The sequence below is a fragment of the Boleophthalmus pectinirostris genome, unplaced genomic scaffold, assembly GCF_026225935.1.
Source record: "Boleophthalmus pectinirostris isolate CB_2022bp ecotype Guang Dong unplaced genomic scaffold, ASM2622593v1 HiC_scaffold_18, whole genome shotgun sequence".
Classification (NCBI taxonomy): domain Eukaryota; kingdom Metazoa; phylum Chordata; class Actinopteri; order Gobiiformes; family Gobiidae; genus Boleophthalmus; species Boleophthalmus pectinirostris.
The window spans coordinates 29,872,698-30,010,173 of NW_026571133.1; the positions used below are offsets into that span (position 1 = coordinate 29,872,698).

General features: G+C 39.2%; 18 protein-coding genes across 23 annotated transcripts in view; 14 read left to right on the forward strand and 4 right to left on the reverse strand.

The window, feature by feature from the left end:
* The first annotated feature begins 5,564 nt into the window (after nt 1-5,564).
* aplnrb (apelin receptor b) lies at nt 5,565-7,273 on the forward strand. The gene has a single exon (XM_020925219.2). The coding sequence runs from the start codon at nt 5,603-5,605 to the stop codon at nt 6,677-6,679; it is 1,077 nt and encodes a 358-aa protein (XP_020780878.1). The 5' UTR covers nt 5,565-5,602; the 3' UTR covers nt 6,680-7,273.
* A 3,577-nt stretch (nt 7,274-10,850) lies between these two features.
* Nucleotides 10,851-12,576, forward strand: nfkbil1 (nuclear factor of kappa light polypeptide gene enhancer in B-cells inhibitor-like 1). The gene is made up of 4 exons (XM_020925250.2): nt 10,851-11,224; nt 11,345-11,457; nt 11,612-11,723; nt 11,798-12,576. The coding sequence occupies exons 1-4, from the start codon at nt 10,951-10,953 to the stop codon at nt 12,385-12,387; spliced, it is 1,089 nt and encodes a 362-aa protein (XP_020780909.2). The 5' UTR covers nt 10,851-10,950; the 3' UTR covers nt 12,388-12,576.
* Nucleotides 12,577-13,114: 538 nt separating this feature from the next.
* atp6v0a2a (ATPase H+ transporting V0 subunit a2a) lies at nt 13,115-20,665 on the forward strand. 2 transcript variants are annotated; one of them, XM_020925158.2, is made up of 21 exons: nt 13,115-13,333; nt 13,532-13,717; nt 14,159-14,237; nt 14,317-14,414; nt 14,668-14,805; nt 15,533-15,630; nt 15,703-15,829; nt 16,074-16,156; nt 16,229-16,322; nt 16,393-16,605; nt 16,685-16,835; nt 16,917-17,056; nt 17,148-17,305; nt 17,641-17,731; nt 17,813-17,931; nt 18,003-18,213; nt 18,289-18,408; nt 18,511-18,627; nt 19,180-19,297; nt 19,368-19,539; nt 19,827-20,665. In XM_020925158.2, the coding sequence occupies exons 2-21, from the start codon at nt 13,607-13,609 to the stop codon at nt 19,927-19,929; spliced, it is 2,541 nt and encodes an 846-aa protein (XP_020780817.1). In that variant the 5' UTR covers nt 13,115-13,333; nt 13,532-13,606; the 3' UTR covers nt 19,930-20,665. The 2 variants fall into 2 exon arrangements, with proteins under 2 accessions (XP_020780817.1, XP_055009547.1); XM_055153572.1 differs by having other exon boundaries at nt 15,554-15,630.
* Nucleotides 20,666-21,244: 579 nt separating this feature from the next.
* Nucleotides 21,245-29,106, forward strand: LOC110160576 (oxysterol-binding protein 2-like). The gene is made up of 14 exons (XM_020925246.2): nt 21,245-21,552; nt 21,869-22,074; nt 24,418-24,668; nt 24,774-24,942; nt 25,166-25,286; nt 25,406-25,469; nt 25,583-25,711; nt 25,796-26,041; nt 26,402-26,522; nt 26,891-26,994; nt 27,080-27,175; nt 27,351-27,535; nt 27,617-27,837; nt 28,213-29,106. The coding sequence occupies exons 1-14, from the start codon at nt 21,392-21,394 to the stop codon at nt 28,353-28,355; spliced, it is 2,217 nt and encodes a 738-aa protein (XP_020780905.1). The 5' UTR covers nt 21,245-21,391; the 3' UTR covers nt 28,356-29,106.
* Nucleotides 29,107-30,816: 1,710 nt separating this feature from the next.
* On the forward strand, nt 30,817-36,512 carry slc35e4 (solute carrier family 35 member E4). 2 transcript variants are annotated; one of them, XM_020925327.2, is made up of 3 exons: nt 30,817-31,088; nt 31,959-32,569; nt 33,830-36,512. In XM_020925327.2, the coding sequence occupies exons 2-3, from the start codon at nt 31,978-31,980 to the stop codon at nt 34,360-34,362; spliced, it is 1,125 nt and encodes a 374-aa protein (XP_020780986.2). In that variant the 5' UTR covers nt 30,817-31,088; nt 31,959-31,977; the 3' UTR covers nt 34,363-36,512. The 2 variants fall into 2 exon arrangements, with proteins under 2 accessions (XP_020780986.2, XP_055009733.1); XM_055153758.1 differs by lacking the exon at nt 30,817-31,088 and having other exon boundaries at nt 31,492-32,569.
* A 303-nt stretch (nt 36,513-36,815) lies between these two features.
* Nucleotides 36,816-40,096, forward strand: smtna (smoothelin a). Of its 2 annotated transcripts, XM_020925271.2 has the most exons (8): nt 36,816-37,262; nt 37,855-37,946; nt 38,167-38,242; nt 38,318-38,425; nt 38,502-38,541; nt 38,859-38,967; nt 39,087-39,238; nt 39,332-40,096. In XM_020925271.2, the coding sequence occupies exons 2-8, from the start codon at nt 37,857-37,859 to the stop codon at nt 39,477-39,479; spliced, it is 723 nt and encodes a 240-aa protein (XP_020780930.1). In that variant the 5' UTR covers nt 36,816-37,262; nt 37,855-37,856; the 3' UTR covers nt 39,480-40,096. The 2 variants fall into 2 exon arrangements, with proteins under 2 accessions (XP_020780930.1, XP_055009734.1); XM_055153759.1 differs by lacking the exon at nt 36,816-37,262 and having other exon boundaries at nt 37,607-37,946.
* Nucleotides 40,097-47,179: 7,083 nt separating this feature from the next.
* Nucleotides 47,180-53,715, forward strand: LOC110160654 (phosphatidylinositol 4,5-bisphosphate 5-phosphatase A). The gene is made up of 13 exons (XM_020925329.2): nt 47,180-47,456; nt 48,295-48,793; nt 49,584-49,691; nt 49,856-49,964; nt 50,484-50,600; nt 51,315-51,490; nt 51,610-51,721; nt 51,840-51,949; nt 52,032-52,242; nt 52,323-52,460; nt 52,572-52,637; nt 52,710-52,814; nt 52,896-53,715. Exons 2-13 carry the CDS (start codon nt 48,438-48,440, stop codon nt 53,325-53,327), a joined length of 2,040 nt encoding a protein of 679 aa, XP_020780988.2. The 5' UTR covers nt 47,180-47,456; nt 48,295-48,437; the 3' UTR covers nt 53,328-53,715.
* Nucleotides 53,716-54,413: 698 nt separating this feature from the next.
* Nucleotides 54,414-59,548, forward strand: mat2aa (methionine adenosyltransferase II, alpha a). Its single transcript, XM_020925222.2, has 9 exons — nt 54,414-54,754; nt 55,844-55,921; nt 56,042-56,164; nt 56,309-56,421; nt 56,501-56,644; nt 56,801-57,019; nt 57,093-57,275; nt 57,563-57,696; nt 57,788-59,548. The coding sequence occupies exons 1-9, from the start codon at nt 54,661-54,663 to the stop codon at nt 57,888-57,890; spliced, it is 1,191 nt and encodes a 396-aa protein (XP_020780881.1). The 5' UTR covers nt 54,414-54,660; the 3' UTR covers nt 57,891-59,548.
* A 1-nt stretch (nt 59,549) lies between these two features.
* On the reverse strand, nt 59,550-64,304 carry LOC110160595 (prosaposin-like). The gene is made up of 9 exons (XM_020925270.2): nt 64,167-64,304; nt 64,016-64,065; nt 63,343-63,417; nt 62,512-62,640; nt 62,304-62,417; nt 62,161-62,241; nt 61,904-62,087; nt 61,722-61,780; nt 59,550-61,634 (listed from the first exon to the last, which is right to left on the reverse strand). The coding sequence occupies exons 1-9, from the start codon at nt 64,216-64,218 to the stop codon at nt 61,584-61,586; spliced, it is 795 nt and encodes a 264-aa protein (XP_020780929.1). The 5' UTR covers nt 64,219-64,304; the 3' UTR covers nt 59,550-61,583.
* Nucleotides 64,305-72,808: 8,504 nt separating this feature from the next.
* Nucleotides 72,809-78,173, forward strand: mpx (myeloid-specific peroxidase). The gene is made up of 16 exons (XM_020925171.2): nt 72,809-73,001; nt 73,071-73,136; nt 73,211-73,295; nt 73,823-73,998; nt 74,106-74,238; nt 74,420-74,546; nt 74,618-74,824; nt 74,957-75,320; nt 75,550-75,710; nt 76,207-76,465; nt 76,530-76,700; nt 76,776-77,013; nt 77,103-77,311; nt 77,436-77,461; nt 77,711-77,770; nt 77,863-78,173. Exons 2-16 carry the CDS (start codon nt 73,073-73,075, stop codon nt 77,875-77,877), a joined length of 2,295 nt encoding a protein of 764 aa, XP_020780830.2. The 5' UTR covers nt 72,809-73,001; nt 73,071-73,072; the 3' UTR covers nt 77,878-78,173.
* Nucleotides 78,174-82,581: 4,408 nt separating this feature from the next.
* loxa (lysyl oxidase a) lies at nt 82,582-86,265 on the forward strand. Its single transcript, XM_020925174.2, has 7 exons — nt 82,582-83,362; nt 83,606-83,714; nt 84,104-84,241; nt 85,437-85,593; nt 85,724-85,819; nt 85,947-86,062; nt 86,144-86,265. The coding sequence occupies exons 1-7, from the start codon at nt 82,768-82,770 to the stop codon at nt 86,148-86,150; spliced, it is 1,218 nt and encodes a 405-aa protein (XP_020780833.1). The 5' UTR covers nt 82,582-82,767; the 3' UTR covers nt 86,151-86,265.
* Nucleotides 86,266-86,414: 149 nt separating this feature from the next.
* Nucleotides 86,415-94,021, forward strand: snx24 (sorting nexin 24). 2 transcript variants are annotated; one of them, XM_055153692.1, is made up of 7 exons: nt 86,415-86,785; nt 87,495-87,578; nt 87,732-87,836; nt 89,060-89,154; nt 89,227-89,256; nt 89,493-89,557; nt 89,690-94,021. In XM_055153692.1, the coding sequence occupies exons 1-7, from the start codon at nt 86,717-86,719 to the stop codon at nt 89,704-89,706; spliced, it is 465 nt and encodes a 154-aa protein (XP_055009667.1). In that variant the 5' UTR covers nt 86,415-86,716; the 3' UTR covers nt 89,707-94,021. The 2 variants fall into 2 exon arrangements, with proteins under 2 accessions (XP_055009667.1, XP_020780923.1); XM_020925264.2 differs by having other exon boundaries at nt 89,636-94,020.
* Nucleotides 94,022-94,042: 21 nt separating this feature from the next.
* Nucleotides 94,043-98,503, reverse strand: ggcx (gamma-glutamyl carboxylase). Its single transcript, XM_055153690.1, has 15 exons — nt 98,278-98,503; nt 97,834-98,034; nt 97,598-97,756; nt 97,291-97,456; nt 97,123-97,201; nt 96,947-97,053; nt 96,713-96,876; nt 96,346-96,638; nt 95,959-96,090; nt 95,679-95,830; nt 95,424-95,593; nt 95,127-95,257; nt 94,906-95,053; nt 94,625-94,823; nt 94,043-94,537 (listed from the first exon to the last, which is right to left on the reverse strand). The coding sequence occupies exons 1-15, from the start codon at nt 98,300-98,302 to the stop codon at nt 94,378-94,380; spliced, it is 2,286 nt and encodes a 761-aa protein (XP_055009665.1). The 5' UTR covers nt 98,303-98,503; the 3' UTR covers nt 94,043-94,377.
* Nucleotides 98,504-98,566: 63 nt separating this feature from the next.
* gmcl1 (germ cell-less, spermatogenesis associated) lies at nt 98,567-102,533 on the forward strand. 2 transcript variants are annotated; one of them, XM_020925182.2, is made up of 16 exons: nt 98,574-98,642; nt 98,732-98,983; nt 99,399-99,584; nt 99,678-99,801; nt 99,889-99,985; nt 100,074-100,171; nt 100,260-100,372; nt 100,457-100,522; nt 100,658-100,742; nt 100,820-100,910; nt 100,978-101,118; nt 101,208-101,277; nt 101,354-101,429; nt 101,519-101,664; nt 101,815-101,902; nt 101,982-102,533. In XM_020925182.2, the coding sequence occupies exons 3-16, from the start codon at nt 99,406-99,408 to the stop codon at nt 102,120-102,122; spliced, it is 1,515 nt and encodes a 504-aa protein (XP_020780841.1). In that variant the 5' UTR covers nt 98,574-98,642; nt 98,732-98,983; nt 99,399-99,405; the 3' UTR covers nt 102,123-102,533. The 2 variants fall into 2 exon arrangements, with proteins under 2 accessions (XP_055009666.1, XP_020780841.1); XM_055153691.1 differs by having other exon boundaries at nt 98,567-98,983.
* A 794-nt stretch (nt 102,534-103,327) lies between these two features.
* fam136a (family with sequence similarity 136 member A) lies at nt 103,328-104,549 on the reverse strand. The gene is made up of 3 exons (XM_020925245.2): nt 104,302-104,549; nt 104,093-104,233; nt 103,328-103,857 (listed from the first exon to the last, which is right to left on the reverse strand). The coding sequence occupies exons 1-3, from the start codon at nt 104,386-104,388 to the stop codon at nt 103,669-103,671; spliced, it is 417 nt and encodes a 138-aa protein (XP_020780904.1). The 5' UTR covers nt 104,389-104,549; the 3' UTR covers nt 103,328-103,668.
* Nucleotides 104,550-104,729: 180 nt separating this feature from the next.
* On the forward strand, nt 104,730-108,383 carry pcyox1 (prenylcysteine oxidase 1). The gene is made up of 7 exons (XM_020925200.2): nt 104,730-104,884; nt 105,181-105,318; nt 105,394-105,600; nt 105,677-105,851; nt 106,305-106,516; nt 106,597-106,749; nt 106,968-108,383. The coding sequence occupies exons 2-7, from the start codon at nt 105,207-105,209 to the stop codon at nt 107,636-107,638; spliced, it is 1,530 nt and encodes a 509-aa protein (XP_020780859.1). The 5' UTR covers nt 104,730-104,884; nt 105,181-105,206; the 3' UTR covers nt 107,639-108,383.
* Nucleotides 108,384-113,125: 4,742 nt separating this feature from the next.
* slc20a1b (solute carrier family 20 member 1b) lies at nt 113,126-120,948 on the reverse strand. Its single transcript, XM_020925125.2, has 11 exons — nt 120,652-120,948; nt 119,171-119,818; nt 118,922-119,062; nt 118,646-118,731; nt 118,472-118,568; nt 116,703-116,822; nt 115,850-116,131; nt 115,001-115,610; nt 114,728-114,913; nt 114,574-114,658; nt 113,126-114,323 (listed from the first exon to the last, which is right to left on the reverse strand). Exons 2-11 carry the CDS (start codon nt 119,529-119,531, stop codon nt 114,162-114,164), a joined length of 2,130 nt encoding a protein of 709 aa, XP_020780784.2. The 5' UTR covers nt 119,532-119,818; nt 120,652-120,948; the 3' UTR covers nt 113,126-114,161.
* Nucleotides 120,949-128,115: 7,167 nt separating this feature from the next.
* Nucleotides 128,116-137,476, forward strand: part of stard7 (StAR-related lipid transfer (START) domain containing 7) — a 10,121-nt gene continuing 760 nt past the window's right edge. The window contains 10 exon segments of the mRNA XM_020925169.2: nt 128,116-128,235; nt 128,475-129,026; nt 129,101-129,264; nt 129,340-129,389; nt 129,581-129,636; nt 129,638-129,689; nt 129,817-129,899; nt 131,069-131,168; nt 136,331-136,415; nt 136,507-137,476. The exon segment at nt 136,507-137,476 is cut by the window's right edge and continues 760 nt beyond it. Of these exon segments, the coding sequence (XP_020780828.2) occupies nt 128,572-129,026; nt 129,101-129,264; nt 129,340-129,389; nt 129,581-129,636; nt 129,638-129,689; nt 129,817-129,899; nt 131,069-131,168; nt 136,331-136,415; nt 136,507-136,685 (1,224 nt within the window). The 5' untranslated portion in view covers nt 128,116-128,235; nt 128,475-128,571 and the 3' untranslated portion in view covers nt 136,686-137,476.

Genomic DNA, 137,476 nt, shown 5'->3' on the forward strand with positions numbered 1-137,476 from the left:
TAGTTAATGTTCAGTCTAGAAGTCATGGACGCCTAGAAAAGGACACCAATCTCCCAATAGACTCAATCTCTTTTTATAACCAGAAAAATGTATCAACTTTTCTCAAAATTGTCTTTGGAAAATAACTTCTGATGGGATGTTGCATGAAGAGTTAGGATGTTGGTTGTTTAGTGTGTGTTTGTGTGTGTAACCTGGTCACCATAGTTTTCTCTGACCCTGACCCCTGTCCACCTGGAGTTTTAATATTATTCACTTTTAATGTAATGCACTTCATATAGTACAGCAGTACATAAATCAACTCTTTTCAAATATTGTTTCTATGAAAAAAATCCTGCGTAATCCGATAAGTAATGGTAATGCCTGAAAGTTTTGCTTTCTGCCGATTTGAGGTACAGTGAAGAACGTTGGTCATAGCAGCTGTTTCCCTTTAGGTACAAAGGTCATCTTGGGCTTAAATTGAAGCTTATAAACTTGGAAAGTTTTTCATGTCATTTGAGGCAGTGATATATGCAATAAAATGCTTGAAAATGATCACTTTTGCTGACAATTTGTCAGGCGGACAGACATTTTTTTCTTTTCTTTTGGTGTATGTTGAGGGTGATATTTGACAATAGAAAGGTAGCAAGCCCCAGAATATTTTTCTCCTAGTTTCCCCCATGTGTCAGGATACACCATGTAAAATTTTAGAGTTATTTGACCATTTATGCAGTTACAGTGCCTTAATATTTACAGTTACATAATTTCGTAAATAGCTTTTTTTAAAAACTGTGTTTTTTGGGGTCTGAGACCAAACGGGGCCGAGTTGGGGTTGGTCCCTATCAACTTGTGCAGTCATTCAAAACCACCAGCAGCAATAATCCTGGCATGTTCATTTTGGCTGCAGTGACACTGAGTGTACTGTGTGAGAGTGCTGTCCTTGCTGATTAATAGATTTTGGTTTTTACAGAGTTTCTTATAAGATAATTGTGTAGCATCTACATGTTTATGCCCAGCTAGAATGTGTCTGCAAGCAGGCCTTGGTTTTGTTAGCAATCACCCAAAATATATTTTTTGTAATTCCTCAATAGATTTGGTTAGACTTTTATGGGGGGAAACAAATAGATATTCTATAACTTTTCAAGCTTCAAGTCATGCTAAAAGCAAGATTACAGTTGAGAGAAATTCAGGTTCTTAAAAAGTAACAAAACATGAGTCTTTGATGTGCAAACTACTCTTATCTTACTCTGATAAAGCCTCAGTGAGGAGCCTTTTCACTTTCAGATAATATTGTTTTCTGTTATTTTACCCAATTATTCTGTCAGATAAATGTAACTGAAACTGTCATGCAACATTAGCTTTCCCATAGATGGTTCTGTGTCTACCATGCGGGTGTCAATCACCTGAGCTTAGCCTTTGAAGGGTGCAGGGGGCGCTAACGACACCCAAATGTCCCAGGCCTTCCTGCAGAGCTGCACGTGTGAGCCCTGACACTGAAGCACAATTATCACAACCTGTCAGACTTGATGTGATTGCTGAGCAGAGTTAAGTGAATGCTGATGATAGTTCATTTGCCCTGAGCTGTAATTGACAGCCTGACTGTCATTTTCTAAACACATGTATCAGAAATCTGCAGGAACACACTGAAAATATTCACCCACAAAATGTTGACTTTAAATGTATGTCATATTTTTTACCATAGGCTATTTTATTTTTTAAAGGGCCCATATTACGCTGGAGTTGTGTTTTGTTTCATTCACACATTTTCATCTCATAAACCCTGCATATTTAGGCTGAGTTTTTCTTTCAGACTGTTCCACCTTCTGATGTCATGTGGTAATACAAGAAGTGCTTCACTGTGTTTTTAAACTCCAATCATTTGAATAAATTCAGCCCTGGAACTGCTAATCTACTGAACTAAAGGTAAAAGGAGCTTGATAACTTGAAAAGTACAAATTCATGACAACACAAGAGGGAACAAAGAATTTTAAGATTTGGAAATGTATGCAGCCTAATCATGAAGAATTACTCAGAGATGTGTGAATGAAAGAAAACATAACCCCAGGTATGTTTTTGAGGAGGTAATAACATTATAACATGTCTTAAAGTTCACGAGAGTAAAGTTTGCATAATATAGGAATTGTTTAATTGAATGTAAACATTTGAATGTATGTTTTCTGGTGAAGGGTCCACCACCTGCTTGTCTCATGAAAATGTTATTGCTTTATCAGGAATGTTCTATGATGTGGCATAGACTTCTCTATTTTGCATTTATTCAATTACAGGATTGTTTACTGTCAAAAACCCTTGGTTTGGTGTTTATATATTTAAGTGAAAATATATTTTGTCGTATTTTACCATTTGTATTGTAATGGTAATTTAAAAACAGTTTTATATTAACTTAGAAGAAATGCTTTGGATCAACAACAACAACAACAAAAATAAGTAGTAGTTTTTTGTGTTACTTGTGTTATTGTGTTTTTGTTTTTGTTTTGTTTTGTTGTTTTGAGTGAAGAAGCTAAAGTTTGGCTAAGACATGTCAAATCTCAAGTGGATTATGAAGGAAGCGGCTGTCCCGTGCAGGACTGTCCCATGTATGTGGTCTGTGGCACTTCACACAAGTGTTAGCACACACCTCCACCCGAGCTGCCTCCTGACAGGGGCCTAGATGCCTGCCCTGGCCCATAAACAAGAATCAGACAGAGATCAAAGATGTAGGCAGACTCTCTGTCACTGCTGAGGGACACCTCTGAATCTGGACCACTGCTGCCATGGTATCACTCACATCAAGTAGAAAAGTACTCAGAATATGTGCTCAAGAAAAAGAAACTTATCAGAGAAAGGTAAAAAGTAAATCCACCATTACACATTTAGTCAGTGAACTTCAATTTCACAAGTTCTTAATGGTGTCTTTAGTCCATAGGTATGGAGTATGTATTTGTTTAAAATCTGACCAAAGACACTAAAACTTTTAAAATTCATTGAAAAAATGATTTCTAGAAAATAAAAATGAATTTGAGAACATTTTTAGCCAAAGATCACAAATCTTCCCAGACACACACTGTATGTATCACAACAGACTTCATAGTCAGTCACTTTTATTTTTTACTCATCTATTTGTGTAGGCCTTCAGCTTGTTGCATGTTGTCAGCAACTTTAAACATAGAGTCTGGTGCGAGACTCGGACACTTGGACACATAGCTGGTGTTTCTCAGTGGAGGGTCTTTCACTGACTGTGCAGAGAACAAATGTTCCTGGCCCTGAGCAGTTGAATATAGAACAGTTTATGGGTGTTTAGACTGTTTCTCACAAACCAGGCAAATAATAAGCCAAAAACTCATCACATTTTACCACAGACATTAGAAGTACTGTATATATTTGAAAGGTCTTTTTAGTGCCTCATGTTATTTCTGTTTTGTAAATGAAAGATTAGATTCTTGACACGGCGTTACAGTGCTTTTGCGGGCTTGGGCCACCCTGTTCACTGCTCCTCTGTCCTCAATGTGGTATCAGTGTGTCACTCATAAAAGACAGTGCAGCAACAGTAAGGTCTTCCCAAACATCTCCACAGTGTGTGGTTTACAAGGCCACACAGACTACAACAACACTCCATCACACACAGGTGGCTCATTAGAAGGGAAAAATACTCTATGTTGCAAATACACTTGTCAAAACGAGGAGTTAAATAACTTAGTGCAGTTGGAAGCTGTCACTCACACTAAAATGTGAACAATCTGGCTCAAAATTGTTGTCACTTTGAAATCCACAATTTTCCATCTAGACTTGAAGAGACTAATGAGGGGATTTTGGAAAAGTGAGTGTGCGGATGTGCCTATTCTTCTGGCCTGATGTGTTATTTACAGATATATTCATGTCCCTGTCAGCGGACACAGCCAAAGACAGGCCGGAGTGGTGCCAGCATGCACATAGGAAGCTCACACTGATTCACTACACTTTTTTCCTGTTTAGCCCATTGTCCTGTATTGAGGTGACGAGATGGGTGGCGAAACATCATAGTCAATGGAAAGTACTTAAGTGTGTTCAAATTTAAATATGATAAGATATATTATAAGCCTAGTTTATAAACACAACATTTTGACAGATAATACAAAGTCAGAATTGTATTAAATAATTTAAAAAGGCAACCTCAACAATGCACAATTGTTCAGAAGTAAAAATAATACAAAAATGTATGTCTTGACATTGGAAAGCAAAATGCATTTTGTATCTCTGTTGAATGGAACCATAGGAATAGTCACATACAAGCACGCTCAGTAATTCGATTGCCACATATCTATAGATTACATCAAAATAATTGGTTAACAGGCTGCTGTTCAGGGTAAATGACGTTTGTTGTTGAGGAGGGGACGAAGGGAGTGAATTAGCCCAATAATGAGTGGGGAAGCGGAGATGAGCTGACTGAAACAGAACAGACTGGACGGAAGGATTGCTGAGTGATACTGTAGTTGTGTCTAAAGCCTGATGTGTGGCGCCACTGCCCTTCTGCCCCTCTGCCCCTCTGCCCCTCTGCCCCTCTGCAGTTGCCCTGGTGAGAGATGGGGCCAGCCTGTGAGTGAGCTGTCCCACCTGGGCCAACAGATGCGCCCACACTGCACCCTCGACACACATACTTAGCTTTACAGCTTCGTAAAGTGGTGCACATGCTTTCAGTGACATGCAATGTAATGTGAAACAACTACTATAAGAGCCTCCCTATATATTATGCTACATAATCTGGAAAAATAAATCAATGTAGGAATTTCTATTCTAAAAAAAAAAAAATTATTCTAGTTATAAAGTGTATGGCTGTGGCATACGAATAAATAATGTAATTTATAAGGAGTAATGGCACACTAATAATGACTAATATGTCATATCCCAGAAGTGCATTTGCTTTAGATACAGAATTAGTCACAAGTTTCACTTTGCATGTTGTTGACAGATAACACCGTGCATCGACATAGAATATTTTCAATGAAATGCCTTTGGTCAGTGGTGTGTTTGAGTAAGTCTGACATGTTTGAACATGTGCAGGTATGGAAGCCCAAACAGAGAGCACTGTTGAATCATTGTTAATTGATATTATAATTGACCACTTAGTGAAGTGTGTTATGCCCAGACCAGACTCAGAGCCCAGAACATTCATTGTAGACATATTTAGATAACCTAAGGATATATTACCATATATATTATATTAGTTTTTGTACACCCAAAACAAAGCCCTGATTTCAAGCACCTTAATTGCACTGATTCATATTTTCTTGCCTCCAATCACCTCCTTTTGGGTATATCGAATATATTTGTGTACAAACTTGAGAACACATTGAAATAAGCGCAGTATAAGTACATTTTTCATTTAAACCCAATAAAATCTAATTAAAGTCTTCCTACTGCCAACAAATCTTAATGAAGTTGAATGAATGGAGGATAAGGGGGTGTGTTGTTGCAGTAGAGACATGTTCCTGTTAGTGGGCGGGCCCAGGGAGGGGGCTGTCAGGGGGCACGGGGGTGTGAAGGGGAGGGCACAGCTCATGGGGGTATTTAAAGCCTAAGCACATTTCTGATGCAGCAACAGTCCTCAGTCTCTCCTTAACTTTGGATCTATCTGCTGCAAACAAGTCTTAAGATGGATTTGGAAGCAACGTCCAGCTCTTATGACTACTATGACTATGATGAGGAAGAGAACGCCACCATGTGTGACTACTCCGAATGGACTCCCTCCTACTCAGTCATCCCTGTGCTGTACATGCTCATCTTCATCCTAGGCCTCTCTGGGAATGGAGTAGTCATCTTCACCGTGTGGCGAGCCCAGGGCAAACGGCGTGCTGCTGATGTCTATATTGGGAATCTGGCACTGGCTGACCTCACCTTCGTGGTCACCCTTCCGCTGTGGGCCGTCTACACTGCCATGGGCTACCACTGGCCCTTTGGAGTAGCCCTGTGTAAGATCAGCAGCTATGTGGTACTCCTTAACATGTACGCTAGCGTCTTCTGCCTCACCTGCATGAGTTTCGACCGCTACCTTGCCATCGTGCACTCGCTGTCCACTACTCAGCTTCACACCCGAGGTCATGTGCGCTCCTCTCTCAAAGCCATATGGCTCCTCTCTGGCCTCCTCGCTGCTCCCACTCTGGTGTTCCGCACTACCAAGTTCGACCACACCAGTAACAAGACCTCCTGTGGCATGGACTTCAGCCAGGTGATCTCGTCTAAGGGGCAGGAAAACCTGTGGGTGGCTGGACTCAGCATCTCATCCTCTGCCCTGGGCTTTCTACTACCATTCTTGGCTATGATGGTCTGCTACTGCTTCATTGGATGCACTGTTACACGCCACTTCAACACTCTCCGCAAGGAGGACCAGCGGAAACGTCGCCTCTTGAAGATCATCACAACTTTAGTGGTGGTTTTTGCTGCTTGCTGGATGCCCTTCCATGTCTTGAAGAGTGCAGACGCCCTGTCCTACCTGGATTTGGCCCCTGCTACCTGCTCCTTCCTGCGGTTCCTCCTCCTGGCTCACCCCTACGCCACCTGCTTGGCCTATGTCAACAGCTGCCTCAACCCTTTCCTCTATGCCTTCTTTGACCTGCGCTTCAGATCCCAGTGCCTCTGCCTACTCAACCTCAAGAAGTCCTTACATGCTAGTCCAGCTGGTTCTCTGTCCTCTCAGAAGACTGAAGCCCAGTCTCTAGCAACTAAGGTGTGACCAATACTTAGTCACAGAGAGACACTAGAGACATATGCAAAACAATGCAGAACTTGCCCCTGAAGTCGTCTGCAGTTTCAGGGTAACAAGCACCCAGACAGGCTTGTGGTTTCAGAATACGACCACAGATGCCTCTCTGTTATGTAGCAGGGATGGGTTTGGAACAGAAAGGACCAAGCACAAAGCAATCTTGAAAAGTGGACTAAGAATTATCATATATTGTGTTTGTGGCCTTGACCTGCAACCTTTATTTGTGAAAACCAAGCCACTGTGAGGAGAACGTGTGCAATCACAGATCTGGCTTTCAATAGTAAGCACTTGAGGTGTTTGATCTCCCGCCCGCTTTCTGGTTCTTGTGTCCACAGCTGGCAGCCTTTGACTGTGTGTTTGTGTGTGAGTGTAGGGTGTAGGAAGGGTGTGCCAGTCGACGAGAGGTGTTGGGGTCTGATAAAAAGTGTTGTAAGCAAAGATGGGGGTTCCAGGCAGACAGACAGATGGCAGCTGACAAATGGCTACAGGCTGCTACTGCTCAAGGCTCCAATTAACAATGTGACTATTCTGACAGTTTGTGTGAGTGTGAAGGAATGAATGAGTCAGAGCAAACAATGAACTGTTCTTTATGTCAAGCATTTTGTCAATACACATGACTGCGTTTTTGATTTTGTAATAAAAAGGTGATTTAAAAAAATGGTTTCTTCCCGTCTATTCTCTTATGTCTTGTTGGAATGTATTTTCTCCTGTGCAATGAATGTCCCCTTTCCTGTTAGAGCAATGCTGAGGGGAGTCCGTCAGTCTCCCATTGTGTTGTGCAGCACTGAAATCAAAGCACATGTCTGCAGGAAATGCACACTGGACCTCTGTTTCCCTCAGTCAACAGTGTTTGTTTCGGCTTTCATGAAAAAAGCATATTTAAAAATGAAGAAAATAGCAATAGACAAACAGTAAAATAACCTTGTTACAGTTTGTATATTTGTATCCAGATTTACAATGGGAAAAAAATTTGTTTGTAGGCTATTTCTAGTCTATTTGTACAGTGAAAGCACAGTCCCTTTTAATGACCACCTAAAACTTATCTTGAACTTTGGTGAAACAAATTTAACACACAGAACTATTAATTAGCTGTTTTTCTTTGAATTTTTCTTTTAGCCAGGTGCTAACCTTCTGCAGATAGTGCTTAAAGACAATGGCACCATCTTGAATCATGCGATTAACTAACTTCACTGTAATGAGCTTTTTAAGGTCCTAATCAGCAACAGCAGGAGACAGAGGGATTGGACTAATCCTAGACAATGATTTCTACTTGAAGCTGACTACGAGCCTTTGTGGAGAAAGACCTGTGATGATAACTGTTAGGCTTAGCCTTAATAAGTTACAATCAACTAACAGCACAGTGTTATTTGTCTTGGCCTTTATCATATCTTTCGCATGGGGATATTTGAAAATCTTTCAGACACTGTAAAAAATAAATCCAACAGCTGCAGCAACAGTCATTTGTGCTCCTTCATCGCCATCTCAGCTCTTTAATCTCTGCTGACAACAGACACACACACATTCACTCAGGCCTTTGTTCAAAACATCTTGGAGCCTAGGAAATTAAGAATAGAAACATTTTAAAAACTTAAGAGGTACATACTCAAAACTGTTCAAAATAGCCTGTTTTTAACCTTTAGGCTAAATTATTTGGCAAAACTATACCTTGAAATCATTCATTGTAAGTCTTTGTTGCAAACAGTAATTTTTTTATTTGACAGGCAACATACATTTAACATTCCCTGAGTGGCTATTTTTTACGTCACAGTATAGTATATCCTTCACCTGTCTCCAAGTCTCTGTGCAAGATGAAAGCAAATCTGGGCAGATTATTTTAGTGAGATTTTTATGGTTTATAAAGGCATTTTTATTTCGCTTTCACAGTTGCCATGGATAGCTCTGTTTTAAAGCCTTTGGAGCAGTGTGTTTTTTGCTCAAAGGGGTTTCACAGAATATATTCAGAACTCAAAACAGAACACAGAAGCAGTTTTGCCGGATGGTGGCCTAGTTGAAAACAACAAGCAAAGAAATCTTTTTTTTTACCTTCTTGACTATGTGTAACCTGACAAACCAATAGCAAAGTCTAAAACAAGTGACAAAAGCTTTACATATATCTATTTCTCATTTTTGCCTTTGATATGTCAGGTTTGAGCCATTATTTAATGTTTTGTCCTTCTATTAAAATTAAATTCAAATTATAAATCAGATATTATGTCTTACAGTTTCAATAGTAGTTTCTACAAATACTTTTTGCTCTTGCTTTGGCAAGTTATGCCCTGTTGTTTGCCATCTTAAGACAAAAAGCAATTTCTGAATTCTGTAGACAGACCAATAAATGCCAACGCTTTGGCCGATATAAAAGGCCAATATTTGCACTTTTTAGTGTTTAGACCAATTTCAACTACACTGCTCGCTATAAGTAACAGGCCTTAAACCATTAGCAGAGCTTATAGCCCATATGCCGCTCTGGATTTTAAAAAATTAAATATGCTACTGACAATGAAAAACCCCATATGAATGGATCTCTAGTTTTTTTTAGTTGTTCTACTGTTTAAGTCCAGCTACTTATAAGGCCATCTTACTCAACAGTGGAGATCAGAGGAGAATGCAGGTTTCAAGGAGTGCTCACCATTATTGTCATATGAATGGGTGACTGATGGCCCAGCCACTGTTTGGCAGTCAGGTCCAGGCTCATAAATCCAATCTTTATAAACCAGGTCAGGCAGAAAATAGACAGAGGAAGTGTGCAAGCATTTCTGTTTGGTGTAAACAATGGAGAGTCAGCCAGCAAACCGGACCTAGGCCTAATTTCTCTGTGGCGGTGAGAGGATGAGAGATTGACCTTTACTGTGTCTTGAAGGACCCTCAGCTTCCTGCAGCTCACTCTCCTCACACAACTCCTGGAGGGTCCCAAGAGGATAGAGCCAGTGGGCCAAGCAGGAAAGACACTGGTGGGCAAGGTAATGGTTTCTGACTGATGGACTGAATATCCGGTCTTAAAAATGTACTTCTTGATTTAAGGTTCTACCAAAGAGATGTTCTTGACCTGGACCTGCAAGCTTTAGTGTTATGGGTTGCTAATAGTCATATGAAATGAATAAGTAAAATTAGGTGTTGTCCATATTCTGAAATAGCAGATGTTTCAAAAGCTTTCACACAAGGCACCCATCATTATTGAAGACACGTAGTTTCCGAAAGCCAAAAGAGCGGAAGTGTCCAAGCTTTGGGCTACTCCGGATCTGGACTTGTTCAGGGTGGACCGTCCTTTTAGCACTACACAAAGTGTCTGTTCATTGCCTCTTCTATCAGCTAGTAGGAACTAAATAGATGCTCTGTCATTCAGAGGGGCCTGGGCCAGTTCAGAAGCTCAGCTGCACACATTTTAAGCAGCACAGGTAAATATTACATCTTTTGATTGCAAACACACACAGACACACACACATACAGAAGAGAAGTCTGCAGATAATAAGTGGTAGATAATGGTTTAACCTCAATTAGATTACAGGACTATAACCAACATTAATATGCCTACATCTGTATGGCATCAGGCTATGTTACCATACTTTCTTCTCACAGTAAGTATTAACATAAACTGCAAATTCAAATAATAGTAGCTCATGGGAGAATATGCAGCTTGACAAAGATTAAAAAAAAAAAAAAAAAGTATGCTTAAATAAAAAATTTTAAAAAATTCAACAAAAACACATTTCTAACTCTATGGTGTGTATAAGAAATTAAATTAATCAACTGCACAAAAGTTTAGCTTGTTTGGTCGAATACTGCTTCTTCCGTTCTGGTCAAAATGCTGGTGGACACTGGCCAGAGCTGAAGAAGCAGCTTGGATGAGCTGCGAAAGGTATTAGAACAAATTAACTTTTGCCCAGTCTTCTTTTGTCACCTAAATATATGGGTTTACATTTCACAGCATCTATTCAATGACAGTCACAGAACCATACTAAACGTCGTTGATTATATTACTATAATTGTTTAACATACAGGCGTAGTACATATTTGAAGAGCCTGTCAATGTCGTCCTTATATTAAAATAAGAGCTTTCACAAGCCAACAGCGACGCTTAGTGACGCGCAGGAACATTAAGCGGGGAACTATAAACATGCTGTCTTTGTACTCCGGGGACTATTCATAGGAAGGACTGTAATAGAATGAGTACTAGTACGCTAACCTGCTAACACAACAACAATCTTAAGTTCTTTTTGTTTTCTGCTCAGGTTTGTAGATTTATGATTTCCCGTAGACAAAAGCGAGTATGGAAATACGTAGAGGAGGGTAGCCTGCTGAAGCTGAAGTCATACCTCAAGAAGCACTGCGAGGTGGACATAAACTTCTCCCAGGGCCGCAGGCAGAGGAGTCCGCTGCACCTGGCCTGCTGCCGGGGGAATGACGCTGTTCTACGACTGCTTCTCAGACATGGCGCTGGAGTTTTGCTAAAGGATCGTAAAGGAGATACAGCTTTACACGTCGCTGCCAACAGAACACTGAAGTACGGGAAAACTGGTAATAAGAAAATCTAAGTTAACTTAAATATCAGAAATCACCTTATTTCCCAGGGAGAATTTTGTCTTGAAAACACTTTCAGGTGCTTTTTTTTATTTCTCACATTATTATTGTGTCCAGCCTATGACGATCTAGTCCTGCCTCTGCAGAGGAACTGTCCAGAAGCCATGTATGTTCCCAATAGAGCAGGAGTTACACCAGAGGATCTTCTCAAATGGATGAAACACTCAGAGGTATGTGATTAATGTTGGTAATGTACATTTCTGGGCTTTTTTCCAAAGTTTGTCGGAAGCTAAGCAGGGCCAGTGACACCTGGCCTGGTAAAGGGACTTTGAGAGTTTGGAAAGGTGCCATTTAAGACTAATTTATTTGTGTAATATTTTTAAGCCAAATGCTAGCACCAGCCATCAGACGGCAAAAGATCCAGAGAAAGAATGGATGGAGAAGCTGTTTGATGAATGTGAAGATGAATTCTTTGAAACCTTTGGTGTATATGATGGTAAATTACAATTTCTTGAAAAAAAAAAAGACATTATGAGTTAATTTTTGAACATTATGTTTATTATTCAACAGCCGATGACTTTCTTCCTGTTGATGAAGAAGATGAAGATTTTGGAGACTGGGCAGACCGTATCAGAAAAGAATATTTTGACAAAAAGCATGCTGAAGCTCAAAGACTTGCAGCATCATGTTCAAGATCAAAAAGAAGAAAAACTAAAGAAGAGAGGCAGCAAGAGGAGAAAAGTCACAAAGAACATCTTAAGAGGCTGCAGAGGGATCATGAGGAGTATTTGTCTCAGGCCACTCGAAAAGAGGATGAAGTGCAACAAGGCAAGAAACGACGCTATGAAGAACGCTGTGCAGCAACTTTTGAGGCTTCCTCCTCCAAAGCTGACACTAAGCTGTGCTATAGCGACATCCCCTGGCCAGCCCCACAAGGCACTGTTCAAGAGATGGTTGATGTTATGTTACACGGTGTTGACAGGAAAGATACAGCTGCCTTTCGTAAAGTTCTTAAGAAACAACAGACTCTTTGGCATCCAGACAAGTTTACTCAAAGATGTGCTACTCGGCTGGTAGAGAAGGATAGGCAGCGCATCCTAGATACTGTAACTGCTCTGTCCCAGGCGCTGAACAGCCTGGCCCAAAGTCTTAAAACATAATTAAAGGGTTTCAGAGGAGAGACAATTAAAATGTTAGGAACAAAGGCATTAGTTTCATAGCAAACTATACAAGCATAGACTCTATTGTGTGTACATGTTTATGTATCAGTATTGAGTGAATGTATTTATTTTGTATTTAATTGTTTGTATTTTACGTCTCAGTAATTAAACTATTGACATTGCTGCTGATTTGTGGTTTGTGTGGTTGGTAAAATATGAATAGGAAATCTGCATAAAACTATCATGAAAACTACCTAAATTAATACAAGACAAAGGGAAGCAGATGATTGGCTTGTTTTCGGTGATGAAAGCGAAGATGCGCTGGTTGCCAGGTTGACCGTATTCATCGTCGAGCTGTAAAAGCATGTTCCATGGTAGTCCTCCTGCAATTAACGTATTTTATAGCATGTTGTTCTAGTACCCATCATTTTATAAGTGTCCCTATTTTAGAAATCAACTATTTGTCTAAAGTATTTTCAAATACCATTAATCTTAAATTATAATCTTAAATTACTTAATCTTCCACTGTAATAAGAAAAGGAATAAAATATTTATAGACCAGGCAGAGACTTAAGGTAAAATTCACAAACTATGATCATTAACAAACATAAGTGAAATCTTTTATCTCCTCTAATGGTGATGGACACGTGGAATCCCAATACTCCAGACTATACTTCCACGGATCTGGCAACCCATAGACGCAATCTGTGTCAATTGCCGGGTGACGTTAGAGAATACAGGCCGTAGCCTAATTCCAACTCAGTAATATTTAACGTGGTGTGGGCTGCCTTTAGCATAGTTTGTTGAAATAGCGGATTGATGATTTATCTTTTTAGTTACATGTTAGTTCTTCTCTGGTCGCGTTTTTGTCTTGTTATCACAGGTGTCTAGCTCCTGCAGGATGACGCTTATCACCGCTCGATGCAGAAGGTGCTACTATAGGGAGGTTTGTCTCTTTTGTTTTCATGTGGCTGACCTATGAGAAAAGGGGTCTCCGGGGAATAATATGATGTGGAATCTACAGACAGAATGGAGCTCGCTCCTCATGAGAAAATAATTAATCCTCAGGGGGATTTTATTGGTTTACATGAGTATAAAGATCGACAGCACTACGTTAAATGTGATGTCCTGTTTTGACTGGTAGTGACGACTGCTTGGGAGGTTGAGGTGGCTGCAGACAGATAACGAGGCAGAAGAGGAGCACCATCCGCTCATAAACATGGTGTTTCGGAGCGAGGAGATGTGCCTGGCGCAGTTGTTCCTGCAGTCTGGCTCTGAGTATGACTGCATCAGTGCGCTCGGAGAACTGGGGCTGGTCGAGTTCAGAGATGTAACTAGTTATTTCACACTTCTTATAATGACGACAAAAATACAGTTTTTCAATAGCTTACGTGATCTTTCAACATCGCTTACACCTCTATTGCTTTGACAATTTACATACATATATTATATATATTATATATATATATATATATATATATATATATATATATATATATATATATATATATATATATATATATATATATATATATATATATATATATATATATATATATATATATATATATATATACATATATACATATTATTTTTTATTTTATTTTTTTTAGTATAAAGGCTACATTATTTATATATATATATTTTTTTATTATTAGCTTTGATAGCATATGACATTGTCACAATGCACAGCACCTCTTTTAGAGTGGCGATTAAAGCATCGATTTATCAGATGACCTGTTATTTTTTTTCTCACCTGCTCGGCTTTCAGCTGAACCCAAGTGTCAGTTCGTTCCAACGGCGCTTTGTCAGCGAAATCAAGAGATGCGAAGAAATGGAGAGGATTCTGGGTAAGACATAGCTCATGAATATGATGATAACATGTAATTTTTTTAAACACCTGACTGTTGTGTGTTAACTTTGAACAAGGCTTTCTTCTGCGAGAGATCCAAAAGGCCAACATAGCAGTACCACGAGAAGATGACTGTCCGATAGCTCCACCTCCAAGACAAGTCCTGGAGATAATGGTAAGTTATTCTATATCAAGCACTTGACTGGATCCACAAAAGCTCTCTGCATTGAATTAATTAAAGTAACAAACTTCAGTTTAAATTGAATATTTTTTTATTTGCACACAAAAAAGTGTAAGGAGTAAGTATGCACCAAGACATACACATGTACCCCCTCTGTGCTACTGCAACATGTAATAATAATGTGTGTAATGATGTGAATGTACTAAACTAAGACTGAAAATAGAGTGCCTATGTGTGATGCTTTCAGGAACAGCTTCAGAGGCTGGAGATGGAGCTGAGTGAAGTGGCCAGGAACAAAGAGAAGCTGCAGAGGAACTTGTTGGAGCTGACAGAATACACACACATGCTGAAGATCACACGTACCTTTATCCATAGCCGTTCCAGAGTAAGTTTGAGTCTGTTCATTAAACTCTGTGATAGCTGCCTAAAACTTGTGGTAAAAGTTGTAGAACTTAGTAAAAAGACTACACTCTTAGATTGTTATGAAACAAATGTCATATATGAATAATGAATATACCAGTAATTAAATATTTAATTTGTTTGCTTTAGTAGCCTATCATTATAGCACTGTTTTCATGTCATTACCTCCCTTTCTGAAGCAACATGATGTTTTCTTGTCACTGACACATTTTATTTCCTTAAGTGACTGAGGTGGAGGCATGGTTTAATTAATGACACATCTGACAGGGGATGGGCGGATTATGTCTAGATCACATTTTTTATCAGGGATCATTTAACTTTATATTACTTTAAGTAAATAAAAGCTTTTTCTGACAGTGTCACTCACTCAGAGCAAGCCAGAGACTGACCAATTGGAGGAGTGTATTAAAGCTGCACTATATAGAAATGCAGTTCAAGTGCATACTGTCATTGTGTCCTTGAGCAAAACACCTTGCATGTGTATGAATATGGTGAGTGATTGATGGTGAAAAGTGAAGCCAGATGACAAGATACAGTTGTAGCATTCCACCTCAGAGCCAAAATTCTCATTCTGTTACCACATATATAGAAATTTGTGAGATAAAGTCTCTTTCTATGTTTCTCATAGAGCCTTTTATGGAGTAAGTTCAAATAAGCTGCCATGAATGAAACATATTCCTTTTTATAATTAGCATGAGGCTCTTGGTCCCCAGTATGAAGAATTCCCCACTATGGAGACAGACTCTGTGACAGGCTGCACTGGCATGCAGAGGCTAGGAGCCAAACTGGGGTGAGCGGTTTCATGGATTATTAGAAACCATTAGGACTATTAGGATACTAATGACATGTGGACTGGTTGAAGGTTTGTTTCAGGTCTCATACAGCGAGTGAAGGTGGAGGCCTTTGAGAGAATGCTCTGGAGAGTCTGCAAGGGTTATACTATTCTAAGCTACGCAGAAGTGGATGAAATTCTTACTGATCTCGACACAGTGAGCTGACTGGATTACATTTCTTTAAACACAAAATTTATAGACTGAATAAATGACCTAAAGTCTTGAACATTTAAGAAATGTTTCATATATCTTGCTTTAAATGTTTTGGAGTAGCATAAATAGCTTGGCATACTGGGAGTCAGACTAGAGAATTTGCTTACCTGCTTTACATTTTCCAACTACCTTAGGTTTTATCAGTATCTCAACACCCATCAGTGTAATAACCTACATGTTTTTACAGGGAGAAATAAGTGAAAGTGTTGTGTTCCTAATCTCTTTCTGGGGTGATCAGATTGGACAGAAAGTGCAAAAGATATGTGATTGGTAGGTAAACACACTAACACATAATTTTGAGTTAACTTTTTTATATTATTAAAAAAAACCTCTCTGTCACAGTTACCACTGCCATCTTTATCCACACCCGGAGAATGACGAGGAGAGGGCTGATGTGTTGGACAGCTTGAGAACACGAATACAAGACCTTAATAATGTGTGTTTAGATGGCATTAATTACTGCCCATATAAATAGCATAAGACAGTTTGTTGACTCTTTATCACAGGTTTTACATCGGACAGAGGACTATCTGAGGCAGGTATTGCAGAAAGCCTCAGAGTCTGCCTTCTCCTGGGTTGTACAGGTCAAAAAGATGAAGGCAATTTACCACATACTGAACCTCTGCAGCTTTGATGTCACCAACAAGTGTCTCATTGCTGAGGTTTGGTGTCCTGTTAGTGATCTCACCAACCTTCGTGTGGCGCTAGAGGAAGGCTCAGTGAGTGTCCATAAAATGTGAATACTTTTTTTTACTACTCAAAAACACGCGACATAGTGTGTTTTCTTTATGTGCTTAGAGAAAAGGTGATGCTACAGTACCATCTTTTGTGAATCGCATCCCAAGCACAGACACTCCCCCTACTCTTGTAAGAACAAACAAATTCACCTCTGGATTTCAAAGCATAGTGGAGGCTTATGGGGTCGGAGACTATCGCGAGGTAAGCCCAGGTAAGAAGTCTTGCTTTGTGAACTAATTTAGTCAACCATTAATTCATTACTGTGTCATTGAATGCAATGTTTTGTTTGCAGCTCCATACACAATCATCACCTTCCCTTTTCTGTTTGCTGTGATGTTTGGTGACCTTGGGCATGGTGCTGTAATGAGTCTGTTTGCTTTATGGATGGTGCTCACAGAAAAATCTCACAAGAAAAAGCGTTCCAGTAATGAGGTTTGCTTCTCTTACTGCTGCTCCATAAAGCACAGCATAACATTTGTGAATGTTCTGTAGTTGGAGATAATGGTGCCTCTGGCCTTTTCAGATATGGATGACATTTTTTAATGGTCGTTACATCATCCTAATGATGGGTCTTTTTTCGGTATATACTGGGCTAATCTATAATGACTGCTTCTCTAAATCTCTTAACATTTTTGGGTCCTGTTGGAGTGTCAAGGCTATGTTCACAAATCAGCACTGGACGTGAGTATTTGAAACACACGTTCTTCTTTGGTAAAGAATTAAAGGTGCACCAGTATTCTGGTTTAGATTCCACCACCCGCATGTGGTCCATGGAGACAAGCAGGCGACACAGTTCAAATCTGTCAAGGGCATACCAACTCACAGAAAGAATGCATGTTTTTCAAGTAATTTCTTTAGAAATAATAATAGTAATTGATTAAATTACAACAGAAACCAGAAAATTATATTTGGAATTTTTTTAAAGTACTTTTTATAAAACATTCTTGAAATGAAAACATCTTTCACATCTAATATTCTCATAAATTAATTTGATTTCCATATTTTGTCTATTACAGGAACAAAACACTCCAAGCTAATGCCGTGCTTATGTTAGATCCAAATGTCAGCGGAGTTTTCACTGGACCTTATCCTTTGGGAATTGATCCTGTAAGCAGCAAAGTAATACATCCTGAACAACTTGCATATTATTTTGAAGTTACACTGTTTGTTCCAACATGTATCCAACAGATATGGAATTTGGCTGTGAATCGACTCTCCTTCCTAAACTCTTATAAAATGAAGATGTCTGTGATCATTGGGGTGATACACATGACATTTGGTGTAGTATTAAGTGTTTTCAACCACTTGTGAGTAAAGGAGCAACCATTTAAAACATTTCATTGTTTCTTATACACACACACATTTTCTTTCTCTTCAGGCACTTTCGACAGAAGTTTAATGTCTATCTACTCTTCCTTCCCGAGCTGCTCTTTTTGCTCTGTCTTTTTGGCTACCTGGTCTTCATGATTATATATAAGTGGATAGCATTTGGTGCACGTGATTCGAGTCAAGCCCCCAGCATTCTTATTCACTTTATTAATATGTTTGTCATGCAAGGAAAAGATGTCACACCTCTATACCCTGGGCAGGTGTGTGAATGGGAGAGCATGATTCTTAGGATCTATTGTTATTGCTTTTTTTAATGCATTGTTCTGTTTTTATAGACTGCATTACAAATCTTTCTCATAACTGTAGCCATGTTGTCCATCCCTGTATTGCTTTTGGGAAAACCTATTTACTTGTTTTGGCTATATCGAGGAGGCAAAGGTCTGCGGCGACGCAGGGTAAGAACATATACATTTTATTGCCGTTTCATTCTGGGAAAAATAGCATAATTAGTAAGATAAGGTCCTCTGTAACAACTAAAGTGACTTGTTTCGCTTAAGGGATATGAAAGGGTACGACGTGTGAGTGAAGATGACACTTCTGCACCTACCTATGATGAAGAGGATGAAGAGGAAGGAACAGAGGAAATATTCAGCAGAGAACCCCTTCCAAAACAGGTCAGAAATCAAAGCTCATTTAAATACATTTTTATGTTGTTTACAGAATTCCTCAAAATATTAATTGATTGCTGATATTGCAAAATCAGGGCCTAGGCACAGTCTGTATATTTTGTGTAGTAATTATAGAAAATAAATTTGGTCATTTATTATTTATTTATTTATTTATGTTTAAAAAGTGAAATTTGTGAACCTGACTCAAATGTGTGGGCTTTGCCATAGATGTATTGATTTTGCACATATTGAAAATATATATTTGGCTATGGTATTGGCTGCAAAGATTAATAATGCTTTTATTATATTTTTCACGTTGCCCTTATTGAGTGGAAAAGAAATGAACAATTGAAGCCTCTGGTATAGTAATCTATGAATTTATAAAACAGAATGTATTTGAAGAACATAGTTTATACAGTATTGTATAGCATATCTCAATCAATCGTAAGATTTCCATTTGATATGTTTATAAATTTGGAATGAATTCTTTTATTTATTCAGTGAAACCTGAAACCTGAGACTTTTAATTACTGTATTAGTACTGTATGCTTTTGGCAGTTTGACTTGGCCGATAGCCTCCTTCACCAGTCCATTCACACTATTGAATACTGCCTGGGTTGCATCTCCAACACGGCTTCTTACCTGCGACTCTGGGCTCTTAGTTTAGCCCATGCACGTAAGTTGCATACACAAGTAACTAAATAAGAGTGGATCTTGTCCTATATCAGTATACACATCTGTTTCAGAGCTGTCTGAGGTACTCTGGGAAATGGTGATGCGCCTGGGCTTTAACATCACCACTCGAGTAGGTGTGGTGCTCCTGGTCCCTATCTTTGGCCTCTTTGCTATGCTTACTGTCTCCATCCTGCTCGTTATGGAAGGCCTGTCTGCTTTTCTACACGCACTCCGTCTTCACTGGTTAGTCTGTATTATAACATTTTAAACACTTCTCTTCCTTTTTCCTAGAAAACAAGATTGTTGTTATCTTATCTTTCATACTATCCATTATATGTACACTAAAATATAAATGAATTAGTTTTGAATGTATATCTTTTATAAGTGAAATTTGTGCCTTGATTTATTCCTCATTTGTTTCATTCATGACTTTGGCTGAATTGATACATTTGAAACATTTACCTCAGATTCTTCCCCTTGTTTAGTGTTTTGAAATGTGTAGTGTAACTGCTATTGTCTTTCTCTTTCAGGGTGGAGTTCCAAAACAAATTTTATCATGGGGCAGGTGTCAAGTTCGTGCCCTTCGACTTCTCTCTGCTGCCCTCTGTGTTTGAGCAGGATGGTTTGCTCTAGAATGTGAAATTGAGATGGGATGCTGAATTCAGTAGTAATATGCTGCAAGATGGATTTATTGACACTGTGATTATGCCAACTATTCAAGACAATGAGTTCAAAATTTCTCTTGTAGCAGTTTCTTTCATCTTCACTGTATTATCGGCTGTGCTGACTGCCTTACTGCTGTACCCAGCAAACCACTTGAAATGTTCTAAATTGGTTTCCTTAAGAATTTTGTAACTTGTAATCACAAAGTATTTAAAATGCATTGTGCTGTGAGAAGAGATTTATGCTCAATATGTACATTTTACAGTACAACATCAAAACTGCAACAATATTATCACATTATTATTGTGCCATAGAGATTCTTTTGTGGTAATTGTACAGGGTTGCATTTGGGTCTTTGCAGTTTTGTAAGAAACAAATCTTCGAAATGACAACATAACATTTTTTTAGACTCACAAAGTCATAAAGCACTTTGCAGAACTATAAGATTGTACATTTTTCACATAACTGTGATGATGCCAAATGACAAAAATGTTGAACTCTTACCAGTACCAGTTTGCTTATTTATTGAATTTGCATAACCTCTCCTGTAATCTAATGTTGGATTCTTCCATATAAGGTCATAGTCTTTCTTTAATGACACTGCTTCTTGCATTGAATTGTTATTTAATCATGGTATTTATTTAAATTATGTGTATACGAATATAATATTTTACCAATTTTGATGTTGAATAAAAGTTTGAGCTGCGAGTATTTATTCTGTGTGTAGCTCAAAGTTTATGATGCATTATACTTGTGTTTTACCGCAGAGATCCATGGGTTATACTGACCCATAAACAAGCTTTAGATGTCAGTGTCAGTGCCCCCTAGTGTCTTCACTGTGTCCAGCCTAAATCACATTCTGCATCAAAAATATGTGAAAGCCTAGAGTCATTTTTCAGTTTGATCTTCAGTTTAGCCTACTAAATGTTGACGATTTTCGGTAATCGCTTTTAATTCAGAGAAGACATGTGCTAATGTGCTAATTTTAAAGCTCAGTTTGTTGACTTAAATGCATTGAGTCCTGGGTTGAACAAAATGAGCCTACAGCTCCTTTAAATTGTGCAATTCATGCGGATAAAAATGTGCAGACGTGCTACAATCCAGTGGAAAGGACGTCATCGTGATTCCCTTTTCCTGCATGATCCACTGGCTTCGATAAACACGCCGCTGTGCATTCACTGGAGGTGATGTGATGTGTTATGTCATGCTTTTAGCTTGTCATATTATGAAGTGTCAGTTTTGAGGGACCGGGACAGTCCCGTAGTGTCATAGCCCCACAGCAGCACAGGCTAGCAGCAGTATCATTACCGGAGGAAGAGTGCTTTACAGTTGGCTCTAGCTAACCGTACAGCTGTTGCCCGCATCTCGACCAAACTGCGCCCACTCCGCGGCTTTATTCCGTTCGAGGAGCAGCCAAGGTCTACAAGGAGAAATGAACGAGCTGGTCAAAAGTTTGCCTTCGCCTACTCTGCCGGGCATCCACATGCCGTGCGCGGACACCTACAGAGGCTGGCTCTTCAAATGGACCAACTACCTGAAGGGATACCAGCGGCGATGGTTCGTCCTCAGCAACGGCCTGCTGTCCTACTACAGGTGACCACGGCGACAGGGGAGCGCAGGGGAGCGCAGGGGGGCCCGGGGGGCCCGGGGGAACTCAGCGGGGCCCGGAGCCACGTACCAGGGGATCAAAGTTTAGGGGGGGTGCTCTACTATTATGCTATGATGTCAAATTTGTCAATTAGGTCCATTGGCAAGACAACCATGTTATAATAAAAATTGCTAAGCGTTATCATTACATTTATGTACACCCAAATTATAACGTACATTAAAAGCCCATGCTCCACAAGTATGAATCTATCTAAGTTATTGTTTGCCCTTCATTTAAATATTTATATTTATATTTCCGCAGAACTCAGGCAGAAATGGCACACACGTGTCGTGGGACAATTCCCTTGGCAACTGCTCACATTGAAGTGGGAGACACCTGCCACTTTGTTTTGACGAGTGGAGGCAGGAACTACCACCTTAAAGCCACCTCAGAAGGGGAGTGCCAGCGCTGGGTGTCTGCCCTGCAGCAGGCCAAAGCTAATGCAACCCTAATGATGCAGCAGTCAGGTAAGTCTAGCCTTACTTTGATTGTGATAGAGGCAGACAATGTCGTTTTTGGCTGTAACCCCAATGCAGCTAAGGTGCAGTTAAGGCCTACTTACGGATGCAGCACTGAGTTATTTTTATACTTAAAAATCTAAATGTCTTAAAACGAAATGACCGGAAGGGGGCAGTCTTGTCCTGAAAGAAGCCAAAATGAACAGTGATGATGCAATGTGAAGCGGAATACATTAATCTGACTTGATCTACTTTTATGTCATATTAAATGTTATGCGTGTCTATGCTGTAGATCTATATCTGTTGTTTAAATAATATGATTATACTCTACTCTCAAAATAGCCTAGTACAGCAGTGAAATGTCCTTGTGGTGCCATTTTACTTGCCTTGTCCTTCCATGCACAGCGAGTCTTAGTTTCATATTACTAGTCTACTACATAGGGAGAGAGACACATCGTCCCTCCCCACTGCACTACGCCTGCCTCCCATCCTGTCTCTTGGTCCCTCTCAGTGACGACAGTGAGGAGTGAATGAAATGACCTTCGTGTAGACTCCTCCTCTGAGTCGGGCAAGGAGGGGTAAACAAAGACAGAGCAGGAGGGTGCGTGGATATTCATTGAAAACATTTTTCTTCATCCAACTTGGGACAACAGGGAGAAAGAAGGGCAGCCTTTGTCATCATGGGGGTCACCTTGTGAGTATGCATTTGGCTGATGTTTGAGGACTGGCTGGATGATCTTCTCATATAACTATACTAATCCATTTATTTTATGTAAGGTATGAATATTGATTTTCCCAAATGTGGTCATAGAAGCCATTCTGGTTTTGGACTATTTTGTTATGCTCTTAATACATTTTAAAGTAAAAACGTGTACTTAACTGTGTACTTACATGTGTACTTAACTTATTTTAAACCTAAGTATTAGGCAGGAACAAGTAATATATTTTCTGCAATGTGATCTAATTTTATAATGAATTAACCCCTACATTGTCATCTGCAGGTGTTGGAGGTTTGGAAGTGTACTCTGTACAGTTAATTTCAGTTTACTATAGCAGTTTAAATAGGTTGTGCACCTAATTGAGCACTTTATTGTAATCATCCCTTAGCCTTTAAATGCAGTGAGTCCATGGATGTTTGACACTGACTGTACTAGGGAAAATCAGTGGGCACTAGACAAATACCAAAATCAGTCATCTACAATTTATGAACACATGTCTAAGAATTGTTGTATGTAGTGCAGTGTGTATACTGTGTGTGATAGTTGCCACCTGTGGGTGTTTTTATATGATTCAGTGATGAGTCACCATTTTGTTTTGGACTGTCTTGTGTCTGGAGTGAATATATCTCATTACTGCCAGAAAGTTAACAGTGAAGTCCACTAAACACCCAGTTAAGTTCCTAGTGTTTTGTTGAAATAAATGGGCATGAAATAAATTAAGAGAAACTGTAGTTCTTGATACAGTATATCAAGTCAGTGCATTATGTAAATTCTAGTTATCTGTGTAAATAGGTCATGGAGTTATTATTAAAGCTCCAAGGAGTTTTTGTCTCTAATCTAACTCTCCTGGGACAGTGTTGATCTACTTTGCCCTAATAGTAATTTCACCACCCATTTTTACAATTACGGAATTCTGTAGACCCTGGCACAGTTTCTAAGACTTACTATCAGTATTTCAAGTAATCAACTAATATATGCTGCGGAATAATGCAAAATTGCAAATAGTTTTTTTTTTTTTTATAATTTAAATGCATATTAAATAAATATACATACATTTGAATATTTTAGAATTAGCCGATTGGCTACTTTCCAATTAAAGACGGAATTATCTAAATTTGACTGCTTGTTCTGCTTTTTTAAACCACACAGTTGCTGTGTACAGAATACTGTAATTAGTTCTTTGAACCCAAACCATGGGCCAACAGGGCTATTATTATCATTTTCATTGGCCTGCACAATTGAAAGCAAAGAAAAAACATTTGAACTTTTGCCTGACACAGTAACAAAAAGTCTACTATATTAATAGTATTTATATATAATTAAACTTGCAGTAAATATTATGTTCTTTTTAGTCTAAGGGACTGAGAGCAAGAAGGAGGGAGTGGATAGTGCGTCATGTTTTTTTTCCCTCAGATTCTAAAAATAGCCTTGCCTCCTGATTGCACAGCCGCACGTTACCAAGGCAACAGAGTTCATTCACAGCTTTCCCACCTTGTAAAAGTATGGGCGCTGGGAAATCAGATTTTGAAATGTTATTTTCCACTTTTACTTTTACAGTATTTATTAGCTTCACTGTATAAAAATACAACCACAATTATTCCCCCAAATGTGTTTAATTTCTTCCTATTTGAAGATGACTCAGGAGATGACGGTCCCGGGCCACAGGAGGACCGCACCATAAACCAGGGGGTGCTGAAGACATTGGCCACCAAACTGGATGACCTGAGCACCTGTAATGAGCTCATAGGGAAGCACGGTGCTGCCCTGCAACGCTCCCTCAGTGAACTTGAGGACCTGCGTGGGACGGCCGATAGCACAGACAGAGTCAAAACTGTTAATGAGCGGGCTACTCTCTTCCGCATCACCTCCAATGCTATGATTAATGTAAGTTTTTCATTGTCTTCCCTATAGCTATTTGTGCATTGGCATCCTGTAGGGTCAAATGTAAATTGCTTGCATAAGTGTACAAAGCATGTGTTTGCTTCTCAGGCCTGTCAGGACTTTGTGGATGTAGCCGAATCTCACAATCGGAGGTGGCAAAAGGCTCTGCAGTATGAGAGAGAACAGCGCCACCATCTGGAGGAAACCATCGAGCAACTGGCTAAGCAGCACAACAGCTTAGAGAGAGCCTGGAGGGAGAACCCAGCTTCATATTCAGGTGAAACTCGACTTTTATATATACATACATATATATATATATATATATATATATATATATATACATACACATATATATATATACATATATATATATATATATATATATATATATATATATATATATATATATATATATATATATTATATATATATATATATATACATACACACATATATATATATACATATATATATATACATATATTGTCTTTTCTTGAAAGGTGTGGAGAGGTCTCAGCACGGGGATGACAGTGATGAGAATGAGGAGGCAGAGTTTTTTGATGCCATGGAGGACTCCCCTGCATTCATAACTGTGGCTGCAACTGCCAGCATACAGCACAAGTAAAACAATTATTTCTATGAAAATAATGTAAAACCATATGGGTTAATTAGTATTGTGGAAATTAAGGTGAACACTGAACACTGAACTAGCATCTCAAATTTGTGCTGTTCTTTTTCAGACGCTCAGGAAGCAACCAAAGTATGAGTGGTGGAATGCCTAATGACTGGACACACAATGAAAATGTAAGCAATAAATGTTGTATTACTTGTTTAATCATTACTAATGAAACAGAACATAAATATGTGCCGTGGCGATCCTCTAAATGTTTGTATTTAATTATATCTGTTTGCCCTAGGATACCTCAGTCACCAATCATAGAAGAACAAGACGCTGCCGTATTCCAGACAAACCAAATTATTCTCTCAACCTATGGTCCATTATGAAAAACTGCATTGGCAAAGACTTATCCAGGATACCCATGCCTGTAACTACAACAGTCATACTACACATACACGGACTTGGCATATCATTTGAATTGCATGGTCATACCCGCTTATATCTATTTCAGGTAAATTTTAATGAGCCACTGTCGATGCTGCAACGACTGACAGAAGATCTGGAGTACAGCGAGCTACTGGACAGGGCTGCCCGCTGTGACTCTTCTCTGGAGCAGATGTGCCTGGTAGCTGCTTTCTCTGTGTCATCCTACTCCACCACAGTGCACCGGACAGCCAAGCCTTTCAACCCTCTGCTTGGCGAAACCTATGAGCTTGATCGTCTGGAAGAGTTTGGTTATCGCTCCATCTGTGAGCAGGTGGTGACTGAAATTTAGTGCTACCTTTAAACATTTTGTATGAAATTACCTTTCTACCACGTGTAAGGCACTACTGAGCTGTGACTTGTGTTATGTTACGCAGTATATGCAGGGAATAACTTAAAGGGCATTGGGTGTCTAAGGAAGGAGGCAAAAAGCTCAGCCACTTAATTTCAGGGAATATTGTGAATTAATTTTTACTGCCTACATCAACAGTCATTACATCAATACAGTCAGTTTTTTTTATTTTATTTTATTGAATGCATCTTTGAGTACTGGCCCAATGCAGTGTTTGTAATAAAACAGCAGAAGGTTACACTTTCAAGTGTGCATACATCTCTGATCTCTGTGTGTTCATAGGTCAGTCATCACCCACCAGCTGCGGCCCTCCATGTGTCCTCTCAGCGAGGATGGTCCCTATGGCAACATATCACCATCGACAGCAAGTTTCGTGGAAAGTACATTTCTGTCATGCCTTTAGGTAGGCTCACACACTGTACAGGATATTGTATACAAATTAGGGAATTTCCTACCCACCAAATAACATGCCTGTAAACCCTTCAGTTTGAGAGGCCATGGCCAAATTTCAATTTGTTGTTTTACATTTGCACTCACAAACACAAAAACAGTGTGTCTTCACCAAGATACAACAACTGTGTGCCTGTACAGCAGTTCTACCCAGCTATAGCATTCGTGTAGTAGAAAACTCTTAAGTAATCTTAAACAAGAGTTTAAGCATCTTCTATACAACTACAGAGCAATGCTAATTTTTCTAATACCTGAGAATACCTCTGACACATACAGTACTCAATGGAAATTACAGTTTATGCTATTGTCTTTATCCCAAAGGAAATATCCATCTACATTTCCATGCAAGTGGCAATCACTATGTGTGGAGTAAAGTGACCTCAACAGTGCACAACATTATTGTAGGGAAGCTTTGGATTGATCAGGTAAGTACTGTGGTAGTTGCAAAAAGTTTAGGATAAATAGAATTGCTTTTTTTTTTTCAAATGTTTTTTCTGTCACATTTGTCAGTCTGGAGACATTGAAATAGTCAACACAACAACTAAGGACACCAGCCGCCTTAAATTTTCTCCCTACAGCTATTTCTCCAGAGAAGTCCCCCGTAAAGTAAGTCTGCCAAATTTAACAACTCACAGCTGCTACCACTAATGCATACACATGACTATATTAAGGGTGTTATCAAATACATTTGCTTGTTAATTGTTTTTAATTTTCAGTCTTTGTATTACTGTACACAAATACAGTAATTGACCTTTTAATAAATATAAATAATAAATCTCAGGTTACAGGTGTGGTTGAGGACAGAGAAGGCACAGGCCATTATATACTGTCTGGAACTTGGGATGACAAAATGGAATGCTCCAAAGTAGTGAACAGCAGTGAAGGATGTGGAGGATCAGAGGGCAAGCAGAAGACAGTTTATCAAACTCTTCAGCCTAAACTCTTGTGGAAGAAATACCCTCTCCCGTATGTTTCATTTCTCTAGCCCTAAATTGTGATAGAACTCTGTTTAGCTTTCACAGACATGTCTTTGATTCTTCTTTTTAGGAGTAATGCAGAGAACATGTACTATTTTTCTTCCCTGGCTCTGACCCTGAATGAACCCGAGGAGGGTGTGGCCCCTACGGATAGTCGTCTGCGCCCGGACCAGCGGCTCATGGAGGCAGGTCTTTGGGACGAAGCAAACACCCAGAAGCAGCGTCTAGAGGAACGCCAAAGGCTGGAAAGGAAGAAACGAGAAGCACAAGCCAACCAGGCCTTGGAGGATGGTAAAAATATGGACTTATACATATCTCTCAGTTGGAGTATACACTCATAAATATACACGCATACTCATTATAGAGCAAATTGGCTGGAGCCAACAGTGACAAACAACTGTTTGGTCCAATTTCTTAAATATCCCCCCTGCAGTCTCAATTATTCCCTTTTTGTCACCTGTTTGAAATGAAATGAAAGGCTTCTCTTTAACATTTTTATTCATAGATATAAGATATATATAACGTTAATGAATTAAATGTTTTTTTGTTTCTTTGTTTGTTTTTTACCAGACATTTAATAAATTGTCTTAAAAAATGTGAAATACAACTAATTAAAATGGTAAAAAATGATCATACATTCCTTTCTCTTCTTATCTTTCTTAACAGGTCAAGATGTGGAGGGTTATCACCCACTTTGGTTTGAGAAGAGAACAGATGAAACAACCGGGGAAATCACCTACACCTACAGAGGAGGTTACTGGGAAGCAAAAGAGAGACAGGATTGGAGCCAATGCCCAGAAATCTTTTAGCAAAGCGATCCTCCATACTTCACCTCTAGACCTGTAAATAGACCTCAGCTCTTTCAGGAAGCCAATCTGTGTGTGTATGAAAAGCCAACGAGGAACTTCTCAGAGAGACCTCTTTTACAGCAGCACTATTACATGTCTTTGAGGAATGCATGGCTTTTAATGTTTTTTTGTTTGTTTTTTTGCAGTGTAGCAGATTCATATATCCTGATTCTATCAGGATATCAGCAGGGTGAAATGTATTTTTTGAAAAACCTATAAACCATAGTTTTCATAATTAGCTGCCCTAAATTGTGCAGTTGAGATTTCTGGAAAACAAGGTACATCAAATAAGTTGAATATGGTCTTTTCCAATAGATTTTCTGGTTGTTCTTGGACACCTGCATAGTGTACTATTTTTGTCAAATCCATGATCAGATTGCAGTAATACACTGCCTTTCACTTTTGACACATCACTAAATGCAACACTAAAACTAAGATGAACATTATTATGACTACTTAATTTCTAAAATAAGTTGTATTGGTGCTAAATTAACCTGATCTTGCAAAGAAATTATTTAAATCAAACCCCACTTTTTAAACAAAAGTTTTACTGGTTTTATTTATAGTTTTGGGCATTTAAATATTATATTCACTTTTCAGGTGTGTCTGAATTGGCATAATAGCACAGCAACTTTTCTGCACATGGTAGTTACAGTATTCATACATTCATATTAATGGTGTAATATGAAAAATAAATAAAGTTGAACATGTTTATATGAGTATGGTTATGATATGACAATAGTAGCTGTAAATTAGTTGAGAGTAGCCAAAGAATATTTAAGCTATGTTCAGTGATACTATTAGGGCAGGATGTTCAAATAATTCTTAGAAGGACATTCAAGTCCTGTATATTGCAGAATTATTTACAAAATCACAAAAATAGACAAAAATATTGTTTTATATATCTTGAGTAATCATTTTCAGGTTATATGTGTAAGGCATAATCCCAAATGCAGCTGCATACTGCTAAGGGAAGGTGTATTTAATATCAAATGAGTCCAAAGTTTACTTATGCAAAGTGTTATAGTAGAGCACATACTGCAGGCTTTGAAACATGTAAACCTTAAAGTTTCCATGAGAACATACAGGTCATTGCATGGACTGTAGTGACTAGCCTCTTCACCTATATAATACTCTATAGGCACATACAGAAATCATGTGAATTCACCTTTTGTGCCCAAGCCCACAGAAATGTGACAGTTTAACTCAAATAAAGACAAAGTTGTGAATGTGCCTGGACTGTTCTGTGATTATTTGACTATCTGAAACCAGCTCTGCATTTGTGTACAAATCCACGCACTTGTCAGAAAATAGAAAATACAATATTGTACTGTACTTGCACTTGTACTAGTCCGTTGGCTGAGAATGATACAGTTTATGGATATTTGTTCACATTTGTTCCCAAATGACAGCATAGGTTAAATAGCATAACCCAGTATTTTTCAGTTTGAAGTTGCAATATAATAATTCTGATTCTCCTTTATAATTTTGGCTTTATGAAATTTTTCCAACTTAAATAAAGGTTATATATTGTTTTGCAAATGCAGAGTGTATTTGTGTCTATTGATTATGTTGGTCATGCTTCAGGAGTGAAAAAGGGTGCATTTCAACTTCTTGATAAAACATGTTTGCCCACTCATTTCAGGCAGGGTAAACTGATGCTCAATGGAGCTGTATTGCCTTTGCACCCTTTTGAATCTCATATGCACCCTCTCTCAATCTGGACCTGTCAATGATGTCAAACAGGCTATTGAAGCTATGTCATACAAGTGCATCCTAGCCTGCTAGAAAACTGACCCACTATACTGTATTGAACATTTTTGTGTCTTTCAAACAGTTATGATGTAGTCTGAGGCCTAATGCAGTAAGCTTAGGCAGTAGACTAGACCTGCCTATTCATGTTGGTTTGACTGGCCAACTCACTTTGTGTTGATGACAATGCACAGGTAATTGGTGTTATTTAGATTTTAGAGTGAAATTATGCTATACTCCCTGAAGATGAGCAAGAGCCTGCTTTATTGATTACATTGTGCTTTGCCATGAAGCATACAGAAGATAAATTTACAAAGCTGATAATTTCTATGAGTGACTACACCAATGAACTCGCTGTATTATAACAAGCAATTACAACAAGTGATCTGCAATTTTACAATTTCCTTTTTACCTGCCCCTCATCTCTTCTGTTAAATATTTTTGGCCTATAGGATGTTGTGATGTCATCTGAAACCCACCAATCAGTTCATCTTATTATCGTTATTGACAAATATTGAGTTGCGATTTGCACTGCAGAATCCAGCAACAACTTCTTCATAACTAATAACATAATTAGGTTCACTTATTGATGGGCTTGTTGAAGGACCATCTCAGCACCACAAATGCTTTCCCATTGCACGTGTGAGTAAAAAGTTGTCGATAGTGCCCTCCAGTTCCTGGTATTTTGCATATAGGATGGCATTTATGCCCTCGTCCATCGCTTCCACATCGACTTGCTTGCAGTCACAGTGCACCATAATTTGCCCTTCTCGCTCCTTCTGACCATATCCCGAACTAATGAACCGGATAAATGTGTCTTATCCCTTTAAAAGGACAGTAGTTCAATTACATGAGCGCGCATCTAGTGGTGTGCTGTGGATGACGGTGTGGCGCAGACCGGCGCAGACGCGATGGTCAAGGCACTAGTCATCATATATGCAGGTAACACAACACACACTTGTATTAGAAATGTTGTTTATTTAAAATGTAGTTTGATTTCCGATAGAAGTATGTAGCTGCATGTGCAAGTATGTGGCTGTGCGGCTGTTTCCCTGTCTAGCACTGAACACTGGGCTGAACACACAGCTAGCTCCCGTTAGCTGTCGCTCGTCTGGTGTCAAGTGTCATTTCCCTCAATGACACAGGTCAGCTAACTTTTTCCAGCCTATGCCCTTTTATTTTGTTAATAGCGTCGTCTTACGCGTGTAATAACAGCTAACTAACTGCTTTTGAGTGGTGTTTGATTTTAAGTTGTATGCTAAAAGCGAACTGCTACTCCTATGAGGCATTTAGGGCTACGAGCATGCTCTCTTAGCAAAGTAATAATGTCATCTCAAGTGAATATAGGTTAGGTTATATTTAAAACTACTTCACCTGAAACTGATAACTCGTGTGCCTCTACGGGACGTGATATTTATGAGGTTGGATTACAGTTACAGGCACATTCAGCTGATGTTTACCACGGCACCGTGTTTTGGTGCAGCACAGCGGTGCGTCACAGCCATAGACAGCCAGCCCCTGAGTTCATGATGGAAAATCAACCAATGAAGTCAGGGCTCGCTGCTGCCGGGGCGGACCCAGCTTGCAAGTCTCTATTCCTGCACAGTGCCTGTCTTCCTGGTCGGCTATGTCAGTTTTTTCCAACGGTGTTACACAACCTGATCCTCATGCAAAATAGAAACACGTGCTTTTAGGCGGTGGCGCAAAAGAAACTTAATTTCCAGGACAAGGAGTGTATGGTTCTTAAATGTAGACTGTGGAGTGATTACAGGCGATATGATTATTCTCAGTGGACGTGTGTTTGCCTTTCAGAGAAAACAATGAAGCGAACATGAGAAGGACTGATGGCTTCTCCAACAGTGAGCTCTCTCTGGAAGCTAGAAGCAGACACAGACCTCTGACTGAGATGCTCCATCTGTTGTCGGCTGTCATTGTGTGGCTGGTGACCGGGAGCACTATATCCAGCCTCAACAAATGGATATTTGCTGTGTACAACTTCAGGTACCCTCTGCTCCTTTCAGCGCTGCACATGCTAACAGCCATAGTGGTGGACTATGTACTGATCAAACTGAGAATAATTCACCACAGAAGAGCTGGGGAACAGGAACTGACTACAAATGCCAAATGCAAAGTATTCCTCTTGAGTCTAACTTTCTGTGCTAGCATCGCCTTTGGAAACATGGGTCTGACTTACGTTCAGCTCTCCTTTGCACAAATGATATACACCACCACTCCTCTGTTCACCCTGGCTATATCCACCTTTATTCTGGGGAAACAGCACCATATCATCAAGTACACTGCTATGATGCCCATCTGTTTGGGAGCTTCATTCAGCATTATGGGAGAAGTCCAGTTTGACCAAACTGGATGCATTTTTGTCTTTGCGGCAACCATGTTACGAGGTGTCAAGTCAATTCAGCAGAGTAAGTCCTAGCCTTTTTTGTATTATTTGACCTATTTGTCAAACATCATCCAACATTTGCAGAGGGAGAAGATATAAGTCTGTGTAATTACTGTGTAATGATTCATTCCATATGATTTGTTTTCTCAATTTTTTTAGTTTTTCCCAAGTAAATGGTGACTCATCACAGACAGACATGACACAAGCTTTAACTTTGCACAGTTTTCTGTCAGTCCCAAGGAACAGTCAGTCTTTATATGATAGATTTGAGTTTATGTAAGAAGGTTACCTTAACTTTCATCCACATACAAAACAATACATCAGCCACAACTACATAAAAACAACTACTTACTTCCTAATTTAAATTTAGCATTCTTGTTTTTTGCCACAGTCAATTGTTCTTGGAAAACACACACTTTAAATTGAATTATTATGCTTGAATTAATTTCAGCTTATTGACTTATGTAACTGCCTAAATGCTATATATTTGCCTAAACAAATGCTCAGATAAAATTAGACTAACTTTGTTGACAACTGAACCACATGAATAAAATTGAGATTCCTATTACGTAACAGAAGGGAACATATAGTCTTATTTTTCAGACAACTGTATAACTGAATGTTTTGTTCAGGGACAGGGGCAGGGGTGGGGCTACATTGGTACTGCATGTTCAAGTTTTGTATGAAGAGTCTTCAAGTATAGGTTTAACAGGTTTTTTCAAGTCACACTGTATCCAGTGTTTTAGCCAGTAGTATTTTCATTTCTGGGTTACATTATTACATGTTGTTATTACTAAAATTATTACTTCAAGTCATTATTTGAATCCCTGGAAGTTGACTCAAAGCCCTAATTTACAATGGAAAAAAAAAAAAAATATATATATATATATATATATATATATATATATATATATATATATATATATATATATATGATATATATATATGATATATATGTGTGTATGTGTGTGTGTGTGTGTAGTAAGAATGTCTAAAATAATGTCATTATTTGTAGTTTATACATATATTTATTTATTGAAAGCCCCTCTGAGAATCTCTTAAGAATAGTATCCCTTAAGTGGAGGTTAAGTGTGTTATCTCTTAAGAGGTGTTTCGATTGTTCATTTGAATACAGTCATGAGGTGCAAACCATGGAGAAACATTGGGCAAATTACTGGACAATAACTTCAGCATTATTGTTTTTGTTATTCAGTTCTGGTGGTATAATCTACTTTGGCAATATATGTTGGAAAAATGTATAACTATTTCATCATTGTGTCAGGCATCCTGCTTCAAGAAGAGAAGATCAACTCCATGTTTCTGCTCTACCTTATGGCCATCCCCAGCTTTTGCATCCTGGCGGTGGCTGCTCTGGCGCTGGAGAACTGGGCGCAGCTAGAGTCCCCTCTGCACTATGACAAACACTTGTGGATGTTCATTCTCCTGAGCTGCATGGGCTCAGTGCTGTACAATCTGGCCAGTAACTGTGTCATCACTCTCACCTCTGCTGTCACGCTGCATGTCCTGGGGAACTTGAATGTGGTGGGGAACCTGCTGCTGTCCCAGCTGCTGTTTGGCTGTGAGCTTTCTGCCCTGAGCTGTGTGGGTGCAGTGCTCACCCTGTCAGGCATGCTCATCTATCAGAACTCTGAGTTTATCATAAGATACCTGGACGCTCGCGGCGCTAAAGAGAAAGCATCTAGACCTGTTCTCTACAAATCTCTCCACCATGAGAACACCACCAATGTGTATGACCAGCAGTCACTGTATGACCAGCAGAGGATAGAGTGTAAACTGCAAGACAAAGTAGACTGATGCTGAAGATAAGGAGCATCAATGTGAACTATGAAGAAACACCTGCAAACAGTCCTGAGATAATATTCTTATCTGTGTTCAGTTCTCTTCTATTCTAACATTTTTTTTCTGCATTCATATGATGCTGGATTCAACATTCATCATTTCAATACTTAGAGATAAAAACTCCTCAAGAAATTCGAATTGTTTAACAATTTGATGTCAAGTGTAAAAGTGACATTGGCAAAAATGTGGTGTTAGTGTTAATGTGTTAAATATTTACCTTTTTTTGGTACATACGGTTTGCACAACCCAAGCAGCATGTGAATGCACCTTTTTTATCTGTTATTTTTGGCTGTCACATTCAAATAGTGTGGACAAAGATGGTGTTGATTTGATTAGTTTCATAATAATCTCTCCTTACTCTTCACATGGTTAATAATAATGCTATTTGCATGCATGGGTACACTAAAAACTAATAAGGTATTCATACGGACACTACCCCACTGTGAAAGTTTTCTGAGGGCTCTTGATTTTTTACATGGATAATTAAAGCAGCAGGTAGAGAGCAGGCACAGATAGCATTGAACTCATTATCAATGGGTACAATATTAATCAGAGACTAATGAATATATTCTTTGTGTGTCAAAACACTGTTACCTGATGTAGGAAGGCTCTTCTCTAGTCACCTCTTGGCAGCTTTTACTTTGAGTGTGAAGGGCAAACCTTGTTACATACAGTTTCTGTTGTCATTTTATTCCTGTACCAGAACTTGAGGTAAAGATTTGTTCATCTAAAGCACACATGGCAGGATTCTTTGATCTGAAAATGGCCCTAAGCTAATAAGCTAAGTTAGATTCCCCAAATAAGACCTCCATTCTGTTCAGTCAGTCCCTCATCAGGTCTCTATGGAATAACTCCAATTACTTTTTACATGCACTGCAACTGTGCCATCATAATTTGATTCATGGATCTCTAAGGAGTCACACTCCCCGACGGAGGTGCTCATTGGAAAAAACATTGCTATTTTAAAATCTTGTTTTGGTTTCATTTTTTAGAAGTTGAGACTTCTGACACTTAAAATACATTTGTTTTACTTTGCATCAAATCGCTTTTTATTTTTGTACTAAATCTATATTAGTTAAAACCTCTCTCCCCATCCAAGTGACCTACTTTCTGAACTTGCCAAACATTAGTGTTGTTTTGTGTCAGTATTTCTGAATTACATTGCTTTTGCAAAAGGGATATTTTGCCCTCTAATACTTTAACATTATATTATAATATTTATTTTACATTATTTATTTTGGAATGTGTGGCTTGCTACTGCTGTAGATGAGTTTGTGAAAGGTCTAGCACATGATGTATGTTTTTTAATAGCACACCTCTATTTTGGTGAGGTCAGGGTGGTGCAGACACTGACCCAAGAATCCTCAACTTCCCTGATGTGTGAATGGTATGCCAAATATTTACCTAGAAAGCAATCACTTAATCACTTAATCACCACACTAAGCCATACATCACAGGTTTAAACATTTTTACTTGTTCAGCAGTGCCATTCATATTTACAATTTGAGTCATGTCATGTTTCATTGTTGGATAAATGTGAGCGCTATGAATATATATAGTTTTTGTTTTTGTTGTTTGCTTTTGTTTTTATTTTAATTTAACAGTCTGTTTAACATCATGTTTATGCCATGAGAAAATAATACCTCATTTGTCAGGGAGGGTATGTTCTGCCTTTTATTTAAAGACAGTTAGAAAAGGCAGCTTTGACCAAAACAAAGCAGTTGTACTGAGTCAAAGTTGCTTGTTCTTTCAGTTGCTAAATGCCAAGTTGGTTTGGAATGACAGGCAGAGCAGCTGTTGCACTAAAAATGTACAACAACAATGCCTCCAGAGCTGGTATTCCTTGTACTTGCTGGTTTGTTTTGTTGGTTGTTTGATGTAATTAATATTTATGTATTTTGTAGCTGGGGGGGGGGGGGTCTAAACTGAGGCATTTGCCTCATGCCTTACTGTATGTGAACCTCCTGTAAGAAAGAATTTTGCTTTTTTTCTGTCAAATTGTGGTCACAAGTTTGGATTCAAAAGTGTTGCTATGAGTTGTAAAATGGAAAATTGACAGAAAAACTTGAGTTGAGTCAATTCAAAATATATATAATTTAACAACACTGCGCTCTTGTGAACATTTTTGGATGAACACTTTTCTGTCTAGACCAATCCATTATGATCCATCATTTAAAGTAGCAAAGAGTGTCATTGGTCTGAATTAATCTAACAAAAAAATTGCAAACAATAAAATAACCAGAAAAATACAAACTATATAATTTGTTTCATTATCATCTATGGAAGGCTTTAGAGCATCTACTAGTTGCTCACCACAAGGGGGAGTCACACTTTCTATCTCTATCTTACAGTTACATGCTGTATTAGACCAAACTTAATACAAGTTTGAGTGTTTTTCTCATTTGCGGTTTCACTGTGATTATTTAAAATGATTGTGACAGAGGTTTGTGATCTGCTTTTCATTCTGTGAATTCCTTAATTTTATAAACATACATATCCAGATCGGCTTTTGCCTCAATAAGGCAGTGCTTCTCACATTCTGCCTCTTTAACCCTTTCATGTCATTTCATGACTGTACTGCTGCAATCAGTAACACAGGGTGGACATGCCACAAATCATCAACACACCTTTTGCTGGGGTGAAGATCCCTCTAAAAAACTAAGACCCAGGATTTAGAGAACAGACGATAGATGGACCTCTTTGTCCCTCCTCCAAGAATCTCCAGTCTTGGTTGGTTGTAATCAACTTTTCCTCTGTGCAAACATGTGTCTTGTGCAGTGTATACAGGGGATCCCTCTGCACTGAGACCCAAATAGGAGCAGAGTAACGAGTCTATCAACTATTCTCCAAAACAGGTAAGTGACAAATAATATATAATATAATATAATATATTATATATAATATATATAATCATAAATAAAGTATCAGTGATCAATTTGAAAGATCTCAATTCTGTATTGTTCTTGTATTGCACTTGCTTTAGCACATTCTTCTGTTGACTACATAGTCACACACTGTTATCAAATGCAATGCATATTTATCCTACTGGCTTCTGCGACATTACTATATTTGTCCATGCTTTGCCCCTTCTGTGTTGCTGTGAAACAAAAGTATTTGCCTGTAATACAAACACATGTCTTTATAGGGATGAATGCCACAGTAATATTTTAATGTCAAAGTAGAAGAAAGTATTTTATAAGAGACATTTAGATTAATGCCATAGATATAGTTGAGGTATAGTTGCCAGTAGCAATTAAAGTTCCAATGCTATAGTTTAGGGCTGTCTAATACTGAAGAATAGACTGATACAAACTATTGTTTTATTGAAGTTCTTGAGTGCAGATGTTGGGTACCTATTACATAAGTTACTTAAGTTACATTTCCTTATTAATTATTGCACAATGATGTCATGGAGAATTGTTAAATCAACCTGCTAATATTCCATAGAGATGGCCACTGAAAACCCAGGTGATTCATTAGGATCACCGACCAAGGAGGAACTTGCAGCAATTGAAGACGAAGATGTACTAAACAAAATGGTCAGCATATAAACCATTCTCTCTAAACATTAAACATCTGTCTCTGATGCTTGAATTAAGTTGGTCAGCAGAACAGAAATTTCAATTTAACTAATAGCCACAGTGTCCGCAATCACAGGACTTCCTTTTTTTAATGTTTAAGTCAGTTACATTCATTGCATACTACAGAATGTCCACTGAAATTCCCACTAATGTTTTCAAATTCAATGTATGTTTTCAGCTTGACAATGCAAAAAACTTTGAAGAGCGGAGTATGATACGCGCTGCATTAAGGGATCTGCTGAGGAGAAAAATAGGTAAAGATGTCCTCCATATCAGTTATACGTATGTGTATTTTTATCCCTTTGCATTCTATTGTTTTTTTCTCCCAGATAAACGTAAGGAGGAGAGAGGAGAGAGACAGGCTGACTTAAAGCAACAGAGTAAAGCTGCTGCAACTGGAGGAGGGAGAAGCACCTTTAACCAGCAAACGTCTACAAGTAATTCTGATTTGTTTCAATATTTAACTGTACGGAATATGGAAATATAAATTATGGCTTTTTTTGTTGTTTACAGAGCAAGCTTCAGCTTTTACTTCCTTCAACAAGACAACAGGGTGAGGGCAGCAATCAGTACAAGAGTGTGTGTGTCCACTACATTAGAAATATATATGCACATTTACCCTTAACATTTATTGTAACTGTAAGCTACTTCACTGTGCTCTGACTGGTCACCTATACATATGACTTTGATTACCGGATAAAACATAGCATATCTTGGACAGTCTATAGAAAGGTTAATATTTGAGGACAATGGCAAGAACAACTCATTATCAAGTTGGAGGTACTACTGCCATGGACAGATAGATGATTAAATTGTAATAAATAAATAAATATAAGATAATAAATAAATATATGTTTATCTATATTCTAGTCCCTCTGCAGCCTTACCCCAGAAATGTCCCACTGCAGCTGCTCCCAATGCCAAAAATGTCAAACAAATGCTTCTAGACTGGTGCCGGGCCAAAACAGAACCTTATGAGGTAATTGTTTCCTCACTCTCCTCTTGTGATTTACTACTGTGCTGCTAAACATAATATGTCCCCTACATTCTTGCCTTTACCGCTCCTTCCCAGACACTTGTACTGACTTTTTCCTACAGGGTGTGGACATCCAAAACTTCTCCTCCAGTTGGAAAGATGGCATTGCTTTCTGTGCCCTGGTCCACCGTTTTTTCCCTGATGCATTTGAGTATTCCATTCTCAACCCAAACAAACCCAGGGACAACTTCCAACTTGCCTTCAGCACTGCCGAGTGAGCTTACTGCCCTTATAAGTACAAGGAAATGTGAAGTTATCCGCGGCCATGCTTTGACATTGCTTCTCATTGTATTTTCCTGTCTCTCAGGAGGTTGGCTGGCTGCCCCTCTCTGTTGGACCCCGATGATCTGGTGAGGATGCACGAGCCCGATTGGAAGTGTGTGTATACGTACATACAGGAGTTCTACCGCTGCCTGGTGGAGAAGGGCCTGGTCAAAACCAAGAAGAGGCCATAAACCAAAATTCACTTGCCAAATATACTGAACAATAAGATCACCCTATGTTGCATTTCAGGTGCATTTGTCACGATGGACCCTTCTTAAACAATCACTTTTTTCTTGCTACATTGCACCAGTTGCACAGTGACCTTTAGGCTATCCTCCTAGTTCAGATATGATCATGAATATGAGCCTGTGTTGCCCAGGCAGGGACACATGATTCAAAACAAACTTCCCTCTTCAGGCCAGTTGCCATAAAACGGTTTAATCATCTTCTGTAAGTCAATGTACATGTTTTTAAATAATATATTAAATATATCTACAGTTTGAATGCTTTTTGCAAACAAATATGTATTATTATGTTGTCAAATTACCAAACAATATGTGGCAGCCTAAATATGCAATACAATATTGAATCAAATTGTCCAATTACTTCCAAATTTCATAAAATATGAGTAGCGCAAAAATTGGCAAGTATATTAGGAACCATATTTGTGGATCTTTTAAGACTGTCATGAGTCCTGAGATGACAATTGTTTACACAAAATAGCGCTTGTCTTGTTAATGTAACGTGTGTACTTTATTTTACTTTAGCCTGATCACTGATGTAAAAAAGGATTTCTCTTATGTCATAAATATACCCATTGTGTAGCATTAGTGTGTGAGTGTGTCTGAGCAGAGACTTCTGGTGACAGCTGGCGATTAGGATCAGTGCATTCCTCTGAGATTACACATCTGTAATAGAGCTGCAGAAAATCTGGGCATGTTAATAGTGCCGTTATGTGTGAGCAGTTTCGTGCAAGATGGGTAGCAATATTTATCTAGCTGATGGATGCTATTGTCTGTCTAAGCTAATGTGGTGAGGTGGTCAAGGACTGAGAGTAAATAACATTTTATGCACATATCACGCATGTAAATTGGACTCAAATGCAACACAAGTACTCAGGCAAACAAAGTCTTATTTAAATAACAGAAAGTGTCCTATAACAGGGAATGTAATAATGGAAACTCAGACTGAAAATATAACAGAGGAATATATTATATAAAATGTGAACGGAAATATCCTCCAAGACTGGGAAATACACTAGTAAGAAATTAACTGGGAGTGAACTCAGGAACAGGGACAACAAACAGGGAAACACAGAATTGGAGAAGTCACAAACAGAACAGATTCAGGGAATACAGGGATTTCAGGTTTCAGGTTTTCAGAGCTTGAATGTCTGTCTTAACAGGTCGACAATCTGGCAAAGACTGAGGGAGCAGAGGGAGTATATATAGACTGGGCCTGGGCTGATTACATAATGAGCAGCACCTGTAGGGAAAGGAGGGAGGTGGCAAAAGGAGGACCGGAACAGACTGAGAAATGGACTGGATTGGGGAAAACAAGTAAACAAAAGGCAGAACTGTGACAGAACCCCCCTCTCAAGGGACGGCTCCTGACGTCCCAAAACCAAAAGGCCGACCACGGGAGGGAGGAGGGGGCCTGGAGGAGGGTCAGAAGTCCTCTGAAAGGTCAGAGTACCCAGATGGATCACCTAGGGTAGCAGAAAGAATCGCGAGAGCTTCCAGAGCCCTTTGAAGGCTGTTCAGGGTGTTTCTCATGGAAAGTCTTAATGAGAAGAGGGTCCAAGATAAAGCTGGCAGGCATCCAAGAACGCTCTTCTGGCCCATAGCCTTCCCAGTCAACCAGGTATTGAAGACCTCGACCACGACGTCTGGAGCGCAGGAGGCGACGCACTGTATACGCAGGTTCCCCATCAATCAGGCGTGTCAGAGGTGGTGGCGGCAAAACAGGAGCAAGAGGGCTCTCACAGACTGGTTAGCTGCGGCAGAATAGTGCTGTGCTGTGCTAAGAAGGGCAGTCCGAGCCTGTCTCCAGGTTCTGTAGCAGCGCTTGATAAAGGCTTGAACAGAAGGACATGACGCCTCTTTCTCCTGGGATTGAGACATAGGTGGCTGGTACCCATAAGCACATTGAAATGGGGAAAAACCAGTGGCAGAGCTTTTCAGCGTGTTGTGGGAGTACTCGACCCAGAGTAGCTGCTGGGACCAGGAGGATGGATTCCTGGAGGCCATACACCGCAGCACTGTCTCCATCTGCTGGTTGATTCTCTCAGTCTGGCGTTGGACTGAGGATGGTAGCCTGATGAAAGGCTAACGGTGGCTCCTAGAAGTAAACAGAACTTACGCCAGAAGATGGAGGTGAACTGTGGACCCCGATCAGAGACTATATCAGTCGGGAGTCCGTGTAGCCGAAAAACATGCTGCAACATGAGTTCAGCTGTCTCCTTGGCAGAAGGGAGTTTGGCCAGCGGAATGAAATGGGCCATCTTACTAAAGCGATCAACTACAGTCAGGATGGTGGTGTGCCCGCTGGAGACCAGTAAAGCAGTGATGAAGTCCAGGGATATATGGGACCAAGGCCAGTGGGGAACAGGTAAGGGAAGAAGATGGCCGGCAGGTGCTTGGTGCGTAAACTTTGACTGACTGCAAATCTGACATGCATTTACAAAATCTCTGGTGTCCTCATCCAAGGTACCCCACCAGAACCTTTGTAGCAGGACCTCCTTAGTTCGCTGGATTCCAGGGTGACAGGTGAGCTTAGAACTGTGAGCCCACTGCAGAACGTCTGATCTGAGGTGCTGTGGAACAAACAGGAGATTGTTAGGGCAGGTGCTGGGGCCGGGATTGTTCTCCAAAGCGGCCTTCACTCGTTCCTCCACTTCCCAGGTGAGAGTGGCAACCATGTGGGAGCTGGAAAGAATAGTATTAGGTTCAGCAGAGTGGTCATCAGAAGTGCAGAATTGGCGGGACAAGGAATCAGGCTTTGCATTACGTGATCCAGGACGGTAGGAAAGGGTAAAGTTGAATCTGGTCAGAAACAATGCCCACCTAGCCTGTCGGGAGTTGAGGCGCTTAGCCGACTGAAGGTATTCCAGATTCTTGTGGTCGGTCCAGACCAGGAATGGCACCTTGCAACCTTCAAGACAGTGTCTCCATTCTTCCAAGGCTAATTTCACCGCCAGCAGCTCACGATTACCAATATCATAATTCCTTTCAGCAGGTGCCAGACGACGGGAAAAGAAGGCGCATGGATGTAGCTTGCAATCGTCAGATGCCCTTTGAGACAAAACAGCTCCTACTCCCACATCAGAGGCATCAACTTCGACCACAAACTGTTTTTCAGGATCTGGCATTCTGAGAATAGGAGCTGTGGTGAACAGGGTTTTAAGAGTCCTGAAGGCCGCATCAGCTTCTGGAGACCACTTATAGGGTACCTTAGAGGAGGTGAGAGCTGTAAGTGGAGCAGCAACTGAACTGTAACCTCGGATAAACCGCCTGTAAAAGTTTGCAAACCCAAGGAAGCGCTGCAACATCTTGCGGGACTCAGGAACAGGCCACAAGGAAACAGCTTCCACCTTGGCAGGATCCATGGATATACTCCCCTGACCAATAATATACCCCAGAAAGGCAACTGATGAGGCGTGGAACTCACACTTCTCTGCCTTGACGAAAAGTGAGTTTGAGAGGAGGCGGTGCAAAACGGACTGAACATGATGGATGTGTTCTTCCTTGGACTTAGAGAAAATCAGGATGTCATCTAGGTAAACAAAGACATACTTGTTCAGCATGTCACGTCATTGACAAGGGCTTGGGAACACAGCGGGGGCGTTGGTAAGACCGAACGGCATGACCAAATACTCATAGTGTCCAGTAGGCGTGTTAAAGGCCGTTTTCCACTCGTCCCCCTCACGAATCCAGACAAGATGGTAAGCATTACACAGGTCTAGTTTAGTGTAAATTACAGCATCTTGCAAGAGTTCAAACGCTGAAGAAATGAGTGGCAGAGGGTAACGGTTCTTGATTGTAATACTGTTTAGCCCTCTGTAGTCTATGCAAGGTCTGAGAGTCTTGTCTTTCTTGTCAACAAAGAAAAAAACGGCACCAGCAGGAGACGAAGAGGGACGGATGATTCCTGCAGCCAGTGACTCATTGACATACTTCTCCATAGCCTCTCTTTCAGGTCCAGAGAGGGAGTAAATACGACCACGTGGGGGAGAAGTTCCAGGCAGAAGGTCAATGGCACAGTCATACGGACGATGTGGGGGAAGTGATGTTGCCTTGGTCTTGCTGAAAACCTCTCTGAGGTCATGGTACTCTTCAGGAACACCTGTTAAATCTGGGAGAGAACTAGTGTTGTCACTCGGTAGTACTATGGGAATGGCTTGCTTAAGACAGATCTGGTGGCAAGACTGGCTCCAGCTAGAAATGGAACCGGTAGACCAATCAATTTGGGGATTGTGACGGAGAAGCCAAGGGAAACCGAGGATTATGGGGTGCTTAGGAGTCTTCAAGATGTAAAACTGGATTGTCTCATGGTGATTGCCGGCCATAAGCAGGTGAACAAGAACAGTGCGGTGTGTTATGGAGCCCAGAAGTCTCCCATCCAGAGCATTAGCAGGTACAGGTGCTGGGAGAGAGACAGAATTTATCTTTAACTGCTGGACCAGATTCTCATCTATAAGGCAAATGTCAGACCCTGAGTCGATTAGAGTGGTCACTGTGTGAGTTCCACTCTTGAGCAGTAGACGAGCTTGAAACTGGGGGCGTTTAACAGGGGAAGGAGTTGAGGATAGACTCATCAGTACTCCCTTTTTTACAGATGAGCCTGCCCCTTTTACTGGGCTAGAGACTAGAGACAACATGGCCAGGCCTCCCACAATAGAGACATATATTCTCCTGACGACGGCGATATCGCTCTTCAGGAGAAAGACTGGTTCTGCCCAGCTGCCTGGGTTCTGAACCTCCAATATGAGGAGACGGGGGGTGACTGACAGACTGACTGATATCTAATGCAGGACGTGAATGGGGAATTGGTCGTCGTTTAGAAAGTTTCAGTCCTCTCTCTTGTCGCCGAGCTTTGATTCGACGATCTAGCTCGGTTGCCAGTTCTATCAAGTAATCTAGATCCGAGGGGAGATCATAAGAAACCAACTCATCCTTTATGTAGTCATTCAGACCCAGGAGAAAGGCATCGGTCTGAGCTGCGACATTCCAGTCGCTTTGAAGGGCCCGGGTACGGAATTCAATTGAGTAGTCAGCAACAGAGCGGGCCCCCTGTCGCAACCCCATCAGACCACCAGCTGCACGGGTCCAGAGGATGTGGCTCCGAACACCTTGCGGAGTTCTTTTGCAAAGGCGTCAAAAGACGTGCAGGCAGCTGTCTGACGCTCCCACTCAGCAGTCCCTCACAACCTAGCCCTTTCAGGAAGATGGTTAATAGCAAATGCCACCTTGGCTTTCTCCATGGAGAATGTGTGGTTGTAAGGCAAACAGAATGGTACAGTTGGTCAAAAATGGATTGCACCCTTCAGGGTCTCCCCGATAACGTTCAGGTGTGCCTACTCTGGGTTCGGAAACCGGTCCAGGTGCAATCACTTCAACTGAAGGCTGTGGTGTAGGAGTGATTGGAGCGGGAGGAACAGCAGAAACTAACTGGGCAATAGTAACTGCCAGTTGCTGGATCTGAGCTGTCAAATTAGCAATGTTCTCTTCACTTGCTATGGTTGATTGACGAGCTGCAAAAGCAGTAGATGCTAGCCTGACCTGCTGTTGCTCCAAACTAGCCTCTAGTTTGGCAAGCCGCTCCATCGGAATCTCATTGTGTGCTGAGTCCATACTGGCCAGATTGTACTATCACGCAGGTAAATTGGACTCAAATGCAACACAAGTACTCGGGCAAACAAAGTCTTATTTAAATAACAGAAAGTGTCCTATAACAGGGAATGTAATAATGGAAACTCAGACTGAAAATATAACAGAGGAATATATGATATAAAATGTGAACGGAAATATCCTCCAAGACTGGGAAATACACTAGTAAGAAATTAACTGGGAGTGAACTCAGGAACAGGGACAACAAACAGGGAAACACAGAATTGGAGAAGTCACAAACAGAACAGATTCAGGGAATACAGGGATTTCAGGTTTCAGGTTTCAGGTTTTCAGAGCTTGAATGTCTGTCTTAACAGGTCGACAATCTGGCAAAGACTGAGGGAGCAGAGGGAGTATATATAGACTGGGCCTGGGCTGATTACAGAATGAGCGGCACCTGTAGGGAAAGGAGGGAGGTGGCAAAAGGAGGACCGGAACAGACTGAGAAATGGACTGGATTGGGGAAAACAAGTAAACAAAAGGCAGAACTGTGACAGCACATGCACTCTGTCTAGCCCAGGGGTCGGCAACCCAAAATGTTCAAAGAGCCATATTGGCCCAAAAAAACAAAAAACATACCTGCCTGGAGCCGCAAAAAATTAAAAGCCTTATATAAGCCTAATATGAAGGCAACATAGGCTGTCAGTGTATTAGTTATATAAACCTACTATTAAAATGACTAAGTAGGCTACAAATACAAAATGAGCATTCATGATTACACAAACCCCTTTTGCGACCCTCTCATACTCGGTGCGCTGTCTGTAGACCGACGTTTACCTGTTGCTTTGACGACGATGATGGAAGTATTCAGAGCAGCAGTCGCATTTCTTCTGATCGTGCATAGGAGCATTCATAAAATAGCAGCATGTAGAACTTTCTACGCAACATCAGCTCAGAGCAGAAGCTCTGTGCTCGGGCAGCAGCGCAAAATACACGGGAGCAGTCAGCGCGCAGCTCCTCAAGACGGGGCTGGGGGTCCAGTGTTGGTCAGATTGTCCGGAGGTTTCGTCCTCCGTGTCCTGGTTCCAGATGGGGGCGAGCAAGACCAGCGTGCAAAGGACTGGGTCCGAGCAGTTCCGCGTCGTCCTGTGTGCGCTGGTTCTGTGCGGGAAAAGCGAGAATGCGCTGTGGACTACAGGTCCGGGCGGGCTGCTCCGGTCCTCCACGCTCAACCGCGGCCTGGTTCCGAAGTGGTGCAAAGCATCCGGACAGAAGCATGAATCCAGTTTGGTTCATTATATGTTGTTCTGAGCGTCCGTCTGCGCACGTGTTTTTTTTTTTTTTTTTTTTTTTTTTTTTTTTCGGGGAAAACGCTTCTCAGGTGGAGGCACCGGACACCACCCCCCGCTTCAGCTCATCTGTTTGTTCTGCTGAAACACTTTTCCTATGTTTGCGTTTGCACACACAGCTGATGGATCAGATCCATGACCAGAGATGAACGAGGGTTTTACCCCTAAAGAAACCATATTAAAACAACAACAAAAAAAATCATTCCTTTTCCATTTTCACTCATTTTTGAAAAAGCTCCAGGGAGCCACTAGGGGTGTGCTAAAGAGCCGCATGCGGCTCCGGAGCCGCGGGTTGCCGACCCCTGGTCTAGCCTATTAAACACAGCAATACCAACCAGTATACCAATTAATATTACACAGTCTATTATTGTGTCTATTTCTTTTTCTTATGCTTTTGATCACATTATATTAACTTTGTTTTTGTTACTGTAATGCTGTTGTTTTGTTGTGAACCTCTCTCCCCATCAGCTGGTGCATTAGGCTTATATCTCCCACTTACTCATCAGATTGATAACCAGCCAAATTCACATTTAATTATTGACCCTTTGATCAATGTTCCTATCTGTGACGCACTGGTGCCACTGTAATGCGTCACAGACAGGGCACAGTCACTTGTGCCACTCGCAGGTGCGCGTGTTTATCGGAGAGCGCGGAGAGGAGACACATTAAGAGGAGGCGGAGCAAACTGGTGACAGGAGCCGGTGTGGAGCTGCTGCAGGCAGGATGCTGCAGCTCGGGACCTGGCATAAGTCTATGACAATCGGAATCAAGCCAGACCCTATGCAAACAACGACATGAGGCTAAACTCATACACTCACGTACCCTGGCGTGCGCACCGTGACGGAGACGTCTGCCTTGTCCTGAGCCACTCATCCGCTGTCTTCGTGTGGGGCCGTGGATTGTAGACGGACCAATATACACCAAAAGAGGGTCGTCTCGTGCGCGGTTGAATACTCAGAGGTTCACCTTTGGAGAAGAAAGACAGTCCGAGGTAAGACAGGTGTTCAGTGATACGAAGACTAAAGCAAGCGTGCACCTGCATCTGTGTGTATGTAAAAATTGGTTAACCTGACAAAATGCCAGGTAATGACAAATGACACGATACATAAAGGTCAAACTGCAAAATTAGAACTTAATATAACTATAATCATTATCAGTGCTTGTGGGTCCTGTTTGACCTCTGTTAAACCAAGCCCACGGATGTTGTCACGTGCCTCCTTTTACAAAGGTTTAATTTACTAAAGATGAATTATTTAAAGTGGTTTCGATTTTCTTTTAAGTGAAACTAATATCTTTGACTAAGGAGAAAATAACCTCTTTACAGCTGAACAGGTGTTTTCGAAATGATTAGGCCTGGAGTTGCCTTTTTTGCAAACAGCTCACCTGACTGATGGTTTGACTTCAATTGCCTATTTTAGCACTGACCTTTGTTTCTGGCTTAGCACGTAGTTCAGCATTAGTACATTCTTTGGTATTGTTTCAGGAGTTCCCAAACTTTTTAGGTTGAGACCCCCGAAATAACCACACAACCAACTCAGGACCCTCACAATAAAATGTAATTAACATTAGTAATATTTTGCTGGCAAAACATGTAAAGCCAGGTTTAATAATATATATGGAGTTGACTGTAATATTTCACTATATGTCACAAAAGAACAGTGTTTTCAGTTACAATGGCTTTTAAGTTTTACAATTACATCTTCCAATTGTTTTGCTACCCTCACTTTAGGAACAACTGATCTATAGGTATTAATGTTTTGTTTCCTGCTCTGTCTTAAGCTGGTGTTTCTTATTTAGACATTCAGTTAAGTCATTTGTTTGTTTTGCAGTTTATGGAACAAGTCCCATAGAAGCCAATCTGCTCAAATCCCTTCAAGTCCCCTGTGCACACTAGACCTATCAAACTTGCTGACTTACCTCCACAGCTCAACCCTCCAGAGCCCACAGCTGTGCAACAAAACCTGCAACTCAAATGGAGTCCCGGCACACAGACCCATCCACTGCCCATACGGAAATGTCTAGCATTAGAAGACCAAGGCCCACAGCTCTTGGGAATAAAAACATAACACGGATCTCTGAGCCTTTGCTAGACATTGATTTGATTCCAGTGTGTATTCCAGGTCCTCAAAGCATCAATGTCCCCTCATGTACTCCGACTGAATTTACTGTTCCTCTTCAAAGTCCTCACAGTCCTCAGTCATACTCCAGCCAGTCTCACCTGAGCCCCAGTTTGCCCATGCCCCCTGCTCAGGTCAACTCTGAACCCAGCCCCAGTCCCATGCAGAGCCAAGCGTCACCAGAGAAATCAGATGAAGGCAGTGATTTCAGGTATGTCACAAACTTGCTGCCATTTCCGCTGTATGTCTGTCCTGCAATCAATGTTAGCCTATTTAGTCATTTATCTTAAATAATAATAATAATAATGAATCAGTTTTATGTAGCACTTTTTTGGACATTTTACAAAGGAAGACATTTTACAAAGCAGTATTCATTCACTCCACACCCGGTGGTGGTAAGATACTTTTGTAGCTTCAAAACTGGGAGGATACTGAAGGAAGCAAGGTCATTGGTCCCCCCCGCTCACACCACTTTTGTACAAGGCAATGTGGGTGACATGCCTTGCCTAAGGGCACAGCAACAGTTTTTGCGATGGTGCCCTACTGTGGCACCTGATTTTCCCAGCGGTCTTCCATCCAAACACTAACCAGGCCTTAGCTTCTGAGATCTGATGGGATCAGGCTTTGACAAGCTGGTATGGCTAACTTGCACCATTACTTTTACAGTTATGTACTTGGTATAATTTGCATAATAAAATAAATGAAAACTTGACATTTTATATATTAAATATCTTAAGTGTTAATACTGGACTATGTTATGTTTTCACATTTAAACAGTTTACAGATCAAATAACCTTGCTCTCAATGACATAGTGTCACAAACTTCTATCCAACATGCAAAATGTCTGAGTCATCAGTGAGCTGCACTGAGCTGATTATTATTTTTTCTATATGCAGAAAAACATCTGAGAGCTCTTCCCCTGGGATTACAGCAGATTATGTCCTCTTTCACCTATAGTGTAAACACTACAGTATAATGCAACTCCTCTGTCTACTCAAAGGGTGTACATTGTCACATGGAATGTGGGATCTGCAGTGGCCCCAGATGACATCACGTCTCTGTTTGGACCAAATGTTTCAGATGGAAGCATTGACATGTTTGTCATTGGGTAAGTTTTTCTACTGCTCTCTCAAGTGCCAGGGAGACAGCTGTAGTGCCTACTCAGTCATCTGCGTTCTTTTTGATTTGTCCCTAACATTTATCCATCATTATTCCGATGGTTACTCATTTATTCTAAGTCAAAACACAGCTTTATTTGCTGCCATGTTCCAGACTTCAGGAAGTCAATTCCATGATCAACAAGAGGCTGAAGGATGCTCTTTTCTCAGACCCCTGGAGTGAACTTTGCATGGACACACTAAGTCCATTTGGATATGTTTTGGTGAGTTCATTTTCATTATTATTAAAATCCATGCAGCTTCTTATTTATGTTTAGCATTAGATGGAATAATAATAATAATAATAATAATAATAATAATAATAATAATAATACATGTTATTTATTAGGCGTCTTTCTGGGAACTCAAGGTCGCCTTACAACAATAAACAAATACAAAAGCATAAACAAAGTTAAATACAATTTAAAAAATAAAGTTACACAGGAGTCTTGGGTCTTAACAGGCTCAGAATTGGTCCCTGAAATTCCCAAAATTACTTTTAGATATTTTTCAGTGCATTCACCTGAGATATTTATAGCTGTTGACAGTGAAAAATGTAAAACCAAGATCAAGGTTAAGGTTGTGGTACATACTGTATGCTTTATTGGTATGAAAATTACTCTTCTGGATTTGACCCATTGTTCAGGGGACCAATCTCCAGATCTTGAGCTAGGCTTCATCTGGACTATATTAGCTGGAAGATTTTGCCTACTGTGCATGTCCTCTTCTCTCTGTATTACCAGGTGGCATCCCAGCGAATGCAGGGTGTACTTCTGCTGGTCTTCTCTAAATTCTGCCATCTGCCCTTCTTGCGGGGCATACAGACCCAGAGCACACGGACAGGACTGGGAGGATACTGGGTACGTGTGGTGCATGCAGGAGCCGCTGTGGGACAGTGCATAAGTCTGTGGTGATAGATGTGTGTGTGTGTGTGTGTGTGTGTGTGTGTGTGTGTGTGTGTGTGTGGTGCAGTCTCCTTCTCTTTGAGGTCAGTGCAGCAGCAGGAAGCCTGTCTTTTTGATTCATCCACCACACACCTCCTCACCTCTCTGCTACAATAAAGCCACAGTCACTATTACTACATTGTCTCTGTAAAGCTCTGATCTAAAACCACAGCTTTGTTTGGCTTTTTTTTTTCATATGGCTAAAAGTTGAAGGACAAAAGAGCTATGACTATTTTTAATTTAAAGTATTAATGTTAAACCTGCTACTTTTTCTTTGAAAAGCATGTATTCCACGCAAAAATAGCTTTATTTGCTTCTTCGATATACACATCACTTAAGTAATAGTAAATGGGATGTCAAATGCTATTACATTATAATACACACCATGCCTTCATATCAGTGTGCTGTGTGAGTGAGTAATTGCTTGTGATTAGAGGAGCCTTAGCCATGTTGTCTACCCCAAGACAACTTAAGCTATGGAAGTTGAATAACCCTACTGAGAGTGAAGCATCAACGAATAGTTAATAACGTTGAAAAGCAACATAAAATATGCTATTTAGGACTAATGCATTATTATTCATATTGCTACATAAATGTCTATACATATTTTGACATGTGAGCTATACTCAGGGAAACAAAGGAGGCGTGAGCGCGAGGATGATGGTGTTCGGCCACACAGTGTGCTTCCTAAACTGTCACCTGCCAGCGCACATGAGGAACTTGGAGCAAAGGATGGAGGACTTCGAGAGCATCCTCCAGCAGCAACAGTTTGAAGGAGGATCTGCCACTGGTGTCCTGGACCATGAGTATGAACATTACTAATTTAACTTATATTTTAACTCTATATAAGCTCTATAATGAATCAATGTTATCTAAGCTTTGGTAATATCTGTACCTGCTGACAACATACTGTCTCTGTTTGCAGTGTAATATTTTGGTTTGGAGATCTGAATTTCAGAATTGAGGATTATGACATTCATGTTGTAAAATGTGCAATCGACAGCAATAAACTGCCTCTTCTGTGGGAGCGAGATCAGGTGAGGCCCTTTGCTGTTGTGTCTTGTTTTCTGCAACAGAGGGCACTATAATACAGTATTTAAGTTATGTGGATAATTTGGCTGTATTAAATGTTTTTGCTTGCTGTTTGCTTTACAGTTGAATATGGCTAAAAACACAGAATCTATATTAGATGGCTTCATGGAGGGTCTGCTCAAATTTCCACCCACTTATAAGTTTGATGTGGGGACTAATACATATGATACCAGGTTAGCTTGAGGGCTGTAAGGGATGTTTGATTGTTGATGATTGTTCAGAGCAGTCTGTCTCACACTTCTATAATTTTGCCAGTGCAAAGAAGAGAAAACCTGCCTGGACTGATCGCATCCTGTGGCGTCTTCGTCGTACTGGCTCTCCTGTTCCTTCCCACAATGCAGCACTGCAGCGAGGTCTAACATCCTGGTTTGGGGGCACAACCAAAGTGACACAGCACACCTACAGCAGTCACATGGGTTACACTGTGAGTGACCACAAGCCAGTTTCTTCCCTGTTTTCATTGCAGGTAAGTTATAAAGTTAGCAACCATTCATTTGATGTGTTAAATTTGTGATGCATTCACTTAAGTTGGTGTTCTCATCGTAGTTTCCATTCAGAGTGGATAAACCTCTAGTGGAGCTACAAGTAAACAAAGAGTGGAATAAAGTATCTGATGCTACAGTGAGAGTAAATGTAGCTTTAAGTTATCAGCGGAGCTCTTGGGACTGGGTGGCAATTTACAAGGCAAGATTTGATTATACTTGCGTCAATGTTATTTTTTATTCAATATACAGATACATCTGCTGCACTCAAGAGTCTCATAATCTTGTGTCTTGCGATTGTTTCTTTTCCCAGATTGGGTTCAGACATTACAAAGACTACCAAGCCTATGTGTGGGCTAAGGGAGAGCATGGCTCACAGGTCTAAATGCAACAAATTTACATAAATATTAAAACTGTAAATGGGCATAAAAATAAATATATCTGTCTATAGGTGACATTTCCAGAAGAAGAATTACCAAAGGATGATTGTGACTACATCCTAGGTTATTATAGCAATACTATGAACAGTATTGTTGGGTTGTCAATACCCATTCAGGTACAAAACATATCTTTAAGAAATAACTGGAGTAAAATAATAATATGCATCAAAATTCAACCTTTTTGCCCCCCTCAACAGATAAAAATGCCTATCCACAGCCCAACCCTGCAGAAATCTGACAGTTCAGACATCAGTTCAGAGGATGACAGCACTCTTGTACTGCTGGCTCCAAACTCCCGCAGTCCTAGTCCAAAAACAGGAAAACACCACCAGCGTCTTCGACGCAGCCGCAGTCCAGCAGTCCCTGCTCTTACCTCCAACCCTCTTCCTGCATTGCAAGGTCTGAGCCTCAGCCCATTGTCAAAGGACAACCAGATGCCCAGTCGCTCACCTTGTTCTTCAGCTAAAAAGGAACGTCTGGTTTCTCCTGATGTGATATCATCACCGGCAGCCAGCCCCCTCAGTCCTCGCAGCCCCGTATCTCCAGGCAGTCGAGTGTCTGCTCCAGAAGCCTTGGTTGCAGCCATCTTAGGGGATAACAGACACACTGGTTTTAAACCAAATACATAGGAGTGACACACAGCTTAATAGGTTATACAACTGTAACTTTTCAGTAGGCCCACATAGATTCTACCCTGGTCTCTTTGTGTCACACTGCTAATAGAAGCAGCACATTACTGATGAGTAGATTAAGACATTCCTGTAATTTCTGTATTCACAAATAGGCCTACATATTGTGACAAATATGATCTGGACCAGCAAAGTGCTTTTACAGACTCAGAAGCTGTATCACACCATACATATTGAATGTGAAGCCAAAGTAAAAGGACTTGCGAAGGTGTAATATACAATTAAGGATTCATATGAACTTTGTTTCATCAGATGAGGACTCTGAATCCTCAGTATTGTGCAATTCATGGTTCCCAAGTAAAAGAAGGAAATAAAATGATTGTCTTTGTGTCTTTGAAATTAAATTTGGGATTGCGTCTGTATTTATAGATTAAGACAAACATATAGATATTATTTATAATAATGCTAGTCATTTCCTGTATATGTAATACACAAAGAACTGGAGGGATGGCACTGTTAGGCAAAGTCTATTAAGCCTATTTGAGGCAACTAAAGGACACACCCACTTTAGTTGGTTTGTTGGGTTTGGGGTGCTGTTTTTTGTCTCCACCTGTCACTGTTTTCTGTCACCTGGCAGCTTTGTGGCACCTGATATGGCACCTGGCCTTGCTGTAATACAAAACTGACTTTGTCCAAACAAATTTAGCTCAAGAATTTTGGTTTTATATTTCAATTTCAAAACATGACTCTGAATTACCTATCCCTATGACCCTGAATTACACTACTTAAAGTCTCACCATGGATCTATAATTATAATATATCGTGAGACTCTGAAACCATGGAAGTATAATAAGATCCTATTATAGGTCCGTGAGTCTCACCCATGGACCGACTGCCACCATGCTATGTTCAGTAACACTGTATCACTGCTGAGTATATATATATATATATATATATATATATATATATATATATATATATATATATATATATATATATATATAGATATATATATATATATATATATATATATATATATATATATACATATACATACATAGATAGATAGATACACACACACACACACACAGTCAAAGGGTACTATCGGTAATCCTACTTGTTTATTATTTGTCCCATGCGCAGTGAAGGCACCATTGGTTTGTCTTAAGAGCAGCTGCCATTCCCTGATTCGGGCAGAAAACCAAAGGAGTGTGGTCATTTTAATACTGCTGATATTAGATTTGAAGAAGCAGTGCCACACTACTGTATTCAAGGCTGTTCACGTTGTGTAAGCAGAAAGCGTGTTAGCATCTGAGAAATCCTTGTGACTATAATGAACGGCCAGCTAAACGGCTTCCACAACAGCTATATGCGTGAGGACGACTGTTTTCTCTTCACGTCTGAATCTGTGGGAGAAGGACACCCTGGTAAGTGTATGTCATAAATGAAAGTTTGTGGTGTTGTGATTAGCCTTCCCTGTGTTAGCCTTAGGGCGAAGGTCATGTTAATCAAATATCTCGGCTTATTCTATCATTAAATAATATTTTGTCGATTCTTTAGCAACTAATTAAAGCTAGCGCTCTTAGAAACATCTCAAAGCGTCAAAGCTTTAATAAGGAACGAAATCCACGTGGCTTTGTGTAGCAAGCCACCACTGGCTAGCAGTAAGTTAGCATTAAGATATCATTTTAAATAATTTTAGGACAGGTTTATTTCTTAACCTTTGAGTACAGACACTAATATAAAGTATTTACCAATGGTAAAATTTGGGAATATGGCTGGGCCAGTGTACTTGACCTATATTATGAGAAAATAACTATGCTAGCTTACACCAGTAACATCATCAGTCATTTCTATGCACTATCTTTTGCTTGAACGCGCACATGTGTGGCCAGTCTACACCAAGTGCCCGTTTGTGTTTTGCACGATATACTCATGGTTCATATAGTCTAGCATTGAAAATACTTTTTACGTTGGCTCATACTACTGTCCTCTGAGGCAATGGGGAAGCCTCTGTACAACACATAATAGGCTTAGCACTACTCCTAATAATAGTTACTGCAGGGGCTCAACTGAGGGAGGAAAGTAGCAGATGGTTTTCGCACAGTTTAGTTAGTTAAAAATTTTACAAATTGCGGCTCAAGTTTGGCTGGATACTTGTTTCGATCTTTAGACGTCTGCTAAAGCCTTTCTTAACTGGCCTGGGTAAAATGTCAAAACTATAAATAAATACAAATATATATAAAATCAGTGCCTTTTATCTAATAAGGGACTATTCGTTTAATCTGATCTCCACTCCAGACCACATGCCCTTACATATCTATAAACAGAAATGCAAAGATGTCAATTAAAATGTGATTAATTGCACAGTCCTAAACAAACGTATTAATCGTTTTACACTTGTGTTATCACTTGTGTTCATTCACGTAATGATGGGCACCAACGGCATATTAAAAAGGTCATGGTACAATGATTAACAGTTTGTCCCAATGTGACAATTTTTTTTTGTTTTTCAGACAAGATATGTGATCAAATCAGTGATGCTGTGTTAGACGCACATCTTATGCAAGATCCAGATGCCAAAGTAGCTTGTGGTAAGTGAGCCAATGATAGTAATGCACACAAACAAATTAAGGTAATGTAAACCCTAATGGCTTTGTCTCTCGTCCTTGTAAGGATTGATCACCTACAGTGGTTGTAATTGTATCTTTCAGAGACTGTGGCTAAGACGGGGATGATCCTGTTGGCAGGGGAGATCACCTCAAGGGCCAGTGTTGATTATCAGAAAGTTGTGCGTGAGACCATCAAGCATATTGGCTATGATGATTCCTCGAAAGGTAGTGTAATTGAAATTGGACACCACTTTATATATATGTATTTCTGGATGTAAATTGTATACAACTGGTACATTTTTTATTTTATTTTTGGTGTTTAAAGTAATTGCACATATTTTAAATAAATATATTTTGCCTTTTTTGCAGGGTTTGACTATAAAACCTGTAATGTTTTGGTGGCACTGGAACAGCAGTCGCCTGACATTGCTCAGGGAGTTCATCTCGATCGCAGAGAGGAAGATGTTGGTGCTGGTGACCAGGTGAGAAAGAATTTAATTTTGAACCTGTGATTAACATTGAGATCAAGAATGGTTTAAACTAACTATTAACTTTTTTTAGGGCTTAATGTTTGGGTATGCCACAGATGAGACGGATGAGTGTATGCCGTTAACTATTATCTTGGCTCATAAGCTCAATGCCAAAATGGCAGAGCTGCGCAGAGATCAAACGCTGCCATGGCTCAGACCTGACTCCAAAACTCAGGTGAGGGTAGAAGGCAATGTGCAGTGAGAAGTCATGTGGATTAAGCAAGATGGAAACAAAGCATTGTTGTTGTGGAAGGGAAAAACTCACATTGCATTATTCTGGTTCCTCTCGTATTGGTAGTTTAAAAATGTTTGAATGTTTACTTTGTGTCAGGTAACTGTTCAGTACCGGCAAGATCGAGGAGCCATGGTGCCATTACGGGTCCATACCATTGTGATTTCAGTGCAGCATGATGAGGCTGTGAGTTTAGAAGAGATGCGCCACTCTCTGAAGGAGCAGGTGGTCAAAGCTGTGGTCCCCAAGGGTTACCTGGACGATGAAACAATTTATCACCTACAGCCTAGTGGACGCTTTGTCATTGGAGGACCTCAGGTAAAACGGGTGCCTATTCAGAGAGTACAATATCATCATTTAATAGGACTGAGAACAGTGAACATGTTTACAGGGTGATGCTGGACTGACTGGTCGTAAGATCATTGTTGATACATATGGAGGTTGGGGGGCCCATGGTGGTGGAGCTTTTTCTGGAAAGGACTACACAAAAGTGGACCGTTCTGCTGCCTATGCTGCTCGTTGGGTGGCCAAGTCCCTGGTTAAAGCTGGGCTCTGCAGGCGTGTCTTAGTCCAGGTCAGAAATACTATAAACTTAAAGTCTTCACACATTTTAATGTAAACCTTTTATTTGTCTTGCAACTCTTGCAAAGATATTCTTGTTGCAAGGAAAGGTACTTTTTTATAAACTGAAAATCTGAAATGTTCTGCTATTGGGGTTTGGTCTAACCTGGCTTCTAGTCTATGGCCTTTGATTGGTCATCTGTTTGTGTCTTTGTATGCAGCTGTTGATGAAAATGTTTGGGTACACCTGCTTTTACCTGTCTGAATCTCCACCAGAAACTTCCCAAACGTGTGTTTTAGGTGTCCTATGCCATTGGAGTTGCCCATCCTTTGTCGGTCTCCATCTTTAACTATGGAACATCTCAGAAGAGTGAACGCGAGCTCCTGGATATTGTGACTAACAATTTTGACCTGCGCCCGGGAATTATTGTTAGGTGTGTTAGGGTATTTGGGATTGTTTTTATGATAAACTGAGATATCCAGTGAGAATTAAATGCATTTAAACTGTTATGTCTATCTGTACAGAGACCTTGACCTAAAGAAGCCAATCTACCAGGAGACTGCAGCATATGGCCATTTTGGACGGGATCTCTTTCCATGGGAGGTGCCCAAGAAGCTCAAATTCTAACTTGTGTCATTTAAGGGTGCATTACTCTCTCCTTCTCTTTCATGTTTACTCTACTTTTTTTTTTTTTTTTCTTTCTCAAAGCGAAGACCAATCACAAGAGTCTCTAAATACAGGTAGAATCATAGCTTAATTATTTACGTCTTGTATGTCATGTTATACATGTAATTAGGATTTAAAGGCCAAGAATGTATCACAAGCCTTTCATATAATGAACATGTATTGTTTTGTCATATTTATTTAAGTATTAGCGACACTGTAACTTGCATTTTGGCACAGTATTTATATTAGTGATTTTCAGTTTACCACAACAAATGCAGCGCCTCTTTCTGTTAGCAAAATTTTAGTGGCACAACTTTTGAACCTGACCTTAAAATTTTGATAGTGTGCTCAGTGAGATAAAACTTGAGTCAAAACCATTCTGAGCTGACTCTTCAGACCATATCTTTCTGACGTTTTACAGAGAAGTCAGAAGCTGCTAATAATATGGTTTTGTTGAGCTGCACGTTATGGGAGCAGTTTTTTTTTATTGAAGTTTCATTTATTAACCCTGTGAATGTTTGATGTCACTAGCCTACTGACCAATTGAAGTTATGTATTTGCCTATCCTTGGAATCTGTGTGAGTGTAACTACAGAGAAACTATCCATCCCTCAGTTTAAAGCTACCATTTGTAATTGGAATGGCTGACCCAGCTCTGTTGCATTTTCACATAACGTCACTAGATGCTATCTGGATGAGGGGATGGGAGCTTTAAGACCATGTTTCTAATGTTTGACTTGAATAGAATACTGCATGTGAAGGAAAGTTTAGCCGTTATACAAACTGCACCTACACGATGGTGTTGTGGTGCAGTGGGGACAAGGTTACTTTAGTAGTGAATGTAAAAATGCACACTCCTATTTCTCTATATGTAGCTTTAACATTGTAGTTGTTATTTTACAATCGGGTGATATTGCACTCTTCTTTTTACAAACCTAGTACATATGTAGTTCCAAGTCTAGGAACATGTTGACCTTTTAAAAAGACAGTACATGGTGCTGTAAATGTGGCAGCAAGAATTTGCTCCAAAACTATGTATTTCTTTTAACTATTCTGTTGTTCCACTACAGGTGGACACTTCTGAATCAATCGTTAATTGATTGTTTTGTGTACTATGGTCAAATTGTCTTTGAAGTGGTCTTTCATGTTGTTCCTAGGTGGCACTGTAATTGTTTTTATGCTAACTATTTATAATGCAAATGTGGGCCAATGCTTAGATCTCTGGCTCCCCGTTGTGGATTCTGGAGTGTACTACAGAGAAGCTCTAGGACCACCTTGGTGTTGCTCAGAGCATTTTACATTAAACTGTCTCGAGTTTGAATGAAGGTCAATTTTCCCAAATCTAGGTTTTAAGCAGTTGCCTGTTACTTACCCACACAGGATCATCAATATGCTGGTGTTGTACAGAGAAAACAGCTAGTTTACACGAGTCTGTGTGCGGGCAACTTTTGATTTTATTAGTTGAAGTGGACCGTCAAATGTTGAAAAGTGCCTTTTCTGTTTCTGAAAGCCCTTGTCCGCAAAGTATTTTTGCTCATGTTGTAGCTAAATTACCTTTGGAATAATCCTGTAAAGTGACTTTTCTGAAAACCTCTTGAATAAACTGCACTCTTGCATGTACTTATGTAATGTATGTTGATTTATTATTAATAATATGCAGTATTTTAAAGTATTGATCTATAAAAGTACACTTAACTTGATTGTCAAAGTCATCTGCAATTAAGTTGTTTTTAAAGTTTATTAAAGCCCTGTTCCTGCACATTGATACACCTAATTGTTATCAAACATGTATCATGAAGATGCTGTGGTTCTCCATAATTTCAGTACTGATGGCTTACTGATAGAATTTTTGTCATTTAAGTGCATTTAACACATGTAACAATGTGATCAATTATATCTAGCTAAAATACATTTGTTCGATTTCTTAGAACATGGGGCTCTCATAATAATTTGCCATAGGATCCTGAAAGATCATACGAATGTCAGTCTGATAAGATAAAATGCCAAATGTTGTACACGTACAGTCGTAGATAAAATTGTTGGTACCCCTCTGGTAATGAAAGAAAAATCTACAATTTTTACTGAAATAACTTTAAACTAAGAAAAGCAATAATAAATAAAAAAAAATCCTGACAAATGACCAGTGAAAACCAGACACTGTTTTTGAATTGTTGTTCAACAGAATTATTAAAAAAATAAAAAACAAATAATGAAACTGTCCTGGACAAAAATGATGGTACCCCTAGAAAAGATTGTAAATACTTGGACAATAGGGACATGTTAAACTTCAGTGTGTCCTCTAATCTGCATCGCAGGTGTCTTCAAACTTGTATTCAGTCAGTCTGCCTGTTTAAAGGGAGACGTGTGTCATTGTGCTGTTTGGAGACATGATGGAGACAACACTGAACATGGACCAGAGAAAGAGAAGAAGAGAACTGTGTCAGGAGACTAGAAAGAAAATAATAGACAAGCAGGATAAAGATAAAGACAATAAGATCATCTACAAGCAGTTTGATGTTCCTGTGATTACAGTTACACATTATTCAGAAGTTTAAGGTCCACAGGACTGTAGCCAACCTCCCTGGACGCGGCTGCAAAAGGAAAATTTATGACAAAAATTAAGAGATGGATCATACGAATGCAACCAAAGAGCCCAGAACAACCTACAAACAAATTAAATGTGAACTCGATGGGCAAATTACATCAGTGTCAGATCACACCATCAGTCACTCTTTGAGCCAAAGTGGACTTCATGTGAGGACACCACTGCTGAAAGTAATCATAAAAAGGTGAGACTGGAATTTGTCACAGTGCATATTGACAAGTCACAAAGCTTCTGGGAGAATGTTCTTTGGACAGATGAGACAAAACTGAAGCTCTTTGGCAAGGCACATCAGCTCTATGTTCACAGACACAAAAATGAAGCAGACCAAGAAAACAACACTGTCCCTACTGTGAAGCATGGAGGAGGCTTGGTCATGTTCTGGGGCAGTTTTGCTGCATCTGGCACAGGGTGTCTTGAATCTTGAATCTGTGCAAGGTACAACAAAATCTCAAAACTATCAAGGTATTTTGGACCAAAATGTGTTGCCTTGTGTCAGAAAGCTTGGTCTCGGTTGTAGGTCATGGATCTTTCAACGGGATAATGACCCAAAACACACAGCTAAAACACTCAAGAATGGCTAAGAACAAAACATTAGATTGTTCTGGAGTGTTCTTCTATGGGCCCAGATCTCAATTCTACTGAACATCTGTGAAAGACGCTGAAACATGCTGTCTGGAGAAGGCATCCTTCAAACCTGAGACAACAAGAACAGTTTGTTCATGAGAAATGGGTCAAAATACCTGTTGACCAGTGCAGAAGACTCATTGACAGTGACTGAAATCGTTTGTTTGCAGAGTTTGCCTCAAAAATATTAAGTTAAGGGTACTATCATTTTAGACCTGGCCAGTTTCATTATTTTGTTTTTTCTAATAATTCTGTTGAACCACAGGTGAAAAGCAATGTTTGATTTTTGTTGGACAATTTTCTGTAATTTTTAATTTATTATTGCTTTTATTAGATTCAAGTTATTTCAGAGATGATTGTTGATTTTTCTTTCATTGCCAGAGGGGTACCAACAATTTTATCCACGACTGTATAAATGTACATTTTTCAAATGGTGTTCAGAGTCTTCCAAGCAAACTTCTGGCAGTAGAACAGGGTCTGTAAGTAGTACATTCACATTTAGAGCAAATAACCTTTACTTGGAACAATAGTGTCATTAAATCTGTTTTCTAGGTTTTTACTTACTCCACATCTGAGAGCGTTGCTGAAGTCTCTGCACCTGTATTCTTCCACAGTGCAAGGGTCTAACAGAAGAAAAAATGAAGATTACATTTAGCTAAATCTATGATCAAGATGCAAAAGCAGAAGCTGACAAATAAGGTCTCATAAAAGTATATATTGTATAATCTTGAGAGGTATAAACAAACCCAGTAATGTTCCTTCTTGGCCTTTGCACAGGTGGAGCAGCTCACAGATGGAGCGTGGAGTGGCGTAGCTCAGGATAGCATCTATTATGGTTTTACTGAACTTGCCAACAATGTCCTCGCATTGGCGCTGATATAACGGGGGAAGGATGTGACAGATGTCCTCCATTAGATGGATCACAGCATCCTAAAATGGTACTAGGATGCAGTAAAACCAATCTATGTGCTCAACAAATATATTTATTTTTGTGATAACTTGCCTCCGTCCTTTGCTTTGGCAGTAAACCCTCCAGTGTCTTCATAATAAAAAGGCAAAGAGAGCATAGGTTCTTCTGTGGAGCCTACAGCAAAGACCTGTTAATATGAGCTGTCCAACCCAAAGTATTGATTTTGCTGTTCTTACATTTTGCCTTGTTATTGCATTCTCCAGTGCTTCATTGGCAAAGTAGTTTAGCATTTTTAGTTGTTTGTCACAGGATTGGCAAAGGCCCAGTAGTTTACACATTTCAGCTGGCTTCTAAAAGTAAAAGTTTCTAATACTTATCTTTATATTTAACTTATGACAATATTTCAGTCAGTATTTTTACAGTCAGTATCATGTCTGCACTCACAATTGCTCCAATGATGAAGTGAATTGCTATAGGAAGCATCTTCTCCACTTCCTCTTTGCAGAGCTTCACAGTGGTCTTTGGTCCGGGCAGGTGCTCACACAGAGCATCCACACTTTCTACAATCTTTTTCTGAGCATAACATAGTGTAAACAAGCAAAGTGGATTAATCATTCAGCATAATCATATTTAAAAGTGAAATGATCGTAAAGAGTGGCAGAGACATTCTGAATATTGCTAGTGTCTGGGTTTGAACCCTCGACAAGTACCCTGGAATTTGTGCCTTCCCTCCTTGTGGTTATAGGACACATTCACACGTACCAATGAGGACTAGAACAGAACCAAACTATATTCTGGACCATAACCAGGCCCATGCACCCTTAAACTGGAATTTCTGTTACAACACACACTGTGGCCTTGATATCTATAAGCCTAGCATTTAAGGATTGTAAAAATGATAATGAGTAGCCTGAGTTTAGTTATCTTGTGTATGTGTATCTTGTGTATGTGTATCTTTTATCTATGTTCTATGACCAAGTAACACCCAAAACATCTGCAAAACAATATTTTAGGGCTAGGTGAGAGCCAATACTTTCATTTCACTTTTTGTGATTCAGAGAAATGGGAAGTGGCTAAAGAACTATAAAAAAAGAAGTTCCTCTCTTAAGTGAGACTGCCTGCCCTCAAAACAAGAAGTAACTTTTCAACCAAAAGAATGTATTCAGATAACAGTGTTATTTGACAAATACAACCCAGTTAATATTCTTGAACCTAGACTTTCGTAATAATGTTATCAGCAGGCCTCAGGAATGTGTTATGGTGCTCACTGCTCACCTGAAGCTCCTTACTGGAAAGCATGTCAGCCAGGAGTTCAAATATGTTTGTGCAGTCTTTACACACGTCTCCAATCTACAAGAAAATAAAACACTTGATAATGCTGGAAATCTGATGACATCACTACCGTCTATACAGGCAGCAGGTATAAAGTCTACATTTAGTGTGCTGATTTTGTATACTGGCTAGTGAAATAGGGTGTAGATAAATAGATAGACATATAAATACTTTATTGATGTAAATAATCAGGACTTTGTGGATTTTCCTGTTGTTCTTATGAAAATGTAGTGTCACTATCCTGGCTGAGCCTATTTTAGAATCTGAAAACTCATTTCACAACACCTCTGATAAACAATTTCACTTTGTTTTTAATGCTACTGTCAATTAAGGATATATAAAGGTTTGATCAGCTTTGAACTTCCGTTTTTTTAGGAACTTTATGGTTAAGGCCCTAACATTGTTCCCGTCTCTGAAATTAATCAGAACCTTATGGCATTCTCCAAATGTTATTTTGTGGAATTGTGGGTATAAAGATAACATGAAAACCAGGACAAAAGGAGGAGGGGGATTCATGCTGTTTTAAGTGACACATTTCACCATTGCAAATATCCCAACCAAGCTCAAAAAACAGTATTTGCTATTAAGTAAAAATGCATTGCAAATTGTTACTCACCTCAGTTGAACCACTGTCCAGTTGTAAACCGTTAACAACCACAATCGGATCTGTGGAAAATATTGTCATTCCAAATGTAATAATAACTAATGGAGCAGTATACAAATAATATTACATTCATGTTATCTGTCACATCTGTGCTGTGTCTTACCAAAGGTCTGGAGGCTGGCTAGAAGGAGCAGAGCCAGTGGAAGAGAGGCCATGTTGAAATTTTTTGGGAGTCAGTGTAAAAATTTGACTGATGCTAAATGGTGAATGTGCTCGTGTGGTGGTTTATATATAACCTGGTTCACCCCACAGAGCCCCCACCAACACAGGCCAGGCTGATAACACCCCCTCAGTATCAGCTTATAGTGCACACCAGTTCCTAGTCCTCATTTGAATAAACTGCATGAGCAAAAGAATTGTACTTTGAAATAATGCATCCAAATAAAAGGTTTTCATTTGTGTTCAAATGATCAAACTCACTCTAATAAAGAAACAATTTAATGCTTAGATAAAAGCAGAGTAATATTTTATATAGAAGAATCTCTACTCACATTATGTGATTTAAAATCGCAACAATTGCATGGACTTATTTCACTACAAATCCATTAAAAAGCAGTGAAGTCACATTTTGAGCAGTGCCCACTTCACATTAGAGGTTCAAATGAAGCAAAATGTCTCTCCTAGTCAAATACAACATATGGGCCAATGTTGGAGATTCAAGGCCGATAGCAAATATTGGCATGATATATCTGCCTATCTCTAGTGTGTAGAGCATATTTTTGTAAGTTTTACAACACTGGTTTTTGGAGAAAAACATCTGCTATCACACAGTATCATGTTCTGTTTTACAAAACACATAAAAACATAAAAGTCAATATGATGATGATATTTATTGCATTTGAAAATGACATGAATATTCTGGAACTGTTGGAATTTATAATATAACCATTTTTATCCACTGCAGACCTGCTTATTTCAAACTAGCCAGTGCATTCAAAGCAGTGGTATATAAAAGTATAACATTTTAAAACATTTTCATTTTTGTGTATTTTGTCAAAAATTTAGGAAAAGTTATCAAATGTGCTTAGTGTATTTTTACTACTGTTGAATGTCAAAACAGGTCAAATTTGACCCGAACAGTATGTAAGGGTTAAAACACCAGACAATGCAGCAGTGAAAGTGAAACATATAAAAAGTCCCTACACACAATCAACTCCCTCCTCCATTGGCTCTAATTTCACAAATACAGGACCAAAGGAATTCTTGTATGGTATCTGTTGTGTTGTGTGTGTAAACTAAACTAGACTACAATATAACTTCACAGCAGTTGATATTAAGCTCAGTTTAAGTGCCTGTATATTGATAAAGACAATTTCCATATTAGGCTAAAACAGTTTATATTAGAATACAGATTCACCATTGTACTAGAGTACTAGAGAACTAGAGAGTACTAGAGGTTGTTGTCAAGTTTTACAAACTTTACAATAATATTTAATCCCAAGTAAAAATAACTATCTTCCTGTTTTGACTAAAATAATTTCTAAAAAAGATTTTTATTATTTTCAATCTTTTTTCATGTTCTCAGAAAAAAAAGGTAAAAATGTGCACCATGAACTGAATCAGAACTGAAGAAGCAGCTTGAATGAGACACGTATTTGATGAACAAACCTTGTCCAGTTGTCCAGTCCAGAATTGAATTTATTTTTTACCATGTGAACTGTTTAAATAGTTTTCAAATATAATTACAATCAATAGTAATATCTTCAAAAATTTGTTATAAACTTGTTTAGCCCAAATTCCCAGTATCTACTTTCCACCCCAAAAAACTAAACAAAACAAAACAAAAATTAACACAGGTTTTCAATGTATATGTTAAGTGTATACTGCTTCATGTTTGCACTTCTGCTTTTCAAAACTTTGTTTGAGCTTTGTCACATGTTTCTTTATGGTATGACTTTTAAAGTCAGTAGGCCTTTTTATTAGTTATATATATAATGTATACTGTTCGGTACGAAGTATACATGTATTCAAACAACTAATTAAAATATATTTTATTAGCTTTTACAAACTAATAATAGATATATTTTTATTAGCTTATAAATAATATTTTGAAGATACTGCGCCATCTGCTGTTACTGCTACTTAACTTGTCAACATAAGAAAAAGACACCAGTAGGGGTCACTAATACGCAACTTACAACTTGGAATACGATGGTGTCTCGGTATATTTGGGACAACAAGAGACGTAGAGTGAGATATGAGACAAATGGGTTTACCCATGTTAAATACTATTACTGTTATAATACTAAATACTGTTATACCGCACAATAAAAAACACATGTACTGCTGGTGTAATCCATATTACAGAGGAACTTGAATGATACTGAAAGTGGTAGTTGAAAGGTGAAAATCTGGAGAGGACAATTCAACATATGATTGGAGATAAAGATTGATGAATATAATTAAATCAGATCCCATAACAAAACATATGACTATATGGTTCAAAACAGACAACAGTCAAAAATGTGCAACAAAATTATAACTGATAGCAAAGCAATGACAGCTTGATGTCTACTGAAGAAAAATGGGCAGCTCAAGAGCATTCAGAATTTGGCAAGGCAATGTCATCAAGCAATTTCTTCAGGGATCGTCAAATGAATGACTATCATAACACAGAAATACAGGGGAAGAGAGTGATGTAGTTGTAATAACTAAAGCTAGATAGTACTTAGAATAATATCAGCAACATATAAAGGTCTAATTAATGATTATAAAAAAAAAAAAACAGAAAGGTAAACGCTAATTGGGGAAAAAATGGCATAAAAGATTTGCTAAATATGTGAAGGCATCATCGTAACACCACGAGCTCATGGAACATGGAGGAAGAACCAAATTTTTTATTGAAATATGTATAAGTAAGTAATGTATATGTAATTTAGCATTTTCTATTACACCTAAACACCTGAATGGGACAAACTGATGTGGACCATTTTCATATATTTTGGAAATGTCAAAATATTTTGGGAAATGGTTTGTGATGTACTGGGTCAGGCGCTGGTTTATCTGTATGGCATCTCAGAGGACACTATTCACAAAAAATTCAAGTTAAATCAAGGCAAAAATAAATTATTTTATATATATATATATATATATATATATATATATATATATATATATATATATATATATATATATATATATATATATATATATATATATATATATATATATATATATATATATAATGTGTTTCTCACCTTCCACGGTGGTAGGTCTCTCTCACCCTCATTCAGCTCGGGTCCTCTACCAGAGGCCTGGGAGTTTGAGAGTTCTGCGCAGTATCTTTGCTGTTCCCAGTACTGCACTTTTCTGGACTGAGATGTCCATTGTTTTTCCCGGTATCTGTTGTAGCCACTCTTCCAGTTTGGGGGTTACAGCCCCGAGTGCTCCGATCACCACAGGCACCACTGATGCCTTTACTTTCCAGGCTCTCTCCAGCTCCTCCTTGAGCCCCTGGTATTTCTCTACTTTCTCGTGTTCCTTTTTCCTGATATTACCATCGCTTGGTATTGCGATGTCCACCACCACGGCTCTGCTCTGTTTCTTATCCACCACCACTATGTCTGGTTGGTTCGCCATCACCATTCTGTCAGTCTGTATCTGGAAGTCCCACAGGATCTTGGCTCGGTCATTCTCCACAACCTTTGGAGGTGTTTCCCACCTTGATCCTGGGGGTTTCCAGCCCGTACTCTGCACAGATGTTTCTGTACACTATGCCCGCCACTTGGTTATGTCGCTCCATGTATGCTTTCCCTGCCAGCATCTTACACCCTGCAGTTATGTGCTGGACTGTCTCAGGAGCCTCTTTGCACAGTCTACACCGTGGTTCTTGTCTGGTGTGGTAGATCTGGGCCTCTATTGCTCGAGTGCCCAGGGCCTGCTCCTGAGCAGCCAGGATCAGTGCCTCTGTGCTGTCCTTCAGACCAGCCCTCTCAAGCCATTGGTAGGATTTCTTGATATCAGCCACTTCAGTTATGTTCCGGTGGTACGCCCCATGTAGGGGTTTGTCCTGCCATGATGGTCCCTCCAGCACCTCTTCCTCTGGACCCCACTGTCTGAGACATTCTCTGAGCACCTCATCTGCCGGGGCCTTGTCCTTGATGTACTCAAGGAGCTTGGATGTTTCATCCTGGACAGTGGTTCCCACACTCACTAGTCCTCGGCCCCCTTCCTTCCGGCCTGCGTACAGTCTCAGGGTGCTGGATTTGGGATGGAACCCTCCATGCATGGTCAGGAGCTTTCGTGTCTTAACATCTGTGGTCTGTATCTCCTCCTTTGGCCAGCTTACAATCCCTGCAGGGTATCTGATCACTGGCAGGGTGTAGCTGTTGATTGCCTGCACCTTGTTCTTGCCATTGAGCTGGCTTCTAAGGACTTGCCTCACTCTTTGCAGGTATTTGGCCGTAGCCGCTTTCCTTGTTGCCTCTTCGAGGTTGCCATTTGCTTGTGGGATACCAAGGTACTTGTAACTGTCCTCAACGTCTGCTATTGTTCCCTCTGGGAGTGACACACCCCTCTGTGTGGACTACCTTCCCTCTTTTTGTCACCATCCTGCTACATTTCTCAAGCCCGAATGACATCCCAATGTCTGTGCTGTAGATCCTTGTGGTGTGGATCAGTGAGTCGATGTCTCGCTCACTCTTAGCGTACAGCTTGATGTCATCCATGTAGAGGAGGTGACTGATGGTGGCCCCGTTTCTGAGTCGGTATCCATAGCCAGTGCGGTCGATTATTTGGCTGAGAGGGTTCAGGCCTATGCAGAACAGTAGTGGGGACAGTGAGTCTCCTTGGTATATGCCACATTTGATGGACACATGTGCAAGTGGCTTCCCCTTGGCTTCAAGGGTGGTTTTCCACAACCGCATCGAGTTCGCAATGAACGCCCTTAGAGTCCTGTTGATATTGTACAGCTTCAAGCACTCAGTGATCCATGTGTGTGGCATTGAGTCGTAGGCTTTCTTGTAATCAATCCAGCACAGGTTGGTCTTACGGGTTCTGCAGTCGCGGGCGACTGTTCGGTCAACCAGGAGTTGGTGTTTGGCTCCCCTGGTGTTTTTGCCGATACCCTTCTGTGCTGCACTCATGTATTGATTCATGTGCCCACTTATCTTAGCTGCAATGATGCCTGACATGAGCTTCCATGTTGTGGAGAGACAGGTTATTGGCCAATAGTTGGATGGGACTGCACCCTTTGAGGGATCCTTTAGGATCAGGATCGTACGCCCTTGGGTTAACCATTCAGGGTGAGTCCCATCCCTTAGCAGCTGGTTCATTTTGTGCTGCCAGGCGCTCGTGGAGGGCAGTGAGCTTCTTTAGCCAGTACGCATGGATCATGTCAGGGCCCGGTGCGGTCCAGTTTTTCATACCTGAGACTCTTCCCTGGATGTCTGCCACTGTGATGGTGACTGGATTCTGTTCAGGGAGGTTGCTGTGGTCTTCTCTCAGATCCACCAGCCACTGTGCATCGGTGTTATGTGATGCCTCCCTTTCCCATATGCCTTTCCAGTACCTCTCAGTCTCCAGCCTTGGTGGGTCTGCTCTGGTGTTATTACCCTGCCACTGAGCGTACACTTTCGCCGGTTGTGTTGCGAACAGCCGGTTTATTCGTCTGGCCTCGTTATCTCGTGTGTACCTCTTTAGGCGGCTGGCCAAGGCTTGGAGCCTTTGTTTGGCAGTTTCGAGTGCTTCAGGTATGGGCAACTGGTTGTACCTCTTGGGCACTTGCTTTTTCATTGCACCTTTCTGGGCCTCTGACAGTTGGCTCACTTCTCTCCGCACCTCCTTGATTTTAGCCTCTAACCGTCTTTGCCATGGTGGGTATTGTATCGCATATATATATACATCGGGAGAAGAATTTCCAAGACACAAATGCGTTTTTACCAATGCACTGCTGCTTCCACTGTGTGACTGACACCGCCAACTTTAACATGACGTTTACATCGCTCTTATTGCGCGCGTTCTGTTTGGGCTTCAGGCAATGAGTGGAATTACCGAAATAAAAAATAAATAAATGGGATGTAGCACAAAATGTGAAAACAGGAAAATACCGCCTTGTAATCCACTTATTTCAGCAAAGTAACTGTAATCCAATTACCACTCATTGAAACAGTAACTGTAACGGAATACAGTTACTCATAATTTGTACTCTGATTACGTAACGGCGGTACATGTAATCCGTTACTCCCCAACACTGTATATAAATATATATATATATATATATATATATATATATATATATATATATATATATATATATATATATATATATATATATATTACTTTTTAAAGGCCTACAATAATAAGGAGGATATGGTGACGAACTAATGATGTACAACAGGAAAATTTTTTAATATTTTATTAATCATGTCAGTGGAAACATAACCAAATATAAGTGATAACATTTATATACATTTCATTCATAAGAGCTAGCTCACAACACCTGGATATATATATAGTTACGCAAAATACCTCATTCTATATCTACAAAACAGAGACAGAACAGTACATCAGAGACGTCTACACCCTTTTGAATGAGGAAAGACACACACAGCGTTAACAACAAAGGTGCTATGACATGTGTTGACTGAAGACTGTAGATTTGTCCATTGTCACAGTGGGTGGAAGACAAAAGTTTTGGAGATAATAGGGGTAGGGACTTTTCCACTCTCTGGATTTTTTGATCATGATGTCTTGTGAAATGGCTTTGATGTTTGTAATGATTGCTTTCCATGTAAATTTATGGTTTGGAAGTTCATAGTACAATCACTATCAAGGAGATCTTTGAAGTTGTCAGTATTCTTGCAGATTTGTTTGCAAAATGTCAGTCATTAACCTTTTTTAGAGACATTTCTTCCTTATTTGAACAATTAAAGAAGAGGTTAACCTTATGAAACTAAACAAAACCATATTGATCAAATTTGTTTTGTTTGTTTGTTTTGATTGTTCTGAGTGTGATCTTAAATTACCCTTTTAGTCAGAAAAGACTTATCTTCATCAGTTTGAGAGTGTTTGAGACCACAGCCCCTGAGATACAAATAGACATACAAAGAAAAGAATGGGCATTTTCACACACAAATAATAGGCCCATTCCCTTAAATGCCATTGTAGAGAATACTGTATTTGGCAATGAAAACTAACAAACAAAAGGGTGAACAAATTTAAGACTAAACATATCGCAAATAATCACCATGGGCACCATGGGTATGTGGTTTATGCAGTACTAACTTAACAAAATTAAATTTATTTCCAGGACAATACATGTACAGGTATACATGATCAAAGGCCGAATGGTATAAAGCACATGACCACTTAGGTGCACTTTGCTTTACATGTAGACCCACAGACCCAAATAAGCAGAAAGGGTGCTAAGGTACACGATAACAAATTAGACTAAACACATTATTAAAACATAAAATACATTAACAAAGCAAAAAATAAATAACAGATATACAAATTAGCAAAAACTAAGTTGGTAAACTAAATTGACATAAACAAAAAATAAACAAATGATTTTAGAATAAACCAAAAATAGGCAAATAGCTTTTATAAACACACTTGTTGACTTGGACACTTAAAACTTCTATCTCATTAAGCCCTTGTGGTCACATCTGACAACTTTTTAGAGGATGTTACTTTCTCAACTGTGGTAGTGAAAGTACAAATATCTAATTCCCATATATTCCTGTTAATTCCTATACATTTCTTTTAATTCCCATGGAAATTTTCCAATTTTGAAAAATTTGAAATAAAATTAAGGTGCACATTAATATTGCAAATGTAAACAATTAAATTTGAAATACAAGGAACGCACTTAAAATCAATTATTAATTTTGTGATTTCCCTCTGAATTTTCTTACTTGTTATGTTCAGAGAAAAGGTAATCCATTTAATCATCACTGACTCATCAAGCTTGGTGCGTTATGATTAATTAGAACTAGTCTTGAATCACAATATAACACAAAACACGTTTATCTAAGACTTGATAAAAGAAGGTGCAATTTCTCAACTCCCAACTGCCTTACTGAACTTACCAGCTTCCTGGTGAAATGCTTTTTCTTACCTAACTTTCAGCTTAAGAAACAATGTTTCATAAAATGCAATGTTTATTTCTGCTTTTTCAAACTTCCTACAAAAATACCACTTATAACCGCAGCCAAAGTTGCAAGAGTTCATTTCAGTCAAAGACACATTTGAAATTAAGTGAAATACAATAACCTTACAGAAGTGCTTTACTGAACACAACTACAGGTCTAACTGGACAACATGCCATAACAGATGAATGCCTTTAAAGGTGCAATGTTCTGGTGGTAGAGGGTCTGACACATGCTTGTTGCTCCTGTGTGTACATTTATTTATCATTATGTAGCACATAGTGTGTATTAGTGCTTTTCATGAGCTCAGTGTTCATATTGTGCATGAAAGCCTTTTTAATTGTTAACTGCTGAACCAAATCCGTGTCACATACGGAGTTTGTTCATGATTAATTTCTTTGACCGTAAAGTTTCTTTTTCCTTATTGCACTGCATTGTTACTCCACACATACATCAGTATAGACATTCAGGAAACAATGTTCACTTACTTTATGACCAATGTGCAAATTTTGCACTTCCAACGTACAGCTTTTTAAGTTTTTTCACAAACTATAAAATACTGTATTAATAAAGTATTTAAAGGAAATGCAAAGCAATTTAATTAACGATAACAGTAAACAAAAACACCAGACAATGATCTATTCAGACAACAATGTTGGGCCAAAACTCCAATAAAGATAACAGTCTGTATAAACAAGTGATGAAAAGAAGGAAGGAGGAAGTGTTCATTCCTGACAGAAGCATCATCCGCATCAGGGTCAGGGCGAGGCTGCAGCTCTGACTGTATTTAAAGAGCCCAGTCTGCCACAGCACCCAGAGACCCCTCATCACTGCTGCAGCCAACACAGGTACGAGAAACACATTCTCTCACTCTGTGCTTCACTGTTTTATATTTAACCTCACTTCATCTTTTACAGAGATGCTCTTCTCTGTTCTATTTGCGTTGTGCCTATGCATTCTCCCTGTTTACCTTGAACCCACTGGTAAATTACATTTCTCCAAAATTTGCAATGTAAAATTATCTACAACTATTTTAACAAGCTGCTTTCTGCTGTAGAATTCCTTGGCAGTCCTTTACTTAAGCAATGTTTTGAAGATGCAAAGAAACTTGTGGATGAGGCGTACAAATATTCAAGAGAAGAGTGAGTATGGTACTGTTGATGCACTGATGTGCCGTTTCACTTGAAAATTATTGCAGGGTGGAAATGAACTGTATGGCTTAACAGGTCAAGACATACATTTGATTTGAATAAAATGTTACTTAATATACTCATATGCCAAATGATGTATAGTCATTGCTGAACAGGATAGACTGAGCTGATATTTGCCCTTTTAACTCACTGGCTATGGACATTAAATCTTCAACACAGGCTAATATTTTGTTCAACCTACAGCCTAAAGAGTACACACAAAGCTTTATTTGATACCAAAAGATAACTGCTAAAACATGGCTACACTGCTCTCTTGAAGTTTTATGATAAAAAGAGATTGTAGGTGAGTTTGTCATAAATTAATGTGGCAAAGAATACTCAAAATTGACCTAAGATATTGGTCCAAAATTATCACCAAATCTTAATCAGCCATCGGTTGCTCTGGATTTTAAATAACTGGCAATCTACTATCTACTATACAATCTACTATATCCTGTACTATCTTTGTTGACTTGAAGGAGTCTGAGTAGAGTCCGGCGGGAGGTGGTGAGGCCCCATGATGCATTGCGTCTCCTCAAACAGCCCCGTGGAGACACCCGTTCAGCTGTGCGATCTGCAGACTACCTGGACCAGACCCTCCGTTTTCTGCAGGAGAGGACACATCATGTTCACAAGCGCTCACTAAACGCAACAGGTCAGACACTCAAAAACATGTCAATCAAGCTTTTTTGGTGCAATTATGGCCTAATAATGTGGCTACTGAGGAGTTCAATGCTCAGCAAGGATTCTGTACTATTTCAGATCTGCTCTCTCCGGAGGAGCTGGCAAGTTTGGTTAAAATAACTGGTTGTGCTGCAAGGGTCAGTCTTCCAAACTGCCGAACCACACCAAACGTTAATAAATATCGTACAGCCACCAGTGTCTGCAACAACTTGTGAGTACAGCTCCAAATATATACTATTCAACTGTTTCTCCTGCCAGTAGTATGTGGGGACACAGATACAATGCTTGTGAAATAGTGTAGGCTTAAAGTGTTATGCCATGCTCCACATGAGTGTTGACATCCCTTTAATGTCTCAAGTCACATTACTAAACTGTGTGTGTTTGTTTATTAGGCAAAACCCTCGTCTTGGTGCCTCTAACACTCCTTTCACTCGCTGGCTTCCCGCTGAGTATGATGACGGTATCTCTCAACCCAAAGGATGGAACAACCGAACACTGAACAATTTTCTGCTTCCGTTGGTGTGACATGTTACCCCAGTATGTCATTGTTATGTATGACAAGTATGCATGCTTAAAACTGTCTTTTGCAGGTCAGACACGTGTCCAACAACATTTTGGCTACAACAGATGCAGGAGTTGTCAATGACACAGAATACACTCATATGGTCACCTTGTTTGGTCAATGGAACGATCATGACTTGACCTTCACCCCATTCTCTCCAAGCATTCGCTCTTTCAGCAACGGGCTCAACTGTGATGAGAGCTGTGAGCGCAGTGAGCCCTGCATCCCTATCCCGGTTAGTGCTTCAAATGTACAAGAGAGCAATTGTAATAAAATCTTAATTTTAATCTATCCAAATTTCGTAAAATATATTCCTACAGTTCTTCGGATTTGAAGGTCCTTACATATAGTACAATGTTTTCCCTAGATACCCCCAGGTGACCCCCGCCTGCCCACTGGAAAGGATAGCTGTATCCCAGCCTTCAGATCTGCCCCTACATGTGGAACAGGGTTCTCAGCCTATAACTTTGGTGGAGAACCCAGAAAAAGAGAGCAGATTAATGCACTCACTGCCTTCCTGGATTTAGGCCAGGTGTACGGCTCTGAGGAAAAGCTGGCCCTGTTCCTGCGGGACACTGAGAATGAAGGGGGCCTGATGCGCGTCAACACTGAGTTTAGAGACAACGGTCGAGAGCTGCTGCCATTCACCAACATGGAGATGAACATGTGTGCCACACGCAAAAGAGTCACCAATGACACCACCGCCACTGAGGTGCCCTGCTTCATTGCAGGTCAGTTTGGTTTTACTGTATTGTACTGTACTGAACTCAACAACTCCTAACTCAAAAAAACAACAACTATAATTTATGAATTAGAAGGTTAATGTGAGGTAATTAAATGTTACTAATACTTTACATTGAGACTTGAATGCTATTATAACAAACATTGTTATGGATGGCAACAGATGGCTTCATGAATGTAAAAACACAGAATTACAAGAGTTTTTTTTGTTATTTGTAGGTGATGTGCGTGTGGACGAGAACATTGCACTGACTTCTATTCACACACTATTTGTGAGGGAGCACAATCGTGTGGCTCGAGCCCTCAAGAGAATAAACCCACAATGGGACAGTGAGACGCTCTACCAAGAGTCCCGCAAGATCCTGGGTGCTTACACACAAGTAAGAGCTCCAGTTATTCAATAGATTACGTGCAGATATTGATAATGTCATAATTTCACATGTAGGGTAAAGGCATAATTCACTATTTTTGGAAGTAATATTCAAATTTATGATTCACAAATATTAAACCTAATCATTATTTGTTAGGGATTGTCTCCAAAAACATTCTATGGTTTTCTAGATATTCTTCCACCTGACAATAGTCATATCTTTGCGGTTGAATAATGACTTAAAATAATAATACAAATTATTTCATAATTTATCAATGTCATCAGAGAAGACATTGAAGTTTGTGCTCATTTTTGTTGCTTGTGGATAGCCCAGAAATTACAGAGATATATTAACCATAAACCAGGTCAACAAATCTGTAAGATGACAGTTAAACAGCAAGTTCTACCATATAATTGTGAACTGTCTTCCAACTCAGTTTAGTGTATGCTGTTGTACTTAATATTTTTACTGTTATTAATGTTAATACGCTCTCTTTTTGCCCCAGATATTTGTGTTCAGGGACTACCTGCCACACATTGTTGGTCCAGACACTATGCGCAGGCTCCTCGGTCCATACCCAGGCTACAGTCCCAGAGTTGACCCAAGCATTTCCAACGTTTTTGCCACAGCTGCCTATCGCTTCGCACACTTGGCCATCCAGCCCATTTTAGGCCGCCTCAATGCCAACTACAGAGAGCACTCCCAGTTTCCCAGTGTGTCCCTGTACAGGTCCTTCTTCACCCCATGGAGGGTCATTTTTGAGGGTATGGGATGATACTTAAAGTTATAGTTTGTTTTGCCTTTATTCTGACTCTTTGTATGGTCCAGGTGGTATTGACCCCCTGATCCGTGGTTTAATCCGTGGTCCTGCCAAACTGAATACTCAGGATCACATGCTGGTGGACGCTTTGAGGGAGAGATTGTTTCAGTTTGTTCAGCATCTGGCTTTGGACCTGGGCTCTCTGAACATGGCGCGAGGACGTGAACATGGCCTGCCAGGTATGTCTTAACATTTTTAACCTATGGCTCCCAATTTTGCTAACAGAAACAAAAGGATAATATTTCTGATCTTAGGATACAATGCTTGGCGCCGGTTCTGTGGTCTTTCTGCTCCCAGAAACCAGGCTGAGTTGGCTCAAGTGATGAACAACACAAAGCTTGCTCGTAAGCTGCTGGAGCTCTATGGCACACCTGAAAACATTGATGTGTGGCTAGGAGGAGTCGCTGAGCCATTTGTTCGTGGAGGCCGTGTGGGTCCTCTGTTTGCATGCCTCATTGCAAATCAGTTCAAAAACATTCGGCAAGGAGACAGGTCTGTACCACTTTGTAACTTAGTAAGCTATATATTCGAACAACAACAAACATAAACAACAATAGTGCTTATTTCCATGTCCAATTCAGACTTTGGTATGAAAACCCTGGAGTGTTCACAAGGAGACAGAGGATTGCTCTGTCCAGGGTGAGTCTCTCTCGAGTCATCTGTGACAACACTGGGATCACATCTGTCCCACGGGATGCATATAGTGTCTTGTCCAACTCCAACAGACTGATGCAGTGCTCCTCTCTGCCTTCTGTGGACCTCACAGCCTGGAGGGACCGACCCTGCTCAGGTAGGACACCAAACACAATATTCATCTCACTTCAACCCAGTGTCTTTAAATCTATGGTGTGTGTAATTACTAGTAATCTATTTAATACTTTTTCTCTCTCTATATATGGCGTGTGTTGGTGCAGTGCTGGGTGCTGGCTGTCTTGATAAGGTCAGTTGAAAAAAGGTTTCAATAACACATTTAACAAATACAAGCCAGAGTCAACTAAATCCCATTTCTGAAACCAAACTATTTCTTCTCTCAAACCCTGGGTGAAAGTTTTTTTTTTTAAAATACACAAATTTTCATGGTACTTGTAACAACTCTTATTGTAATGTTTTTGCTGTGTCCTACAACAGCCACATAGACAATACTTTTTTCATTCAGGCTAAGTTAAGCCTTTACACTTTAATATTGCAGAATGCCGTGTCAGAGGACCTCCCGGACCTCCAGGCCCTCGAGGAATTTCTGGACAATGAGGTACACTGACAATTACTTTCAAAACATTATTTAGAACTATTTAATTATCTGAGATTCAGTGATAAAATATATTATTTGTAATGTGTGTCCAGGTCCCCCAAGCTTGAGAGGACCTCCAGGACTGCCAGTTTCTCTCATAAATGCCACACAGCCACAGTCAGCCTTCTCTGTCCTCCTGGGCAAGAACAACATATCCTCAGAGAAAACTCTTTACTTCCTCAGTATGGTTTACAACCAGCAGCACCACTATCCCTCAAACAGGCTCTTTCACCTGCACTATCCCTGGCATTTACCAGTTTAGCTTCCTCTGCATCTCCTACATCTCCTCCACAAGAGTAGGTCTATGGCATAACAACAAAATGGTTCTGCAGGGCTTCAAGTCAATTGTGAGACGATATCTTCTGTCTGGGTACATACTACTGCAGCTAGAGGCAGGGGATACTGTTTGGCTGGAGTCCAGCAGGAGCAATGTAGGTCTGAGCTGCAAAAGCTTCTTCACTGGGCACCTGCTATTCACCACATGATAAAGAAGCCACTAAGCCCATCACTGCTGCACAGCCCTTTAAGTATAGAAAGTGGACTGAAGACATAATGAGATAACACCTCATATGCAAAATGGTTTCAGTCTGTTACATTACAAATCAAACAAGAATGATGGTCTATATGGTATTATCTAAAAGTTGACTGGATGTAATAACATTATTTTTTGCACTGATTAACAGTGATTTGAGCCTGTTTTTTTCCTGCTTTGTCTGAATTGCCATTTTTTCATTCATTAAATATATTAATATACTGCAAATAAAAGTAATGTCTTGATGTGGGACAAATAATTTGATTAAGTATTATGAACACTTAAGGATGAAAATGTAGTCCTTTTCTACATAGTTTCATACAGTTAATGAACTCTTAAATGCTGTATTTATCAAAATGCACATCACAAAAACACATATGGGCCATGAGTGTCTAAAATTAAAAGAGACAGCAGGAAGGTAAGCGAGTGTTGGTTCAAATTAATTACATCACATAACTGTAGTCTGACAAATGTTAATTTCTTTTGTCTGTTGTCTTTATGATGATTAAATATTTAGTTCAATTATGATATGTGACAAAAGCAACAATTTACACAATATAGGCATCATCTAAAATTCATACTGATAACTGCCATTATCATAAAAAATTGTTTGTCTTATTAGTTGTTTTGGCCTATATGTACAGCTGTCACCCTGTAGATGGCGCCTTCACAAAAAAAAATATACAAAAATGTTAAACGTGGAAATCAAGTCCACAAAGGAACTGATTTTCTGCCAGGTAACCTTGGCTTTAGCTTTAGGGTTGTCTAGATGAAAATAATTGTTATTTAAGCACAATAAAAATGTGATAAAGTGAACAGATAAAATAACAGGAAACATGGGCAAGTGAAGGATTATATATACTTTTGTAATTAGATCATTTTCAACAAAGCAGGAATGTTTTCGCAATGTATGTTTGAATTGTTTCCTTTGCAGGAGAAAGAAAATCTGCGGCCAATTTTTCCTTGGAGACAAAAGACAAATAGCAAGTCTTTGGATCAGCATTTGTTTACTCTGGCTTCACTGTAATCTCCCCATCTTTCCTGGGACAGTGGGGTAAGAGTGAAAGTGTGAGTCTATTGGTGCTTCTGCTGCTTCTCCTCCCCTTCATTCACACACTACGTACAGCCGGTGTATGTGCAAAATGCCACGTAGTCCATGAGACTGCCTCTCTCTATGTGTGGCGGGAGCCCCAGCTTTGTGCTCCAGGAGGAGGAATAACAGTATTTATGAAAGAGGAGGAAATATTTGGTTTGTCTGCTAAATGTGTTTAGAGTTAGGCTTAACCACAAGCAGGAACTATCATTAATAAAACCGCATAAAGGGGGTAGTTTAACAGACATTACTATTTATCAGTTTAATAACAATACATTTAGAATATATTTTTAAAACTTGTCCCATTTTTAATCACTTTTAATTGTCTACATTTAGTGGATGCCCAATTCAAATTATATCACTGAATTAGGCCGCCCGTGTTAATAAATTTGTATTGTTATTACTATTTGTCTGTTTACCCCAGGGCAGCTGTGCCTACAATAGGAGCTTAGCATAACCAGGTGTGGAGTGAATGAATGATGCACTGTAAAGCTCTTTGCGTGTCTTGAAAGGTGTTATATAAATACAGTGAATTATTATTATGCAATATTCCTGCCAGTTATCTCAGTTCTTCAAGTCCCACATGAATGTTGTAATCTGAAACCTAGCTGATTAATTTGTGTTGTTGGACATATAAAGTGTGATAACTAATCCGATTCAGCATTTAGAATAAATTTTTAAGACTAAAATAAAATGGGTACAGCTATACTGCTGTATCGGCTGTGCTCCCGCCCCCGATCTGAGAGTGTGACATCATTATATTATAGAATTCTATTTTGGGCTACAGGCCCATGATTATTTGGCACAGGGTAAATATGCAGTCTCTGAGTGTTCACAGATTACATTTTTGTAGTTTAACACACATAGCTTACCTAGTTCTTTTAATTCACTTGGCCCAAATGGTTTTGATCCCTGTGTGTGGTCCTGACAGTGGTGACTTCATCCAGCAGAGGGGAAAGCAGAGTAATTATATGCAAATGCAGCAGATTATTTACAGTGTGAAACCTGATCTGTTATACCAGTGTGCACGTGCTACAATTCCTTCAGATGCCAATGAAATGAGGACAGAATATCAATCACTTTAATACTTATAAATATGTATAGTCTTGTGTTCTGGTCTGGCTGCACTCCCTTCTGTAAATGCTGACGTGATGCCGCCATCTCGTCTGAAGTTTAGTGGCAAACCAGATGTTGCACCAGTGATGCTACTGAACTGGTTTTATGGTCAATTTTGTCTCATACCCAGGCTTCTGTTGTAGACACTATGTTTAAGTATAGTCTCATCCAACTACTCTTCACCAAGTGCCCAGAAATCCAGCAACGTGGACAAAAGAACTTGGCTAATTCCTTGCAGATGTATCCTTGCATTTTGTGGGGGAACAGTGTCCTCAGTGGAAGAACTGTATGAATTATGAGTAAAAAACAGCAGTGACCCGGTACAGCTGGTTCTGACTGTCCGTCTGAGAGAAGAAAACACGTGCACATAGTTTGGCAATGGGAGGAACCGTCGGTATGCAGGACCACAAGAACCTTCATTTGTCGTCCTCAGAGTCCCAACTCTGCCCACTGTTCTTTATACTGAAATCAATAGTTATTAATAAGTAATCAAGCATTAGCATAGCTAACTAACATGCAAGCCTAATGTCCTGCCATTATTAACACTGAGACTGCAAACACTAAAATGAATGATAAAAAACAAATCCTAAACCTTAAAGCATAGGAATAAAAAGAGAACATTGATATGATACATAAAGTGGCCTAAGGTTTTGTGAAATTAAAATTAATTTAAGACTAGTTTGGTTTGGACATGATGGTCAGTGATCCATACATGTCCATCGGCTACGAAAACACGCATAATAATCATGAAGGTTATGACCAGCCCGGAAGGCAGAGACCAGGGTACGGCACCAGGTATCACCAATATGATAAGAGCTTGATGTGTTTTGTTGTGGCAGTTTAGAAGTAATTTTTCAAGAAATATATGAGTATAGTAAAATAACCCAACTGTATGATTAAGAGATTAAGATTAAGAGGTGTGGCTTCAACCATGAAGTAAAAAAAAAAATGTAAGTGAATTTAAGAATGCTCTGAATTATTTATTTAAGTTTGGTTTCCTTAACAGCAGACAAAAAAAAAACAAAACAATGTCAGTTGTTGTTCTGCTACCGCACTACACTTGGATACATTCACAAGGGTCATAAATAACGTGTTATTCATAAATCATAAGTGTTTGATGAGAGCAGCTGTTTTTGTCATCTTATACTTTTGTATACTTACAACAAAAAAGAACAGATAAAAAATGAAGACAAAAAACTAAGATATTACTTAAACAGTGCTGAGTCTGACATGTAGCCCGGAGGGCTGAGACTTTCTGAGAGCGCCTGGAACAGTACCAAGTTTTGTTCTATACTATCTGATTACTGTCTGGTTACTATACACAAACTACTGATGCAAAGCAGCTGTGACCTGGTAATACTAGGTGTGAATGTACAATACCTCATTATCAGTGCATTTCTGGATGAGAAGCTTTGATATAAAATGGTATGATTTTACAAACAGCAAGAACCTCCTGTGGTTGAACAGTGGTCATCATGTGGTCAGTGAGTGCACGCTATAGAAAGAATCTCCTACTTTCAAGAGGAAAGTGAAAGGCTTAGATGGACTTTCCCAAGCCGTGCCATAGACTAACTCTTTTGAAACCTGACATCAACTCGCATATAGCTGTCAACAGATGCACAATGGAGACCTAAGATCACAGACTGACTAAAATAGATAAATTATGACCTCCATGTTTTCAGTCAAGCTTCAGTACTGAGGTGGAGCTTGTAATGTTTAGATTTTCCAAATGCTTTTTTCTCTGGCAAAGGGTGTAGCTTGGTTGGGAGTTCATCTAGCAGGCAGCAGTAAATCATTTATCATAATACACTGTGAATCAGTAAAAGAAAAAAAAGAAGAAATTATGAAATCAGGTTTTGTAAGATTAGGGTCACACCTTATTGCTACTTCTGTATTTCAACAACACAAATTACAAATGCATTGGAATTCTTCTTATTTTGATCAGCCCCCAATTTCTAAAGTAGGCCTAGTCCAACAGCAGAGCATCACGTAACAGCAGTTATGAGACGCACTCGTCTACGCATTCACTCCTCCTCCTCTTTCTCATATTCTTCATCTTCATCAGTGAGGCTGTGGGCCGAGGCACTGGTTTTATTCACTTGAGTGACTGGACTTCATTTGCCGGGAATGTGGTACTTTTAATGCAAACTAGTGTATTACTAGCTAATATCAGTTGTAATAAGTGTTCGTTCTCAAAGTTTCCTGTCAACATTCGAAATGGGATTACGCATCTTTGGAGCGCCACTTTGGGCATATGCGTGTGTCTGTTTGTTTGTTTCACTTCTGCACGCAGTTCAATCCCAATCAGACGCATCTGGTGCGCGAGCGAGCTCACAGAGAGCACCTCTGAGACAGACACTGCAGTGGTCTCACAATGGCAAACTTTTCAGTATTTTGAGCCAGGGATCCGAGTACCATCCCGCGAGGAGGCGAGGCGCAGCACAAGGCCAAGTGGATTCACAAACTGTCACCATCATCCGGGACGAAGCGAGCGAACAGCATCATGACCCGCAGCAGCAGCGCTCCAGACCGGCCTCTGGGCTGCCAGTCCCTCTCCAGAGGCTCTTCAGGGGAAATGCACACACAGCCGAGCGCGCACACACGCGCAGGAATAGCACGGCCAATGAAACAGTTTACAACCCCACCGTGGTTCCAAGGCCATCGCAAAGAGACGACATGATGGTCGGTGATGACCCCTATGATCCATACAAGTCCATCGACTACGAAAATCCGTATTATAACCATTATGATGTTTATGACCGGCCCGGAAGGAGGCAGAGACCAGGATACGGCACCAGGTACCACCAATATGGTAAGAGCTGTGAGCACAGCTGCTTTTTTTTTTTTTTTTTGCTTTTTTTTTCCAAGAAATATAGCCTGTGTGTTTAGTGAAATAACCTAACTATGTGATTAAGAGATTAACATTAAGAGGGGTGGCTTCAACCATAACTTGAGTAACTCGTACTGAAACTTGAAAAAGTTTAGACAAAATGCTCACTCAGAATTGTAATGTGTATAAGCCACTATACTAACTCTGAGTACTATGCTTTTGTAGGTCTCCCAGACCTGGTTCCTGACCCATATTACATGCAAGCTTCTATCTATGTTCAGAGAGTGCCCATGTACAGCCTGCGATGTGCGGCTGAGGAAAACTGTCTGTCCAGGTAAACATTTTATGTACAAAAAACAAATGGCTTGGAGGTCTGTTTCAGGGAGACTGTCCTGAGTCATGACCAGTAGTGAGTCTGTGTGTCAGCTGTTCAGAGGAACAGGTCAATTGAAGGTGAAATTAACCCAATCCTTCCATGATGAAGAGGGGGTACAGTGGGGGATCTGAGTGAGGTTTAATCATAGTTTGCCTAAGCAGTGAAAGCGTTTCTGGTAAACACATTATTGAGAGCTTACCCAAACAAGCAGAGAATAAATGCTTTTTCCACCCAGCATTTAAAAGCAGACAGGCTCAGTCAGACAGATTTGGGCGGGGGCACATAGGACAAACGATACTGCAAGTCATTCAATCCAAAGCTTTATGTGATTCTGTTGTTGACCACAGCTCAGCATATAGGTCCAGTGTTCGGGACTATGACACGCGGATGCTGCTCAGATTCCCACAGAGAGTCAAGAACCAGGGCACAGCCGACTTTCTCCCTAGCCGGCCGCGCTACTCCTGGGAGTGGCACAGCTGTCACCAGTGAGTACCACCAAGTCACCAATACAAAAACACATGTTTACGAGCCTGACAAGATCTCTTTATATCCCCAAATCCCCAAAACAGGAAAAGCCCCTTTTAGCCCCTTTTATAACTTAGTTATGATATGTTTAGTTTTGCAGATAATGCAGGCTACTTTTAGGGATGAAGATGCCATGTAGTTGATCATTAAAATATAGACAACGTACCCTGTAACTGCTACAATAAAATTAATGGCTTATATATGTTGAACTATGGCAAGTTTTAGGGTGTGGTTTATAGGGCTATCAGACTACAGACCACTTATCTGTATTCAGTACATTTTAGTAATAAATTCAAACCATGCATTAAATTGCTCTCTAAAAATATATATGGGGGCTGTGAGGATCCAGTTACCCCTGAGTAAACAGCTGTTCCTTCAGAAGATACTGTTATCTTTGCAGTTTGTCCTTGCCTGCATCTAGTTTGGCTCCCTCTGTTGAGCCACAATTAACCACAACCAGAACAGTTTTGAACCATCATGATGTATCCTATTAGTCATGCTTTTAAGACTTAAAATATTTGTTGTAGGAGCCATTTCGTAAGGGATGAAAATGAACTTGACATAACCTTTGCTTTGGAGTAATTGACAGAAACCAACCATTATGTGTGTATCTGTGTGTGTGTGTATATATATATTCTATGATTAGAGCTCTTGGCCAGAGGAAACACGACTGCTACTTGTCCCACTTTGAGAAGAAAAAAGAGAAAGCCCTGTTTTCTGAAGTGACTGAATCTGTGGCGCCTTACCTCAGTCTAAAGTTATGTTGTGAAAGAAGTGGGCACTTTGCCCCTCATGAGCACATCTGGCAAAGGCTCTAGGAGACTTAGATGTAGATAGGACAGATTCTGAAATGTTGTGAAAGTAAACTTCTCTGGAACCTCAGATAGTTTGTCTATCATAAAATAAACTTTAGATAAATGACACAGGGCAGGACCTCATAAATCACAACTGTTTAACAATAGTGACTATAACATCGTGTTATGATTATGGTCTCCTTATTCCAAGATCCTTGTGGTTTGATAGTTATTGTAAAACATCTATGAACTGTCCTGGTATTAGATAATTTTAACTGTAATGATGAGCAGCTCATCCTCATATCAAACATTTTGAATTGACTTAGACTGATTCTTAACCCTTGACTGTATATATTGCCAGACATTACCATAGCATGGATGAGTTCAGTCACTATGAGCTGCTGGATGCCAGCACTCACCATTCAGTGGCAGAGGGACACAAGGTCAGCTTCTGTCTGGAGGACACTTCCTGTGACTATGGTTACTACCGCCGCTACGCATGCACCGCTCACAAACAGGTCTGTCCTCAAAACATTGCATAAAAACAACAAAACATTGTCAGTAAATGACCTGTGCCAGCATGTATTTTCTTAAAATATTTTTTGATAAATAAATGCTGTATTCTCTTTATATTGTTTATTCTTGCAGGGGTTAAGCCCAGGATGTTATGATACTTACAATGCAGACATTGACTGCCAGTGGATTGACATCACAGATGTGAAACCTGGAAACTATATCCTCAAGGTTTGTAGCCAGAAGACAACGCCATTGTGTTGATCATTGCTTTTGGAAAAAAAATTCTTTAGCAATTACTAGGGACCTTTTTAATACTGTCACGTTTTTTTCTAGTAAGCCTTATGTTCTTCAACAGGTCAGTGTGAACCCTCAGTATTTAGTCCCAGAAAGTGACTACAGCAATAACATAGTGCGCTGTGATGTCCGCTACACTGGTAATCATGCCTCTGTGTCAGGATGTCACATGTCAACGTATGTATCCATGTCACCAGCCACTTTTCAGGTAAATTTACTTGATTTGTTACTCACCTTCTTTCACTGTAACTCTTCCAGATATTAGATAATGGCCCTGGTCCTGGTACTGGAGAAGAAAAGGCAAGTGTGAAAACAAACAAAGAAAACAAAGTGTATTTAGCACGCTTGTAATTGGAGTAAATAAATAAATTATAACAGTTCATGATTATTGTTTTGGGAAATTTGTACTATGTAAAATCTTTTATCTTTGTATACTCAGTTTTATTCAATGTACACTCATGGAAAACAACTGTAAATTGTGATAGGACTATATTTACACACATTATAGTTTGACTTGAATAAAACCCTACTTGAACTTGTAATCTGTTGCTTTTTTCTCTGCTCCAGCATGAATTTTAGCATTGTAAAAGTAAAGTTATCTGTGTTTTATGTGTGAGAGATACGCTAAGCTAAAAAGCGTGCTGACCTCCGATAGACCTCCCCGCCACTGGAGGCACCACGGCGCAGAACTGTTCACCACTCGCTTTAAAATTCCCTGATTTTGATCTGAGCCACAGACCACAGACCGGACTGCGGAGTGCATTCCTTTTTTACTAGTAAAACATACAATTTAATAATAATATCCTGTTATTTTTTGCGTAATTTACCAACATGCACCCAGTTTCGGTGTTTATCCCGTCGTTTCGATCAGAGAACAACACTATCGAAAAAGGATACACGGTAAGCTGCCATTCAGTGAAAACAAACATATTTTCGCTGACTCCAGTCATCTCAATCCTTATCCTTCCCTAATTCTGGGTCATTAATTTATATTGCCTTCCGCATTTATATGCTTGAATTCTATGTCGTTGATATGTAACCTTTTTATGTGATTTCTTTTTTTTTTCTTTTTTTTAATTTTAAGATCAAGATAAAAAAATATTGTGACAGTGAATCTTGTTTATTCTGTAAAGACTATTACTATACCTATATGGACGATGTGTTAGAATTATAGAATTATAGGTCAATTTAATTGACCTATTTAATCAAATGTCTTAATATTGACCCCTAAGTACCTAAATGCTATTACTTGTGGTTATAATTAAGTTTATTTATTAGGCTTATCTTGTCATTATCCTTACAATAGATTATCTCCTTTTAGATGTCATTACATTACTGAGCTCTTGAACAGTATCTAGCAGTGTCATTTCTGCAATTTTTCTGATCTTTATTATTTTATTGTTTACTTTATACTACAGTCCTGCAGTACAAATTTTCTTATTTACATTATTAGAAGGAATGATGCATTGCATGAAAGAGAATAAATAAGTTTAGGAAGTTAAAGCCTGTATGGAGAAACTGCCTGTTTCCTCTTGTTAAGATGCTGACAAAGTGACAGCTTAGCAGATTGTAATATGGCTATGACTTAATGACACTGTCTGTGTTTTAGGTCTTTAAAATAGAAGTTATAATAAATGGAAGACAGCACACCATTGAGAAACGCTACAGTGAATTCCACACTTTGCACAAGTTGGTGAGTGCTGGAGTGTTTCAGCCTTTTAACTTTGACTTTTGAGAAAGAAACTTTTCATCTACAGCACAATTTGTTGTTTGATTGTGCATTAAATATGAGTAATACATACTTGCATTACCATTATGAGCTCAGTATTGGTGTTCTTACCTGTAGTTGAAGAAAACCATTAAACCACCTGACATCCCTTCTAAACATGTCAGAAACTGGGTTCCCAAGGTCCTGGAGCAGAGGAGGCAAGGCTTGGAGCACTACTTACAGGTATCTTTTCCTCTTTTCTATTGTATTACTATATCTGTAGTAGGGGTGGGCGATATATCGATATTTTAAATATATCGAGATAGTTTTTAAACTCGATATGAATTCTGACATATCGTATATATCGATATAATGCTTATATTAAATTTAGAATTTGCCTCTTCGCTTGTTTATCTTCTCTCTCGTCACCTTCCGGCGCGCTCCCGCCTCCCTGATTTTGTTCGCTCGTGTCTCCTTCACTCCTCACTATCGCCGTGAACGCCGAAAGTTGGTGCCAGTGAAAAGCTTCAAGCACCACGAACCTTTTCAACCATTTACAGACAAAACCATCAGCAGCACATCCTCATATTCCACCGAGTCGCGTCCTTTAGCCCGAAAGAAGCTAAACGAGCTGAGCTGCGTGAGAAGTGCTGTTTATGCAAATGAGCCACGCGCTTAAGTTTCGTTTCTGTAAAACGTAAACACACGTGCGCAAAACGGCATTAAACACATTATAATGTCAAAATGGCTGAGGTGGCTCTAGAGTCGTTGTGCTTTATATATTGTAAAGTTTAGTAATGTAAAGTTTATTTATGGAAAAGATTTTAATGAATAATCTGCTGCAGTATCACTTGTACAATAGTGTTTGGAAACGTTGGGTTTGATCTGCAGTGGATTGTGGGAAACCTCAGAACTCCTTACTGCTGGAACATGGATCTAATAAAATAAAGAACATCCTGAGCTTCTTCTGCTGAAGGAGCTCATGGTTATGGTTCTGGTCTGGATAACAGAGTTAATGCAAAGATGAGCTTGTCTTGAGTTGTTTTATTTATGAATGAAAAGAAGGAAATATGTATTATTTATTTTATTTTACAGTTAAATTATTATTTATGTAATTAGGTTTTTTGTAATCTTAAATGTTCCTATATGAACTGCCGACCTCTTACACTTCAATTAAAAAAAAAGACCTTGTCGAATTTGGCAGATTTGTTTTTGCAGTTTTCAGTTTTAGAAGATTATTTTTTCTTGAACATATATCGAGATATAGCAAAATAAATCGAGATATATTTTTTGATCCATATCGCCCAGCCCTAATCTGTAGTATTGATTAAGATGCAGGTGCTGTATATATGCTTTTGAACAGAGTTTTAATGTTGTTTACACTGAAGTAAGGTTCACATCGAGCCCTTAGAGTCTTGCCCATATGGCCACGTGGTAATTTGCATTGTTTTCTCTGTTTTTTACAGACCATAATTATAGAAAATGAGATTCTTCCAAAGATATTCTTGGATTTCCTGAACATCCGCCATTTTCCCTCTGTGCCAAAAATGGAAAGCTATGGGTACGTTGAAACTACCAATTCAAAGAAATAAAAACGAAACCTAAAAATCATAATCTTTTTACTTTCTTTTAGGTCATTTGATACAGAATCTGAGGGATCGAGGTAAATGTTTATGATTGCGCCTATGACGTTAAACCTTTCTTTATAGATTAATGTGATTTAAAATTCACATATGGGTTAAAATGGGTTAAGAATAGGCAAATAGTATGAAATGAAATGTAAGTTCAAGTAATGAAATGAATGGAAATCAAAGTAATGTCCCCTAAAAGCATGGAAACCCAACATTACTCTGTGTGTTTTATTTTATTCTGTTTTTAAATTGGTCTTTTTTTTCACAGTAAACTCTCACACCAGCCAGTCATGTTGTTTGTGAGAGACCCCTACCTTCTTCCTTCCACCCATGGTTTGTCTAAATCATTTTTGTACCTATACACCAATACTTTTTTATTTCTTTATTATTATTATTATTTTATTTTTTCAGATATATATTCTAACGTTGTGATTGAAGGTGTGATACATGGCATTTTCTACCCAGATCTTCAGCCAAGGTAGAACAACCACATGCCCTGAAAGACCACACTGTTACAGGAAGTGCACTCCCATCTTTGAGTCCAAAATAACCAGATAGAAACTGACACATGGATGTAAGAATTTTGTGTACTGGAATTATTTTTATGAGGGTCCTTAAAAGCAGGCATATGTACATATGACTATGCTTCTGAAATGTATACACTACCAGGCAAAAGTTTGGACATACTTTCACACTTCTTCATTTCTGTGATTATTTACGTTGAAGATTCTCACTCATCACACATCAGAACTATGAAGGACACAAATGAAATGTAGCAAACAAAAAATAAACTCAAAATAACTCAATATTTCTTGACCATGACATGGCACAGCTGTGAAGTGTGAAGTAGAGCCCGACCGATATATCGGTTGGCCGATATTATCGGCCGATGTGCTTGCAGATAGGGGCCGATATTTCACGTGGGCATGTTACACCTCGTTATAAATCTTAGTCTCTCCACATTATGTTCATTTAATCCAATTTACAGACAGATAAATGTCCTAATATGTGGCTCCACATCCGTATTTATCTGCGGAGTCATTGTGCGGTTGTCTGTGTGTCTGTGGTCGTACTGTCCCTGAACACACCCCCAGAGTCGCGTCACTTCACTCACGTGCTATTGTTTACACCCGCAGACATAGATCCATGTGCGCAACACTGAGATTATATTCTTTTTACGGACAATCGGTTTAAGTCTGGATTAAAAGGACATTTATTAGTGCAGACTTGTGATGTGAGGAGGAGACTGTGTGAGCGGTGGGTGTTGGAAATGCATCGACTTTGAAGCCAGGTTAGGTTAGCGATTAGCTGCTGTAGCTCCCACACATAAACAGACTGTTTTCTCTTCTATTGGTCTATTGTAAAGTGACTATATTGGCCGTATATTTGTTACTGGACCTGTATTGATATGTAAATGAGCTGTGAATAGACGTGTGAATGATCCACATTTATGCATATAATTAATTACCGCGGCTCGCACGTTTTTACGGCTAAAGGCTAATAGCGGTGGCTTACTTTAGTAGCTAGTAGTGATGGGTCGGTCGCGAACGAAGCGGGTCTTAGAGCCGGCTCTTTGAAGCGAACGACAGGAGCCTGCTTCTTTTTGGGAGTCTTGTTTTCTCATATTCTCACTTTTTCTCTTCAAGCCGTGTGCAAACTCGTGGTTTGACAGCGGCAGCGGCTCAAAACGAAACTTTCAGAAATCTGCTGCGCATAGGATAGAAAAAACGTGCATATTTGGCTGTAGTTCAGCATAAAATGAATAAACCAGGACTAATCTTGGGCTCGAGAGAGGGAGAGAGATAGAGACCAAGTCCCGACACTCAGTCCTGGTTCAGTTCTGGTTTAGTCCTGTTTTACACATGTTTTAGATCTGTTTTAGTCCTGGTTTAGTCCTTTTTCAGTCCTGGTTTGGACCTGCTTTAGTCCTGCTACCCATCACTAGCACTGTTGGGCAAGTTACTTTGAAACTGTAATGCGTTATTTATTACCTATTACTGTCATTTCAAAGTAATTCGTTACATTACAATATTACTGCATTTAAAATGTAAGGCCATTACATTACTATTGCATTACTTTAAGTTACTCTGACCAAAATAACTTTTGCGCTGTATAAGGACTGAACCAGGACTAAACCAGGTCTAAACCAGGACTAAACCAGAGCTGAACCAGGACTAAACCAGAAGTGAACTAGGACTAAACCAGAACTGAACTAGGACTAAAACAGGACTCACTGTAGGGACGGGCTCGAAGGTGACCGCAGGAGAAAGGAGCGGCTCTGCTCCGCACCTCACGGAGGGAAGAGCGGCTGTCATCCAATCGCTCTTTATGGACACCCTGCTGCTCGGGCTCGCGGCCCTGATTTCAGCAACTATTTGCAGGTACCCGAGCCGGTGCAAGACTCTGCTACAGTGAGTAACTTCTACCTTCCTTCAGCGTGTTCAGAAGCCCAACTTTTTGTGTGATGGTTTGCATCTTCCTCTGCCTTTTGGGTGCGAGCGCAGGAGCCTTTGTCAGTGCAGAACGTTTCGTCGACGTTGTGGGTTTCGTCGGGGAGAAAACTTGCAACCGTACAGCACTTCAGAATCACACTGCTAGAGATTGAACATGTATTTAAATTTGGCAGCTGAACACATTCTGTACTGTACTGTACAGGAGACAGGAGTCCCTTGGCCAGTCAGGACGCAGCGGGAGGAACGCAACACGTGTTCATACAATGTAAAAAAAAAAAAAAACAGGGCATGCAAAATTGCACAAAAAAAATAAATAAATCTGCGAGACAGCGAAAAGTGAACTGCGATAGAGGGAGGGACGAGTGTAAACCAGGTCTAAACCAGAACTGACCCAGGTCTAAACTAGGTCTAAACAGCATGGAGTTCTTTGTCAGTCCTTTCACCCGCAGTTACCTGAAGGTCTACGAGGGCGCATCTCCGGCGTTTCACCGCTGCTGATATCGAGGTGATTTTAGCGAATTTGTATGAAGAAAAACCCACCACTTCAATCCAGGTTAAAAAAACATTGTAACGCGCGTTACTCACATTTGTACCGAGTAAAATATTACTATTTTTTCCCCTGTAATGCCTTACATTACTGCGTTACAGCAAAAAGTAATGCATTACTGTAATTCGTTACTTTTATAACGCGTTACTCCCAACACTGATCACTAGTAGCTAGAATGTTATCTACTGTCTGTAAATATGACACAAAGAGGCAGAAGAACAATAAATGTTGCTTAAATAAACCCAATTTAAAATCCACTAGAGCCAAACCTAATTTTTTTATACAATTCAAGATTTACAGTGAATTTTTACATCACTAAATATATCGGCTATCGGCAGCTCCAACTCCCATTATATTGGTTTCATATTGGCCACAACAAAAATCCATATCGGTTGGGCTCTATTGTGAAGCCAGAGACGTTAACAGAAAGATCACTGAGAAAAGGCCAAGGGTTTGCAGGCCTGTTGACAAAGCAAAGAGTGACTACTTTGAGCATTTGAATATAAAATATTAAAAAAAAAATTTAGTAGAGGTATTTAACTTTTTTCTTTGCTACATAATACCATGTACTTTGTGTCATATATTTGATGTCTTCCATATGTATATAAAATGTACAAAGTAGTAAACGTATTAAAAAAAAACAATGAATGAGAAGTTGTGTCCAAACTTTTGACTGGTAGTGTATATGTTATGATGATTTATGACTCGTCAAAGAGTTGACCCTTTTTGGATATAATTTAGTAAATGAACACTATTATCTGAGGCAAATAAGACTTGTAGTTATATTTGTACGTGTCTCATTCACATGCACAATGTACAAACAACTGCATATAATGTATTGCAAGCAAAGCAATTTTTGAGGGAAAAAATTTATTTTGTCTATGGAAAAATGTTTCTGAACTGGAGGAGACAGACATTTGTCCACTACATAGACAGAGCAACTGGACCCTGCCCTGTAAACAGGAATTGTGTACCTTTGAAACACCAGCACTGTGGAGCCGTGCATTATGGACAAAACCAGAAATGGGGTTACATATTTTAATAATGTGACATTATATCTACAAAAGTTATTAACATATGTTACTCAGCTGTTACAATTTCAGTGATGCCATTTTCTTTAGATGATCTTTAGTCATTAATGAAGACAACTTATAGCTTTGTTAAGGAAGTGTGATAGATGAGTAATAGTGTAGTGAACAAATATCTAGTGATATGAGCACTTAAAGTACAATGTTTAACTTCTGCAAATTTAATTTATTGTTGTGTTTTCATATAAAGTTGCAAATGAATTCACAATATGGTCAAATTGAGTCTTGCTACATTTCTTTGCTAGAAAGGTGTGTCATCATTGCAGACATATTTGACTTGTAGCTGTAAGTTTTCATTTTGAATGAAAAAGATTAAAATGGAAGATAATTATAAGGCCAGTAACACTATACGAGACACTATGACCTTGGGATGGGTGAAAAGGGAACATCTGTGAAAGTCATCTTGTCAACTATGAAAGTTAAAAAATGACCATTTATACTGTGCAATAAATAAGTGCTAATTTTTATCATGTAATAGTTTGTAAACATGCTAAAGTAATTGTAGCTAATTGTTCAGATCATTATGATCTTAACTTTTGTTACTGAATCTTGCAGATCAGTTGAGTAATAATGAAACGTTTTGGGTAAAAAAAACAAAGCAAAAACAAAACACTATTATTCTCTTGTACTAGAGGCTGTAAAAGTGCCATAATTTCTACTCATATTATGAGAAAATGGGTGACAAAGAATGTACTGTCATTAAATTAGTATACTAAAAAACTGTGTCATGTTTTGAATTAAATTGAATTAACAATTTATTCATATTGTACTATAGATAAAAAAAATAAATGCATAAAACAACATTTACATCAGAATATACAGCAAATAATTATACAAAGAAAGCATGTTGGTAAACCCATCACTAATTAAGCCTTCAGCGTTTGGGCTATTTAGTGTTCATATCGCAACAATCAACACGTTTTTGCAGGAAAACATTTTTTGAATTCTGAATATAAAAATCAAGTAAAAAAAATACAAATGTCTTTAAAAATTCCAGAGCAGTAACAGTCCAGCAGTAGTTGAACTTGATATGTGAGGCAGCCCCTGTACAACTTTGAGCTAGTTTTAGAGTTCACTGTGACCAACTTCATCTTTAAGAGCTTCATCTTGGTGGTCATCATTTTGAGGACCCTTCATGTTGGCATAGGCAACTTCTCTGGTAAGCTGTTCAACTGGAGGGAGACCCACAGCCAGATTTCTCATAGCAATTGCTGTCATTAAAAATCTGAAATAAATAAATGTAATGCATTACGTGACATTAGTTTGATGCACAGTACAGGACCCTGTGTATAAACAGACAAATGGTACAAACCCTCTACGAATAGTGTAGTATTTTTTGGTCACAAATCGGTCAAACCGCTCCAAAATACCCGCTTCTCTTCGCTTTTTTACTTCTTTCATACGTCGTTGCCTCTTCAGAAATAGTCGCACTACTGGGTCTGTGGCATTCACCTCTGACCCTTCATCAGCAGAAAGGAGAGGCTGCAGCTCAGGAGGAAGTGGTTCTGTTTCTGTGTGGGTGGAGAGACATGTTTGTGTTACAAATGTATTTTATAAAGGCACATAAGGTAAAATTATGTAAGCATGAATGACCGGTCCCATTCCGAACTCGCTCCTGAATCTCTAGCAGCTTGGTGAAGTTTTCTTGCAGTTCAGCCTCTGTGGTGTTGACGTAAATGTACATATAGCATGAGGGGCCATCAGAAACTGTGTACACTTTATGGTAGGCTCCTGCAGGTACCTATACACAGAGACGAAGTTAGTTCAGCCCAAAAGATAACAACATATTATCAAAATGTAAAGAACTGCTATACTTGTGTCTGCTCTCCCTTCTTTAGAGTGTAGTTCTTTTTCTCTTCGACTATCTCAACATTGACTTGACCCTGCAAAACCTGGATGGTTGTGTTTCCAAGATCCTCACTGACAAAGTTTTCTAAGTGAAGACCTACACAAACATCATCTAGTACTCATCAAATTATACATGCACTTAAATCCAAAATCAACAGTGGAAATGAAAAGAACATTTCCAATATAAAGATCAAATTGAGACTAAAAGGTATCATTGCATGCTTCAAATGTACAGAACATACCAAAATGTAAAAATGTCAAACCTGGAAAATCAGCAATAAAGACAATCTCAGTTTGGTTATCTAAAGTCCCCTCTATCTCTTGAAATTTGGTCCTCCAAGGTGAAAGGTCAACAAGGAGAGGCATTAGCCATGGGTTTGGCCGGAAAGGCGACCATTCTGCTTTCACAATATCCTCACGGGGGTCAAAGATCCTTCAAAAAATAAATACATTAATACTTTCACAATACATTTAAGTTAAATGTTTAAATTAAAATGTATGTTTTAATAAGGTGTCACCTTTGTTGAAAACGATCATTGATTGACACCCAGATGTCAAAATAAATTTCAGGATCAGTGATGTTATAGCGTGGAAGCAGGTGATTTAGGCAGGTAGCATACTGCTTTAACATATCTCCATGATCTTTCCAGCGTCGACTTTGAGTGAACACCTACACACGACACAGCCAATGATCATTTATTACATTTGTAATAAAGGAAATTACTGTTTGTTTGCAATTGTGCATTAATTTGACTTAGATTAACAGTACTGCTCTTGGTTTTTAGTTCATTGACTCACCCCCGGGTTCAAATATCCAATTTCTCCGGTTTTTCCATCTTTGTAGGTGATCTTTACATGTTGATGGCTACGGGCATGAACCATCATATCCCATGAGTAGCCATATAAGCCATTTGTCCAATTATTATAACCCTAAAAACACAGATCAGCATAAGCATTCACATTTTATGTACGGTTTTATGATTTCTTCAGTCTCATTATCAATTTAAGGAAAAATCTTAATGCTTTCACTTAAACTTTGTTGGCCATAGGTTAATGACTGTACTGACTTATATTGAGAGCAGCCAATGAATGCATTTGCTGTCTGCAGAATACATCTATAATACTCTCTACTACTACTGCCTAATACAATACCGGGTTATTGTTTCAGCGACTATGCTGCTTTACCTGTGTTATGAAGTGGGAATATGGCATGAACAGTTGTTCCATGATGTAAACAATGGTGAAAATTGCCCCCATCTTGTGCCTTAGTTTGAAGGATTTTTTCACAGGTGCAGTCCCCTGACATTCAGTGCCTCTCTGTACCTCACCATACACACAAGAAGAACTGGACTTAATGTCCAATGAGGTGGTTGGCAAGATAGGCTTGAGGAAGTCTGGGAAATGTGTAAAAAATCTCCTTGGCCAATCGGTGTAGCAGAAAAGTGGACTAGTGGCCAGCATTGTGTAGGGAAACATTCCTGTAAAAATAAGTTAATTGTATTCATATTCAGATGTTTAAACTTCTACAAATGAGAATAATCCAAAGACCTACCAATACTGAAAAGTTGAGAATTCATACAGTGAAAATAGGAGACAAAGAAAAAAGCATAAGGTCTTGTTGCATCAAAGAAAAGTAGATAGCCAGCTGTCAAATCCAAAATAAGACCACCTCCATGCACCACAAGGAGGCTCACTAGCTCAACTGGAAGAATAAGTCTAACAGGCATAAACAGGGTTAGACACATATAATGCAATCCTTACACCAAGTAACAATGGAGATACTTACTTAAAAGGGTCAAAAAGCCAATGGTGAGCCAGATATGACATGGAGTATCCCTCCACCCAATCAGCATCCAACTTTTTGATTCCAGCAATGAAATAGACAATAAAAATCTTTAACAGAAAATAAATGTTAGAATAGTTTAATACAAAATATGTGGTGAAAGTCGAACAACGTCTGACCTGCGCCCTGAGCACAGTGTAGTTCCACAGTGGCACATGAGCGTTTCTTATGTGAGGTTTCCGTAGTCCATCTATAGACCTGAAATAAGATTGTGGTGAAAATGTATTATATTTAAGATGCTTTTTTACTCAACTTAATATAAATGATTAAATGATTTGTTACATTACCAGTAACGATTGCCATCCATAAGAGTGAGCTGAAATCCAATCAAGCCATAGAGGTAAGAGTGATTGTTCCAAGTAGTTTTATCCAAAAAAAAAATATACCAGTACGTTGATAAGAACATAAGGCAGGACAAGCGGTAAAAACAACCAAGCATGATCCCCACTGCCCCTGTAACAAAAAATACATTTATGTTAAGTATATAGACCTATTCCTGTATTCATAGTTGTTTGCACACAAAATCAAGTGTTTCTCTATTGTAATAATCACCACAATCTGCATTTAGGGTCGAAAACACCTATTTAAACTCACCAAGAAACATGACCAGGTATACAAAGTACATCCAGTCTAGAGGAAGTGGCTGCAGAAAATTAAAGAGTGGGAAGCGGCACACGGGAGCTCCATCCAGGTACTTCCAATCCAGGTGACTGAGGCCGCGCTCTTGTGTGATGTCAATGGCCATGAGCATACCTTGCAAATACAAAACATAAACATTCACATTACAATCAAGTTAAAGGTCTGTTAACTGAATGTGAGAATGCACTTACCAAACAAGAACCGAAAAATACCCAGTGATGCAGGATCCATGGGGCGGTTCAGAAGGGTCACTAAACTTTGCCAGGAGCGGAAGTCCTCTATTGTGAAGCCAAAAATTTGCTCCATTCTGTTTTTGCATGGTTGTTGTTCCTTCTGTGAAGCTTTTTTGTCTTTTTTTGCAGGTTTTTCTTCATGACTGCCCATAAGAGCACCTAGAATGAATCAGCATAGACATAGTTAGAAAGCAATTATAATATAAATTGTTTTGACGTAGTCCTCCATGCTACAGGCTATTTTGTGAACATCTCTCAAATTTGGGATTTTTGGGTCTATAAAATCTCTGTACAACAACTTTTATCTAAATTAATCTGTTTGGCCTGACTCTAACTAGATATAATTACACAGGATACACCACATACAAATCCACATATTGCTAACCATCAAACCACGCTCACCTGCCACTGCCTCTTGCGTCTCCATATTACAAATGATCGACAATAAATTGGTTACTGCTTGGCGACATGGAATTTGTGAACTCTCTTCTTTTTGCAGGGTTCAAGAGGACAAGTTCCCTCTGTCACAGCAATGAAACAGACAGAGTACGTGTCACAGTCCACACACAGCGGCAGGCAGACGGGTAGACGAGCAGAGGCGGAGGAGGAGAGTCAGGAATGTTGTGAAAGTGGAACACGACGCTTATTGGTTGGATTTGCGAAACGAAACGCCCTTCATCCCAAATGTCATTTCCGACCATCGGTGCGTTGGGTTCTCGTGGTTCTTCTAAAATGTCTGAAACACAAGAAGTCATAGTGATCTGTCGGTAATAATTATTTATGTGATTCATACATCCATATTTATTTTATTTTATTATTGTCGATCATTCTCGTGGATGTTCATCTCTGGCGACAGGAGGCAGTCGTGGATAAGGTGCACTGCTCTGAATCTATTTGAATCTACGCGAAGAAGTGTCCCTGCACCACCTTTTCTTTTTTCTGCACTGCACCGCACTGACATTTGTGATAAACTTATCCACATCTCCCTGGAAGAAGAACTGCTTTTGTAAATGTACAACATGTGATCGGAACCGATACTTCTTTGGCAATTTGGGTGACTCTTCAGTCTTTAGGAAGGCCCTGGTCTGAGAGGCGCTGCTTTGTTTTGGTATGTGCTGGCAAGACTAGCTTTATGTTTAGCTCTTCTTGGTCCCGTCACATCTTCACATTTTCCGCTGTCACCTGTTTCACCTGTTTTGTTTTGGGTTTTTTTTTAACTTGTTTTGTTTGAAAGGGGAGATATGTAAGTTGGATATTTGCCGAAATTTGATTTTGTGAAATGAAGTGCCCGTTTTTGTTTTTTTTCAGAGTCAGGGCCGCATATGGTTCTACATGTATTATTTAATTTCTGTATGAGGTTTTGCTTTTTGAGTTACAAGTTAGCTAGCTACCAGTTAGGCTATACAATCAACAAATTGCATAATGTAATTTCAGGCAAAGCTCTTTACCGTTGTCCTAAAAATATCGATCTATTAGTTGCTCATTAATTCAGACTATTGTTTTTTATGTTGTTAAAAAAAAAGAATAAAAATGGGAAGTTTGGGGAGCAAGTTCCAGTCCCCCCCTTTAGGACCAGAGGAGAGTTTGGAAGGCATCAGCAGCAGCATCCATAAACACAGTTGTGAGTGTAAGAAGAGGAAACGCAATGCACAGTGTGACTGTGAAAGTGAGCAAGATGATGATGATGCTGTCTTGGATACACCTCGCAGGTCTGTCCTCAAAAGATGTAGCATTTATTTATATTTTGTATTTAGCATTTATTTATATTTTGTATTTTTCACCTTGTGCCCTAATTATTACAGAAAGAAACTGAAAAGCACTTCTCGATACATTTATCAAACTCTATTTTTAAATGGGGAAAACAGCGATATTCGCATTTGTGCATTAGGACAAGAGTGGAACCTTCACAAAGTATACCTTTGTCAGGTAAGCCAAAAATACTTGAACAATTATGCAACTTGCACACTATTGTAAATTGCATTTCAGTGGTTTCATGTATCTCTGTTGTTGTAGTCTGGATATTTTTCCAGCATGTTTAGCGGCTCTTGGAAAGAATCAAACATGATGGAGATCAACCTTGAGATTCCAGATCAAAACATTGACACTGAAGGTAAAACAAAAGAACTTGCCCACTCATAGCTGTCTTTCATTCCTTTTAAATATGTGTAATTAATACATTTTTACTATTTTGTTTAAAGCCCTTCAGGTCGTGTTTGGTTCACTATATCGAGATGATGTTCTGATTAAGCCCAGCAGAGTCGTCAGTATATTAGCTGCAGCTTGTATGCTTCAACTGGTTGGTGAATTTTACACATGTTGTTTTAATGTAAGTATTTTCTCTCATGACTGATGTTGATATTCTAACTATATTGATTGGTCGGCAGGATGGCTTGATCCAGCAGTGTGGAGAGACCATGAAGGAAAACATCAGTGCAAAGACTGTGTGTAGCTACTATGCTTGTGCTAGTATATATGGTTTAGATTCAGTTATGAAAAAGTAAGAACATTTTTCAGTTGATTTAATTTACATAGTCAAATCAAAGGGTGTGTTCTAGGTGTGTGCTTTTGTTTGGTTTTGCAGATGTCTTGAATGGCTTCTCAACAATCTAATGACCCACCAGAATATCGAATTGATGAAGGAACTTGGGTATGTGTTCAACTCACATTTTTCTGAACATTTTCGTAATGTGTACAAACTGGTTATATGGCTGTAAAAAGCCATTATTTTTTAATTAAACTGTATAAAAATACACATTTAATCTTTTTTTTTGTTAATTAACAGTACAGAGATAATGGAACTGCTCATTCAGTCATCAGACCTGTTTGTTATGCAAGTTGAAATGGATGTATACACTGCCCTTAAAAAGGTAAGTAAAAACATTTTATTGGCATGCATGATTATTATATTAAAGTGGACATTTTCTATGAAATTTGTCTTTTGTAGTGGATGTTTCTGCAGCTTAATCCATCATGGGATGGGCCTATCAAACAACTACTTGCTGATGCAGATGCATGGCTTTGTAAAAGGCGAACAGGTAAGTTCATAGTTAGCTCATAACATACACAGTTGTTTACATGTATTAAGGTGTTTTTGTATAACAGACCTTGGTGAACAAGAACCCTTTTTAAATTCAGAGGATGGCAAACATTTTAGTTCAGTATTTAAACATGTTCGTCTTCAATATATTATCAATGATCTGGCATCTGCTCGCATCCTGGAGAGAGACAATATTCTCCCCCCAGGTACAGTCCTTATTTTCTCTTGAGAAAATGCTGTATATGCTGATGTTAATGGCATTCTTACTTTCCACTAATTTTTCTTTCTTGATCAGATTGGCTAACAACTGTTTACAAAAATCAGTGGTTTGCCATGCTCAGGACTGAATTTGACAATGACAATGGGTAAGGAAAAAAAAACATTAAGTTAAATATTCCCTTTCAATGCTGTAGTTCTGACCAAGGTGCCTAATGTAATTAGTCCTCAGGAGGCAAACAAGGAGGAATTTGAACTGAGCAGTATGCGGTGTGGCAGAAAATTGACTAAAGAAGGAGATGTGAGCTGCATTTGTACCTCATATGTTGTATATTGTATATATTGTTTTAATAATTGTTTTAAAAAACTTTTTAATGTATATTTTTTCAGTACTGCTGGCGTTGGACGGGGTTTAACTTTGGCTTTGATTTGCTTGTAACCTACACAAATCGCTTTATTGTTTTTAAAAGAAATACTCTAAGCCAGCCATGTGGGGGCGCTGTTAGTCTCCAGCCCAGAAGGCATTTGGCATACAGGTGAGATAATTATGCACTTTTACCTAATAGTTTAATAGTTTTTTTTCTGATGTACTTAAGTGAGCACCAGCAATGGTGAACTTGAATATGAATTTCATATAAAATGAATATAAGTCAGTGTTGGCCTACCAACTTTCTCTCATGGTCCAGGTTACGCCTTGCTTCATTTGACACCCGGGGAAAGCTGGTGTGTAGTCGCTCAACGGGTTACCAACTTCTTACATTAGAAAAAGACCAGGTTGGTCCTCTTCCGAGTTGTCCAAACTATAAGGAGGTTTACACTATTTTAACACAATAGTCTGTTTGAATCTTCTCAGGAGTATGTGGTGATGAACCTGGACAGTCGTTTGTTGTCATTCCCACTTTATGTCTGCTGTAATTTCCTGTACACGTCGTCTCACTCGGACCAGAGACCAGATTCCCCTGAACAAGAGAGCAGCACTCGCAGTGTGTCATGATCAAACATAAGGCTACCATTCCTCTGGTGGAGCTGAAGAATTGACATGAACTTGTATGTAAATATACCACCACATTTGATACCCATGTCATTTAAATGCTCTGTTCATACTGTGTATGTGATGTTGTTTTGGTAGATTTGGTTCTGCAGTAATTGAAAGTTCATGTTTCAGCAATTTTGCTGAGAAAAAAAATCCCTTTTGCCTTCAGTGTGTACTGTTTACACTGATGTGTGGACCATTAATTATCCTAAAATGTATAGCTCAATGATAAATTATAGTAAACTATTATCAAATCTCTGTTCCAAATAGGGGAACAGAGGTATTGTTAAAAGGAGTTGACTAGATATTAACCAAATTAACAAATATTTATAGACTGCTCATTTCTTAGTAAAACAAGGCCTATGATGTCTACATGAAGCCAGTATTTAATTCCACTATGTATATTCTTTCTTTGACCAACGCAATAGTAATGTGTTTTGCACTTTAATGCAACTAAGTAAGAACTAGATTTTTTTTCCGTAACAGCCAACACTCTTCTCAGATACATTATAGATGATACAGAGAATGTCTTTAATCAGCAAAATATGAAGTTATATGGTATGTACACATACTATAGTCTAATAATAAAGTGTGTCATTTTTTTGTTTGCTAAAGGAACACATTCATTTAGGAGGTTGTAGACTACCATACATGCAAATGTCTAATTTATATAATGTCGATGTCCATCCGTAGTGACAGCCTTACTTGCAGCTTGTGGTTTTTATTTTGCACTGTCAATCACAGAATATTTTGGTTATTTGTTGTGCTGTTTTTCCCCCAACATTTCATATAATCAGGAATAATTATACTGTTCTTGTAGATTTAGTTTAGGCCCAATTTGTAGGCGATCTGCTGTTAACTGAACATAAATGACATATTGCTGTATCATGCATGTTGATCAACGCCTCTAAAAGGCACCCTACTTGTATCAAAATTATCTTATTCATTTTTTAAATCTTTTTTTTAAGGAGTAAAAGTTATGACTTAAAAATAAACTGCCTATTTACTTGGGCTGTGGTGCTAATATAAACCATGTCTTCATTGAAGCTGCATGTTATTGCTTAACTTTGGTTATGTTTTGGTTTTAGTGTTATTTCATTTATTATGTAGCTGACAATACAGTACAATAAAATTGTAAAATGGCAATCACATGGCAGCATACTCAATTTAAGACTTGAAAACAGTGCTTTATTTTTGGTAGGTAAACACGGCAGTACAGAGATCCGATTCCTCTCTGGGTTGAGAATCATGCCATGATTCCTGGCCATTCACTGACAAACCAGTCACAAGTCAAAGACATATGCTGAGGCTGTACAGATCATACAGATCATGACAACTGTCACAAGATTACACTGGAAATCTTAAATCTACAGCCTCAAGAACTCATGAGAAGTTCATTTATTTCCACCTAACTGAATGAGTTGACTGTGCATCTGTTACATGTGTAACAATACAAGTGTAACCACCAGTCACTTAAGGTTTTTCACAGGGCAGCCCATGGCCTTCTTCATTGATGAATAGAGTCCAAATTCTCCTTCAGTTTTCGGGTCATGCTGGGAATGAGGTTAATGTGGTCATCGACACAGGTGCCCACACAGCGCTCCATCATGGACCTTACAGCAGGCTCTTTAGCACCAGAGTCAAAAAGATCTTTTGCTTTGTCATTGCAGTGCATTGTACACCTGGCTAAGCGGTCCTGCATGTAGATATAAAGGAATACATTTTATTAAATTTTGCCTTTATAATACTATGATTTACAAACAAGATCAGTGACTTCACCTTGGTTAGCAAGAATACCTGTGAGTAAATGTTCTTCTGACATAATGACATACTTTTTTTTTCAATATAAGCAAACTTATTTATGAAAACAGCATGATTTATTTTTAACAACATATCATTGAGTAATATTTCCTGTGTGCCGCTGTCCTCACCTGAAACTTCTCCATCTCTGAGGTGACCAGAGCTTGAGCCTGAGCCAGTGGAGTGTGGCACCTTTCGATGCATTGATGTACCTGGGTCATAGAGTCTGTGGAGCGATCACAACACTCCGCGCTGCACTTGAACATACGACTCTGTAAAAAACCAGGTCGTTTAGGGTCAATGTGAAGTGAACAGGCTTGTAAAGTACGTGTGGACTTACTTGCATTTTGCGAATATGGTCCCTCTCCAGACTCTGGACCATTTCTTCCACTACAGCTTGGACACGTCCCTGGTGAGCCTCTGCCATTTCGTGTTTGTTTTAATTTCAGTATGTTGAATTGGGTCTTAGATAGACTGTAGCGCAATAAAACGTGAAATTTAAGATGTCTAGGTCACCTCCATTCAGGCATGGTTCAAATGAGCTCAAATGGACAGCTTCCGGTTTTCTTCCGTGAGACTGAATATCATCATCACCCAATTTCCGGCCTGTGTCTTTTAAATCTAAATATGCTTATTACCTTTTCCTCATCAATAGCCAGAGATACTGCATTAGCCAACACGGCTCTGTATTTAGTGCCGTGTTTTTAAGTATTATTTGCATCGATGTTGTTCGTTTATTCTTAAAGCGACCACAGAGTGGTGCTGGTTTCTGAAACAATGACTTCCACTGAAAACAGACATGAAGAAGTGACAGTCAAAATCCCGGAAATGCATGGACCTATTTAACACTTCTGAGGAAGTTATTGAACTTTTAACAATTTCTGACACTTCGCTGTGGCGACAGATAATCTTTATAACTCTGGGTAAATGGCCAACGCGGCTTATTGTACATACTTTGTGATTGCTGTAATGATTTTTAACTTGTGTTCTAAACTATACCATGCTCTACACCCAAATCAAATGCCCGTAATATTTTTTAATCTAGTTACAACAAACAATTTTCGGGTGTAGGTTACTGTCTTAAATATATATGTCGTTCTTTGTTTAAACCTGATATTGACTTCAGTTCACTGTGACCTTTGCTCGTTATGATAAGAGCTTAGTCAGTAATATGTAGTGTAGTGTAATTATATGTGGCCTTATTTACTCTTCTTTGCAGATGTGTTCAAGCGTTAGAAGTCCATAATGTATCTACACTCCCTTTCTCTGAGAGCTCTCCTGTTTCTGGGACTATGGAACTCAAGTAGAAAGAGCTTGGCTTCTGCCCCACATCTTGGAGATCAGCCCAAAAAGATTGGTATGTCTGGTGTCACTATTACTGCTTACTAACAGTTTTTACTTAAAATATATATATTTGTTTTCTTCTTGAAAGCTATTGTTGGAGCAGGAATCGGTGGTACAGCTACGGCATATTACCTGAGGCAAGAGTTTGGTCCAGGGGTAAAGATCGATGTTTTTGAATCTCATGCAATTGGTGGGCGACTACAAACTGTTAAGATCGGTGATTATGAATATGAAGTGGGCGGATCAGTTATACATCCTCTCAACCTCCATATGAAGCACTTTGTTGACAGATTAGGTAATTTTTATACATTCTCAATGTAGTCTGTCCGTGCATATATTATCACTTTGAAACCTATATTAACTTATTCCAGGCATTTCTCCAAGAAAAGATGTTGCATCCAAAATGGCAATTTTTAATGGAAAGGAACTAATCTTTGAGGAGAGTGACTGGTTCATTGTAAACTTCTTGCGTTTTCTGTGGAGATATGGGTTCAACCTAATACGAATGCAGATGTGGGTGGAGAGTATTTTGGATAAATTTATGCGGTGAGTACATTGTCATGTGTGAATGTGGAATTTCACAGTTGGGTTATCCTTAGTATTCTCATTACAGTCCTCCCATGTAAGAATAAAACCTTACAGATGGAGGTGGGAGATATAAAAAAATATTATATCTCAGATTTTTTTTGAGGAATGCAGTGTAATTTTTTTTAACAGAATATTCACTTTTTGAACAGCACTTGAAGCTCAACCAAGATTTTGCAGAGTTTATGAAACATAATCTGATTATTAAAGCTTTGGTCACTTACTCGACTCAACAAGTATTGAGATAAATAAGATTTATGTGGACAATGGCATATCAATCGATGCACAGGGCATGTTCTCAGTCAACCAAGAATTTCTTAAGTTGACTACAGTCCTTCTGAATATCATCTGTTTTTTTTGTTTTTTTATTGTCCACATTAACTTACAGACTAAGTAATATTCTTATATGTACAGGATCTATCAGTACCAGCAGTATGGCTACTCCTTCTCTAGTGTGGGGAAACTCTTGCATGCCATGGGTGGTGATGGATTTCTGACTCTTATGAACCAAACATTGGAGGAAACGATGATTGGCGAAGGATTTTCACAAGTTTTCATCAATGACCTAGTTGAACCCATCACTCGAGTAAATTATGGTCAGAGTGTACGCATTAATGGGTTTGTAGGTATGTTTAACATGTGATAACAAATAAGTTTTAATGTGTCACACTATAAACTTAAACTTCCTTTTCTGTTACTTGAATAGGAGCAGTGTCTCTAGCCGGAGCAGATTCAGGCCTTTGGGCTGTAGATGGAGGCAATAAAAGAGTTTGCTCAGGATTGTTGTACAACACCAAAAGTGAACTGATCCCAGCCAAAGTAACCTCAATAGCAGTAAAAGTTCGACCATCCAAGTCAGGTAAAATAAAAACATTTGTGTTAGTCAGCTATATATGATGATCTATGACCAACATTTTTGCACTTTTCTAATACTCATGGAGGAAAAACTGTATAAAGTTTTTAAAGTTTAATAAAAATTAAGTTTAGATGACATGTATATTTCTTTCTTTTTTCATAAAAAAAAAAAAGTCAATATAATAGTTTAAAGCTTCTTATGGTCTCGTTTTTGCTTTAAAGGGGCAGCAACTAGCTTCTATGAGGTCAACTACACTGGGGAAGATGGTGCTGCACACTCTTTGTATGAGATTGTAATAATTGCTACTCCACTTCACTCTGGTAAATCAGACATCACCTTTTCTGGTTTCTCCCCACCCATCCCCTCCCACTACTCTGGGCGCTTCCATCAGACTGTTGCCACTCTGGTCCATGGCTTTCTGAATGTGTCCTTTCTGGGCACCACAGCAGCCGCCTCAGACTTTATGGTCTCTGATGTCCTCACCACAGCTTCAGAGGGCTCAGTCATCAACAGTTTGAGCTCACTGGACCCTGTGCACATTCCTCCTGGGTACAAGCCAACCCCTGCAAGCCACAAGAAAGTCTGGAAAATCTTCTCCCCAGACCCACTGACACAGGAGCAGTTGAAGAGCATGTTTCTTTCCTGGGATTCTGTGTCTGAATCGCGCTGGTTGGCCTATCCAGCTTACTCTCCACCACAACGAAAAACCCCACCATTAATTCTACACAACCGTCTGTACTATTTAAATGCTGTGGAGTGGGCTGCCAGTGCTATGGAGATGAGTGCCATTTCAGCAAGAAACTTGGCTTTACTGGCTCACCATCGCTGGCATGGACAGAATGGCAAAATTGACCAGGAAGATTTACACACCAGGCTGAGAGGAGAACTCTGAGAAAGGAAGTGGCCATAGTTAAAAATACTGCACTGAAACGGTCAGGGTTAAGCTCTTCAGGTATCTCTGTGGGATGTGCCTTTTTTAATTTCAAGCAAATTCTGTGTAATAATTATTTAAATTATACAGTTTAGGTAAATGGCTAAAGCTTGTTCAGTGACTTTTTTGGGTGTATGGTGGTCATTAAGTCAAGGTCACCTAGTTTGGAAATGTCACATGGCTATTCATTTTCATTCATGTACTTCTGCATATTTACATTGGGCAACAGAATTACTGGTGCCTATTCTATTAAATCCAATAGTAATGGATCTAAAGGCCACAACACTGTGAATTACACACTGCAGGGTGGAGCACTAAATATTGCTCAATTTGTGTAGAAGTATTTGATTTTTAAATGTCTTAAATATTTGAGTGTATGGGTTGCTTTTTGTTTGAGTGAAATCTATTACTGCTAGATTTTTTGTTTAGTTTTGCTTATGCCTTGACATAAGTGTGGTTGTAACATTAATTCCTCTGTCTTTAAAGATTCTGCTACTTGTGGCAATATCAAATTTCTTATTTGTTTATTTGTTAACTGCTGAGAATTTTTTATTTTTTTTAAATTGTCTGAGAATTAGGTGATTCAGCAATAATATTAATATTTGCACTTTTAATCAAATCAGTGAACCTGTTGTAAAACTTTACAAAAATTTAAGAACAGGCTCATTTAAGTCCAAATGTTTACAATAAATGTAATATAAATGGATATGGTCTTTTTGCTTTTTTTTTTTAATAAAAGATCACAAATTTACTTGCATTAGATTACTTTGCATTAACATTTTTTTTGCCTGATCTGTTGCATAACCCCATTTCTTTTTTTCTCCCAAAGAGACACTGACACATCCTAAATGCATGCCCATGTGACTGGGCATCCAACAATGGGTAGTATTTTGTGGTTGAATAAGGACGGTTCTGTGCTGTGCCACTCGCCCAGATGTCTCTCAGGTAGGAGGGAGGGGGGGACACTGGTACCATAGCTGCCTGTCAATACCAGACATGTGATGCAGCTGAAAATATAAGGGGCTGCTCACTCACCAAAATACACTTTGCAAAATAGACACTAACTAAATTTTTCCAGTCTTCAAGTAAAAAAAACAAACAAACAACAAAAACAAAACAAAACAAAAAAACAAGATGAGAGCTCTGTTAGCTGTTGTGGTCCTTTCTGTGGCAGCATTTCACAGTGGTAAGATCAATGTTATTACAGTGTTTATTTATAGCTACTGGAATTAGAGGAGGGATGCTAAGGAAGAAATTGATAATGATGTTTGTTTTATCTGTGTTTTAGGCCTGTCTGCATTTCTTGAGGTTGCAGAGAATGAGGAGAAAACTGTTAAGAATGGTAAGAATAATATGTATCTTATGTAGTGCACACACAACTAGTGATGAACTCTAATTCTCTGCATTTTACAATTAACTACTAAAATAAAATGACTGGTGCTTGTAAAACAATATTATTGCCATTTTACAAATTAAACTTATTTTGTAACTCACATTTTTTTATACAGAGGTGAGTAGAGAAGCCAAAGATTTTATTCATGTTGGCGTACTGTTATTTGAAAATAATATTACTTCAAGTACAAGGACAAAGTTGTAGTCCATAAAATTACTCAAGCAAAGTTTAAACGTATTTGAGGGAAGTGTAAATGTAACGGTACCTGTCTAGACATAACACCTGGTGGTTGGAAAATCTAAACATGGATGAGCAAAATCTGGTATTTTTAAAGGATAGGCCACAAAAATGAGAAAAAAACAATTAAGGCAATGGTGCAGGGCAAAAACACAAATGTTCAAATAATTTACTGTTTTTTGTCACTTGTAGATTTACTTTTTTTTTGTCCTTTTTGCAGATAGCCTTACTGAGCTCCAGAAAATAGGTAGGTCTGCATTACTCCAGCTGAACAATGGATGTTGATTTTAGTCTTTTATCCCTTAGAACAATGTTATACAATCTATGAAATAAGAAACATGTGCTTTGTTCAAAAGACTTTGTCATTATGATTAAATACAGACCTAAACTATTATTGTGTTCTGAACAGCATTACATTTCTTATTTTTATTATTGCATAGTTCTCTAATAATGCAAAATATCGGGGGATGATGACAACACCACTGTTTGACGATGTTATAAAACTTCTCAATAAATAATATGAAATACTATCACCAGTTGGACAAACATACAGTGAATCGTACATGCTAATGCCAACCAGTCACGATAAAATGTAGTTCTGTCATCACAGTCCTCATCATTGTTTTACTGTCTATTTAGATCAGAAAGAATTTGAAGCTGCTCAAAAGGAAGAGGCACAGCAAAAGAACGGTATGTACTTTGTCAAGTTGTTGAAGAGTTGAAATAACCTTGATAGTTTAATATTTCACCTGTAATAATTCAGTGTTTATGCATTTGCCATCATATCAGGCCCTATATCTGCTGCTTCCTATATTCTTTATCTTTCAAAAATTCCTTCAAAGTAGCTTATAACAATCAGTTATAGTGGTTATGCAGCTGACAAAGTTACCAAGAGTGTCACTGTTGAGTAATGAACTTGTTTTCTATAAGACCTCAAAATACATCTAAAATGTGAAAAGCTGTTACGGTTTAATTACAAATATAAAAGTCTGCATAAACTCTATTAGTTATTAGTCAGTTATTCGCGGACCAGGAGTAAACTGGCTTTACAGGAGTATGTTTTGAGTTTAAGTCTCCTGTCAAATATATATATATATATATATATATATATATATATATATATATATATATATATATATATATATATATATATATATATACATATATATATATATATACACACATATATACATATATATATATATATATATATATATATATATATACATATATATACATACATATACATACATATATATATATATATATATATATATATATATATATATATTATATATATATATATATATATATATATATATATATATATATATATATATATATATACATATATATATATATGTGTGTGTGTCTCTCCCACCCTCATCTTTTCATTTAAAGTGGCTGTGGACAGCAATGAAGATGATCACTTCGTGGGTAAGCTTAATACAGTATATTATTTTGAATTAAAACCAATCCAGCCTTGCCTGCCATGTTATGAAGACATTTCTCATGATTTTTCTTTAGATGCAGTTAAAGATGGCTGTGGTAAGTTTCCAGTGACATGTCGGCTAGAGTTTAATGTGGTATTAACTGTCATGTTTGTGTAAAATGTAACAGTAGAGGAGCACCAGGGGCCGGCTGATGTCAACACAAGTGTGTAACATACAGCATGTGATCTGTTAAGCTCAGACTGATCGTTGCATAACTCTGAAATCCTCCTCCCCACTGCAGGAGGAGATGGGAACTACGAGGCTGCGGCGACCCAGGGCGGTAAGACGCACTGTGCTGCTGTTTCATAGGTCGACACAAGATGGCAGTAAGGTCCTATTTGGAGTTGAACATGATGGGGTGGAAGAGGGTGGGGTTCTAGGAAGTATTGAATAAAAATATTTGTGTTGTCTTACACAAAAATGTGATCCAAGTCATCAGAGGAGATAGAAGGTCAGTGCATGTTAACTCTAAATAGTCTCAATTTTTTTTTTTAAGGTTTGGCAAATGACTTAAGGTGCTGTACTAAAATCAGACTAATGAATAAAAGTAAAAAAATTAAATGAGGCCCAGGACAAAATGACCTTGGCTCTAAAATGTACATTACACAATTACATGGAAGCCTGAAGAAGTTGCTGGGATGTAACTAGATACATTGATAAGTGAGCTTGTACTTCATAGTTTTGAACTTCATAATGTTTTATATATTATATATATCTCAAAACTTTAAAATTATTGTTTTCCTAGAACATAATGCTGCAGTGACAGAATCTGCAAGTAGTTCAGGTAGGATCCACCAAATTTAATTAAATATAGTGTTCTTGAATCCATTTAAAGTTAATTTTTGTTTTATTGTTTTTTGTTTGTTTTGTTTTTACAGAAGAGTTGGCTCAAGATTCATCAAACGAGCAAGGTAACAACTTAGACTGGTTTACACAGGAGGTCAGAATGAGGTTGAATTGGCTCTCTATGTGTGTACAATTTGTGCATCCAGACAGTAGTGGTCTGGGTTGGGGACGGTCGTTAACATTTTTGTGGCCCACTCAGACGCGGTACCTGCCCAGTCGAGATGTGGTGGGGAACTGTTTTGAGAGGTGCAGTGAAAGTCTAATTGCTGGTTTTGCAATGGTCTAGATTAGGACAAACAAAACCAGTCACAACCAGTCTGTGTTAGATAAGCTATAACCGGCAGAAGACTGTAAAATCTGGCTTTACAGCTATTACAAATTTACAACTAAGGTCTGAAATAGAGTCTATTTCAGTCTAAGCAGGTTTATTTTTCTGTGTTGTTCACAGACACAGTCATAACAGTTGCTGCCCAAATTAGAATGAAAAAAAAAAAAAAAAAATCAGGAGTTTGACCTAAAAAAAAATATGGTACACTTGTTTATTTGAGCCCAGTCTCTCTGGTGTGCGTACAGATCTAGGACAAAAATCCAGGCCACTCTGAAACGTGTGTCCCTGGGTGCTTAATGCGCTTGATTAATACTGTATCATTTGCTACTGGTTATTTTCAGAAAAATTGCACTACCCTGCCCCAAAGGGAGCTCAAATCAATTTATTGAATAGGATTACTAAAGGTCATGCAACAAGAACTCATATCCAGTATGTAAGCAGCATTGTAATTCTTCTTACTGGTTTAGTGTTTGGACTCATAAAAGGAATTGCTTCCGTTGTAAAAGTGAATCTATTGATATGAGCAGACTCGCCCTGTTTTACACAGTGGTGCTCTCATTCATCATTACCTGCACAATGTGACTCACATGAGTGGGCTATAAACCGCAGACGTGATTCATAGATTATACTAGCAGTCATTTTGAAAGACCTGGAAAAATACTGAATTGGAGTGTTTGTAACACAAAGCTAGCATAAAGGAATCCTGTCTGTTTTTTACGTCATAGATGAAGAGGAGTGAAAGAACACCCCCCTGCCCACCACACTGGGCCTTACTGAGATCATCGTCAATAAAGAAGAACTATTCCACCTATTTGTACCATGTGGTTTCTTTTGTTTATGTCTGTGGTATAACAAAGCCTACATTACATCAACCTCTCCCACTGGAAAAAACAAGTATGGTTCAACCTATTTTGACTTCAGTTAGAACCAACAGCTTAGTCAACATTAGTATTTGAGTCTATAAATGTTATATTTAGTTAGCAACCTCAACTGCTCATTTACTCATGTGTTGAGTTAGGTTAAGCTATTGCTTGTACTTTCAGCAGAGGTTTAGAAGTTTGACCGAGAATTGTCGCCTTAAATTCAAGGTGTTTGATTTGCTGAAACCTGGTTTTAAAAACTGTGCTGTTTATTCATACAATAGACATATGGATGTTTTACTTTTTATTTATAGGTTTGTTTGTTTTTTTCCACATTTTTATTTATTTTTTCATTATAATCTTTTTCATGTCATGTTGATGTGCATAAAAAAAAACTTTGGTACCTAAGGGAAAATGAAACAATTAAGGCCTCTACAGCATCTATAGGTCAAAATGCATTTAGCACTGCTGCCAAATAGCACACATTTCTTAAATAGATTGTTCAATCCAACCACTTGGACCACTTCCAATATATAAAATTTTACACGCAGTGGTTTATATAAGGTCTAAGCAAGAGCAACCCAAAACTCTAGGCAGTTGTTTTCTAGAAAAGTAGAGCTGAACATTCAGTACTAGCTGAAATGAACAAGGCTTGGGCAGGCCCAAAGCATTTAACCATCCATGATGCAATCAAGTTTTAGCAGGTAATTCCCCCCCCAGAGACATTCTGTCCTTACATTTCTTGTGTCTCAAGTAACTGAAGTAGTTTACAGCATTAGTACATCAGAAACAATGAGATGAAGTGGATATAGCACATACTGACAGGTAATGTCATAGCTTTTTATGATTCAATGCTTCAACTCATAAAATGCATGTTTAACAGTTAAGAGTCATTTTATATACACACACACACACTAATAATTTAAGCCTAAAATTACTGCTTGACAATTACAGTACTGTCAGTATGTTAACAAGAGTGACTCCTCTGGCAAAAGACTAACACTGAATGTTTTAAAAGTTGAAAGAAAAAACACATTTTAAACAAAACACAAGTGTATATACAAAAGTTTCAAAGTAAAAAAAAAAAGACAAACGAAAATTCAGTGATATGGAAATGGTTAGAGAAAAATGACTTAAAATCTTCTCTGGAGGTGAATGTTCCAAATCAAAGCAGTGGATTCAGATTAGGTAAAAGATGGAGTAACAATCTCTTAGTTGTTGGCTTAAGGTGTCATGGTCCTTATTAAAGAAGTCTTCTCTACTGTTGGGATTTGTTGGATCTTCAAAAGATGTTCTGATGCATATGTTAATGATAACTGAATGCAAACTATACCAGAATGGGGCTATAGATGAAGATTGCCATAATGGCAGCACTGATGAGGCCAGAAATGGGCACTGTGACAAACCATGCCATGAAGATGTTTCTGAACAAGCGCCAATCCACAGCTTTCCGTGAGCGGAGCCATCCAACAGCAACCACAGAACCCACCTGAAACAATTGGTTTTTTTTCCATTAGATTAGGAAGCAAAAGGTGACCACTTGCATAGCAGAGCAATCTATGAAAGTGCAGTATCTCAATAATAAATTACTTGTTGAGCTTTTGACTATGTTAACATTAGAGTATAATATTGTTTAAAAAGGCAAAACATTTTAGGTAAAACACAAATGGAAAGGTGGAAATATGAGTGCTAAATTTCAAATGTACACACACTCGCTGTAGCTATACCAGTGAACTTACCTTGCAGTGTGTTGTGGATACAGGCAAACCAATATTTGATGCAATTACAACAGTCAGAGCTGAAGCCAATTCAATGCTGAATCCACTGAAAGGAAAACATATTCATTAAAGTTAAGTCTTAATGCTTGTGAAAGCTTTCTGAACTTGCATATACCTTGAGGGAGTGATTGGGGTCAAGTCCTTGCCCATAGTCTGTATGACTCTGCGTCCCCAAACCCAGAGACCAGCACAGATGCCCACTCCACCATATAACAGCAGCCAGATGGGGGTAGGGTTACTTGAACTGACACTGCTTGTTGTGTAGACTAGCCACAAAGCCACTAAGGGGCCAATGGCATTACTGCAAGATAAATGTTTATTTAGAATAGTGAACTTGGAGAAAAAGCTAAACTAAAACTGCTGTATCAAAAAGGATGACCTTGCTTACCTCACATCATTACCACCATGAGCAAAGGAACCAAAGCAAGCAGTGAGGATTTGAAGAAACTGGAAAAGTATAGAGACTTCTGGTTTGTCTGCCTCAGGCCCATCATCATCCAGAGAGCTCCGAGTGCTGTCTGCATCCTCCTTTCCTACATCCAGCACCACCTCTCCCTCTCCAAGGCCCTCTGGGGTTGTGTGCTCAGCTACAGCATTGCAGTAACTAGTGTAACTATCCATACGAACACGTTTCCTATCTTGACCACCTGACCCTGCACCCTTGTCTCCATTCTCACTAGCACGGAAATCCCCATCCTTGTGCTTAAAGTCACCGTGCATCCCGATGATAGCCATGGTGTAGGAGGTGTAGCTGTTATTGCGTCTTATTGGCCTCTCGCCGCCTTCACCCATGCAGTCTCCAACTTTGGCCAAATGAAGTTTGTGCAGCAGGTCTTTGTAGAGGCCGGAGTCTTTGTGAACTGTGTGGTATTGCGTGTAGCCGTTGCTGGGGATCTGTGCTGGTCTGTTACTGAACTGCACGTGGTTGGCAACATTTGTAGAACCATTGCTGAATGTTTGTTGGTTGATTTGGTTGTTCGATTGGACCTGTTTTGGAACTAGAGAAACAGAACATTTTAATTACCATTTTACATATAACTATTGCACTGATTACAAGACAAGTGTAGCTGGTGGTGATCATCTGTGAAAGTTGTTATTATTGATCTTAATACCAATTAAGTGAATGTTTTCAACTTTTTAAACCCATTACTTAAGTGGTTTAGAAACATACGTTATGCCTATTAAACTGTCATCACACCTATTTGTATACAACAAGTGTTAATCCAACTTTACTTACCATTAGTTTCATTGCTGTATTCAGTGTCATCGGACTCTCCAATGTCAAATGCCACTCTGCGTTCTTTATTATTGTCGACATCACCAGAATCTCCAATGTCAAATGCCACCCTGTGCTCCTCAGGGACAGCTGGGGGCTGACCTGCAGGATCTTGATTTGTAGCAGAAGCGGCAGGTGTTGACAACTCCTTGGAGGACTGCTTCAGTATTGGACAGTGGACTTCTCGGAGCTCCTTTTTCTCCATCAGGGGACTCTCAGAAGGGCTCGACGACTTGACATCTCCTAGTGGGGGAGGGATTTTGGTGAGAACAGCTTAGTCCATGTGAAAACACAAATACTGTAATGTTGTTTCAACAGACACCAGAACAGTGGCATTTCATCATTATATTTAAAATACAAAGTATTCCTAGTTAAAAATATAAATTTTGTTCACAATTGGTGTCTTCAGAAAATAAGCTTTTGTTATGAGACACAATAGGACTTCAGACTCACATGACATTTGTTTATCATTTTACAATAGTGAGCGTCAATAGTTACTGTTAAGAAAACCACTGTTCTTGTTTCTAGCAATTATATGGAGCTTAGCTGGGAGACCTCAAGGCTTTGTAATCTTAGAGTAAACCCCTCTTATATCTCAATTATAGTATTCGTTTTATAACTAGATGAAAGTTGGAAAACTCTTGTCGTGTACATTTTAAGTATATATTGTAATTTACGCAGTTTACGCTCTGCTGGCTGCTCTATGTTTCTCCATCATGCAGGATTATGACAAATTAAAGGCTTCAGTTATTTGTGTCAAATTACATTTGCAGGTCATTTTACATGCATATATCGAGTAAAGCATGTAACTTACTTTCAATCTTCTTCTTGAGGCAAGGGCATACAATAAACCACACGATAAGAGCCGTTAACAATGAACAGCCCAAAGATATGAGAAGAATGCCCCACCATGGAACTTTGTCAAATCCAAGCACTGAAAATAAGATACAAAAACAGGAAATTTAAAATAGTGGTACCCTTATACAGAATGTATGCAATATAAATATATAGTTTTGACATATGATGACAGAGAGCAGGAAGTATGCAGAAATACTAAGAGTTCCATAAAAAAAAGTCAGAACATAGAGAAGGGAGGAGTTTTAGCAGAGGCAGATCATTGTAGCAATGGGGTCTAGTGTGTGCCAAGACTGCAGTAAGGTTGTTGCAGCAGATCTAAGATGTAATGCAGCACACTTCAAGAATATTTCACTGCAGAGGCAGTCATCTTTGTCATAAAGGTTGCAAGTCAGCAGTATAATTGCAACAGAAATAGTCCAGCAACAATATCCCGCAACACCTCTAATGCAGTGACCTTCAACAAAATCACTTGAACTGTTTGTCATGTCAAAAGATAAAAGACAATGAATGGCCAAGGTTGAAAGATAAGAGTCTTGGTAGAGGTAGTCATTTTTGTTTCAGGGCAGAGTCCATGCTGCACTCTCCAGTCACGCTGCAACACGAGACTACGCAGCTACCAACTCCTGTTTGTTTTGTTACACAATGGAAGATCATTCCCTTCAGGACGGGCAACAGGAAAAGGTTTCAAACAGCTGGGCCGATCACCAATATTTCAAAGGAAAACAGCAATAAACAAATTAAGAAGCAATTTTGGGCTGATGCTCAAATTTGAAAACCATATTATGCTGCCTTATGATCAAGCGGTAGGGCCACACATTTCCACAATATTGGACGGTACTGTATGCAACTACACACATACAAAATCCAACAGAGGATGTGACACCTCATAGTATGTGGTGAAGTCGAGTATTGGACTGTGCCATGAAACGCCTGGTGTCCTATCATATTATGGTGTAAGCATTTAGGAGACAGGAACATCAAGTGCTATCAAAGTACATGAGGCAGCAAGTGGGTTGTTTCTTGGGAGTTGTCTTCCCCTTGCTGCAGAGGATGGAGTAATACAAGGGCTGTACAGTCTGCCTGATGGAATCATCTTAAAATCAATTGAGATGGTCAGCAAAATGGCATGGTGTAAACTTTGGAGAAATGGGGGCCATCACTACTAAACTATCTGACAATTTGATTATGCAGGACTATGGTGAAATTTCACAAAATCTTCACCCTGATGATGACACAAGAGTGCACATACACATCAATGGTCATACTCTGGCCTGTAGCCACCATTTATAGGCCCAGGCCAGTTAAGATCTTGGAACTGTTAGGCCCTGTAGAGAGAAGAGAACAAAGGAGCAAAAGTTGCTTGTTTAATATATGGATTGCGTAAAAACCCACAAGATTATTATATTGCACTGTGCAGCAAATCTATGACCAACACCCCCTTTACTTGTCTTTTCCTTCTGCAAGCTCAGTGATGCCAAGAGAAAAAGTGAAATCCTATTTCCATCTGCCTGATGTGCACCATGTTAAACTCTCATTCCAGCTATGACCCAAATACAACCACAAGCCAGTCCTAAAAACATGTTTAAAAAAAACACAGGCTCTGAAAATGGTAAACATCGTCTGGTGCAGTCTGTGGGTAATATCCAGCTGTCTGAGGGAGAGGCCTATTCAGAGCTGTGGCTGTGGGCAGGCATGCAGAGCTAAGGGACGAACAATGATACTCACTTGGAGCTCCAGTGAACATGATGGAGAACAGATTGATTCCCATCGTTATGGCATAAAAAACAGGCAAGGCCTTTAATCCATTTGGAACAGGGTTTTTCTACAAAAAAAGTAGAAAAGATCATTAATGCATCTGAACAAGGTAATGACTGATTTTGAATCTTAAATACAACTTACCTTTTGAAGAATGAACATGCGTACAAAGTAAAAAACAATTCCAGATGCAATACCAGAAAGAAGAGGGCTCAGGAACCAAGACGCCACTGTAAAATAATTATAATTTCTATAAATGTATTTATATTCCAACATTATCAACAAAAAACAAAGAAAAAGGTTGAAAAACTATTGCAGTGCAATACTGGTCACCCTATACTTTATATTACATTAGACATGTTTATACAAGGCATTATAGACCTAAAGAGTAAACGGAGTACAACCTCTGCAAATACTTACCAATTCTTAGAAGTTCAAACCATTTGACACCCTGCTGGCCTCTGGCGACTAGTGAAAAGCCAATAGTAGCACCAACAATGCAGTGTGTTCCAGAAATGGGGAGCTTAAGGAAGGAGGCAGCCAGTTGCCAGACAGCAGAACCTGAAGAGAGTTATGATTTAATTAATATACAGGTACTTGCATTTTAAATCTGTTTTTGTGTGTTATTTTGAAAAGACTTCATCAGGTGCACAAATTATGAATACTTACCAACCATAGCACTGACAGATCCAGCCATCAACACTTGCTCAGATCCACTGTACATGCCTACGTCAATAATACCCTTGCGTATAGTTTCACTCACTTTTGCGCCAAGAAGTACTGAGCCCAAAGTTTCAAATACTGTAGCCAAAATACATGCCTGCCGTAATGTCACCACTCCAGAGCCTACTGCTGTGCCAAAAGAATTTGCTACATCATTGGCCCCAACAGAAAAAGCTAAGATAAAGGCGATAATAAAGCCAACAATCAGCAGCCACATGTAATCTGTCAGTGGTGTGTCTGTTACTACTCCAGCAGTGGCTGCTAGGATTATTGCAGTTGCAGTTGCAGTTGCAGTTGCGGAATCCATAATTATTTTCTTCACAATATAAGGGTTAAGGGATGAATCACTAAGAGGTAAAGATAATAAATAATTCTAGGGCTACCTGTCCAACAGGCAATTTTATTTACAGTGCAAATTTCTAACAGTTCTGGATTTAACCAGAAAATAATTAGGTATTGTATTGCAATAATATAGGGTTAATGCTATCCTGTAATTATAATTATTCTGTTGCAATTTCTTTGGAGCTCAGAAATCAAGCCAAATGAGGAGACTGCCATTGTGTAACTATTACTGCAGTGGAGCAGGAGTACATCCTGGAACAAAGGAAACAAAAGGTAACATGTGGTTAAAAAAGAACACTTTTTTATACCATAAAACATGCATCCCAAAGCAACGTTAAAGCATCGATTTTGTACACCGTGAATGGGCGCACGTCACAATTCACAACCACAACACACGTAAACTCAAGACCGGAAGCAGACGTCGTTCCTGAAAAATCTATCAGTGGAAGCCATTTTCGCCAGTTGTCGCACGCAGACAGAGTTCAAGAAAAAGCGTAATCTTTCGCCTTTTGTTTACACACACTGTATGTTTAGTTTACGACATGGTCAGATTCCCAAAGACAATATTCCGACCTTTTTTTTTTTTTACTAAGAAAACAGAATCGCCCAGCACGTGTCGTCATTCATTCATAGCACAGCGGATCACGCGGTTGCCAATGACGCAACTACAGACTTGGTGTAAATACGATCTGTAATTTGTCTTATAGCAGTTTTATTACAGTACATTACGTGGGCTTTATAGAGTTGACCTATATTTGAAAAGAGATACCCCTGAGCTTGACTCAAGGTTCGGAGAATCACATGTATCAGAGATTAACATTATGCGGTCTGAGTGGACGCACAGATGTTGGCATGAGACATACAGACACTACCAATAGTAAATACGCCAAACCAATCCGACAGAAGGACACATCGGTCTATAACATCGGAACTCAAGCGAGGACAACAAACGACACCATCACATAAGGCGCAGCTATATGTTCTCCGCTGTCTTTCTTCTACTTCGTGCCGAATATAATAACAACTGAATTAGAGAGGTGAATACAGTAATTACCACGCAACGTTGGCTTACACTAAGTACTTACCAATCGTGAATGTAGTGGTTTCTGAAGAGTGCTCGGAGCAGCTAACCTAAGCTAATTAGCGCGCGCACCAATGTACAGAGGGCGGGCGCGGGATAAAACCTGAAACTATAATTCAAAAGTTCCTCCGATCACGGTATATTATAGTTCCAAAAATAGCCAATCTATTCAAAATAAAGTCTATTTTATCGTAACTAACTAGATTATTTTTCTCGGATACTCCAAAAATTGAATGGATACCATCTGTCGAATGCAAAAAGGAAGTGCTGAAAAACCCGGTGCAGACCGGCTGCGAGACTCACTGCCCGCAATTTTATTGGATACACCCCCGAGCAAACTCCGCCTCTGCCGCTCTGCCCCACGTCCTTCCCCACGCCACGCCCAGCTGTCACCACGCGCTCTACAGTGGACTGTGTGTGCTACAGCCGTGGATCTATTAGAATGACGAAAATAATATGGTCTACTGATTGTACATTTTCAAAGATTACAGAAAATCGGCCTTAATACAGATGTACAACAACTCACCTTTATGTAACAGTCACTGCTCCCTACAACTGTACAACAACACACCTTAATGTAACAGATAATGCTCCCTACAACTGTACAGCAACTCACCTTTATGTAACAGATAATAGGCAAGGCAAGGCAAGTTTATTTGTATAGCAAAATTCGTACACAAAGTAATTCAAAGTGCTTTACAGAATAAGAAATACATTAAAATCATAATAAAAACAAATCAAAACATAAATAATCATGAAGATTAAAATTAAAAAAGAGAGACATAAATTGGAGAGAAGAGTGCGGAATGAAAACCTTTCAGTTATATGCACAGTTAAACAGAAATGTTTTGAGCCTAGATTTAAACAGCGTCACAGAAGAGGTCTGTCTCACATGTTCAGACTGTTCCAGGTTTTAGCTGCATGAACCTGAAACGCTGACTCCCCTTGTTTAGTCCTGACTCTGGGCACCAGCAGGAGGCCGGTCCCTGAGCTCCTCAGAGTGCGAGATGGTTCATATGACACTAACATGTCACAGATGTACTTTGGTGCTCGGCCATGGAGAGACTTGTACACAAGCAGAGCTGCTTTAAAGTCTATTCTCTGAGGCACAGGAAGCCAGTGCAGAGACCTGAGCACAGGACTTATGTGCTTGTACTTCCTAGTTCGAGTAAGGACCCGAGCTGCAGCGTTCTGGATGTGCTGCAGCTGTCTCACAGCTCGGTTGGAGAGACCAGTGAGCAGACCATTACAGTAGTCTAATCTACTGAAGACAAACGCATGGATAAGTTTCTCCAAGTCTGCTTTAGACAGTAAACCTTTGATTTTTGCTATGTTTTTTAGATGGTAAAAGGCTGTTATTGATTTGATGTGGCTGTTAAAGTTCAAGTCTGAGTCCATTATTACCCCTAGATTTCTTGCCTGATTTGAAGGTTTTAGAGAGAGAGGCTGGAGGTGACTGCTGACACTGTCCCTTTGTTTCTGTGGACCAAACACTATGACTTCAGTCTTGTCAGAGTTTAGCTGGAGAAAGTTGTTTTGCATCCACACACTGATCTGTTGGATGCAGTGACCAAGTGAGTCCACTGGTCCATAGTCTCCTGCTGCCAGAGAGACGTAGATCTGAGTGTCATCTGCATAATTGTGGTAGGACACGTTATTGCTGCTTATTAACTGGCCTAATGGCAGCATGTAGGGATTGAACAACAGGGGGCCCAGGATTGACCCCTGAGGCACCCCACAGGTCAGGGCCATGTGATCTGAGACACAGTTTCCAATTTCAACAAAATACTTCCTGTCTTCTAGATAGGACTTGAACCAGTTTAGTACAGTACCAGAGATGCCCACCCAGTCCTCTAGTCTCTGTAAGAGGATCCCATGATCGACAGTGTCAAAAGCAGCACTCAGATCTAACAGGATCAAGACTGAGACTTTGCCTGCATCAGTGTTCAGGCGGATGTCATTTGTCACCTTGATAAGAGCAGTCTCAGTGCTGTGGTGATCTAAAACCTGACTGGAAAACATCAAAGGAGTTGTTCATTTGGAGAAAGTTCATAAGCTGTTGGTAAACAGCTTTTTCAAGGACTTTGCCAAAAAACGGCAGATTTGAGATGGGTCGGAAATTGTTCAGTACTGTGGCATCAAGACTGCTCTTCTTTAGGAGAGGCTTAATAACCGCAGTTTTCAACGCGTTTGGGAATGTTCCAGATTGAAGTGACATGTTAACTATGTGAGTGAGTGGTGAAAGTAAACTGTTGAGGACGGACTTTAGAAATCTAGTGGGTAACATGTCCAGGCAGCAAGTAGATGAACTCAGACTGGTAACGATCTCTAAAACAGTTTTATCAGTTACAGGTGCAAAGTGATTCAGCTCTAAGTGTCTCTGTGGTTTCATGCTTGTTATTTGTGTTGTGGAATTGATGGCATTTTTGATGCCCTGAACTTTGTCATTAAAGAAAACTGCAAACTCATTACATTTAGATGTGGAAATTAGTTCTAGTGGCAGTGGAGCTGGAGGGTTTGTTAATCTGTTCACTGTTGCAAACAGGACACGAGAGTTGTTACTGCAATTACCAATAATGTCCGAAAAATACTTCTCTCTTGTTTTACTCAAAGTGTAGTTGTACATATGCATTGTTCCTCTGTAAATCTCATAATGAACCTGGAGGTTTGACTTGCGCCATTTCCGCTCAGCCTTCCGGCACTCCCTTTTCTGTGCCCTGACTGAGTCATCATTCCTCCACGGAGCTTTTTGCCTCTTTAACCATTTTAACCTTTATCGGGGCGATGGCATCCAGAGAACATTCAAAACACTCAAAGTCACAGAGTTCAACACATCATCAACATTAGAACATGAGGCAATTTCAAAATTTATCATTTCCATGAACAGTGCACCTGTGTTATCATTTATGTGTCTTCTTTGAACAACTGTAGGAGCAGCCGGTGGTTTGGGAATAACAGACAGGTCAAAGAAGACACAGAAATGATCAGACAGAGCAACATCAACCACAGTGACATTTGAAATATTTACACCCTTTGTAATGAGCAGGTCCAGAGTGTGCCCTCTGTTGTGAGTGGGCTCACTGACATGCTGAGTCAGACCAAAAGTTTCAAGGACAACACTAAGCTCTTTGGCATTTTTGTCACACACATTATCCACATGTACATTAAAATCGCCTGTAATGACTAAACCATCAAAGTCTGTGCAAACAACTGAAAGCATCTCAGTAAAATCATCAATAAAACTTTGACAGTGCTGAGGAGGTTTGTATATGACTATGTAGAGTATGGACGGTGATTGTTTTAGCTCCATTTTTGAAGGAAACATACTCAAATGATGAAAACACCCCAAATGACAACCTGTGTGTAACCAAATGATCTCTAAAAAATGCACACACTCCTCCACCCTTTTTATTTGCTCGTGTTTCAGATTCAAATTTGAAGTTGGGAGGGGTTGATTCCACTAGCACTGCATGACCTGTGTTTTTGTCAAGCCATGTTTCAGTTAAAAACATAAAGTCAAGGTTAAAAGAAGAAATAAAATCATGAATTAGAAATGATTTGTTACATAAAGATCTGACATTGAGCACAGCAAGTTTCTGATTAGTTTCAGTAGGACTGGATGTTATCTTCTTACAGGGAATGTGAACTAAATTTCTCTGATTAGACAGTCTAACTGTCCTTCTTTTAATCCGTCTACGTGTTGTAACTGGAGATATAGCTCCATCGCAGGGCCCCAGCCTGATATTACCTTTATCATGACTGTATGTCCTGGGACAGCAGAGGCCCTGTGCATCCTAGCTCTTGGTGATAACAGCTCTGGGGAAAGGCGGGGGAGGGCGAGCAGGGGAGAGTTTGGGTGAGTGACCAGGTGAGGGACCAGGTGAGGGCCGAGGAGGTGGAAATACAGGGAGGTTTGGGTGAGGGACCAGGTAAGGACCGAAGAGGTGGAGTAGGGGGAGGTTTGGGTGAGGGGAGAGCTGAGAGAGTCTCTGGTGGTGAAACAGGCACAGTTTTGTATGGGGGAGAGTTCAACATAGTTGATGTCAGAACCCTTGACCGTGCTATATTAGGTGTGAGAGGAACCATCTTGATTCCCGATCTGATGAGGCTTTCTAGATGGTTGGGCAGTGCCATGGGTGAAGGTGGGGAGGAAGATGGGGACTCCAGGCTGGTCTGTGGGCAGCGGAGGTGATGGGTGTGCTACCTAAATACTACCTAAACTTTATTGATCCAAAAGGGAAATTATTTGGACACAGTAGCTCACTCATCACAATATAATAATAAAAAAAAAAAAAAAAAAAATATAATATATATATATATATATATATATATATATATATATATATATATATATATATATATATATATATATATATATATATATATATAATACATTTTAAATAAGTTGCAAAAAAGATAGCAAGAGACAGATGTGAAATAAGACATAATTATATAAATGTATATGTACAAGTGAAAATAAAACAGAAAAATAAATAATAAAATATAAAATCTTAGCTATATACAAGAGGTCATAGGAAGACAGTGCAACAGTGATATGATGATTGACAGGACATAGGATTATTCATTACATTAGGGTGAATTGTTGTACAGTTGTAGGGAGTATTACCTGTTACATAAAGGTGAGTTGTTCTACAGTTGTATAGAGTATGGTATGAATGTAGTCCTGTATCTCTCACTGTTTGAGTGGAGCTGTAGGAGCCTGCTGGAGAATGAGAATGAATGTAAGGAGTATTATCTCCCCTCTTTCTATTGTCTGGTGCAGTGGATGAGCAGGAGTGTCAATGATGGAGAGCAGTTTGTCCAGTGTCCTCCTGTCCCTCACTGTGAGAAATGTCTTCAGCTCACAGCCCATCACATGACCAGCTTTACGGATCAGTTTGTCAATCCGCCCAATGTCCCTTTTACTGTTGCTGCATCCCTAGCAGACCACAGCAAAGTATGGGGCGCAGGTCACCACAGACTGGTAGAAGGTAATAATTTGCTTCACACATTGAAAGACCTGAGCTTTCTCAGGAAGTAGAGTCTACTCATGCTTTTCTTGTACACTGCACTACAGTTATCCGTCCATGTTCTGTCAATCATCATTGTTTCACTATCTTCCTATGACCTCTTGTATATAGCTGAGATTTATATTATATTATACTTATTTTTCTATTTTATTTTAACTTGTACATATACATTTATATAATTATGCTGTATTTGACACATGTCTCTTGCTATCTTTTTGTTGCTTATTTAGAATTTATTAATACCATTTATATTTTTTTTTACTCTTTGTTATTATATTATATTGTAATGTGAGAGCTACTGTGTCAAAATAATTTCCCTTGTGAGTCAATAAAGTTTGTCTAAGTCGAAGTTTAAGTTTGAAATGAGACAAGGCCATTGTAAAATAACACACATTTAGGGTGGCAAGATTTTTAAAATAAAACAAAAAAACAAAACAAAAACAAGGACATCCCTGGTTTGGGTTGGTTGGTAATAATAAAAATTGCTTCGGACTCAGCACTAATGTGAGTCAATATAGTCATATTTTCTTTGTGTTTTGGTAATTGTTAAGCAGCTTTTCTGTATTTTACCTAAACAAATGACAATGTATGCCTCTACTTTTGGAAGATATCAGATTGGTCAAAAATAGGGACACCTGGGACATTTCTTGTATAAAACTGGGACAAATCACTGGTTTTGGATCAATCTGCTGGGTCAGGGGACACAGCATAGACTGTATAAAAGAAGAATCATAAATATGGTCTATGGGACACAGGGCTCAAAACTGGGACTGTCCTGGGTAAATAGGGACAACTGGTCACCCTAGACACATTTCAAGTATATTTGATCTTAATCATCTCAGCCAGGTCATACTTATTACACAAAAGCAGGTTTTAAAATGAGCCATGAGACCCTTCATAAAATTGGCAGTGTTAAAATATCAGATAATGATAGACTGTATGACAAATTTATAGGTCTACAGGGGGAGAAATGTGAGTAGCCTATTGTGTAAGCTTACTGAAGTCCAGAAACATTAGGGGTCGTAATGCAAAAGAGTTCACACACAGTTCTGTATACATAAGCTGCTACAGTATGTATGGTCTGCATAACGTGGTTAAAAAAAAGCCTTTTTGAACTGTCTCCACCACCTGTAACCAAACTTAGCACCCAAAAGAAGAATTTCACAGAGGAGGAGGTACTTTGCAAAGTTACCTAAGAATGGCTTTTGCATTAGGCCCGTTCAAAGTAAAACCTTGTTAAAGACTTTATTAAATGTATAGTCAATGGAATCCTTTTAGAAATTCCCTGAATAACAACATATTTGGTTCATGATAATACATCGTTCAACAACCCATACTCTAAAACCTAGATAAAAGGCAGGTCAGATTTCTAGGTGTGCATAGGTGTGCCACTTACTTTTGGGTTTCAGCAACCCTCCTCCGTGGTCATAGCAATTACGCAATTCAAATGACAACATATCTTTTTTCCATGGGGCCACATGAGAAGCAAAAAATCTTGTGGAGGGTCGGATCAAAATGCTGAACTACATTCTGCATAAAATTATTATTATTGTTATTTTTTTTTTACTGGTAAAAGTATATGTTATGACAAGCAATGAAAAAGTGAGGTTGCCTTACAAAAATGTCATTAAAAAACTCTGAAATAAAAGCAATGCACCTTAAGTCCATGCATGAGGTAAAGTTATAAAATATTTATTTATTTTGTAATTCAAAATTAGCTTAAAGGGACCGGTCAGAGTCAACCAATGTGTCTCGGGAGCTGTACAATACCCAGGTCTGTTCTGTCTGTCTGTTGTGAAGGCAACCTAAAGGCCCAGGCCTATTTGTTGTTGTTGTCGTCATCAAAAATGCTGCTCTTACTTGCACAGCATTTCTTTTACCTTTAGCTGTCCCTGTCTTGTTCTATAAAATACCCTAATGGTGCCACCTAGTGTCAGCCATGGCGCCTGGCTGTGACGCCCGAACGTCCTCCCGAGTCCTTTGAAATGTCACAGCTGTTAGCCCACTAGGCCTGGTATGTTGCTGCAGTCATATTGCCAATAGCCGACTACGCGAGCAGACCCAGCAGAACAGCACTGCACATCTGTGTTAATTTACTGTGTGCCAGATAGTCTCATATATGCAGTCTATGATGAGTCTTTTGTATGTAGACCACGTGGATTGACATGTAACGCTGCAGTGCACACTGGGGGGCGCTACTGTGTTTCAGATGGTTCCGGATCACGTGTACCATTGATTATGATTTGTGAATGTCTTCTGTTTCCACCATGGTCTGCTCGAAGCAACACAAGAAAGCGACATTGTCAATCTGATAAACGTTCTACAGCAACCCTACGTTTAACAGAAGCGTTTAAAAAAAGATGCGTGAATTATCTTTTGACAGACTTGTTCTTTGACCAATCACATACGCTGTAAAAATTAGCCAAACCAATCATCGCTTCAGTTATAGTTTGGAGGCGTGACTTCCGCGTGGGCGTGCGTTAGCCTCTCGGAAGTGTGGAGGTCAAACGCATTTAGTGTTTCAAAAACGTGAGGCAACCTGGACGATCTATTCACAGGTACACCTTTGTCATGCATCATTTTACTGGGAATGGTTTAACGCCCAAATGCGTGTGTGGACATATCTCGACTCTGTGCTTTATATGCTGGGAATTATTTTGAAAAGTAGCTGCCAGTCGCGTGTTAGTGCTAGTTCGTTAGCTAACAAACACCTTTAATGCTAAAGTAGCAATATGGATTCTGCAAATTGTTCTTACTATGAATATTTATGATGTGTCCGTGATGCATGTGTTCACAGAGTCGTGGCAGTAACCAAAGCCACAATTTCCGTGTAGCTCTGCACCTTGCTGTTGACATTTCTGTCTTTGGAAGTTAGAGACACGGTCATAGTCGTCATGTTTCAGTCTGTGCCCCGACGTCCACTCTGCGAGATGGGTGTGAACACAGTCAGAGCTCAGGGTGCCAGGGGCTTTAGGAAATCTGTAGAGTGCACTACAGCGAAGCTAAACAAGGTGCCATGGCTGGACAAGAGCATGGGTCTGTTCCTGTCTTGGCTTCAGAGAGCAGGAGTAGGTACTAACGAGGCCTCCAGGTCCAGCCCGTGCAGAAAAGGATTACTATCCATCTTCGCGGACCATTGTGGTTTTGTGACTGGCCAGAGACTGCGCCGTGCCTGCCAGATAGGAGAACTGTATTCCAACATATATTCTGAACGGACAAAGTGGACTCTTGTGGGGAACATATGGCGCAGATTTCAGAGCAAGCATGCCCCAAGTGGAAAACTCATTGCCGCCCTGGCTGGTGTCTTCATGTGGGATAATGAGAAGATTCAAGATGAAGAGATGCACAGGTATGACATTGTTTGTGCACTTATTGTGTTGTCATTGTAACTTTAATAAATTAGTCATTTACAAAATTGTTAAGATGTGGACTAGAGCTGCAGACCTTGGACACTGCAACTCGTCTCAATCCATCTTCTGGGACAGTGACTGGTCATTCAGAACCTGGTTGGGAAATTGTAATGGACAAGAAAGACTTCAAAGTGTGGAGGCGACCAATCACCAACAGTCACCTGTATGAATACAGAGGTCAGCAAATACCTTTCCCCCACTTTTACACAATTATTACCTCTTTGTGTGAGTAAAAAAATATTTTTTCAACAGTGTTGGGCTCTTATAAGGACATTACCTCAAGGCAGTTCTTCAATGTTCAGGTACAGAGAATACTAGAAGCAGTTAAATCTTTTAAACAAGTGTAGATGATGTTGTTAATACACGCACAGTTTACATGTTTGTATAGCAGTCTGTTCTTGTCCAACATGGTGGCACATGCCTACCACAAAAGGGCAGTGTTACTCTGGTTCTAATTTCGGCACCTTGCCCTTTACCTTTCTCTTTCTCCCAGTTGGACACAGAATACAGAAAGAAGTGGGATGCACTTGTTATCAAACTGGAAGTAGTACAGAGATGTCAACACAGGGTCAGAAGTTGTACACTGGGCAACGCATTTTCCAGTGAGTTTATTTTTATTCAGTGTTTATTGAATAAAACACTCAGCCACTCATCAATCGGAATATTGATGAGTGACTTCTTATTTAAGGTGACAATTTGTAGATTTAATAAATTTCTTCATTACCGCAGTATCCTATGTACTCAAGGGATTACGTTTATGTGCGTCGCTATGATGTGGATGTTGAAAACAACCTGATGATTCTAGTATCCAGGTAAGAATCTATACTTACACATTTGCCATATAGTGAAACGTCTGGTTTTAACTCTCATGCACCCCTTTAAAATAGTCACACCTGTGATCCTTCTCTCACAAAAATATATACTGGAAAAGAATACCATATTATTTTTATGCAGTGCAGATTTTTGTTCAACTATTTCATATCATTGTCTTCATTCATTCCTGTCCTAATCATTCATTGTGCATTAGATATTTTCTATATCTTTTAACTAATTTAAATTTGTTTGTGTTGGGGTTATTAGAGGGTCGGGATGTCATAATATAGTGACATTACATTGATTTAGATTTTTTTTTTTCTGTGCAAAGCCGATTTTTAATAATCACACCTGTGGTCTTTTGTCACAAAAATGTACATATAAAAATAATACTATATTATTTTTATGCACTACAGATGGTTTCTGTTCAACTTTTGATATGATATGTTTGTGTATGTGTATCTTAACATACATGGGTTTGAGTGGCGGTGAAGGGGGAGTAACATTTGCATTGTGTAAAAATAACTGAAAATATAAATATTATGATCATGCTTGAAATGGTGGACCTAAAAATAACAGAATTAAATCTCCAATTCCTTTGTTTTTAAAAATATATATTTTCACTGTTTATCAATAGTGACGTAAACAATGACTGACAGACACACCTGAAAATGTACACACAAACTCACACAAATACTCTGGGACTCCGCTAGATTACAACCATATCATTTTAACCTCCAATATCTATGTCTCTGGCCTTCAGTGAGTACTAATATGTACACATGTCTTTCTGTTAACATGTCCTTGTAATAAAAGATACGCAGTAAAAAGAAACAAAATAAATTTAAGGACACTAAAACAAAAAGTTTTGAAGGGCTTTCAACTAATCCAAAGAAAGGGAAATAAATCAAAAAGTAAAAATATACTAGCAATGTTATTCCAGTTAAAAAAGCTATTTTGAATGGAAGTCAATGGGACAAAAATGGACCACGCGTGTGAGTATTTTGGCTATAGACCTTTCAATTAATGTGAGATAAAAAAAAAAAACACACACAAACTGACCAATTTTCATGCTGTTTGGTGCAATATAGCCAAAGTTATGCAAAAAAGGTACAAAAATGTATCTGGGGTGTAGGAGAGCTAAATATTTGTTGTTGTTTGTTTTCAGGGCTGTTGAACATCCTAGAGTTCCAGAGTCGCAGGAGTTTGTGAGGGTACACTCCTATCAATCAAAGATGGTAATTCGTCCACACAAGTCATTTGATGAGGTTTGTAAATAAGGATTTATTTTACAGTTTATTGCTTTAGGAAAATAGTTTTTCATTTGTTGCAAAGTGTAGGAACAATAGACAGTGCAACAGTACCGTATTTTCCGCACTATTGGGCGCACTGTCATAGAATGGTCTATTTTCAAACTTTTTTCGCAAATAAACTGCACTGGACTTTAAACGAAACACAGCAGATAGATGGGTCAGTTGCTCGCACTCCCTTTTTCGTTTCGTTCCTCCGTTCCATTCCTTGTCTGTGCGGAGTGGCGAGTGTGGCTGCGGGTGTTTGTCGCTGCGCGGTGGCTGTGTGCGCTGCAGGTGGTGCGGCTTTGTAGTTTACTGAAGTTGTGCTGGTACACCCGAGTGAATTCATGTATAGGGCGCTCTGGATTGCGGGGCGCGCAGTTGTTTTTTGATGGGGGTTGGAGGCTTAAGAGCGCTCCCAGTAGTGCGGAAAATATGGTAAATACAGTATAAAAATATTCAGGTAGTCCTATACTAATTTAAAGTTAATAAAACTCTGATTTAATTTTGGATTTAAAAGTACTAAGAGCTAAGATATTGGTGCATATATTATTAAATAAAAGCATCTCTATGCTTCTTTCCTCTGTTTTGAGGAATTTCCAAAAGGTGAGTACATTGTTTTGGGTGGGGTATAGTGATTTAACACATTGGAGATGTAGGTTAGTGATTGACCACAAAGTACTTTAAAAGTGATGCTGCAAAAAGTTTTGTTTGTGCTGCTTTAATTTTTCAGATATTGATGATAATTTTATAGGTCAAATCGGGGTCAGTCAGTCCCCCAGGAAGGTTAAAAATGCTCTAAAATGGCCCAAAATGGCGTCATTCGTTTGTGCTTCGTTAGTGGTGTTTTGTGCTGCAAAAAGTTTTGTTTGTGCTATGATGGTTCTTAAGATATTAGCAGTTTTATTTTTAGCCGATGATGTCATCCAACCCCTCAAAATGTTATATAGTGCTCAAAACAGACAGAAAATTATATGAAATGTTTGTATTTTGTTTGTGCTGTTTTATGATGTGACAATTATAATTTGTGCCAGTATATTTCTAAAATTATTAATTATTATTTGTGTGGAACTTACGTATATGATGTCACTTTTGCTCTGCTGATGGCAGCAACTTTAGCAAAACTCTGCAAAACTAGTGAAAATAAACAATCTCAGGCTGTGCAAAAGTATGTATCAGTCTTTTGTAACTTGTTTTTGATTATGTATTATTATATAAAATATTACTTTCCCACAGCCTGAGATCATTTATCTTCACTAGTTTTGTGAAGTTTGCTGTCGTCAGCTGAGCGGAAATTACGCCATATAGTTTCTGCAAAAATAATTATTAATAATTTTAGATATATACTAACATAAATGAAAATTGTCACAGCACAAAATGGCACAAACAAAATACAAATGTTTCGTATAATTTTCTGCCTATTTTGAGCACTATATAACATTTTGAGGGGGTCATCAGCCAAAAATAAAATTGTGCTGTTATGGTTCTTAAGATATTAGCAAACTAAATTTTTTGCAGCACAAATGAAGCACAAACGAATTACACCATTTTGGGGCATTTTAGAGCATTTTTAAGCTTCCGGGGGGCTGGCTGACCCCAGTTTTACCTATGAAAGAAATGTTAATATTTCAAAAACTAAAACAGCACAAACGAAACTTTATGAAGCACAAAATACCACAAACTATTGACATAGTTTTTATGTAGGTGTGCGTTTGATGAGGAGCCAACTTTACTGAGGTCCAATATAGGGGGGCTAAAAATAGAAATCATCAGATATGTTTTTTTAATGGTTGATACTGATTGTTTCAAATTGAGAGCAATCAATGGTCGATGAGCTCTACCGATAGTTTTGGACCGATATGTAGAGCCGAATTTGATGAATTTTCCTCAAATGATGTAATTAAAATTTACTAAACTTAGCCACAGCTATTTTTAACCATAAACCTATAAGAGAGCTGAGTAGTCACATTTTGCAATTTTCTCTTCATATTAAAGTGTTAAAATAAAGTTTTGTGTATTTTTTTAGGCAGCAGATTGACCAAAACAAAGGCTACGTTTACACATAGCTGGGTATTTTGAGAAACGAATATTTCCCTCCCTCCGTTTTCCAAAATAACATCGTGCACACAGCATTGTTTTCAAAAAAGTTTTCGTTTACATCAACCTGTATAAATTCTCCATCGAGCACCGTCATAATTACACCAAGCCTCTGGGACCTGGATTAGATTCAAACCTGTAGCATTTATTTCATTACAGTTGTAAGGATTACTTAAAAATACCTTGAAAAACGTGCATTACTGAGCGGGCTCTCATCTCCAAATATGTCAAAGAAGTGGCAAAATCACTGACCTCCGAGCCCTTGTTCATCTCTGGTCATGGATATGATACATCAGCTGTGTGTGCAAATGCAAACACATGAAAAGTGTTTGCACCAGAAGAAACAGATGAGCTGAAGCGGGGAGTGGTGTCCGGTGCCTCCACCTGAGAAGCCCTTTCCCCGGGGGAAAAAAACACGTGCGTGGACGGACCACTCAGAACAACATATAATGAACCAAACGGGATTCACGCATCTGTCCGGATGCTTTGCACCACCTCGGAACCAGCCATGGTTGAGCGCGGAGGACCGGAGCAGCCCACCGGACCTGTAGTCCACAGCACATTCTCGCTATCCCTGCACAGAACCAGCACACAGATGACGGCACTGAAGCACTCTGACCCAGTCCTTTGCGCGCTGGTCTTGCTCGCCCCCGTCTGGAACCAGGACATGGAGGATGGAGCCTCCGGACCAATCTGACAAACACTGGACCCCCAGCCCCGTCTTGAGGGGCTGCGCGCTATGGTGAGAGCTCCCGTGTGTTTAGCACTGTTGCCCAAACTCAGAGCGTCTGCTCCGGGCTGATGTGTGGTGAGTTGTGTACAAACTTCTAGGCTACATGCTGCTGTTTTGAGTTCATGGTGATAACTTGAGATGAGGATGGCCCGCGGTGTTAACGGGGAACATAGATTCTTTTTGCAGTTGGAGGAACATTGGGAACATCGGTGTGACCCTGTCCAGGTCTATATGGGATGGCGTCTGGACTATATTTATATATATATCTATTTCTACATATATATCTATATCTATCTATATATCTATATATAGCTATATATATTGATAGATATCGATTAGGGATGGGCATTTGATGAAATTTCATTAATTGATCGTCGGGAGAATTTACGATTATCAATTAATCATTAATGTTTTTATATTAAAATGATCATTATTACTACTAATCTGCATAAATAAATTCAACTTTACAACATATAAACCATAATCACTCTAGCGCCACATCAGCCCGTTTGACATTATGTGTTTAATGCAGCTTTGCGCAAGTCTTACAGAAACAAAACTTAAAACCGCATGGCTAATTTGCATAAACTAAACAAAGAAAAAAAACAGCTCTCTTACGCTGATGTGGTCAACTTCTGTCGGACTAAAGGACACGACTCAGTGGAATATAGGTTAGGGTGACCATATCTGTGTTTGTCAAACACGGGACACCATACGGGGGGGTGGGAGGTGGGGCCTCCTCATCGACATTGAGCTACTCTCACCTGGCAACGCTTTTTGATGTTTTTTGGTGTCCTGGTGAGCTTTGAGGTCCATGGCACTGCCACTGGACACCGAAACATATGTGCCTGCTTTGTACACCGTGCACATGGCCTCTCACTTGCTTTGACCAGGACGAAAAACGGGGAATTTCCTGTACAAGTCATCATTAAATGTGCATTTGCGCTTTGGCATGTTGCAGGCTGACTGACTGTCTGTGTCTGCTTGCTCCTTCTGAATGCACAGAGAGCTACAAGAGACGCTCAATTTAATGGCCCAATGAAAGGTAATGATAACCTGAACATTTGCATCACTTTATTTAAAAAAAAACGTCCAGGACAAGACGTGGAAAATGGACATGTCCGGGGAAAAACGGGCTTTTGGTCACCCTGCTACGCACAGCAACCTACATTCGGTTTGTCGATTAAAAATGAACGTAAACGATGAAATACTTAATGATCAATTATCGATTAATCAACTAATCATGCCCATTCCTAATATAGATAGAGATAGAGAGATGGAAAGATAAAAAAATAATAAAATAAATTTTAACCCCCTCAAAATTTTCCTTTTGAAGCTTTTTAGGGGGTGTGATGGGTTAATCGGGTGTGTCGGACCCCCGCACCCCCTGTATTTCGTACACTCTCATCATCGTAACGAAAGGTAAACATTGGTCACATTTTCGGCGCGTCAGCTCCTAAAACTGTTTATCTCACTTTACATGCAAATGTGAAACTGGAGTTTTCCAGAATCCCCACTCTAGCCGGAGTTTTTAGAAAGATTCGTCGTTTGCATATAAAAGATGGGTACAAACGAAGGGAAATGTCTCTTTTTTTAAAAATACCTGTGTAAGTGTAAACGAGGCCAAACTATCAGCCTGTGCTGGAGATGTATGTATCGTTTATCTCTAGCTACAACAGGTGTTCTGTGCCCTTTTTTGAAGTGTGGGCTGAAAGGTGTGCAGCTGAATTTTGATTAAGCTGTAGTCTGTGAGTTTTACAGCTTTGTAGTAATCTAATCTACTTGTTAAAAATGCATGAATTAATTTTTCTGCATCTTTTTGATTTTACATATGACCTGATTCGCTTTGATGGCCTTGTTTATGTGTGTTAAAGTTGAGGTCTGAGTCAAGCACTACTCCCAGGCTGATGACATTGGTTTAACCTACTGGTTGAAGTTCCCAAGTTTCTCTGCCATCTGATTTAGGCCCCACTAGTAGAATTCAGTTTTTTTTTCATTCAGTATGAGATTTGCATTCATCCATTGGTTTATGGCTAGCGTACAACTTGTGATGGAACAGCATAACTATGGAAAGACACATTGTGCTTTTATAATGTGGCAGAGTGGCAGTATATAGTGAAAAAAGCAGGGGAGCTAAGGAACTGCCCTGTGGAAGGCCAAAAGGGATCTTTTTGATGAAAGATGGTCCCTTCTTTCCCTAATGTATGAGGTGTGTAAGTCAGTCAATAAGAATATCACTGTGTCAAATGCCTCACTTAATTCCAAAAGGAGGAGAATTTATATTTATAATGTTGTTTTTGTCTCACAGAATGGATTTGATTACTTGCTAACTTACAGTGATGATCCACAAACTGTGTTTCCTCGTTATTGTGTGAGCTGGATGGTATCAAGTGGTAAGCATTTTTTGTACATCTCTAATTCTTAAAATAAACTTATGAAAAGAGAATATTTCTAACATACATGCATACTGTACCATTTATTTAGGCATGCCTGATTTCCTGGACAAGTTGCATGCTGCTGCTCTCAGAGCCAAGAACCTGGAAGTAGGGATCCATGACTATGCAGGAGTCATAAAGTCCAGCGACAAAAACCGGCAGCCTTCCCAGGAGCGCCTTACTGGAGAAAATCCACACTCAGGTGGCTCTGGGCAAATCTATGCTTAAAATTAGCCTTTTTCTATCTCAAGGGCAGTGTTTATACATCATCAAACTCCTCCGTCTTTAACACGGTGTGGGTCGTTTGCTTGAACACAAGATTATTTCTTCAGTTTTGAGGAGAAATTTGTTGTCAATCTTACAGTTAAGTTGAGGGAACATGTGGAGGTATGCTCTGTCCATTATGCTGCCATGGAAAATCTGGTTTAAGACTTGTGATTTTGGCAGTGTTCTATTTACTCAGCCACTTAATGCCAACAGTGCCAACAAGGTATAAGTGTTATTTTGGTTGAGGAAATGATGCCTGCAACTGCAAACTTTTCTAAGATTGCGCAGAAATTCCTACCTGTAGAAATGCTAACGCCAAAGCACTGTGTGTTTAAATGTTCTTGTCTTTTTTTTCTTTTTTTTTTTTTGCCTGTCTTTGTGACTAAAGACAGGCAGTCAACTCTGTATATCTAATGTGAATTCAGCCATAGCAGCGGTTACTGTATTGAATTAAAAGCACTGTAGGTTTTTGATGAGGGCGGGACAGTTTGTTGAAAGGCAATGGTAAACTTGTTTTAAAGGTCAGTATCATCAGTATCATTAGTATCAAGAATACACATGACAAATGCAATTGTTCATATTTGCAAAAATAACCATGTCTTGTACATCCAAAAATACTTTTCTCAAACACCATCATGAGCCTTTGACAAAGTAGGCAATTCAAAAGTACAATAAAATCTGATGAAAAGGAAAATGCATTTTATGGACATGGCATAATAAAATGCTATTCCATTTATGCCTGCCAAATGCCA

Coding starts and splice junctions, on each gene's coding strand:
- LOC110160576 (XM_020925246.2), top strand. CDS start 21,392: ATGAACGAGCTGGTCAAAAGTTTGCCTTCGCCTACTCTGCCGGGCATC. Junction 24,943..25,165: donor GAACCCAGCTTCATATTCAG/GTGAAACTCGAC, acceptor TTTTCTTGAAAG/GTGTGGAGAGGTCTCAGCAC. Junction 26,042..26,401: donor ATCGCTCCATCTGTGAGCAG/GTGGTGACTGAA, acceptor GTGTGTTCATAG/GTCAGTCATCACCCACCAGC.
- aplnrb (XM_020925219.2), top strand. CDS start 5,603: ATGGATTTGGAAGCAACGTCCAGCTCTTATGACTACTATGACTATGAT.
- LOC110160654 (XM_020925329.2), top strand. CDS start 48,438: ATGGAGTCCCGGCACACAGACCCATCCACTGCCCATACGGAAATGTCT. Junction 51,491..51,609: donor ACTGGTGTCCTGGACCATGA/GTATGAACATTA, acceptor CTCTGTTTGCAG/TGTAATATTTTGGTTTGGAG. Junction 51,722..51,839: donor TTCTGTGGGAGCGAGATCAG/GTGAGGCCCTTT, acceptor TTTGCTTTACAG/TTGAATATGGCTAAAAACAC.
- slc20a1b (XM_020925125.2), bottom strand. CDS start 119,531: ATGGATTCCGCAACTGCAACTGCAACTGCAACTGCAATAATCCTAGCA. Junction 116,823..118,471: donor CATGTTCACTGGAGCTCCAA/GTGAGTATCATT, acceptor TCTTATTTTCAG/TGCTTGGATTTGACAAAGTT. Junction 114,324..114,573: donor TATCCACAACACACTGCAAG/GTAAGTTCACTG, acceptor CAATTGTTTCAG/GTGGGTTCTGTGGTTGCTGT.
- mpx (XM_020925171.2), top strand. CDS start 73,073: ATGCTCTTCTCTGTTCTATTTGCGTTGTGCCTATGCATTCTCCCTGTT. Junction 74,825..74,956: donor AGCCCTGCATCCCTATCCCG/GTTAGTGCTTCA, acceptor TGTTTTCCCTAG/ATACCCCCAGGTGACCCCCG. Junction 76,466..76,529: donor ATGGAGGGTCATTTTTGAGG/GTATGGGATGAT, acceptor TGTATGGTCCAG/GTGGTATTGACCCCCTGATC.
- atp6v0a2a (XM_020925158.2), top strand. CDS start 13,607: ATGGTGTTTCGGAGCGAGGAGATGTGCCTGGCGCAGTTGTTCCTGCAG. Junction 16,606..16,684: donor TGGCGCTAGAGGAAGGCTCA/GTGAGTGTCCAT, acceptor TTATGTGCTTAG/AGAAAAGGTGATGCTACAGT. Junction 16,836..16,916: donor CTATCGCGAGGTAAGCCCAG/GTAAGAAGTCTT, acceptor TTTTGTTTGCAG/CTCCATACACAATCATCACC.
- slc35e4 (XM_020925327.2), top strand. CDS start 31,978: ATGAGAAGGACTGATGGCTTCTCCAACAGTGAGCTCTCTCTGGAAGCT. Junction 32,570..33,829: donor TGTCAAGTCAATTCAGCAGA/GTAAGTCCTAGC, acceptor TCATTGTGTCAG/GCATCCTGCTTCAAGAAGAG.
- loxa (XM_020925174.2), top strand. CDS start 82,768: ATGGGATTACGCATCTTTGGAGCGCCACTTTGGGCATATGCGTGTGTC. Junction 83,715..84,103: donor GAGGAAAACTGTCTGTCCAG/GTAAACATTTTA, acceptor TGTTGACCACAG/CTCAGCATATAGGTCCAGTG. Junction 85,820..85,946: donor CTGGAAACTATATCCTCAAG/GTTTGTAGCCAG, acceptor GTTCTTCAACAG/GTCAGTGTGAACCCTCAGTA.
- mat2aa (XM_020925222.2), top strand. CDS start 54,661: ATGAACGGCCAGCTAAACGGCTTCCACAACAGCTATATGCGTGAGGAC. Junction 56,645..56,800: donor GACCTGACTCCAAAACTCAG/GTGAGGGTAGAA, acceptor ACTTTGTGTCAG/GTAACTGTTCAGTACCGGCA. Junction 57,697..57,787: donor CGCCCGGGAATTATTGTTAG/GTGTGTTAGGGT, acceptor CTATCTGTACAG/AGACCTTGACCTAAAGAAGC.
- snx24 (XM_020925264.2), top strand. CDS start 86,717: ATGCACCCAGTTTCGGTGTTTATCCCGTCGTTTCGATCAGAGAACAAC. Junction 87,837..89,059: donor GCTTGGAGCACTACTTACAG/GTATCTTTTCCT, acceptor TGTTTTTTACAG/ACCATAATTATAGAAAATGA. Junction 89,558..89,635: donor CCTTCTTCCTTCCACCCATG/GTTTGTCTAAAT, acceptor TTATTTTTTCAG/ATATATATTCTAACGTTGTG.
- gmcl1 (XM_055153691.1), top strand. CDS start 99,406: ATGGGAAGTTTGGGGAGCAAGTTCCAGTCCCCCCCTTTAGGACCAGAG. Junction 99,585..99,677: donor GTCTTGGATACACCTCGCAG/GTCTGTCCTCAA, acceptor TAATTATTACAG/AAAGAAACTGAAAAGCACTT. Junction 100,743..100,819: donor TATACACTGCCCTTAAAAAG/GTAAGTAAAAAC, acceptor TGTCTTTTGTAG/TGGATGTTTCTGCAGCTTAA.
- ggcx (XM_055153690.1), bottom strand. CDS start 98,302: ATGGAGACGCAAGAGGCAGTGGCAG. Junction 97,457..97,597: donor ATACCTGGTCATGTTTCTTG/GTGAGTTTAAAT, acceptor TTTTTGTTACAG/GGGCAGTGGGGATCATGCTT. Junction 94,538..94,624: donor TACTACACTATTCGTAGAGG/GTTTGTACCATT, acceptor TATTTATTTCAG/ATTTTTAATGACAGCAATTG.
- nfkbil1 (XM_020925250.2), top strand. CDS start 10,951: ATGATTTCCCGTAGACAAAAGCGAGTATGGAAATACGTAGAGGAGGGT. Junction 11,225..11,344: donor ACTGAAGTACGGGAAAACTG/GTAATAAGAAAA, acceptor TATTGTGTCCAG/CCTATGACGATCTAGTCCTG. Junction 11,458..11,611: donor AATGGATGAAACACTCAGAG/GTATGTGATTAA, acceptor AATATTTTTAAG/CCAAATGCTAGCACCAGCCA.
- fam136a (XM_020925245.2), bottom strand. CDS start 104,388: ATGGCAGAGGCTCACCAGGGACGTGTCCAAGCTGTAGTGGAAGAAATG. Junction 104,234..104,301: donor ACCATATTCGCAAAATGCAA/GTAAGTCCACAC, acceptor GGTTTTTTACAG/AGTCGTATGTTCAAGTGCAG. Junction 103,858..104,092: donor CAGAGATGGAGAAGTTTCAG/GTGAGGACAGCG, acceptor ATCTACATGCAG/GACCGCTTAGCCAGGTGTAC.
- pcyox1 (XM_020925200.2), top strand. CDS start 105,207: ATGTATCTACACTCCCTTTCTCTGAGAGCTCTCCTGTTTCTGGGACTA. Junction 105,852..106,304: donor ATTTTGGATAAATTTATGCG/GTGAGTACATTG, acceptor TTATATGTACAG/GATCTATCAGTACCAGCAGT. Junction 106,517..106,596: donor ACGCATTAATGGGTTTGTAG/GTATGTTTAACA, acceptor TTACTTGAATAG/GAGCAGTGTCTCTAGCCGGA.
- LOC110160595 (XM_020925270.2), bottom strand. CDS start 64,218: ATGGCCTCTCTTCCACTGGCTCTGCTCCTTCTAGCCAGCCTCCAGACC. Junction 64,066..64,166: donor AGCCAGCCTCCAGACCTTTG/GTAAGACACAGC, acceptor TATTTTCCACAG/ATCCGATTGTGGTTGTTAAC. Junction 61,781..61,903: donor CCAAGAAGGAACATTACTGG/GTTTGTTTATAC, acceptor TTCTTCTGTTAG/ACCCTTGCACTGTGGAAGAA.
- smtna (XM_020925271.2), top strand. CDS start 37,857: ATGGCCACTGAAAACCCAGGTGATTCATTAGGATCACCGACCAAGGAG. Junction 38,968..39,086: donor CCAAAACAGAACCTTATGAG/GTAATTGTTTCC, acceptor TTTTTCCTACAG/GGTGTGGACATCCAAAACTT. Junction 39,239..39,331: donor CTTGCCTTCAGCACTGCCGA/GTGAGCTTACTG, acceptor CCTGTCTCTCAG/GAGGTTGGCTGGCTGCCCCT.